At 39.6% G+C, this 121896-nt stretch overlaps 1 protein-coding gene across 1 annotated transcript; it reads left to right on the plus strand.

Moving 5' to 3' along the window:
- The first annotated feature begins 16459 nt into the window (after window positions 1-16459).
- Window positions 16460-121254, plus strand: LOC145358906 (unconventional myosin-Vb-like). The gene is made up of 37 exons (XM_080213279.1): window positions 16460-16486; window positions 26606-26716; window positions 31518-31689; window positions 35700-35844; window positions 40361-40517; window positions 40818-40961; window positions 41851-41932; window positions 44132-44239; window positions 50450-50562; window positions 51781-52046; window positions 52126-52207; window positions 56385-56525; window positions 58132-58254; window positions 59844-59927; window positions 65583-65720; window positions 67320-67417; window positions 68829-68915; window positions 71859-71967; window positions 73364-73575; window positions 74221-74377; window positions 75426-75665; window positions 80554-80781; window positions 83290-83383; window positions 86216-86364; window positions 88758-88808; window positions 89181-89417; window positions 90560-90657; window positions 99258-99456; window positions 103986-104064; window positions 105137-105277; window positions 107787-107941; window positions 110438-110524; window positions 111050-111200; window positions 112971-113262; window positions 116447-116621; window positions 118163-118243; window positions 120122-121254. The coding sequence occupies exons 1-37, from the start codon at window positions 16460-16462 to the stop codon at window positions 120272-120274; spliced, it is 5166 nt and encodes a 1721-aa protein (XP_080069405.1). The 3' UTR covers window positions 120275-121254.
- The last annotated feature ends 642 nt before the right edge of the window (window positions 121255-121896 follow it).

A 121896-nucleotide genomic window follows, 5' to 3' on the forward strand; every position in this document is an offset into this window, starting at 1 on the left:
CTCACCAGGATCTGCTTGACCTTTGGCTAGTGCTTGTAATGTAGGCCAGGATTTCCCAGTCTTGCCATGCTAGGACTACTACAGTGAGTGTGATGGGCTATTGCCAAGCCCGTTGCCCTTCGGCAGAACCAAATGATTCTAGTGGTAGATGGGGCTGGAAAATTCTACCCATAGTCTTTGCCTTGCTCTGAGATTATGGTTGTGTGCTGTTGTAATTGTCAGATTTCAGAGAGGATGTTCTTAGTGAAATTCAGCTGTTTTACAAATTGCGCCTCACTAAGAAGAATTGCTCTTTGAACATCTTGCCCTTCTACTCCATCTTCTCCCTCTTCCAACAGCTTGTCCTGCTCTATCTGGCCTCTATTCATTCCTCTTGTCTTGCTGTATTCCAAGGGAAATGCCTACTGCTGTGTCCATGACTGGGAGCAAAAGATTTGTGCAGAAGCCTTTTAGTTGGCAAAATCTCCTTCAACACCTGCCCCACCCCTCCCAGAGGATCCTTGCAACTTTGAACAACAATAGAAAGTATCAAATACTTTTAATTTTAGCATATGTTCAAAAAGACACTTTTTCCCCCTTTTAGGGAATAATGTGATGGGATTCCCAAGCCGATTGTCAGCCCGTTGAACCGTGTTGTGAATGCTCCTTCCAAGGCCAAAAGTTCCTGACATTGGACTTGAACCTGGAGCTTCTGGCTCAGAGGTGGGGATGCTACAATTGCGCCACAAAACCTCCTTACAGAATGAAGCAACAGCCAGAAGAAAACAAGCAGCAATTAATCTCAAAGTAGTTGATGATAGCTTTACATAATGACGGTCCTTCATGCTGGTAAATGCAGGTTCAGCTGTGCAAGGTTAACACAGGGCATTGGCTGAAGCATTGAGTTCCAAAATGGATTTTCACTATGTGGAAGACTTCTACAATATGGCATCTACAATTCATACCAGAGGTGTGCATACATATTGTAGATGTGATTTTGGAGCTCTCAGGACACCCATTCCATCCAAATAGCAGATGCGAATGATCCCGATTTCTCACCCATTGAGTATGAAGAGTTTATGAATCATTGAAATAACCTAAAAATTGCTCATCATTACAGTCTTTCGAGAAAATAATTATGATTAGCATCTTGACCATAAGACATCATTCAGAAATCATTTTACCTCCTAAACATATAAATATTATATCCCAACATTTTAATGTAATTATAGTTCCAAATCTTTTCTGGGGCAAAATGGTCTGACACATGATTTTAGGTACTATCCTTCATTGTAAAATAAGATTAATTTTAATGAGGTAATAAGAGAATTACTCCCCTGAATCGTTGTGATTTCATACAGATTTTATGTTGTGAGATGAATCTTCAGAACTCCAGGTTGCAAAGCAAAACCAATAAAGTGTGGAACCTTCTCGAGAAAGAGGTAATGAGGGAATGAAAGTCTCATCGATGGAGGAAAATCGGTTACATGGGTCAGTTACACAGAATGATAGATAAGCCCTAAGGCATGATTTAATGAGGTTTGCCACTAAGTTAGTGCACCATTTCCATATGTATTAATAATTTCTGTAACTGCTATTCTCCTTAAAATTAAAATTAAACTTTACCCTATAAAAGACATAGGGAACAATTTTATTGCATTCAGTTAGTCCATATATAGAAGAGGAATATAATTTAAAATACCAGTACAAACTATTAAAATTCATTTATAAGTTGATTCTGGATGATGTGATCCCTTCAGTGTCATGACAATGATGCCTTCAGCTTTTGAAGTATTTTTCCAGGATGTAAAATTAAAGATATCTCCAGTGTATTTGAGAACCAAACTAGTTCGATACATCAGTGATTAGATTTAGCAAAGCTGCAATTGGGACTTATGTTTTGCCATAATCACTAAGATATATCACTCAAAGACACAGTCAAACTTAGACATATTGTAACCTATGGGTGATTTTCCCCTTCTCGCCCACCATGGGAATTGTAGTAGAAAAGTCTGGAAAATCCTGCCCTTAGCCCTAACCTTGTGCTCAGAACTTCTTCATTTGATATCAAAAAATGATTTTTTAATTTATTGTGTGGAAACCCCTACTTGATTTTTTTAAACAATGTCATTTTTTGGGAGAATTCGGCCCAAGACCTCTTTCTCTTCATCCAGCTTGAAGATTTTTGAACGCTGCCAACTGATTTTGATTAGCCAGGAGTCTCCCACAGAGATTTAAATAAAACTCGACCCAATGCTGTTGTTTCCAGATGAACAGATAAATTGTACATTGAAAACTTTAAACTGCCTCAATTCCAAAAGCAGTAGGATCACCAAATGAAAGAGGTAGGCCACCAAGTTCAGCTTGAAGCCAGACGGGTAATCAATCTTCAAGACAGGTATGTCCCTTTAATTTTCTTGGACTCCTATTACTTAATACATCCACCTCCTGTTAATTTTTATACGTGTATGGACAAGTGGCTTTATTATTTTTCTTAGACAGAGTTAAGTACAATAAAACTATCCTTTCTTGTTTTTTTAAACTCAGAGAACACCTGTCTGATTGTATCTTTTATGGTCATAGCATGTGGTGGCACAGTGGTTAGCAACGCTGCCTCACAGCGCCAGGGACTCAGTTCAATTCTGGCCTTGGGTCACTGACTGAATGGAGTTTACATGTTCTCCCCATGCCTGCATGGGTTTCCTCTGGGTGCTCTGGTTTCCTCCCACACTCCAAAGATATGCCGGTTAGGTTGATTGGCCATGCTAAATTGATCCTAGTGTCAGGGGATTAGCAGGATAAAAATATGGGGTTACGGAAATAGGGCCTGGATGGGCCTGTGGTTGGTGCAGACTTGATGGGCCAAATGACCTCCTGCTGCACTGTAGGAATTCTATGATTCTACGAGTTAAACACTGTGTGAGTTGACAAGTCTATCTTTTTTTTAAAAAACCCTGTTGCAGTTGAATAAGGAGGTGAAAAACAGGGGAGCCATTTGACCCCCTCCTCACCTGATCATAACACGAATACTTTTATTTTGAACATCATTCTCAGCCATTATAGCTTCAGGACACACCGCAATGCAGACAGGAAGGCAAGAACACGTTCTGCTTTATTCACTCTCCCAGTGTGAAGGAACCCAAGCCTATTCTGTTTGGAGCCAGCAGTGCTGGAGGGGAGAGCAATAACATTTTTTACAGGATGAATCTGGGACCAATTACAGATTTGTTACTGACCTGAGGTATTGCAGCATTGGAAACGTGGAAACTATTGGGAGCAAAATCTTGGAGTACTGCTGGAAGACAGACAATAGGGTATAATAATGTATAAGACATAAATCAGTGAATAATCTTTTACTGGTGTGATGTATTTTTTCCTTTAACTGACACGCATGCATACAAGTTGTAATCCAAATGAATTCTTATGTAATCTCTTTGTGACCGCTAGTAGGTGTTCCCCTAACGCATAACCCCTTCCTACTTGGTCTTAAATGTTCTCAATGAAACAGAAATTTGAAATCTTCAGGTCAAAGTGTAATGCAAGCAAGACTGTTAGATGAATTTGCATGCATCATAAAAGAAGGATTGAGCTCCCACCTAAAACTTGGTCTATATTATTTGTTTTTCTTATTTTTCACATCACTGTTTTAGCGACCGCTGTCAAACTTGTTGTTTGCATGTTCGAAAATCATCATCACAAAATGGGCTTGCTGGTAGGAGACGGAGGGTGGTGGTAGAGGGTTGTTTTTCAGACAGGAGGCGTGGGACCAGCAGTCACTGTACCACAGGGATCGGTGCTGGGTCCAATGTTGTTTGTCAATTATATGAACGATTTGGCTGAGAATATAGGAGACACGCTCAGTGAGTTTGCAGATGACACTATAAATGGTGGTGTAGTGAACAGTGAAAAAGGTTATCTAAGACTACAATGGGATCTTGATCAACTGGGTTGGGGAATAGCAGACGGCGTTTAATTAAGATACCTGTGAGGTGCTGCATTTTGGTAAGACAAACCAGGGCAAGACTTACACAATTAATGGTAGGGCTTGGGGAATGTTGTCGAACAAACAGACCTAGGGGTGCAGCTACATTGTTCCTTGGAAATGGCGTTACAGATATCATAGAATCCCTACAGTGCAGAAGGAAGCCATTCAGCCCATCAATTCTGCACTAACTACAATCCCACCCAAGCCCAATTCCCATAATCCCACATATTTACCCTGCTAACCCCCCTGATACCAGGGTCAATTTAGAGTGGCTAACCACCCAACCCGTGCATCTTTGGACTGTGGGAGGAAACCAGAGCACCCAAAGGAAACCCATGCAGACACAGGGAGAACGTGAAAACTCCACACAGATAGTGACCTGAGGCCGGAATCGAACCCAGGTCTTTGGTATTCTGAGGCAGCAGTGCTAACCACTGTGCTACCGTGCCACACTTGTTGACTGGATGGTGAAGAAGACATTTGTCACACTTGCCTTCACTGGTCAGAGCATTGAGCACTGGAATTGGGATGTTATGTTACAACTGTAGAAGACATTGGTGAGGTCACATTTGGAGTATTCTGTACAATTCCGATTGCCCTGTAATAGGAAGGATGTCATTAAACTGGAAAGGGTGCAAAAAGGATTTAGAAGGATGTTACCAGGACTGGAAGCTTTGAACTTTAGGAGAGGCTGGTTAGGCTGTGACTTTTTTCCCTGGAGAGTAGGAGGATGAGGGGTGACTTTATAGAGGATTATAAAATCATGAAGGACATAGATAAGGTGAATAGCCAAGGTTTTTTCCCCCGAGTAGGAAGTCCAAAACTAGAGGACATAGGTTTAAGGTGAGAGGGGAAAGATTTAAAAGGGATCTAAGCGATAACTTTTTTACACAGAGGGTGGTGTATGTGGAATAAGAGGAGATACTAGAGGCAGGTACAAATATAACATTTAAGACACTTAGCGAGATACATGATAGCGAAGGCTTAGAGGATATGAACCAAATGCAGGCAAATGGGACTAGTTCAGTTTAGGAAACCTAGTTGGCATGGACGAGTTGGACCAAAGAGCCTGTTTCCATGCTGTATATCTCTTATGATTCTATGGGCGGGATTTTGCGGCTTGCTCAGGCGAGACTGAAAATTCCCACTTGAGGTCAACAGAGATTTCCGTTATTGACCCTTTCCCACGATGATTTCTTGGTGGGCGAACTGATAGAGTTCCAGCCTATGACTTTATAAGAATAAAGAAGAGACCCAGGTTATAATACCATCACTATCTCTTAAACTGCACATTACTGTTTATCGACAAGCTCCGTTTTATTACAGACTATTATTCTCAAGCCAGTGCTTTTTGTTTAATAGGTGGATATCCATTTAACGAATTAGGCAGTGTTAGATATTTTGTGATTCACATCTGTTTTATTGTTCAGAACAAATACCAGTTTCCACTCTTCCCTCCTGGATCCTTTCCCTGTCCAAAAGCCATCTCCTACTGGGGCAAAACTCAATTCTTAACTACAGGCTCCAATGAGCAACACCTACTCTCAACTCAGTCTGAAGTTTAGTCAGCCTGGTTTACTCTTAAAACATTGGTTTACTCTTATAACATTGTCACTTATAGGGCCAAATTTTACCATCGCGTTGTGCCTGTTTTCAGGTGTGAAAACTTGGCAAAGCCGGGCGTGAGGCGAGTAGTGCGATCCACACCAGCCTCCATGCCGGTTCCCCTGTACCAAAGCCCAAAAATGGCCCCATAATCAGGACCGCACCCGAAACAGGTGTAGAAATCATAGAAACCCTACAGTGCAGAAAGAGGCCATTCAGCCCAATGAGCCTGCACCAATCACAATCCCACCCAGGCTCTACCTCTATATCCCTACATATTTTACCCGCTAATCCCTCTAACCTACGCATCTCAGGACACTAAGGGGCAATTTTAACATGGCCAATCCACCTAACCCGCACATCTTTGGACTGTGGGAGGAAACCGGAGCACCCGGAGGAAACCCACACAGACACGAGGAGAATGTGTAAATTCCACACAGACAGTGATCCGAGCCAGGAATCGAACCCAGGCCCCTGGAGCTGTGAAGCAGCAGTGCTAACCACTGTGCTACCGTGCTGCCCTTGGCGAGATGGCCATTTAAATATATTTGCATATGCAAGCATTTAAATTGACTTAATGGACTTTACTGGCACTTCCCTCTTTACCCCCACATTCATCCATCTAGAATCGGCGTGAAACAGACATGCTCCATAGAAGTCCGATTTGGGCGCTCCAGTTAGTGAGGAGGTAGGTGCCGAGAATCCAACAGCTCTCTGCTTGAGATCAGTGTGGGGAAAGGGGAGAAAGGTCCGTCTGCTACCACTCTGCCTGAGATCATTGGAGGGGAAGGAGGGGTCAGCTGCACTCTGCCTTAGACATGTGGGGGGGAAAGGGGGTCTGCTACCACTCTGTCTGAGATTGGAGGGAGAAAGGGGGCTGCGATCAGTTTGGGTGATGGGGGGGATAAGGGGGTCAGTAATGTTGTGGAGTGGGGCAATGTCTGTGGGGGCCAGGGAAGGCAGTATCCGGCCTGGGAAGGATGTGGTAGGGGAGCAGCCGTCTTTCATTTCTTTTCTGCGCGCGCACAGTCGGAGGTGTCGACCAAGCTGCAGGGTTTTGGGTGTGTTAAGTCCCACCCACAGGCTTCTGCATCACAATTTGGACTATCTGATATTTTTGCAGGCAGAGTGTATTTGGGGGTGCCCCAGAACAGGTCAAAAACTCGGAACTGAAACACTCCCAGTTTCAAGTCTGCCCAGTACTTAGAATCAAAATGATAAAATAGGGCCCATAGTAGGGGGTAGGATGGTAGGATGCAGACCATGAGCGCATGTCAGCAAGTGTGTTGCTCTCAACAACAACAACTTATATAAGTGGTATATAGCTCCTTATCATAATGAAATATCCCACCACTCTTCTCAAGAGCATTGTAAAACAAAGTGTGTTGCTAGTCAGGGTTTTCCTGCCTTGTCCACAGCTGAGATTTTCCCCTGCTGCCGAACATCAACAGACTTTACCGGGACTTGATGGATTGATTATAAGGAGAGGCTGGATAGAGTGGGACTTTTTTCTCTGGGGCGTATGAGGCTGAGGGGTGATCTTAGAGAGGTCTATAAAATAATGAGGGGCACAGATCAGCTAGATAGTCAATATCTTTTCCCACAGGTAAGGGGGTCTAAAACTAGAGGGCATAGGTTTAAGGTGAGAGGGGAGAGATACAGAGGGTGGTGAGTGTCTGGAACAAGCTGCCAGAGATAGTAATAGAGGTGGGTACAGTTTTGTCTTTTAAAAAGCATTTAGATAGTTACATGGGTATGATGGTTATAGAGGGGTATGGGCTAAATGCGGGTAATTGGGATTAGCTTAGGGGTTTTAAAAAAAAGGCGGCGTGGACAAATTGGGCTGAAGGGCCTGTTTCAATGCTGTAAACCTCTACGACTATGACTTTTGACCAGCTCTCTGAAATTTCCCTTGCGATGACTCCCACCATGGACGTAGACTAGAAAATTCCGGCCACTAAGCCATATTGTGAGATCATTGTGAGACAACTAAAAACTTGATTAAAGAGGTACATATTAAGGAATAGCTTAAAGGAGGAAAGCAAAGAAAAGAGACAGAGAGGTGTCATATAATCCCTACAGTGCAGAAGGAGGCCATTCATCCCATTATGTCTGCATCGATCACAATCCCAGCCAGGCCCTATCCTCATAATCCTATGCATTTACCCATGCTAGTCCCCCTGACACTGAGGGGCAATTTAGCATAGCCAATCCACCTAACCTGCACATCTTTGGCGTGTGGGAGGAAACTGGAGCACCGAGAGGAAACCCGGGAGGAACATGCAGACTCCATACAGACAGTGACTCAAGCCAGGAATTGAACCTGGGTCCCTGGCACTGTTAAGCAGTAATGCTAACCACTGTACTGTCATGCTGCCCCTAAGGTGTAAGAAGGGAATTTCAGAGCTTGGGACCTGGGCAACTGAAGGCACGGCCACCAATGGTAGAATGATTTTATTTGGAAAAGAGGCCAGAATTAAAGGAGTACAGATACATGAGAGGGTTTTGGGGTTGGAGGAGGTTATAGAGATAGGTAGGGGAAAGGTCGTGGAGGGATTTGAAAACAAGGGTGATGTTTTGAAATGAAAACCTAACTTGACCAGGAGCTGATGTAGGTCAGCGAGTGTGGAGTGGCAGAGAAATGGAACTGGCTGCAAGTTAAGACACAGGTAACAAAGCTTTGGATACTTCAGACTTTTCTTGTTCAGAATCAAGTGGGTATGCATGAAGACCAGGTCTGCAGTTTTTGCATCTTATTGTTTGGAGCGATCCTATGAAAATTTCCCTTCCCTGCTGACATCATAAACATAAAAGAGGAGAATTGAAAAGATTCAGTGTATTCTAACGGTGACAAAATTGACATTGTGAACACAGATGGACAAGTATGCTGTTCTAAACACGATTTGGAAAGCAAAAAAGAGACCAACCTTGTTCTTGTTCAGAATGCTTTATATGATCATGACATGAAAATGTTTTTATTTATTCACACAATGTGGACATTGCCGTTGTTTATTGCCCATTCCTAGTTACCCTTGAGAAGGAGGTGATGAGCAACCTTCTGGACTATAAATGAATACCTCGCTCAGCCATTTCAGAAGGCAATTAAGAATGAGTCACAGTGTTGTGTGTTTGGAGATTGTTGGGTAAAGACACCAGATTTCCTTCATCAAACACGGCTGGAATTCTCTGGACTTGCATATCCTACTACCGCTGCCAGCCAAATCTCCACTCAAAGCAGTGGGACTGAATAAACACAGCTGCAGGTCAGGTCGGAGAATTCTGGCCCGTATTTTTGAACCAGTTGGGTTTTTGCAACAAATTGGTAGTTTAATTGCCACCATTACCAATTTAGCTCTCAGTTTAGATTTTTATAATTGAATTTAAATTCCCTGTTTGCTGTGGTGACATTTGAACTCACATCTCCATGTCATTAGGGCAAGCTTCTGAGCCACCAGTCCAGTAATATAACTATTATGCTGCTATATCCATAAAAATATCACCCACAATATCAAAAATAAATTGATTGTAGGCCCTTAAGTTCCTAGTCTTAAAATCATCTTCTTAGGAAGACATGTATAATATTAAAGAAACAAATTAAAAATTTTCAACAGTTAAGAATGGTCACCATCTACTGTGATCATAATAATTTATTTGCTCATCTCAATATAAGGTTGAAACAGTACAATCTGTCTACTGATTATCATTGCAAAGTATAACATAATGTGGTAATCAAAGTAAATTATTATCCTTTACTTATCCAGTAATGTTATTCTTTAAATCTATGAAATTGTTAAAATTGCCATAAATCAATTTCTGAGGATATAAAGTTAAATTGAATCTAAACTTTTGTCTCAGAGTTGTGGAACCCTGCAATCCAAGGTTATCAGTGGACATGGATTTTTTTTCAGCTTTTCTGTCTGGTGAACTACCCTGCATTCTGCCTATTGACAGCAAAAAGGTGTAAAATCATAAAAAAACAAGTTATCTTTCCTCTCATTGTTTTAAATTATTCAATTGAAAATAGATATGATGGGTGCAAATGATATAACAAACCTTGAATCTTTTTGTTCAACCCCAGCTGAGATGTCAACCCACATAAGAGAATGTTAACTGAAATCAAAGCTCATGGAATTAAAGGCATGGTATTGATCTGGTAAGGCATTGGAAGACAGAGAGTCGGGATAATGGGTGTGCACTCAAATTGGAAGGATGAGTCGTGTTCCATAAGTATCCATGCCAGGGCATCAACTATTCACTACATTTATTGATGATGCAATAGAAAAGTGTAAATTCAAGTTTGCCAATTATACAGAGATTGATGTAGTAAGTAGTGTAGATTGGAATATGAGATTACAAAGATACATTGTTAGATTAGGTGAGTAAGTGAAATTTTAGCGGAAAGAATTCAATGCACTAAGTGTAAAATCATTGTACTGAACCAATACAAACAGTGTGCTAGCAAAATGGGGAAGAACTAAAAACAGCGAAAGTCCAATGGTCAGGTACAGCAATAATCAACACATCTGATAGATTGTTAGTCTTTATAGTTTGAGGGCTACAATATGAAGAGAAGTTTTAATACAGGAATACAAGACTCTGGTTAGAGTACATCTGAGCACCACACCATAAAGATATAAAAGCAAATACTGCAGAATCTGGACATCTGAATAAAACCGGAAAATGCAGGAGGTACTAAGCAGGTCAGGCAGCATTGGGGAAGAGAGGAACAAAGTTAACATATTGAATTTTGCCACAGATATGGAGGTGGGTTTGGAGGTGAGAGGAGCAGAGAAATTCAGATAGCTGTGGACAGGTCCTCAGGGTTGTCCCACCTGCAGGCTCATTTCCCAAAGGCAGGCTGCCAGGAAAATCGGCAATCTGCTGAATGGAGATGGGAAGCCAAGTATATCATTTAGGGACCATTTTCAGAACAATCAACATTTCCTCAGCATTGGACAAAGCCCCTGTTGAGCCTGGAGCCCAGCCGCACCTTGGAGCAGACAACCTGGTTGCAAGCCAGAAGGCCAGTGGTGCCTCTTCTTCACTGATTTAATGAATGAGCCTCAGGTATAAAAAGGTTCAAAGCCATATCCCAAACCATTCCTGTGGAGAGGTTTACCCTTCACACTGATGGCCAGAATAATTGTGGTCCTTCCTTAATTTTACATTTTCAGTGGGCTTTTGAGAGTGCCTCCATTTTGAGGCACCCTTGTATTCACCTTTCTGTCTTAACATAGCTCACCTCTCCTGAGGGGTTGCCGGCTGGCCAGTACTGTGGGTGAAGTTAGTCAATTAAAAATCCTCCTCATGTAAAGTTGGTCCAGGAGGAGTCTTGACCTGCATGCGGTCCCAGCCTTTTTATGGACCACATTTCAGCATAACGCCTATATCACTTCCTGCTCTGTATCTTCCAAATTACTGTAAAGTGCCTGAGGCTGTTTATCACAAGAATGGTGCTTCATCAGCATAATCATTATTTTTCTGCTGTATTTTCTGGGTTGCAAGAAAAATCCATTTTGTATTTAAAAAGCTAACACACCAAGATCAATAAAGAACACCATTCTATAAAGGTCAGTTTTCCCTTTATATTTTCATCATATACATACTGTTCCACTTTCCCCACTCAAAGTATATTGTTAAAGCATAAGTATGATCTACTAAAAGGATTTCCATTTAAATAATGGTGATGAGAAATGATTTATCTTTAAAACCAAAAATTAACAATTTCCAATGCAATACAAAAGGTACCATTGTATTCCATAGGGTTAGTTTTCCTTAAAGTATGCTAAAGGCTTCCAGAATTTATATTTTGAATTTAATTTAAATTTGTTATGCAGCATTTAACGAATGGGTTTATCTTTTATGGATTAGCATGATAGTGAAATGCAGAAAATGAAAAGAACCAACAGACTGCTTCTCTGTTGTATAAGTAATGTTATACATGTCCAGTAAGTTGTTAAAAAATATAATCTTATAACTTACCAAATATGCTTTTGCTTATTCTTTGCTGTATCACTTTTGTAAAGAGAGATTACTTTCAGTGAATATTTCTTCCCCTACTTTGTTATTGCTAGTAGAAAATCAAGCCTTTCTCACCTTGAGTAATAATTTATTTATGATATTGATTTTGCTCAAAGCGTTTGAGATTAATTATATCTACCACCAAAGGAACCCTTGGAGAATCATTGATTAGATTCAACCCAGTCTGCATTACATTTTCTCCAGCTTTCTGGACAGATTTAGAGCAAAATAATTCAAGAAAGCCTTGTACAGATTTTTTAATATTATATTTTGATGCATATAATGGTTGCAGTAATAAATGCAACCAGGTAATATCTAATATATTTGTTATTTATCACTTATTTTACCTTATCATTAAGTAACAAAATATGTCACAAACAAGTCATGTAAACATGTTTCAAAAGTTACATGAACTGAATAATATATAAATGATGTCATTCCCAGATTTATATAATAAATCTCCCTTCTTCATGAACAGTGTACAGTTGAACCTGATGCCAATAATCCATTGTTACATTTCATATTTGATTTAAAATTTCAATGGGCTGAAGATAAAACAATAAAGACCAATTTATGCTTTAACTTTTTGGTTATTCAACTGCAACTAAATTTAAATTTAAAACCTACAAAACATTCTAAGGTAATTCGGAATTTGATTCTTTCACCAAGGGCCATCAACCTTGAATTTAAAAGGCAGATATTTTATTCCTGTGATTACATTTGGTTGAGGATTTGAGAATGCCCTCTCCCTTGCGGTAAAATGTATTCTCTTTTATATACAAGTTAACCCTTCATGATTCACAACAAAAAATATTTACATCAGAACTTTGGATTGATGACCAATGGCTAATATTCTATTTATTGTATTTTGAGAAACTCAGGGTGGAATTTTCCCACCCTGCCCGCCACAGGAATCTTAGCGGGTGGGACAGAACCATGCAAATGTCCATTGACCTCGGGTGGGATTTTCTGGTCTTGGAGCAAGTAGGGCTGGAAAATGCCACCATACACCTTGGATTTTCCTTTTGAATTTGCAGAACTGAGTTGGACCCTTCCCTGACTTCTGAAATGCAAGCCCTTCTCTGTACCTCATCTCCACCATATTTTGTGTTGAAGAGACATGTGCAGTTAGGGGTCAGGATTTGTGAGTCATGATACAGTGTAGGAGAAGTGCCAATGCCAATGTGACTAAGTTAGAAAGCCCTCCTCAGTTATCAGGGATTGTGGCCCAGCTCCCAACATGATTCTTATGCCGCTTAACCCTCATCCCTCACCACTTTACAAGTCTCCACATAACCCCATGCCTCCCCTAAGCCCTTCCAATGTCCCCCAAGTATCCTTCATAGCCACTTATTCAGTAGCCACTATGTACAGTCCTCAGGAGCTATGCAGCAGCAGTAGTGATTTTTTAAAAATTGAAGGTGAAAAGAAATTAAATCTGTAACAATCTCACTTAAACATCTGTCATTAATATTGCAAATTAAGCTGTAGTCTAATAGAGAAAAAAGTTACATTCTTTTAATTGGTTATTAGGTTGTGTAAGCAAACAGCTGAGTAGTCAGAAATCACATCAAAGGCAAATTATTTTACTACAACCTCTTAAAAATTACTTACCACTTACATGAAGAACTGTGTCAATTGACTACCTATTGAACTGTGTAATCCACAGTTTTGGGAATTTAGCCAAGTATTCACAATGGCCACAGCCATCAAAATAATAGTTTTAAAGATCCACATCCCCTGAATCTGAAAGAGCAGATGGTATTACATTTTCATTTCAAAGAATATTGCCTGTCAATCAGTGAAATGAAGCAAGTGCTTCTTAAGTTTCCGCAGGGTGGCATTTTTGTTTTCTAAAACTAAAGATTTCTGCATGTTTAACTCAGTCCAAAATCTGACAGGAGAGTTTTGCAGCACATTTGTCCAATTTATCGAATACATTGTAGCACTTTCTAATAGTGACATTGGATAGTGTCAAAACATTTAAAGTTTACCTGTCAGGATGTTCCTGACTCCTCAGCAAGCTTCCTTCAGTGTTCATGAGCTCTCAATCTGGTGGATTTTTTAGGACTTCTAAAACCCACACCAGCACATGAAAATAAAGGGGAGAAGGGAGGGAAATTCAAATTTCTTGTGGTCCTCACAATAGCAACTGGACCTCAGAATAAGGGTATGTGCAATTGTACCCAAGGACTTCCTGACCCACGGAAAGAGCCAAGTAAAAATAGAATGGTGTTGGGAAGGCAGAGGAAATCAATTTATTTCTAATTAACATAGAAACTAGAAGCAGGAGTGGGCTATTCTGTCCTTCATTCCACCATTCATTTTGATCATGGTTGATCATCAAATTCAATATCCTGATCCCCCTTCCTCCCATATCCCTTGATCCCTTTAGCCCCAAGAGCTATATCTACTTTTAAAATTAGATAATGTTTTGGCCTCAACTACATTCTGTGGTAGTGAATTCTGCACATTCACCACCCTCTGGATGAAGAAATTTCTCCTATCTCAGTTCTAAAAGGTTTACCTCTTATCCTCAAGTTATGACCCCCAGCTCTTGGGAACAATCTTTCTGAATCTACCCTGTCTAATCCTGTTAGAATTTTATACGTTTCTATGAGATCTCCTCTCACTCCAGTGAACCTTCAGTGCAATGTCTTCAGATGTTTTCCTCTGTCAAATGAACCATATGGATTTGTTGTTGTTAGAGAAGATAAACAGTTTCTGTGCTGTGAATCCTCGTACTCCAGTCCAGTCTATCCCATGTGTGTGCACATCTTGGTGTATTTCCGTCTGTTTGATAGATTAGACTCTTTTTTGGTTGCTTCATCCACCTTCCCCCATTGTTGAGCGTATATTTGAAATGGCTGCAGAATGATTGTGGTCAAGGTCAATTCGACAAGAATCAGGCTAAAAATCTGGTGGGAATGTGCAAGACCTGAACTATAAAGTTATCCATGCACGTGTGAGATTGCGTTTATTGTAGAGGTGACAATTACATTTCAGTTCATATTACTGTTATCTTTGCTATAGGTTCAACTTGAGTGCAAACATTAATGTTGACACTTCACTGAATACTGATGCTACTCTGTTGGAAGCGTTGGGTGGAATTTTCCACCCACCACCGGTATCATAGTGGGTGGGACACGGACAAAGATCTGTTGACCGTAGGCGGGATTTTGGAGCAAGCATGGCTGGAAAATCCCACCCATTGTGTTCCAGATGTGGGCTGCAATTTTGCGCGAAACGTGTAGAAATAGATTGCCGAAGCTGCTAAAATCAAAAGTAGGAGTTTGCAAAATTGACTAGTAGCTTTATCTCTTTCTCCCTGCTATTTCCAAATTAGCATCACTATCTCTGTATCAGTTTGGAACACATCACAGAGAAAGAGAATTTCAAATGAAAGGAACTTCAAGTGTCGTAACATCTATATTGCAAAAAATAGATTGCATTTTAAAAGTGACTGGGGTGGCCTGCAGGCTGGGAGACTCAAGTGGAAGCCATGTAGTGGGCTTCTGACTGGGCACCACGGCCTCTGCGTGTCTCTGACCACCGGATTTCTGGTGCCATCAGCTCCAAGCCAGAAATTAGAGCAAGCTGAATAAATTATTTAAATGAAGTTTTGCATTTCATTAGCAGGCCCAGTCCCACTGTGATTAGCACCACTGCCTCACAGCACCAAGGACCCAGGTTCATTTCTGGCCTTGGTTGACTGTCCGTGTGGAGTTTGCACATTTTCCCCATGTCTGTATGGGTTTCCTCTGGGTGCTCCAGTGTCCTCACACAGTCCCAACCTTAGGTTGATTGGCCACCATAAATTGCCCCTTAGTGTTCGGGGGCTTAACAGGGTAAATACATGGTGTTACAGGAATAGGGCCTGGGCAGGATTGTTGTAGGTGCAGTCTCGATGGGCTGACTAGCACTGTAGGAATTCTATGGTTCTGTGATACCCGGCTGCGAACGTAGCTGTGGTAGGAGGCAGATAGTCAGGTCAGATGATCCCCTTGGTTGCTCGCTGCCAATCTTTTTGAGCCTACCAAATAAATTAAATCAAACTAACAAGGGGATAAATTAAATGGGCAGCTCCCAAAAGAAGGGGAAGCGCCCAAAAGAAAAGACAAAGTGGAAAGGAAACTTAAAACATAAAATTTAAATGTGATTAAAGGGGGATAATGCGCCCTAGCTCCTGCAGTGCCCAGTGGGCACGGAAGGCCTCCATCATGCCCTCGGAGACTGGTTTTTTAGGGCAAAACAAATAAACAAACTCAAATTAACTCAGGGACAAAGTAAAAGAGGCAGCTCCCCAAAAGGAGGGGGAACAGCCCAAACAGAAGTACAAAGGAAACTTAAAACATCAAATCATAATGTGATTATCGGGGTCTATAATGCACCCGAGCCCCTGTGGTGCCCAGTGGGCATGGAAGGCGTCAACTGCACCCGTGGACACCGCATGCTCCCTCTCCAGGGACATCTGGCCACGAATGTAGCCGCGGTAGAGGGGCAGACAGTCGGGATGGACGACGACCCCTCCCTGGACTGTTCGATTTTTCCATGGAACTGATGGGAATTAAGCTTGAGCTTAATGGTTAAGTACATTCTTCGTGATATGACTGGAGGGGAATTGCACACCGTTATCTGAAGTGAATGCTGCTTAACTCTGACCCTCAAGACGGTGAGGAAGATCTTGTTGTGAGCTGATTGAGGTGCCTTCCTCAGCAGGTGCTTGCCGTCACGTGCAGAGAGTTAGTGTTTGGGCGGGTAAAGGTCAGTGCCTGGGACAGGTGTAGAAAATCCATCAACAACTCCCAGAAAAGTTTTCTTCTCAGCCCAGCCACTTTGCGAGTGCATCATTGTGTCTGTAGGGACAAAATGTCTCTGGTTGAACTTTACACTAAGGTAAGTCCAGCCAACAGATTTCACTTAAAAGTGCTTAGTTTAGCCAGAATCCAAACGCTTTCGTACAACGGAACTTTTTCAGACCTGTGGACCTGCTTTAAGAGAGTTTTGTATTTTTAAACCGGGAGAGATTATAATGATCTGTAGTTACACGTTTTATAATTTAAACAATTAGTTTCAGTGTTTGGATTTTATTGTCACAGCTCGATTTTTCACATCAGAGGTTTTTAAAAAATAATTTATGCAACAAAATTTAAAATCTTTAAAGTTTTAGGAAACGTATTGAAGTAAATAAAAACGGGAGTATCGTCCAAGTAAAATCGCGTGTTAATCTATGTGTTCAACATCTACAACAAAAATCTGCACTTACACAGCACTTTTAACATATCCAATTAAGGCGAATTGACGCTATTATTTAAAATGTGGACATTGCATACTCTTTAGAACCATGGGAGAATAACTTCCTCCAAGTAATGGTATATTTGGGTGTAAAAGTATCCTAAAGGATATTTACAGTGTTTTGGGGAGGCGGGGGGCGGGGCGCTGGGGATACGGTTGGTTGGGTTTAAGGCACATTGGTGTTGGCTTATGGGGAGGGGCCCTCCTTCCTGGTGGTCATGTTGGCTGGAGTTGGTGCTTCTCATGGCAAATGGGTGGGTTGGTGTACAGAATCTATTAATCAGAATGGTCTTCATCTGGTAATATCCTTTGCTCAAAGACCAGTCGCCACTCGCTCAGAGATCCCATAGGATTAATATGTTGTCTTGTATTCAAAGATAGTTGTGTTAGTTGCTTTTTGAGCAGCCCTCTTCTAACTACTGCGCTGACCCAACATGTGAACTAAATCGTTCACAATTGAGACAGGTTTCTGGTGATCTTTTGGACTGCAATTTGATGCGGCTGAATGCAGAAATCTCCAAAACAGAAGGACACCTGTCTCCTTATATGTGCAGTAGTTGTTAGGTATGGGTGTGGAATTTGAGAATTTTCTGCAGCTGTAGTATAGTGTATAGTTTTGTTTTTGAGTTGGCTTTCATGCAGCATGTTACAAGCAGTATTTGGCATCTGATTTCATTACGATCCCAGGCCATCCCTCAGGATGCTGTAGGTGAAATGTTCTAAGTGGCTTGAAAGCATATTTGTGGACTTTTTGCCTGCCTGAGATGCACCTGTCCAAATTGCAGAACAGTAATGGAAAACACTACAGCATAAAATGAAGCCATTGTGCCCGTGCTGAGTCATTGAGTTGTCCAGTTAGCCCCACTCACTATAACGTTGCAAAATTTTCCCTTGCAAGAATATACCCAAATTACTATTGAATCTGCTTCTTCCACCACCACCCTTTCAAACAGAATGTTCAAGATCAGTACTTCTGCATGACAATTGTGAGATATTTTGGCAGTTTATATTCTATGTTTTGGGTTTGAAGAACAGCAGTTATTATTCAGGCTATATTGTGGTTGTGCTGCTAGTTTCAACCAACCTCCTTTAAAGTTGGTTGGAAATGCTAAAATTTGTGCAGTTGTGATGGTATCTTGACGGTAGCATCTGAAGTAGGTTCACTCACGCCAAGAGTGGTGAGCAGGTTATTCCATATGGATGAATGTGCCTGTGAGTTGGATGGACGTTCTTAGCTGCGTGATAGCAGCAGAGTGTACCATTCATAAGATGTACTGCAGCAATGTTCACAGGCTTTTTTGATGACACCTTCCAAACCCGTGAGCTCTACCACCTAGAAGAAGGACAGCAGATAATGGGATGGTCACCCTGTCCATGTCACATACTATCCTCACTTTGAACTATTTTGCTAATCCTTCACTCCTTGCTGGGTCAGAATTCTGGACATCCTTTCCTTTATAGCAATATGCATCTAAATCGCATGTGGTTCAAGGTGGCAGCTCGCCACCACCTGCTCAAGGCCAATGGGGAAGAGCAATAAATGCTGGTCTTAACTATGACATTTGCATCCTGAGAGTGAAGAATAATTTAGGTATTGCAGTAGATAGTCAGTTTGATGTGCAAAGTGATAAATTTCCTGTTTCCAGTGTGAACAAACCTTCTGAAGGACACTCTGTTCTTGTGTAGTTGAATTTGTAATCAGAGATTCAGCCAGATTCTTTGTTTAGGAAATGCTTGGAATTGAGGTCACATACATCTGTCTCCAAGCATAAAGGAAAATTGCATGGCCATTATTATGTATAAAAGCTTTGGTTCAAGGAAGTACCCCTATGTGGACCCTAATGCAGGAAGCTGATTATCTTTGAAGGGTTGGGAGAGTTGCTGCAATTACCTAAAATCAGAATTCACTGGCACGAACATGGTTGAATTTATTCCGTTTAAGATGGCATATAACATGTTGGTTATAATGTGCAACAATGACGAGTAGCAAATAATCTGGATTGGACGGAATGACTGGCATATGCACTCGTTCTTTTTATTTCTCTCTTCCCCTCAGTCCCTCATGTCCTTTTTATCTTCTCAACTATCCAAGTGTTAGCATGGATCTATCTTTACCGGTTTACCGCCACCATCTATTGTATTGAGGCCTCTGGAATGGGTTATTGCTGAGGCTATTTTCCCTATAAAGATTTACTTCACTCTAAAACATCGTGTCCTTCATCAAAACCTTGGTGTGAAAACCTACTTCAATGTTATTCACCTGCTATAACTACTTAAGCTTTTGCATGTACCTTCTAAAGTTGATGATCAGTCCTTACATCATCCTTTCCTTATCTCCACTCAAGCTCTTCTACCTGATTGGTTCTATTCTTCTCAGAAACATTCCATCACCAGCCTTCAAAGCTAACTTGCAAGTGTTTCATTTATCTGTATCTGTCTCCTCCCATTTACGTCCTAAATCTATTCATGGGTTTGTTATCAAGTTATTTATAAACCACCATTTAGTGCAGTGCCCTTGTCTCATCAGATAGTTGAACCATGAAGATTCATTCAAGTACCTCCCCTTCTATTTCTACATGTGAGGTAGAGATGCTGGTGTTGGACTGGGATGGGCACAGTGAGAAGTCTCTCAACACCAGATTAAAGTCCAACAGATTTATTTGGAATCACAAGCTTTTGGAGTGCTGCTCCTTCATCAGGTGAGTCATCACTCTGATTCCAAATAAACCTGTTGGACTTTAACCTGGTGTTGTCAGACAACTTTATTATTTCTACAAATCAATTGTTTTTATTTTGCTTTCTATATTTCATCAAGAACCCTAATTAAGCTGGGTTAAATGAAAAGTTTAGCATTTTCCAGTATGATTCTTCTATCCAGCTGTGACCTTTTTATTCAGGCATCATTCCTGAAGGATGACTATTTCAGTAGCTTTGTTCAGGTGGAACTTGCAGCAATAATCTATTCCTTTGCAAATAGAAATTTCTAGCAGAGATGTGTCAATTGGGGTATCATAAGGTGAAAGCATGGGATTGTAATCTTGCCAAAACCTGTTCTTTTGCATTGCCTAAGACTTCGCTGAATGCCTGTTTCTCATTCAAGAGTACAAGGGCCGGTGTGTTGGTGCAACTGGACTGATGCCCCACATAAGTCACCCCATGCCCCTAGCCAGGTGTCACCAGGTACAGATATATTTGGACCAACCCCAGAGAAAAGGGCTAGATTGTGTTTGGACCAGCCCTAGAGAAAAGGGCTAGATTGCTATCATCCTGGATTTTGTGATAAGGATAATCTTGAAACTTTTGGTGCTGAAGGAGTAAATTGAACAACTAGTTATATGCAATTAATCACAAAGATAAGCTTCTTTTCATAGTTATCCTCCTGCAGAAGCACTCAGTATCTTCCTGAGAGATTTGGCTTTCAAATACACAGTGCACATCATATTTTAGATCCTGTGCATTTGATGTACATTAAACATGCCATTAAAAAATTAAGGTTCGTTTCATTCACAAATTGATTTTTCATGGTGTGATTACAATTGTGAACACTCACTCCTTCAGAATTTAATTATTGGCATATTGAAAAATTGCTTTGCCTTCCTTTTATATTTTTCCTTACCACATTGCTCAGTTGACCACTCGTACCTCAAACTATTGGAATTGGAGTTTAAGGGTGAGGGTGTCATGTCTAGTGTGCATGCCTTAATGTTCTTCTGACAATTGAGCAATGTGTTCATGAATGTTTTATACAACTTTTGAGATTTGTTCTAAGAACTTGCTCAAAGTGAACAGCCCAAGGTAATAAGTGCTGCATATAGAGGGTTAATTGTTTATTTCACAATACTGTTGCGGGGTTCTCTGGAGGCTAGGCATTACCAATACAAAGACCCACTAAAGCCAGTGTCCTGATTTGAAGAACTGTCTTTATGAACCAGTGATCGAAGGGACAGATAACATTGGTTAGTCCAATGCCCCTCTAAAGAGAAGGCTCTAAGGTTACAATGCATGGATTGATCCTAATTTTTCATTAGGGCAAATCATCTTCAATATAAATCAATCATTAATAACACTTGTCACATACTTTAGCTGATTAATTCTACCCTCTGACATTATGGGATTTTCTTAGTCCATAGAATCCAGATGCTTCCTCCCTCTATTGCTGAAGCTCCTTTCTCTTGTTGCTTAGCTATAAAGGTCAAAGAAGATTCCCACCAACTCCTGCTATATCACTGGCTAAACCAGACAGATGTACATTCTCATTCTGACAAGAGACCTGTCTTATCTGGATGGTGTGAAAAAAAAACCTTATTTATAAGTACCCTTACTTTGATAAGAGAAGAATTGTTTGATAGAGCAGACGCAGCATGGATTCGTTAAGGGGAAGCCGTGTCTGACGAATTTATTGGAATTCTATGAGGATGTGTCTAGGGTGATGGACAGAGGGGAACCGGTGGATGTGGTGTTTCTCGATTTTTTTTTTCAGAAGGCGTTTGATAAGGTGCCGCACAAAAGGTTGTTACAGAAGGTTAGGGGGCATGGAGTTGGGGGTAAGGTGTTAGCGTGGATAGGGGATTGGCTGTCAAATAGGAGGCAGAGAGTGGGTATCAATGGGTGCTATTCAGATTGGCGGTAGGTGACTAGTGGAGTGCCCCAGGGATCGGTGCTGGGGCCTCAGCTATTTACCATTTATATAGATGATCTGGAGGAGGGAGCTGAGTGTAAGGTGTCGAAATTTGCTGATGACACAAAGATAAGTGGAACAACAAATTGTGCGGAGGGTGTAGAAAGGCTGAGCGAGTGGGCGAGGACCTGGCAGATGGAATACAATGTTGGCAAGTGTGAGGTTATCCACTTTGGCAGGAATAATAGTAGGAAGGACTACTATTTACAGGGCAAAAAGCTGCAGCATGCTACGGTGCAGAGGGACCTGGGGGTCCTTGTGCATGAGTCGCAAAAACCCAGCCTACAGGTGCAGCAGGTGGTCAGGAAGGCAAATGGGATGCTGGCCTTCATAGTGAGGGGGATTGAATATAAAAGTAGGGAGGTCTTGCTGCAACTGTACAGGGCACTGGTGAGGCCACAGCTGGAGTACTGTGTGCAGTTTTGGTTGTTGCACTTGCGCAAGGATATTTTGGCCTTGGAGGGAGTGCAGAGGAGGTTCACTAGGCTGATACTGCAGTTGAGGGGGTTGAGCTATGAAGAGAGGCTGAATAGACTGGGCTTGTACTTGTTAGAGTTTAGAAGGATGAGGGGGGATCTTATTGAGACATATAAGATGATGAATGGGATGGATAGGGTAGAGGTGGAGAGGTTCTTCCTGCTCAAAGGACAGCAGGACTAGAGGGCACAGCCTCAAGATAAGGGGGGGGGGGGGTGCAGTTTAGAACGGAGTTGAGGAGGAACTTCTTCACACAAAGGGTGGTGAATCTCTGGAATTCTCTGCCCGTTGAAGTGGTGGAGGCTACCTCGCTAAATATATTTAAGACGCGGGTAGATTTTTTGGTAGGCGAGGGGATTAAGGGTCATGGGGAGAAAGCGGGAAAGTGGAACTGAGCCACTTCAGATCAGCCATGATCTTATTGAATGGCGGGGCAGGCTCAAAGGGCTAGATGGCCTAGTCCTGCTCCTACTACTAATGTTCTTATGATGAGAACTTGCACATTGAGGCTTCATTGTTTCCATAGCTGTCAGAATCACATTCTAGGGCTTCGTCACATCATCCCTTGCAGCAGCCTGCTCTTGGCACAAAAGTGCACAATTACCTTCATAAAATACTGAAATACTTGTTTAAATCTCAATTTTTTAATATATAACTTTGTGCAGGCAGTTTCCCTGTTAAGCTGTTAGTCTGATCTGTAACCATTTCACTTATTGCTAGTATTTTATATTGCTGGTATTTCATTAGTGACTTGAATCCCTAATTTAAAATATCTCTCCAACAAATACTTAAGCAAACACTTTCTTGGAAAATATCTTTGAAAATTTGCTGTGCTACTTTGGAGACCCCTTGTAATTTTTCTCTTCAACTTCTTGGGTGCACATGTCACCTTAATTGTGTCATAATGATGACTCAAAAATATTGGCAATAATGTGATTTGACAAGATATATTGACATGTTATTACTGGTCCTGCAGAAAGTGGATGTTTCACTTTATGGTTCACTAAAATTGCTATCTACATGGTGTAGAAATATACCTTGCTGTTACTTGTCAACTTTTTAAGGTGATGGGTGTCAGTGGAATGGTTTGATTACCTGGTTACTAGTTCCATTTTGTACAACTGCCGTTTTCAAATACGGAACAAATGAATGCCTTCGCTTCCACCTTTTGAGTGCCAAATGGCATGACTTAATGAAAACTAGTTATGTTTGCAGTTTATTACCATCAATGTAAGCAGCGAGAATCTACAATACCTATTTGGCACTCCATGGAAATTGTCCACATAAATTGGTATCACTTGCAGAACGTTACTTTACGGTTCCCTAATTAGCTGTTCTGTTCCTTGCTGTCAGACATTTTCCTTTGGTCCAAAATTACTTCCTCCTTTTTTAAAATGTGTTCACCAGCAAGTTTAGGCACACACTAAGAGGGGCTGACGGATGGAGTTTTAATTTTATCACGGTAGTTTGGAGGGACTGGCTGATCCAGAGGAAATGATTGGGGAACTTTAAACATCAGATAAACAAAGCATAAAATTGATTTCAACAATCTTTTAGATGTTGGTTTAAAAGTTTTGCCTCAAGCTGGTTTGCAAAGCTGACCATATTCCCATTTTAAAATAATGAGCATGGGGTGCGTCTTCGGGGTGTGTGGAAATCCTTGGATGCACAGGCATTTTTTAAAAAAAGAAGTGGTTTTAAATGGGTTTCAAAGCCACTTTCAGTGGTAGAGTAGATTCTTAGTTTGTATTTGGGCTAAATGCTTTTTTAGCTGCCTTAATACTACACCAGCAACCATTCCCAATTATAGATAATGAATATTTTAAAAGAGAAGCAAGTGTTCTATTACATTGACCAATTGTGCTAATTCACGGAGCAGTGATTACACGTGAGTTTCAGTTCAAATTTCCATTGTAATGTAACTAGTGCAATTTGTACCCAATAGTGTGCATTTGCCCCCAGATTTATAAACAAAAGGAGGGTAAAGTTCCCTTTTTACATCACTGTATAGCAGCAAATGGCTGTAAAATTTGCTACATTCATTTTTCTTTTGAATAGTGGTTTTGTGCTATTTCATGCTTTGAAGGAACTCATCAAAATTGGGCATTTGCTTTCCACTCTATTCTTGCCACAACAGCTTAAGACCATAAAGTATAGGAACAGAATTAGGCCATTTGGCCCATTTGAGTCTGCTCTGCCATTCATGGCTGATAAGTTTATCTCAATCATGCTTTTCCTCTGTAACCCTTGATCCCTTTACCGATCAAGAACCTATCTATCATTGCTAAATGTACTCAATGATCTGGCATCCAGCCTTTTGTAGCAATGAATTCCATAGATTCACCGCTTTCTGGCTGAAAAAAAATTCTCACCTCATTTTTATGGATTGAGATGAAGTGGACACCATCTGAGGACTGTGATTCAGTGAGATGTTGGTGCTGCATTGATGTTACCACCTTTGTCATCTTATTTTGTGTAGATGTCTGTTGACCTAAAGTGTTGCAATTGAATTTGGGGTCTTTTAAGAAAAAACTTAGAAGGAAAGAAGAGATCCCGCATGGTTTATGAAGAAATTGCAAGCAGGTGGTATACAAGTTAATCCTAAATAAACACAAAAATAGCATTGCTCTTCAGCCTCTCTCTTAGCTTGTGCTGCTCTGATGGGATTTTGTTGCTATGGTAACACAGCTTGGTTCTTTGTGGCAGTTGCCAAAATTGCACCACACTCCCACACACAACTTCAAAGTAATGAATGTTTAAAAATATGCTCAGTATTGTGGTTGAATCTCTAGATTGTAAAGCCAAACTTCATTCCGGTCTGGAGTACTGTACATAGTCTAGACTGGTACACAATAGTGCTGCATCGCTGGGCGGAGCCATCAGTTAGATGAGACGGGCTTGCCATCTGTTGAAATAGACATCATAAGATCCTATAATGTTACTCAACAAAAGCGTTCTTGTGCATAGATCAGTATTCCTACCTGACCTTTTTTAATAGTACTGGTTATCTTATTCCTGTGGGTACTGTGTGTAAATGACTGCAGTAATTATTGTCCTTGAACATTAATCTGTTCTATGTGATGGCTTTTGAGAGAAGTGCTACATAAAAGCAAGTATTTTCATTCATGCATCAGCACCATTTCTAATATTAATGTCGGCACCATATTTTACTTTTTGCTGAACTACTGGTGCGCACTCTCTTCCTTTTTCAGATTTTTCCCTTTGGGGACTCATGTAAATGCTGGTTTGCTCACAGGACCTGCCAAATGTGACTTCTGAAAGGATGGCATCCATCCAAGGGAAACAATGCTCTGAATTTGGGGAACATTATTAGTGTTGGCTATAGAAAACATATGCTAATATGTCAACAGCACACCGAACGCTTGGACCAGGCATAATTCTGATAGTTTCAATTCTTTGGGTCAACATTTTGGACCATAGTTTGAAATCACCCGAGCAAGACTTGTGACCAGTGAACTCTGCAAGTGTCATTCTGATTATAGAATCCCTACAGTGCAGAAGAAGACCATTCGTCCATCAAGTCTGCACTGACAACGATCCCACCCAGGCCCTAAACCCCACAAACTCATTTACCTCTCCTAATCCTTTTAACCTATGCATCCTGGGACACTAAGGGGCAACTTGGCATGGCCAATCAACCTAACCTGCACACCTTTTGGACTGTGGGAGAAAACCAGAGCACCTGGAGGAAACTGTCTCAGACATGGAGATTATATTATGGAGTAGTCAATAATCGTATCAAACTTCTTTTCACATGTAACTGAGTTTTGACAGTTCAGTTTTTAATCAAACAATATAATTTAGAGACATTTGTGCAAGGTTTTAAACCATTGCAAAATAACAGGTCATGCATTCCATGAAGCAAAATGAAATTTAATGAATCCATTGCCAAAAGGAGAGCCTCACTGGGGATATAGAAATATGAAGCATACGGGGTGGATAGAGGGGGGAGATAAAAACTTGACTCGAATTTGGAAAAACCTCCAGGTTAAAATTGATATGAATGGGAAGGTCAACATTGATGCTTAGTTAATTATATACTGGGTTTCATTTGGCCAAGTTTTGTTTTGTTATTAGTGTACTTAATCAGCTATTTTTAATAAAATCTGTAGAATTTTATGAATTGCTTTTTGAGAATTTGACCTGGACATCCATAAATTGTTGTTTAAACTAAGGCTAGTGTTGTATCATATACACCACATCATATACATGGTGGGGTGGGTAGAGGTTACATCAACAAGCTTCTGACTTATTTGAACATTGCTGAATTCAGCACCAAGGTTCTTGTTTTGTAGGTTGGCATTTTTTTTAGTTAATTATTTTCAAATAGGCTTACATTAACACTGCAGCGAAGTTACTGTCAAAATCCCCGACAGTGTGCTGTAGAGTTTACACGCTGCTGATATTTGTAGCATGGATTAGGGAGCAAGTGTCATGATAGTAGTATTCCTTTTGCTTCGAAGTAGCAGGCACTTGAGTTGATCTGACTGAGTAAATTTTTTTCCCCAAAATTATACTCTTGACGTTGTCTATTTTTTTTGTAGTCGACCAAAGTATGGATTCCTGATGCTGAGGAGGTATGGAAGGCAGCTGAACTGATTAAAGATTTCAAGAAAGAGGATCACACCCTTTATCTCAAATTGGAAGATGGAACTGTAAGTTTTAAGCAGTGTAATATTCCTTAAGTTTGAGAAAGCCACTGCAACAGATGTTGCAGATTTGTTTCAGATTTCTGTATTTGGTGTTTTCTATCAATGGTTTGTAATATTGACTATGTTAAGGTCTAATTCATACTTCTGAATGGGTTTTCTCAAATCATTTGTACTTTATTAATATCCTTTTAACACCAAAACATAACTTCTCAAGGGTGTGTTTTTATAATGACATTCCTTTTAACTGCAATGGTTAAGTTTTGAGTAGTAGCTTTACATCTATCCATCAAAATCTCCCTTCCAAATCTGGATAAATGCACTATGCTTGGGACTGGTCCTATTATTGTTAGCATAACACCAATTACTTGCGTACTTCAGTTCCATGTCTTTGCTTCTATCCTGTTCATACCGAGTAGAAATCCAGTAAAGACATTGAACATACAGTTTATAATACAAAATATTAACAGATCACTTGTGGCATTGCTCATGGTGAGTTGTAGATTTTTCTTTCGGTGGAGGGGTTGAGGTGAGAGGGGAAGAGCAGATCTACTAGCCTTGTGGAGGGAAGAACCAGAAAACTATTTTACTCCTTCTTGGTCTCATTTTTGCCATTGTTTAGTCTCCTGCTGACTTAAGTTCCTAATGGTAAATCCATGAGATAGTGACTCACGTTTTACTGCTGATAGTGAATGTATACATTAGAAGCACAGGAATGGAATCTGTGTCTGTTGCTGACTTGTTAATATTTTGGGTGGAGGTGCTGTTTGTTAATTCAAAGTTTGATTTTTTTTTAAAATTCCATTTTCTTAATCGTCAATGGCTTAAAGGCTTTTGTAACTCAGCCCACGTGCCTCGTTGCTGAAAACTGGGTGGCACGATGGTTAGCACTGATGCCTCTCAGCGCCAGGAACCCGGGTTTGATTTCTGGCTTGGGTCAATGTCTGTGCGGAATCTGCACGTTCTCCCCATGGGTTTCTTCCCACCGTCTGAAAGATGTGCTAGTTGGGTGCATTGGCCATGCTAAATTCTCCCTCAATGTACCCAAACAGAGGCCTGAATGTGGTGACTAGGGGGTTTCATTGCAGTGTTAATGTAAGTCTACTTGTGACACTGATAAAACAAAAACCACTGCTCTTCGTAACAATGATTAATGGAAAACAAGGAACCCATAATTGCACTGCTGCTGGTCAGATGTTTGTGAGCAATCACAATGAAAGTCACCATTTTTAACATGCTTATACAATTCACTTTGCACAAAGTGTTGTTATGGACAGGGGAACAAAAAAAAATCCTCAAGGATGAGACCTCTCTACCTTTCCAGACATTGTCCAGGTGGATACAGGAAAATTTTTAATCTGCACATGCCGAATGTACAATTCTAGTTTGTAAGATGAGACTTTAACATAGACTTCTGAGGCAGGCTTTGATGTAAAACCATAATTTTAAAAGGATTAAAACAAAATAGTTTAATGACAATATCTTATCATTAAGTAAATGTCTGATTTTTGGAGCAGCCACTCCCCCTTCCTTTAAGATGTTCTGGCTTTGGGTTATCTGTCTGAATAACTCTTTGGCTTTTATACAACTCTCCTGTGAAGTGCATTGGAACACTTTATTATGCTGAAGGCACTACATTAATACTTGTTACATTTGCACCTGTGTTTTGTTATAGGGCGGTGGGCAGAGGAGCGAGGCACTCAATTTTCTTTGTTTTGTAAAGTTGAGCCTTGTGTGACTGCCAGATGTTACAATCAAATGTTGGCCCATTCAGGGTTTGTGCAGTCGTGTTGAGTTTCCACTCTGACTCGACTTTTCTATAATGAAAGATTGCCAAAATAAGATTTTGACACTACACATGTCCCATGTGCAAAGCTTTTAATTTATAGATACATGTTCCTGTAACTAGGGCAATGGTTTATTTTTGCACAGATGCTGGAACAAGTTAGCACCATAACTTTTTATTTGCACATCGACACAAGTTCAGGATTTCTGAATATTTGATACGCAAATGACTAATGGTACGCAGGTTAGATGTGTGAATTTCCTGTGTTCATGTGAGATGTTGGTTTGAAGACACAATTGACCCTTTATTTTGAAGGATTCTGGGGCAGCATTGTTATCTGGCTATGGGGGGGAAAAATACATCACATTAAACACTGCCCTCTAGTGGGGGTTTGGATTTGTTGCTGTGCCTGTTCAAGTAACAGGGAAAATGTTCAATGCAGAACTTTCTTTCCAAATGTTTGTTCGCATTTGTGGATGTTGGTACTGCTATGTAGCAGTTTTTTTTCATAATGTTAAACAGCAAAAAACATTCAAACTGGTAGCGGGAAGTACCACATTGGAGAATTCTGGCCCTGATCTTGTTTCTTCATATTTATAGAACCTATGGTTTTTTTTAAAGCTTGTTTTAGTGTCGCCAACAGGCTTAACACTGCAGTGAAGTGACTGTGAATGTCCCCTAGTCATCACACTCCAGCACCTGTTTGGGTACGCTGAAGGAAAATTTTAGCATGGCTAATGCACCGAGCCAGCACGTTGCTTGGACTTGGGAGGAAACCAGAGGACCTCAGGAAACCTGTGAAGACACAGGGAGAATGTGTAAACTTCGCACAGTCACCCAATTCTGTGGCTGTGTTCATGTGTATCTGAGACACCAAGGTGTGGACTGATATGACTAAAATGAATACCCTCCTAGCAAGAAAAGTAACCATTGTCCAAAGAAGCTGACAACTTGTACCTTCTGGGTTCAGCAGGCACACTTCAGCTTTCTCCCACTTGAAGATTGGATGGATATTCCAAATGGTGACAATTGAGACATTAAGAGGATTCTAGAAGCATGAAAGAAGTAAAATTTTTGTATCTTTAAATTTTCCTCGTTTCCATTTTTGTATTTTGCAATTGGATTTTTTGAAAAAGAAACATTTGGCTTCATCAACTATCACTTGCCTAAAGTTAATATAATCACTCCCCAGTTGTCTAAATCTCTGTCAAGTTCACAAATGTACTCCACCACAGTTCAGATTACTGCTACTCTTCCTCTCACCTCTAAGTACTCCTGCTCCATTGTTGTCCTCAACTGAGGATGGAATGAATTTTTCCAACTGGGTTTGCATTGACACTGCTTTCCCATTTGCTTGATTTGCTCCTGGAGTATTTGTTTCTCCATAAGCAACTTTTCTCCTATTCACTCCCTTTCCCAAATTCTCCTTTTGTCTATTGCATGCATTTAACTTCACTTTCTCATTTTGTCCCACAACCCATGTCATGATCTCAGTTAATAATGGAGCTCTGTATCAAAAGTGCACTCACATGGATGTCAATTCATTTTTAACAACAAAATCATTAAACATGAATAATTTGACTCTAATACAAAGCTCCTTCACTCTCTCCCACCTCACAAATGTATATCGACCTCAAGGATAATTCTGATTTAAAAATATACCTCGTGTTATAATGTTCTCAGTAAATAACCAGTTTTTGTAAATAGGTGAGCTGTGGTTAAACACATTCCATTGTGAAACCAAGTGGCAGATGCCAGCCAATCTAATTCCTGTGGATTTCTCTTCCAATCTCCCCAGATGATTATCATAAGTGTTTCCAAACTCCACTCAACTGTTTTAGCAAGAATCCATTTCCAGGTTTTCCAACTCTCCTTTCAGTATTCCTCTGCCTTGAATTGCTACATGTTTTCAAGCTTCCACACAATCTCTCACGTGTCCAGCCACCAACAAAACTCTTACTGCTTCTAATGTAGCCAAGTTCACCAGGTCTGCACTTTCCAACCCTATCTTTAACTTCAATGAACAGTACTGTGTTCATGTTCCAGTTCCTTTTGATGTCAATATTCCTGGGATCTTTTCATTTTCCAGTTCCTAGAACTAGCTGTTCTTTGGTTTCTGGGACTTCCTTTCTTTACTCCATTGCCCTGCATTTCTTTTTTTTGCTTCTGGCAGAACTGTTTCCCTCTAGGCAGAGCTATACCCCTCAGGCTAAGCTTCAACTGCCTTGGGTCCAACAGCTCAGTTTTCATTTAAGCCCTTGTTTAGTTTTTTCAAAAAGTTCAGATGCACCCAATGGTGCAGCACAGGCAGGCTGAAGAAGGAAGAGGCTAGATCCAGAAGTTGAAAAGTTGCTGCAGCTGGTGGATCTACACCATCCAAACCCTCAGCAGCAGAGTTGAGGAAGTTCTGCAGACATGTGCCATTTTTAGTATCAAGACTGAGCCCGTGTAATTTGGGTTGGTGTTGATTGAGGATCAGGCTAAACTCCGGAAGAACTGAAATTCTTTGAGGAATATGAAGGATTTTGACGGAGATTAACCTATGTGCTGAGTGAATTGCTGAGTCAATTAGTAGGATCTGTTTTGGATGTATCTGCCATTAAGGGGCAGTTCATAGTTTATAATCAACATAATTTTCCTGTTAATTTGTATTTAACTTGCCCTACTTCTGAGTTTTGGGGCATAGGGGCTTAACCAAGATGGTATTTATAGTGTTTGATTATTGAATAGTAAATAATCTATTATTTTAAATAGAGGAATTTTATGGCTTTATTCTTTCAGTAAACAGTTGGAATTTCATATTTTTAAAGAATACAACCTCAACCAATAAAGATCAAAATATAACAAGTAGTCAGTGTTGTTGCCTGACTTATTCATTACGCATGAACACCCCCCCCCCCACCCCCCCCCCAATCACTCTGAAAAGCTGCAATTACAGGAACTATCAAGGAACCTTTTGGGGAAGGAGTTTTCTTTTCAAAGATATGTTATAATATTGGGGTAATTCTCTCTTTGTTGTAGAATATTCAGTATCGTATTAATGAAAAAACTGAAGAATTACCATATCTGAGGAATCCTGACATTCTAATGGGTGAAAATGACTTGACAGCGCTCAGCTACCTGCATGAACCTGCTGTGCTTCACAACTTGAAAGTGAGATTTTTGGAGTCCAACAATATCTACACATATTGTGGTAAGTTGACTTGTTCGGTATCTGTTAAACCTGTGGTTAAAATTCATACTTTTTTGTATAAAAGCAAATTCTCCATCTATTTCACCCTGTTGATATTCAATGCGTGCTAGTCAATTTCTTGCATTCAGAGTTGCCTCAGTTTGGAATTCATAGAACTCCTACCATTCAGCCCAACTCTTTGACACAGCGCACTTATCTCTGAAATACCATGTATTAATCCCCCTAACACACGCATCTTGGGACACGAAAGGGCAATTTAGCTTGGCCAGTGGACCTAACATGCGCACCTTTGTCCATTTCTCCTGATGCTTTAGTGGAGTTGGTGTTTACTGTTCTTTACGTTCTATTCCATGAGGTAATAAATCTGTGTGCAATAGTAACTTGTTTATCCTTAGTTCCCCTAATTATCTTTCTTTATTCTTAATGAACTTTTTCCCCTTCCTAAGGGTGTGGTGACTTGTGTTCGACACTGTTCCATGGCTGAGGGAGGCCCTTTAGATACTTGTGAAATATGATTCTTAATTTTTTTAGGTTTAGTGTACTTCTGGTCTTCGTCTCCAAGTTAGCAGGATGGAATTAATAAGCAATTACAAAAAGTCTGTAGAACCAGCTGAAGAATGTTAGTGCATCTGCCCTTTTTTTGAGTTTTTAAATTTAGAAGCTGATCCTATTACTTGAGGCATTTCCATGTTAAAAATCATCCATGTTTTATCACATTAACTACTAACGTTAGCACTTTGTAGCAGCAATATTTATAAGGTTATAATTGTAGATCATTAGAGGGATCTGCTTCAGCAGTGTTAATCATGAATATTCAATAGCTAATACTCAAACCCAGCTATAAATGCTTGTTCCAAAGAACAAAGAAAATTGCAGCACAGGAACAGGCCCTTTGGCCCACTAAAACTGCATTAAACATGCTGCCCAACTGAACTAAAATCCCCTACCCTTCTGGGGACCATTATCTCCCCATTCCCAATCCTATTCATGTATTTGTCAAAATACCCTCTCAAAAGTCACTATTGTATCTGCTTCCACTACCTCCCCCAGCAGTGAGTTCCAGACATCCACCACCAACTGTTTTTTTTAAAAAGTCTTGCCTTGTACATCTCCTTTTAAATCTTGCACCTTAAACCTCTGCCCCCCGAGTAACTGATTCTTCTATCCTGGGGCAAAAGCTTCTGACAATCCATTCTGTCCATGCCCCTCAGCCTCTGTCATTCCAGTGGGAACAAACCAGTTTCTCCAACCTTTCCTCATAGATAATGGCATAGTAAGAAGTCTCTCAACACCACCAGGTTAAAGTTCAACAGGTTTATTTACCCTCGATACCAGGCATATCCTGGTAAATCTTTTCTGTACCCCCCTCAAGCCTCCACATTCCTCTGATAGTGTGGTGACCAGAATTGAACACCAAGTGTGGCCTAACTTGGTCAATAAAGCTGCAACATGACTTAGCAAATTTTTTAATTCAATGTCCTGGCTGATGAAGGCAAGCATACCATATGCCTCCTTGACTACCTTCTCCACTTGTGTTGCCACTTTCAGTGACTTGTACACCCAGATCTCTGTGCCTATCAATACCCTTAAGAGTTCTGCCGTTTACTGTATTAGATCTTCTGAAATGCTGGTATATTTGCATCTAAATGAAGTAGTACAGGTCCCAATCCAAAAATGACATAATCCATGCTAACGTGACAATTTAATGTCTTATCCAAAACACACTATCTCCAATAAATCTCTGAAGACCACTTATCACCACCGAAAACTGTTAAACATTGCCCTTCTGCCCATGCATGTAAAATGGCTGCTGGCTTTCACTAGGTGAACGTCCCTTTTAAAACCATGGGCATGTCAATGCTTTATAGTGAATGAAGTATAGTCACTGTTGTGGAGCAACAACTTCTGCAGATAATGATGTGTTAAACTAGTGTAAATGACACAGCATTTAATTGGTTAGCTGAATTTTAAATCTTGCCATGCATTAACCTCTGCATCAATGTAAACATGCACAACAGATGACTTTTTAGGAAAATTGCCTCTGCTGAAAAACAACAGGCAAAACCTTGGACTGTTCTCCCATCCCACTGTGCTGCTTTTTTTTAAGCCCAGTGGGCCAGGACACTCTAGCAGTGTGCAATATGCGCTGGGCGTCCAGGCCTCTGCACATCACCCAACACAGAATTTCAGGTGCCATCAGCTCTGAGCCAGAAATTGGCATGGAACTGCCTAGTATATGCAGCAAATAATGTTAATATAATTTAAATCCTATTAGCAGGCCTGGGACTGAAATCTCTGGGCCTGCTAGTGTCGCAAGGTGCCTGTGAGTTAAAGGGAAAAGGAAACATTGAATTTGAATGGAAGGTGTCAATTCTGACATATTCAGTGAATAATGTAGTAATAAGTAAATAATGAATAATATGGAGTATTGTCCAATTGTTGGGTGCATCACATCATAAACCAGAGCAGATTCAGAGGAAAGCATAAAGATGGTTAAGCCTTTATTTTAAGTGGAAAAATTGTTTAAGATTATTCCACTTTTACACTAAAAAATGAATTTATAAACCACTTGGAAATTGAACCAGAGAAATTTTGAGAAACTAATATTTAGTTTAGCCATCAACAAGCAGAATGGTCATTTTGTCTTTTAGGGCTTGTTCCAAAATGCAAGAGAATGTATTCAAGATTCAGTTCAATAAGGATGAAATTGGGTAGTACAAAATAAATTGGCCTTATTTTGGAAAGATGGGAACTATTTTAAAAGCAGAGTGGATGAGATTAGTGTGGTGGTGGTTTCCTACATTTTAACAGCGACTGCACTTCATAAAGTATTTAATTGACCGTAAAACACTTCAACACTGAGGTTGTGAAAGATGGTATATTTGCTCTTTTCTACAAATACTTTCCATTAAAATGCATAAAGTGAAGCTGCTTTATTTGCATGGTAAATGGGAACTAAACTCAAGTTGAATTGTCATTGTGATGAGTGTTAATTACTGCCAATCAACTCTGTCGAAAATTAACTTTTAAGTACTTAGCTATTCCTTTCTGTTGGTATGATCATGCTGGCTGTTCATGTCACACTCCCGCTGCAGGAAAGTTGGAGAATTTGGTGTCTAACCAAATCTCCATTTGTTGTAGCAGGATGGGGAAATTCTCACTGGCATGAACAGCCATAACATTGTGGTTGATTCTCTTCTGAATCCAATCTTTCATTCCCCTTCTTACTTTATCGTCTTCACCTATTTTGACAACCACCTTGATTTCAGTTCTTGTGCTGTTTTGTTTTATTGGTTAGGACATTAATATAACTGTTTTACCTGTTTACTCAGGCCGCGTTTCTCTCCCTGACATGTTAGCATCTTGCACTTGCCATGCAAAGGTTGTATTTAAAAAAAAACCTCAAATGTACAACGGCAAGTCAAAAATGCCTGCTATAGCAAATTGTGCCCAATTTGGGAGTAGAAACTCCTGGTTTGAAATGTTTTTAAAGTTTGAGTGTCATAAGTAGGCTTACATTAACACAACAATGAAGTTACTGTGAAATTACCCTAGATGCCTCATTCTGGCATTTGTTCAGGTATGCTGAAGGAGAATTTAGCACGTCCAATGCACCAAGTCCTTCAGACTGGGAGGAAACCCAAGCAGACACAGGAAGAACGTGCAGACTCTGCACAGACAGTGACCCAAGCCACAAATCCAACCCAGGTCCCTGCTGCTGTGAGGCAGCAGTGCTAACCACCATGCCACCCCACGCAGTAATATAATTCCTCCTTCTCTTGCCATGGGGACAGAAGGAAGATGTTGCTGACTTTTAAATGAGGACTGATCTTAAAAAGCCTTGCACTATTGGTTATGTAGCCACAGTGCCTGCTTGGAGTATTATGCATTGGTATACTCATGTTAATCCTCACACTAATACCACTTTACAAGGTTGACTATCCTAGCATTAGTAAATTTTAAATTGCCTCCTGCATTCTTAAATTGCTTAATCTGAGTTTTTCTTGTAGGTATTGTTCTTGTTGCCATCAATCCATATGAACAGCTCCCTCTTTATGGAGACGATGTAATTTACGCTTATAGTGGACAGAATGTGGGTGATATGGATCCCCATATATTTGCTGTTGCTGAGGAAGCATACAAACAGATGGCTAGGTAAGTACATGAAGTTGGGATTTCAATGTTTTTAAAAAGCAGTCAAGTATGATTTGTTGTATCAGTGATGTCTAATTGCAGAGGTGAAACCATATTCAGGAAGGGGTTGTAGCTAGTCCATTGCGCTTGGTGTGCCCATGATCATAGTTTTACCCTGGGAAGAATAAGCGATCAGTGTGGCCAAAGAGGCTTTACCTGATGCGATTTTTTTTTTTCCAAAGCCATCTTGGCCTTTTGGCTAAGATGAAGTGTCAGATCAAACCCGTGAAGGGGTGCAATGTGTCATCCTGTCAGCTTGGATTTTTTTTTCTCTGATCAAGCCCAAGATGGGATGTACATCCTTGTCTTTTTAGTTTGGATCTGGTTTGTCCCTCGTGGGGACTATGTTTGGACTTGATTGGCTTTTTTGATTACGAATAAAAAGGCACCAATAAAAGTGATGTCCAATTGAGTCGCACAAAACAATTTTTGGTCTCTGTCTGTAAAGAGTTTTTTCAGACCGGATCTGAGGTTGAACAAGTAAAGGTAGGAAGGGGGAATAAGAAAAGATGAAGGATTGGCTATATTCTGGCTCCTGTAATTAATGGATTGAATGGCCTGAAATTGATTACTTGCAAAACTGATTATATGAAGATTGTCATAGCAATAACTCCCATTTTATGCATTACTTTTCTAAACATAAAAATGTACCTCCAAATGCCTCAAATTTATTGCATTTGGAGGAGAGCAAAAACTGGTCTGAGGTTGGTTTGAATCGGAGTCTTAAAAGAAGCAGAGGCTGAGGAGTCCAGTGGGAGCTAAGCAGCTGAAGGTAGAGCTACTACTGGTGACATGAAAAGGAGAGTGAATTGAAAATGCTGCAAGAGGAAGATTGTGTGATGAGGCAAGGTAGTGATGGCAAAGATGAGCTAAACAACTTGGTGACTCCAATTGCAAGTGTTATCATTCTTGACTGATAGGATTCTCTTCTTTCCTACACCACTCTCCAGATGTTTGGCTCTAGCTGAGGTCTGAACTCTCACCACTTCTCTAGATGTTTAGCTCTGTTTGAGGGCTGAACTATGTTAATGTTGTTTCATAGATGGATGTTGGAAATGAGCATTAATTCCATAGGGAGTAGATAAGAAGTGAAGCTTTGAAGGGAGTTCCAGAAAGCAGGACTGAGACTGACAGTGTGGAGTTTGCACATTCTCCCAGGAGTGTCTGGTTCCTGCCGCAGTCCAAAGTTATGTAGGTTAGGTAGGTTAGCCTATGCCCAGGGTTACAGGAATGGGGCAGACTTGGGCAAGAAGCTATCTGAGAATCTCAATAGGTCAACTTACTATCAGAGGGAGAGGCATGAATAGAAAGCAATAGACTTTGCAGGGCTAGGGTGAGGTTAGGACAAGGATTGATACGTAGGCAAAGACTAATTTAACATTGAATATCTTGAGAGTTTGGGATAAAGGTGATGGGGATATGGTGGTAGACGCATGAATTGCCCAGTATTTGAAATTGGTCAAAAGTGACCAAAGATTTCTACAAGAAAACATTAGCTGCTTTTAATATTGAGTTTATTAGGAAGTTATAGTTCCTGGCTCTGGGATAGATGGTGGTGACATCACTGGACAAGTAATCTAGAGACCTTACCACAGCAGTTGGTGGAATTTAAACACTATTGATAAGATCTGAAATTGGAAACTTGTCTTAGTAATGATGCCATGAAACTATTATCAATTGTTGTAATATAGAATCCCTACAGTGCAGAAGAGGCTGTTCGGCCCATTGAGTCTGCAGCAACTTTCTGACAGAGCATCTTATCCAGGCCCTCACCTACACCCTATCCCTGTAACCCTGTGCATTTACCGTACTTAATCTACGCATCTTTGGACCCAAAGGGGCAATTTAACATGGCCAATCCACCTAACCTGCCCACCTTTTGGACTGTGGGAGGAAACTGGATCAGCCAGAGGAAACCCATGCAGACACTAGGATGTGCAAACTCCACACAGTCATCCAAGACCAGAATTGGACCCTAGTGCTATGAGGCAGCAGTGAAAATTCCAAATAGTTTATTGCCTCCTTTAGGGAAAGGATATGTCATCCTTATCTGGTTTGGCCTACACATGCTGCAGATCCACAGTAGCTTAGTTGAGTCTTTACTGCTGTCTGAAATGGCCAAGCAAGCCACTTGATTCAGTAGCAGTTAGGATTGGGCAGCATGTGTTAGCTTTGCCAAATACCATGAAAAAAATTTAAAGGTTTTTTTTGCATCCATGTTTGTTATCCATTGAAATCTTGCATTTTGTTCAAGGTATAGTAAGTTAATAAATAAGAGCAATTTTGCTGCACTTAATGTCACTGTTATATGACCAGTTTCTTGACTACTGGGCATAATAGCCTTGAGCAATATTCCTTAAAATTGCTTTACTGTGAATAGAGCAATTTTCCAAATAATAATATTTCAAAAAAGTCTTCTATGCATCTCAAACTTTTTATGCATTGTGTAGAATCAATACAAATCCTAAATGCAGGAAGCAAGTTGACCCACAGATTCTCTGAAAGAGCCCTATCCCTCTAATACCACACGTAGGCTAACCCATGTGTCTTTGGACTGTCGGTGGAAACTAGAGCACCTGGAGGAAACCAGACACTGGGAGAATGTGCAAACTCCCACAGTTACTCAAGGCTAGAGTTGAACACAAGTTGCTGTCAGGCAGCAGTGCTGGCCACTGTATTGCCACGATTTCCTTAATTGACTGCACGGTAATCATTTCTTGTATAGTGTACTTTGAAGAAGTAACATTAGACCCCTTCAAGCCTGAGTGTCATACTTCACCAAGCACTGACAATTATATATTCTCTTGGCAACAAATACTAGTTTAATGTCATGACTTAAATGTAAAATGTTGCATCCTGTGACAGCAATGAGGTTTTTTTGGGAATGTTGGTTGTTTTAATTAATGTTGCTCAATGAGCAATGATTTTGGCATTAATGCTATGAAAATGAATGTGGGCACTGTTTGGTACATTTATGATGTTGGAGAAGATAGGTTAAAATATGTAAGTGGCTTAATTTGTGTAACCTTGGGGTTGTAGATCATTGTCCAGGACACACCACCTAAAGGAGGTCAAAATTCTCTGCGTAACTTGTCCTATAAACTAGAAAAGATCACTTTGCTTTTTTAACTGGATGTATTTGAAGTCCCATTCATATAAATATAAATTTTCACCAAATACATTTTTACTAATCATGCATGAGTTCAATAGTTTTACTAACTATTGATGGACAAAATGATTAGCTATTATTATGTTCATGTTGTGAAAAGTTGAACTTGTACTTTTCTACATAAAACTCTGCCTTTTTATGCATAAGTCTGATTGCTTCAGCTAAAAATTATTTCAATGCCTTTAACTTTGTTTTAGAATGCCAACTGGTGATTTTTAGCAGAAAAGCAGATGGAAAACTGAAGTTTTTTTTTCTTGTAGACTCAGCATTTGTATTTTGTAAATGCTGGGGAGTTGGGTTTGGTTTTGTTTGGGTTGCTAATAAGGTGCCATCTTCATATTTTTGCATCCACACTGCTACCCGATTAATTTAAATACTTCATTGAGGCTGGAGTGTGGGCTTTCTGGTATTTCGACCAAATATTGTTTTAGTGGCGGGAGTAAACAAATATTGTTTCGACCAAATATTGCTTGCAGGTGCAGCAGGTGGTCAGGAAGGCGAATGGGATGCTGGCCTTCATAGCGAGGGGGATTGAATATAAAAGTAGGGAGGTCTTGCTGCAGCTGTATAGGGCATTGGTGAGGCCGCAGCTGGAGTACTGTGTGCAGTTTTGGGTGCCGCACCTGCGCAAGGATATTTTGGCCCTGGAGGGAGTGCAGAGGAGGTTTACTAGGCTGATACCGGAGTTGAGGGGGTTGAGCTATGAGGAGAGGCTGAATAAACTAGGCTTGTACTCGTTAGAGTTTAGAAGAATGAGGGGAGATCTCATTGAGACGTATAAGATGATGAATGGGATGGATAGGATAGAGGTGGAGAGACTCTTCCCGCTCAAAAAAGACAGTAGGACTAGGGGGCACAGCCTCAAGATAAAGGGGAGGCGGTTTAGAACGGAGTTGAGGAACTTCTTCACTCAAAGGGTGGTGAATCTCTGGAATTCTCTGCCTGTTGAAGTGGTGGAGGCTGCCTCGCTAAATATTTTTAAGAAGCGGGTTGATGGGTTCTTGATAAGAGAGGGGATTAAGGGTTATGGGGAGAGGGCGGGAAAGTGGAACTGAGCCACGACAGATCAGCCATGATCTTATTGAATGGCGGGGCAGGCTCGAAGGGCTAGATGGCCTACTCCTGCTCCTATTTCTTATGTTCTTATGTTCTTATGTTAGTCACCATTTTGGTGGGTTTTTATCCAATGGTGCAAATGTGTCTGGTCCTGTCTGTTGAAGTGAATTGAGCTAGTGATCTTGCCTGTACTGTTTAGCCATCTGAATCCAGGGTAGTACTAGAAATGAATGACCTGATCTATTTTAACAGGGATGGAAAGAACCAATCCATTATTATAAGTGGGGAATCTGGCGCAGGGAAAACAATGTCTGCTAAGTACATGATGCGCTATTTTGCGACTGTCGGAGGATCTGCCAGTGAAACAAACGTGGAGAAAAAGGTCCTGGCATCCAATCCTATCATGGAGGTACGTTTTGTACACTGCCATATGTGTATTTGACTTAAAGGCCTTGAGGTTTTTTAAATATTCTGCTTTCTGTAGTTGAAATTGGTATCAGTCTTTTACATTGCAAGGTAGTTGGCATTATTGCAGCCATACAGGAATGTCTTGTGCAATGCAGCAGATTCTGGGTGACAAAGACAAAACTCAGTCTCTCCCTCCCTATATTGCTTGTGTTGCACTTGTTCTGACAATTCAAATGATACAATATATTGATTAGCTAGCTTGTAGTTTTGCTGGCACTAAAATATTTCACATTCCAAACAGGCCATTGGAAATGCAAAAACTACAAGAAATGACAACAGTAGTCGATTTGGCAAATACATCGAGATCAGTTTTGATTACAGGCATCACATAATGGGAGCCAATATGAGAACGTATTTACTGGAGAAATCGAGAGTGGTGTTCCAGGTAAAGAATACTTTCCCCATAATTTTGTTTGAGAAATTTGTAACTGCACACAAACTTTGTTCTTGTCCAGAGTACTTGTACACGTACAGAATTGTTTGTGGATAATATACATAATGACAATGGAGGAAAAGTTGACCTCAAAGTAACTGCCTTTTCTTTTTTACTTTTCTAAGATTGAGTCTCCCATGCTACAAATATACAATGTTCATAACTTTGGAAAAGGCTTATTTCTCCATTGTGTACAGTTTAATGTTCAGTGGTTTGATTTGATCTGTTTGATATTCTGGTAACTGATCGGAGTAAATATACTTTGATTGCTTAAGACTTGTAGGTGGAGGAACAGAGTTCCATCCAGAGACCTGAGACTGTGCACATCCTGAAAGTAATGTCAGTAAACCTGTTGTAGACTTAGAATTAGTATAATTTCTGTAGAGATAAATCCAGTATGATATACAGCAAACTGGTGAAAATAACATGCTGCTAGGTTGTTGTTGTTGTTGTTGTTGTTGTTTTGACTTGGAACAGTATTTCTCAAAGTATTGCACAAAAGTAATTTGTTCCATCTTTTTCTGGTTGGCTGAAGGTATGATATTGTTTCCTGGAAACTGCATCTTTCATTTGAAACTGTTGGCAAATTTGGTCAGTTTAATGCCAGACTTTGTCTCCCAGTAATAACTCCAAATATTTCTCTGCTCCAATGCTCGCTCTCTAGCCTCTGAATTTGTGCCCTTTTGACCAAAGCCTGTTCTAAAATCTAATGCTACATTGTTCTGCTGAATTCCCATTTCATTCAGAACTTGCTGCTTTAGTCCCTAATTGATCCTACTGCTATTGTACCCAAGATTTGAGTTGCATTTGTTTAATTTTGCAATATTGCTTCATTTCTCAGGCCTACGAGGAGAGAAATTATCATATATTCTATCAGCTGTGCGCTTCAGCTAATTTAGCTGAATTTTCTGAGTTGAATCTTGGTAAGTATTGGACCATGGGGCATGTGAAGTATTAACATAGGTATGTACTAATTGGTTGCAAGAAGACTGGATTGTAGGTCTTGAGTTAGCTTATGCACGTCTATGTAAAACATCTTTACAAGATGTGGTGTGGGAGTGGCCTTGATATTACGTTATTAAGGGATTACTGTTTGTTTACTGCTGTGGTATACATTATGGAGGCAATAAAGTAGGATTCCTGAGTTACAGGTAGTTATTTGTCTGAAAAATGCCCATTAATGATTGATATGACCCTGTCTCAACGGATTTCAGTTTTTCTGAAATCAGTTCAGACCATTTGCTGTAATTTCCCTTTTATTTAATGACTTTTTAACCAAGAGCTGAGTGATAATTAGACAATGGAAAGGGTTCTCTGATCTCAAATATGCTACCAATGAGAATGGAGAATTTGGTACTAGGGCATCTCAGTCACAGCTGAGGCCAGAGAATTGAATTCCAGCCAACCAATGTATCAGTTCATCAAAGCACGTTCCTATATAAGGCAGTTTGGAGTGTAAGGTTATGGTGCTGTCACCTGTTGCTATGTTTTAATTCTGTTTAAGTTGCATCAAGATTTTAATCCATTAATTATTTTCAGTCTTGCTCTTGATTCTCATGGCTTTTTACTGTCCTTTTTCCAAGAAGTTAGTATTTTGATGTGGGGTTTTCAAGGTGGCTGGATACTCTCAAATTTCAGACAATACAAGACTCTCAAAGCTTGTGTCTCAGTTTAAAGACGTAACCTTTTATTTTGACCAGCAGCCGCCTGGAGAAATCGAGGAACTAGGGCAAATCGCAATGGAGCAGCTGGATCTCTTCAATGAGTTCTGATGTATACAATTCAAAACAGATCAATTATAGATTTTTTTTCAGTTACACTCACCTTTCATTAGCCTTTAAATCAATCATCTTCAAGATGTATAAATCAACAATAATACCTGTCATATACATTGGCCAATCATATCTTGCCCTCTGGCATAAAAGTATTTCATTAGTCCTTAAAATCCAGATGCTAACTCTTGTCTTGGCTAATCCTACTTCCTCTATTGCCTAGTAACCTCAGACACTAGCTACAAAGTTCAAATCAATATTCCCATAAGTTCCCCTATAGGTCACTGCCAAGCCATTAATGCCTTTGGCCAAAGTGAACAATGATTCTTAAATATTCAAAATAAGAGCATATGTGTTTTTAGATCATATAATCTCTTGCTGCATTTCATGTGAATAAACTGCTTTCTTCATACTTAAATCTGTTTTAAAGTCACTTAACACAATGCTGGTGGTGCTGCCAGTGTTTTAATGTCTAATGGTTTAAAAAATCTTTAACCTAATTAGGATTTTTCCCCTAACAGTATTGAGTTCAGGAAATATGGTGTTAGAATATGCTTCCATAGGGAATAAGAGGAAAAGATGTCATTGACGTAAAACTTAAGGATACAGATTATACGTAACTGCATTTGTACTCGAGTACATCACAAGTAACGATGCCATCTCAAAGTGATGCAGAGAGAGAATTCACAGGCAGGATTCTCCAATCTTGTGCCCTGATACCAGCAAGAACAGAGAATTTGGCGCTCAGTCAAAACTCCATTCACTGCAGTGTCACTGGAGAATCCCAGCTGCGGGTGAGGTCTGAGAACTTTGGCTCATGTATACGAGAGAGCACGATTATCACCACAATATCTGACAATCTAGGAGTTTTTATTTGCAATTATCAAATGCCTAACATTTGTGCTAATTATCAAATGAGGAAAATGGAAGGGTGACATGTTGCATTTGTCACCTGCCATTTGTTTCTTGGGACATTACTATTGACATGAGGTATGCTACTGAAACGGAGAAGGAAATGTCTAATTTCACAACATAGTCCAGTTACTTTCATATGGTTACCACTGTTGTCTCAGCGCTAGGGACCTGGGTTCGATTTCCCAGCTTGGGCCACTCTGTGTGGAGTTTGCTCGTTCTCTCTGTGTCTGCATGCGTTTCCTTCAGGTGCTCAGATTTCCTCGCATAGTTGAAAGATGTGCAGGTTAGGTGAATTGGCTGTGTTAAATTCTCCCTCCAGTGTATCCAAACAGGCGCCAGAGAGTGGCAACTAAGGGATTTCCACATAACTTCATTGCAATGTTAATGTAAGCCTACTTGTGACTAATAAACTTTATTTGAATTTTGGCTTTCCAGGTAGTGCCGAGAATTACTTCTATATTAATCAAGGAGGTGGTATTTATGTTGATGATCGAGACGATGCTGCAGATCTTGAAAAAACTCGAAATGCCTTCTCTATGTTGGGTATGTGTAGTTTAATTTCCAGTGCAACAGAACTTTTAATATCCTAGATATCTTATCAACTAATGTTTTTGCTTTTCATTTTGATTATGGTTCCTTTTTGTATGTAAATCTACCTGATGTGTTCATTGTGCTTGGTAATCAACTGTTTCAAATATATTGAAGATGATTGTCTTTGGAGTATATTAAGTTATCCAATTTTTATTGCAATTTCATTAACAGAAGTTGGAACTATCCTATATTTTGCTGTTGTTGAAAATGAGGAAACATTGTTGAACAGTAAATGTATATTTATCTAATTTCTTTGTAACTGTGGGGAAGAAATCTGCTAATGCAGATGCTTCCTTAACCCAACTTGTATATCTGAACAATTTGGAAAATTCATGATTTCTACTTTAAACTTTTGTATAAATTTACTGCAAGAATTCATACCAGGTTTTACCATCATTGCACAATTAATGCGTAATATCTAGTGTGCGTGCACAGGAATCATTTTGTACGAGGGAATAACTGTGGTGGTGGTCTATGTAAACTTTTAATGCCTTTTATACATTTCTTCTATACTTGGGTGTGCATTGAACTTTTTTTTGTGCACCTTACATCTTATACCAGCTCCTGGTAGATGTTAGATGTGTGCTTGACTGAGTAAACCTGCGTGGCCCAATTGATCAGAACCATGTGTCTTGATGTATTGTTTTGTTCCTGTTAAGCATCAGGAAAATCGATAAATTGGAATGGTTACTGCTGCCTAATATTTTTAAAAATCATCTATTATTAAATATAAACTGCTTTAGGCAGGGGCATTATGCTAACACAACTATTGCTTTTGCATGTTGATGAGACTTGCAACACTGCAAACAGATGTTTACCTAAGGCAAGTTGGTAACAATGGGGAATAGAAAATAATGGATTTTGAATGAAGTCTTAGTGGTTGAAAGTAGGAAATAAGGTGTGGACTTTGCATTTACACTGATTCAAAGTATGACATTTTGAAGAGGTTAGCTCAGATGAGGGAAGATCAAAATGGCAAAATTATGTTGAACCTATGCAAGGGTAGCCGCTTAAGATGTGGCCACTATAGGGATAGTCGTTTAACTCATAACAAACAGTGTCTGTGAAAGAAAAAGCCGATTGTTTTGTTTTATCACAAACAAATCCCAGAGAGTGATAACTAACTGGTATGGTAATTGTTACTGGACTTTAAAAATTGTTTTACAAAAAAAAGATCTGTGAACATCAGGTAGGTAGCACAATAAATACCGTTTGGAAGTTTGTGATACCATGTGCAGCCACGAGCTTAGTACTTTTAGTTTATTGTTTTATTGCCTAAACAATTAATATTGTAAAGTATTTGGGATATCATTCTCTGGATTTCCAACCTTTCCTCCATTATGTCAAATTGAAACATGCAGTTGTTTCAAGTTTCTTTACTAGGATTTGGATTTAACCTGGGGTGGTATTCACTGGCCATTCACTCCAGCAGGATTCCAGTGGGATTCTCCCGTCCTGCTGCAGTGAATGGAGATTTGACTGAGCACCAAATTCTCTGTCCTCCCTGGCAGGGGCAGCAGGGTGTGAAAGGCTGGAGAATTCCAGCCCTGGTATTTGCCATAGCCTTGTCCTTAATACAAGGAAATGTTGTTGTATTGTGACTATGGGTCGTGATCACGATTGAGATATTGTAAGCATCAACAACAGATAACTAACAAAACCTGGATGGCAACACAAAAAAAAGCTGGCTGCATGAGATAAAAAGAACAGATTTTAGAGAAGTTCGTTTGCAGAGATATTAAGGAGACATAGCGAGAGAAATGAGCTATTTTGTGCTGCTCGAGTCAGTGGGAAGCTAGAATTATCTTGCCAAAACATAACATTTGCCTTTTTAAACCTAACTTGTGTTGCTTGATGCATTATCCTGATACTATAGTGTCGTCTTTTCCAAAATGTGTTGTGCAGTCTCTACCTGCTGTATTTGTGGTCTGTAACCGGTTTTCACACTGCTTGTGATCCATTCATCTCTGACGACTAATTTTCATTTCAAAATGGGGGAGGAGGAAATTCCTTTGCTCTTTTCCATCACATTGGATGATTAGAATAGTTGCAGGTTTCTCCAAAATAGTGCTTGTAGGGTTTGAAATGACCTGGGCTGTGGAACAATGAGGAATAGAAAATGTGTTTTTAAAGGCAGGGAGAGGGAACAAAAAAAATCATGCTATGATCCAGTTCTTCAGTGTAGGCTAATAGTTGTTAATTAGACAGTGAATTTTAATGATGTAAGCATGACATCAGGGTCAGATGACCAAGATGCAGGATAGTCTACCTAGAGACCAATGTTTACCATGAGATCTTGGATATAAATATTGTCAATAAAAAAAAAGCTTCAAGATAAACTAAATATTGACCCTTTTCTCCAAGTCACTTGAAGTAAGTGAAATCTCTCTACAATATTAAGCACAAAGAAGAACTGTACTGGACAGCTTGAAATCAAAAGTACCAAGAATTGAACCCTCAAAGGGAAACTTTTCTCTTTGCTGTTCTGAGTTTCCTTAAACATTGACAGGAATAATGACAAATATGTCAACAAAGAGCTGTTAATGCTGTAGCAAACTAGGCATACCTGCAACAGATTTAAAGACTTAAATTCATTGAAAAATGTGTAGTGCTGATGCTAACTGGTTTGGGTTGACTCGTGTTTAACTTGCCTCCAAGGCAACTTCCTTGTTTGGGTACGTATTTCCCTTGGGGAATTAAGTTGTGGAGAATCTGAGCCTAATTTAAATGTTTGAAGGCAAAAGGGTGAAAAGCTTAAACTGTTAGTGTTTGGAATCAGCTTGCCTTTTTAGAAGTTCAAATTACACTTAAAAATGACAGGACCCACTAAGGATTAATTAATCTTTAATTTATTGGTTTGGGCAGAGAGAGTGAGCATCTGTCATCAGTAATAAAATTGTTGATCTGTTTTGTGAGGGTGTCAGTTCTGGGAAGGGTTTGTAGTGGATCTGTCCCTTACTCTCCCCAGCCTTTCTTTCCCTGTACTAGCATTTATATTGGAGGATTGGGAGTATCTAGAATTATAGTGGTAACTGCTCCTGTACTGCAATTGCAGGTTTGTTTCCCTGAGAGTATTGATCCTGTTTACTGCTGCATGGAAATCTACTTAATAGTTTTCTTTTGAAAGCTGATGTAATACTGTAGTGATATTGCATTCATTGTATGTTTATTAAATAGCTATTTTCTGATTGCCATGAGTAAGTTTTTTTTAAAAAAAACTTTTTATGGTGGTTGCCGTCTTGGACTTGATTAGTTTGTCACATGACACAGATGAGTGGGAAAGCAAATTGCATGGAGGACATGGAAAGTCTGCAGAGATTTGGATGGGCTGAGTGAGTGGGTGAGGATCTGGCAGATGGTGTATAACATTGACAAAGGTGAGGTTATCCACTTTGGAAGGAATAATAGTAAAATGGACTATTTAAATGGTGATAAATTACAACATGCTACTGTGCAGAGGGACCTGGGGGTCCTGGTGCATGAATTGCAAAAACTCAGTCCGCAGGTGCAGCAGGTGATCAAGAAGGCAAATGGAATGTTGGCCTTTATCACGAGGGGGATGGAATATAAAAGCAGGGAGGTCTTGCTGCAATTGTACAAGGTACTGGTGAGGCTGCAACGAGAGTACTGTGTGCAATTTTGGTCCCCTTATTTGCGAAAGGATCTATTGACCTTTGGAGGGAGTACAGAGAAAGTTGACCTAGGTTGATACTGGAGATGAAGGGGTTGAGTAGATTGGGCCTGTACTCATTGGAGTTTAGAAGGCTGAGGGGGGGATCTTATAGAGACATAAGATAATGAAGGGGCTAGATAAGGTAGAGGCAGAGAGATTCCTTCCACTTAGAAAGAAAACCAGAACTAGAGGACACAGCCTCAAAATAAGGGGGAGTCAGTTTAGAACAGAGTTGATGAGGAACTTCTTTTCTCAGAGGGAGTGAATCTCTGGAATTCTCTGCCCATTGAAGCTGTGGAGGTTACCTCGTTTAATATGTTTAAGTCACAGGTAGGTAGACTTCTGATCAATAAGAGAATTAAGGGTTATAGGGAGCAGGCGCTAAGTGGAACTGAACCACTTTCAGATCAGCCATGATCTTATTGAATGGCAGGGCAGGCTCGAGGGGCTGGATGGCCTACTCCTCCTCTTTCTTATGTTCTTATGTTTACATAGTTAATTTTTCAATTTAATAGTGGTGATTCTAGTTTGACTTCTATCCTATTTCAGAAATTCATTTTTTAATTTTCAGATTCCTTAGACAGTTATCTACAATGATATCTCGACAGTTTGTGATCAGTGTGATATTTTCCTTCTCGTGGGGACAGCAATTTTTATTATTCTTAGCAATGTATTGCCCAGTACAAAAATACTGCTTCAAATGCAGGGACCCAGTTTGAACTATTGCTTCTAAGTGCTTTGCTGAAGCAAAATATCACATGTTACAGCTTGGTCATCCTACCCCTGACCACAGCCTTCAAATGCAGGGACAAGTTTGATTTTTCCCTTTCAGTAATCCAGATGTAATATTTATATTGGATACACAGGTTTGAGAAGTATAACATTAGTAAGAAACTTGTGAAATACAAGAAATTTCCTACAAATTTGACAATATCACTCTATGGTTGTGTATACCTTCAGCTCTGTTGCTTCCTGGTTTATGCTAATATCTTCCTCAGTTAAAAAGAGCATGCAGACTACTGAAATGCTCCAAGTTCAGTTCTATGCATAGAAGTGTTTGTCACAAAATAGAATTTTGATTTTGAAGAATCTGGCTCCTTCAGTGATGAGATTTTAATTCTAAGCATTAGGTTTCTGCCAAATGCGCTGTCACTGGGGCTGGTTGTGATGGGTTTTTTTCTTGGCTTCCCTGGGCATCTGTATCAGCCTGGCAATGCTCAGTATTGTGGTGTCCAACTTGTGCAGCCATCAGCTGTGAGATTTTATTATTTCCAAGAAATTGAAGGTTCAGCTACCGAAAGTGTGTGTTTGTTTTAGTTTGTTGAACAGTCATAAAATGGCTAAGTTAGAATTGCATAATAATGGGCACCAGTATCTAACTCAAACATAAGAATTTACGTTCTTCCTGGAATCTTACCCATGTGTTTCAAAGTGTTAAACTGATTTTGAATATTGATATTCATAACTAAGGCAGTATACCTTTTGAAGAGATTGGTCTATTCCTGATATGCTAATTTGTAGTCGTTGCAATCCCTGAAAAAGACCTAATCTTTAAAGATGTGTTCCAGAGACTCGAGGAAAGAACCTATGGACACAGGATTTCACTTTAAGACTGTAACACTAGTCAAACGTTCGTTAATAGGCAGCTAATCCATTAAACTAAAGAAAAGGTATCTTGGCATTAACTAACTATCTAACACAAAATAGGACTTATGAAACCCATTCACTGGGTGCCACCCTTCTGGCAGATACGTGGGAACAGTCCTACAATCTTTCCCAGCTCTCCAGCAGAGGCTGATGGCTCCTTGCTACGTTAATTGAAATGATTGTTCAAATTCTATTAAGTTTTTCAGATGTAATTATCACCAAAAGACATACGTCAATGAGTCCCTACTCAAATTTTCAGGATCCTGCCCGTTCTGTTTCTTTCCTTTGAGAAGGAATTGAACACTGCTTGGTTGCTTACATCAAACTGTTCTTCTCTCCTTGCCCATATCAGTAGCTCTGGTTCTCTGCATCTCCATACACAGGAGTTTTCCTCTTTTTTATTTCTCTCTGCAAAGTACTACATGTAAAGGTATTAAAACTGTCGCCCTCTTCAATGGGTTTCTGTTTTCGTTTTTCTGCCTATGGCTATCAGGTCACGGGCATGTCTCTGAGCTGAAACATTTACACGATAACAAGTCTCAACATCAGGTTTATTTGGTAGCAAATGCCACTAGCTTTCGGAGCACTGCTCTTTCCTCTCCTGACAAAGGAGCAGCGCTGTGAAAGCTAGTGGCATTTGCTACCAAATAAACCTGTTGAAATTTAACCTGGTGTTGTGAGACTTAGTGTTTACCCCAGTCCAATGCTGGCATCTCCACATCCTGAAATGTTTATCCAGAATTCTGTTTGAATTAAAGTTGCACTTAATAAATAACTGTATTATAAAGTTCAGCATTCATGCCACACATTATGGTTGAATGTTATTTATCAACATTTTTCAGGTATCTGTGAATCTTATCAAATGGAAATTTTTCACATTGTAGCTTCTGTCCTTCACCTGGGAAATATAAACTTTCAATCAAATGACCGTGATGGTGAAAATAGCTTTGTTAATGTAAGTTCACTTTTCAACGTTAGTTTTACCATGGTTAAATCGCATTTTAATATTTATCTTTAAATGCTTTCTTTTGCTAAAAATTAAACTTGGCCTATGCAAATATTGATTGCTGAAATTAATTGATCCATTTGTTTGGCAAGGCTGTGCTGTACACATTCCCCACCACCTTTTTTGTATTTGCTTAAATTACAAGCAAGTGCACTTCAAAGTAATTGGATGTGATTTGGGATGCCATGAAGCCTGCTAAGGTACCTTTATAAATACAGATCATTTCTTTAAATAAATTGTTTCAAAATTAGAATGAATCCTTTTGATCTGAAATCTTTGCAAAGGGATTAAACCTATCCATTTGCTCACAAAATTATCTTTTGTTCTGAACTATTCCACACTGCTCTGTAGCTGGATCTAGAGTGCATGGCCCCTACTTGTGGATGCACCCCAATTCCACGTCTACCTGGTCAACAATATCAACATGGCATGTATTGCTATTAGTTCATCCTTGTTTCTGTCCTTGAAGGCTATGCCATACATGTGCTCTAAAAACCGATCAGATTTGGGTCAAGGGGCAGGCCAAAGAATAGGTGAGTTACAAAAATGCAGTGTTATACGTAATCCATTGCTGCTCAGAATAGTGAAGGTTCTCTGTTTGTTGAACTTTCGTAGAGTTGCCACACTGCAGGAGGAGGCCATTTTGGCCCATCGAGTCAGCACTGGCTCTCCAACAGAGCATCCTACCCAAGTCCTATCCTCATAACCCCAAGTATTTATCCCACTAATTCCCCCAAACCCTCACATCCTCGGACACCAAGCGGCAATTTAGCATGGCCAATCAATCTAACCTGCACATCTTTGGACTGTGGGAGGAAACCCATGTGGAGGTGGGGTGGAATTGTGTGCAAACTCCATACAGGCAGTCACCCAAGGCTGGAATTGAACCTGGGTGCCACTGTGCCACCCGTACTTGCATTTCCTAAATTTAAAATGTTTTTAGTTCTGAGAACAGACTAAGCACTACTGTCCATGACTGTTGTCCAATTATTTAACGAAATGAGTTGGAAGAAACTTTGGGTGGTTTGGGGGTGGTGGGGGGGAGGATTGGGAGTATGCTCCAACTCTGGGATTTCTCGCACTTGCTTTCAGACTTACTGACATTTATTCTTTCATTTTTATTGAAATGAACAGTGACCTAAATTTGTTTTTCCTTTTGGCCCGCAGTCGCATGATAAACATATCCGTCTATTCTGCAAATTACTTGGATTGGAGAAAAAGCAGTTGGCACATTGGCTTTGTCACCGCAAGCTAGTTACATTAAATGAAACCTACATCAAAGCAATGACAATAAAACAGGCCACCCGTTCCAGAGATGCTCTTGCAAAACACATTTATGGGCAGCTGTTCATCTGGATACTGAATCAAATCAATAAAGCGTTGGGATCCTCCTTAAAGCAGCATGCCTTTATTGGAGTGTTAGATATTTATGGGTAAGAATGACCAGCTTTATGATTGATTGTGTTTTTTTTTAAAAATCCATATTTGCTAAACTTTTAAAATCTGTTTTAGGTTTGAAACTTTTGACAATAACAGTTTTGAACAGTTTTGCATTAATTATGCAAATGAAAAGCTACAGCAACAATTTAACTTGGTAAGTTCCCTACATGGAAGAGATTCTAAAATGCCTTTTCAACAACCTCATTACATGCCCTTGCTTTGTTTTTATCCTGTGATTCTTACTTTAAAAATCTGCTTAAAGGTTCAAAGAGCACTTAAACAGCAGGTGATCTTTGGTCGTAAGTGGTGCTTTGATATTTCTGCCATCCAAGGTGCATCCTGAGATGCAGTTTTGTTTAAACAGGAATTTGTTTATCAGAGCTGATGAATTTGAAAGTGTTCACTTGGCGCTTAATGCGGATATTGGGAATAATAGATGAAAACAGTTCTAAAAGCTGTGACGCATGGTGCAATGAATAGCACTGTTCCTTGCCACTCAAATCAGAATCAAAGGTCTTTTATCCAAAATAGGTTTGGCCTGTTCCAACTAAACAGCTAGAGTTTGTGGGCACTCAACACAAAATAGGCAGTTTCTTTGAAGGCCACAGACCATTTTAATGGAAGTGATAGGGGTTTTGCCCTTTTGACTGGAGCGTCATTGAGTTCCATTACTTTTCAGAAATTGAGTGCCTTTCAGGCATGGAACTAGGCAGTGGCAACTCTTTCTTGGAACCAAAGGAGTTTTCCTTTGGGAATTCCATCCACTGAGAACCTCCAGTTAATCAGGTGTAGTAAAAAGGTGTTTGGGTTAGCAAGGATTAATATGGGAACGGAGAAACTGTACCACCCATATTATGATGTACTTGTAGTGGACCCTCAGGTCAAGGGAGACAATACATAAAGCAAAACATGAGGTTAACAGACCATAAAATGAAAGTTTATTTATTACTCATAAGTAAGGCTTACATTTAATACTGTAGTGAAGTTACTAGTCATCACAATCCAGCACCTGTTCAGGTTAATGCACCTAATCAGCATGTCTTTCAGAACGTGGGAGGAAACTCACGCAGACACAGTGAGAACATGCAAACTCCACACACAGTGGCCCAAACTGGGAATTGAACCCAGTTCCCCAGTGCTGTGAAGCAGCAGTGCTAACCACTGCTGTTGTGATCATGTTAGTGCAATGAAGTGCATGAACTGAAGAATTTGGTGCCCAGGGAAAGAAGAGGCTGAAAGGCTTAAACATAGAAATGTTTGAAAAATGCCAACACCGTACCCTAACTGCAACAGAAGGTGGCAGTGCAGAGTGAACAGATGGCTGTGGATAAAGGAAAGCTCTAATCAAAATGCAATGACACCCACCAAAGGAAAATTAAGCAATTCTACCAGAAAATGTTCATATCCATGCTGAATTGGAAGACTTGAGAGACAAGATACAGCTGAAGTAGATATTTGAAAATGCAAGGTAAACTAAAGTCTTCAGTGAACCAAACTGTTGAGGATCTGAATGAGTTGAGGTATCAAAATAAGGAGGCTTTGAAAGAAATGGGTTGAATATTGAGAAAGATGCAAAAAGTGCAAATCTTGAATCCTGTGCAGCTTCTGCACATGTCCCTAGAAAATGCAAGGAGGAATAACTTTGACTTCCATTGGCAAACTGATGAGGGAGTTGGAAGAATGCGACCAGGCATAACAGGTAGAAAATGTGCACAGAAATATGCTGCCTTGAAAGACTTTGAAGAATCAGTATGCCCTGAGGTGTTGACTATTAATTTAGAAATAATGGCAATGGAACTATTAGTGATAAAGCATTGCGATGATGTGCAGACTGCAAGTTCAAGAGCTGAACAAGGAAATAAACAGTTGAAGAAAAAACAGCTAATTGTCCTTCTGAGATCAAAAAACATCAACTTTTCTGCAGGATGAAGAAATGAAGACTGCCTTGAGCAGCAGAATTGAAGAACAAAGCTGACAAGGCTGAATTATAACAACTCAAGGAGCAATTGAACTTTGCAAAGAAAAGGGAAACCTGTTGAATGAGCTTCATGTGCTCCCAAGACTCCCTCAGGTCACAGTTCTTCTGGAAAATTTATAAAGAGAAAGTAAATTAATTTAATTCCACTGAAGAGCCAGTTGGCAAAGAAGAAAGGAACATAGTGTCAATGAGCTTGAAGGATAGCAGAGTGAAATTAGGCTCTGCTAAAGAGAAGTTGCTCAGTGTAGAGAGCCAACTTGCCTGTGTGGAAAGATGGGAATTTGCCAAAACTCCCCATGAAAACTCAGATCTGATGGGCACACTTGTCACTTGCAGAACATGAATGAGATTTGAAATACCTAAATAAACTTGCAGAAGCAAATTAAAGAGAGACCCTCAATTAGAACAAGATTAAGCAGCAGAAATCTCTTGAAAAATGCCTGGATCAGGAAAAGGAATCCTGATGAATCAGAACAGTTGGACATCATAACTGGATCAAAGAACGTGAAAGTTGAGGTGCGCAGTCTGGAAAAACAAACCCAGACTTTTAAAAACAATTCTAAGAAACAGACATGACGATCTAATGAGTGCACTGAAAGAGTCTAAGGGGTAACCTGTACCCATTTGAAGGAAGATTCTGAAAGGAACTGACTGCCTAGTACAAGTGTTCTGCAGATAAATCTGAAACCAACAACTCAACTTGAGAGTAATTGCTGAGCTGAATGAAAAGATTAAAAGGCTTGAGAAAGAACTGAGGAAACAAATATTTGGGTAAAATTGGGAAACAAGTGAAAATGAAGATTCCATTTGAGAGATCAACTTCCAGGAAGATCATGATAGACTCCATGGAAAGGAGAACCTGAGTCTTCAGGAATGAACGTTGTGAATATTCCATCCAGCAGGAATGGGATAAGTCCATGGTACTCGTTCGTAGAAGATGGATTGTTGATGAAGGAAAAACACTAAGAGCACAAGTAGTGAACCAGATGTTGAAAAACTTGCCCAGTGCTAAAACTTCAACTCTTAAGCAAGAGACTATCATTCCTCTGAATGGGAAGGGATTGAGATCCGAGTTGTAAAGCCTTTAAGAAATGTGAAAGACTTGGTGGAAGAGGGAGAAGTGTGAAGGGGTTGCATGGAAATATTGTGAACATATTTGGGTAAGGATGCTCTTGTGCAAGGCTGTCGGGTTAGAAATGGTTATTGTGTAGAAATCAGCATGAAGGTAACCCTGATGAGGTGGTACACCTTGGAGATATGTATGAAGCTGTGTTTTTAACAATTCATGTTCAACCAGAAAAGTCTCCAGACCTGAGATACCAAGCAACATTAACAGGCCAGCAGCAATAGCAGAGCAACTAGCCATTTGGCCAAAAGGATCTGTGCTGTGTTTGAACTCCATTCTTGTCTACCTCATCTGCATATTTAACCTACCTTCATAGTTTAAAATCTATCTGTTTGATGTTAGATCCTTGTTCTTTCCTGGTTTCTTTGTCACTCCTACGATCACCATCTAATAGAGCAAGAAGCAAAAGTGGTCTCTCATAACCTCATCTGTTTCTTACCTTTTTTGTCTTGCTGCACTCCCTGTGTGTCATGCTCTATTCTTAAACTTTTTGATTTATCATGTTTTGCCCAAGTTTTAATGGAAAGCAGAACATGATGATTTGGAAGCTAGGATAAAGGTCCATTATTGGACAAGAGAGAAGAAGCTCTTCTGTTGCTTCTTGAACTCCCTCCTCTCTCTAAATCATAGTTCCCTTGATCAAAGTGTTAATTAGTTCTCCTAATAGCTCTTCCTTCAGCTCCCATGTGGTTTCCCTTGCTCTCTTCCCCACCTGACCTCCCCAAACCAAATGTTAAGCGCAGAATATTTATTTTTCAACAAGGCAATGCCAATCTTTGGTTGCAGATATACCCACAATAATTCCTTCAATAGCTTGCAATGGAGGGCTATTGTGGAAAATAACTCAAATATTTCAATAGAGACGACTCTTACAATGGGGAGGGAGGATTAAATTTAAGTTTATTAGTGTCACCAGTAGGCTTACATTAACACTGCAATTAAGTTACTGTGAAAATTCTCTAGACGTCGCACTCCGGCACCTGTCTGGGTACACTGAAGGAGAATTTAGCATGGCCAATGCACATAACCAGCACATATTTCGGATTGAGGAAACTGACACGGAGAATGACCCAAGCTGGGAATTGAACCCGTGAGGCAGTAGTGCTAAGCACTGTACCAAATGGAATCAGCATTGATGCCAACCACCTTTTTCCCACCTGGCTATATGTTCAGTTGTAAAGTATAATCTTTGTCCGTGTGTGGAAACTTGTGAATCTTTCTTCCTAGCATGTGTTCAAGCTCGAGCAGGAAGAATATCTGGTTGAAGGATTGCCATGGACTCTAATTGATTACTATGACAATCAACCTTGTATTGATGTAATTGAAGCAAAGCTTGGAATCTTGGATCTTCTAGATGAAGAATGTAGGGTAAGAATTAATACAATCAAAACTGAATTGTACCAACTTACATTGACTGAATGTCAGTGTATATGTAACTTTATATGAGCAAATATTCTTATTATTTCATTTCCTGGGAGACCAAATACAAAATGTGATGGAGAGAAATATTAAGGTGTAGTCAGAAGAGGAGGGGGCTTGAAAAGGAGTTTGAAACAATGAGCCCCAATACTTTAATATTCAATTTTATTTTCTCCAGGTATTCACAGCATGAGTATGCCCTCTATAAGCAGCACTCATTTCATCTGAGACCTTCAGCTTTAATCTTCTCTACTAAGATATTGACCACAGGAACTGACCTGTACACTAGTTAATAAACAGGAGAGCCATCATATGGGGAAGATTTGAGATTTTTCTAATTGCCCCACTTTCTTAGCAATATTTATTAGAAACTCCTCACCCTTTCTGTGAATATCCATCAAAAGTTTCTGGCCAGCTTTCAATCTGACTTTGCTTGCAAACTTGAGGTTCCTGATACCAGAAAAACCACGCCCCTCTAAAGGGATTAGATACAATTGTTATAATGTTGCCAGGAAAAGACAATTGATTGTATGGATGGTACAAAAAACATCTTCAGCTGATGAAAGCTATTTGTGGTTTACCGTTCCTAGAACGTAAGAACTAGGAGCAAGAGTAGGCCATCTGGCCCCTGAAGCCTGCTCCCCCATTCAGTAAGATGTTTGATGATCTTTTTGTGGACTCAGCTCCATTTACCCGCCCGCTCACCATAACCCTTTAATTCGGTTACTGTTCAAAAATCTATCTATCCTTGCCTTTAAAAACATTCAATGAGGTAGCCTCATCTACTTCACTGGGCAGGGAATTCTACAGATTCACAACCCTTTGGGTGAAGAAGTTCCTCCTCAACTCAGCCCTAAATCTGCTTCCCCTTATTTTGAGGCCATGCCCCCTAGTTCTTGTTTCACCTGCCAGTGGAAACAACTGCCTTGCTTCTATCTTATCGACTCCTTTCATAATATTTCTATAAGATCTCCCCTCATTTTTCTGAATTCCAATGATTATAGCCCCAGTCTATTCAGTCTGTCCTCATAAGCCAACCCTCTCGAGTCCAGAGTCGACCTAGTGAAACTCCTCTATGCCCCCTCCAGTGCCAGTATATCCTTTCTCAAATAAGGAGACCAGAACCGAACAAGTGTGGCCTCACCAGCACCTTATACAGCTGCAACATAACCTCACTGTTTTTAAGCAAGTGAAGAATCATTTAGATTCTGAATATGATTGAAGGGGACGATTAAAAAGAGACACCAGTTATGTATGCTGCTGTCCTGTGAGCATGATCTAGTGAATTGGTGGCTTTATTGAAAAGTATGATTAAGATGGTGGAAATTAGTTCATTGTTTTGATTGCAAACATCCTCCCTCTCTACATTAACAAAATTGTATTTGAAAAAAAAATTCTGCTTCTGTTGCACATTGCTGCACCAATATAGAGCAAAATTGTTATCCTTTACCTATCACTAACATTTTGTTGCATTTTGATCCCTTTAGTTGCTGATATTTGTCCTGTGTGTATATATGTATATTGATCTAAATAGGTGTTTTTTTTCCCCATTTAGATACTTAGTGGAACAGATGAGAAGTGGGCTCAAAAGCTGTATGACCGACACCAAATGAGTCATCACTTCCAGAAACCCAGGATGTCAAATTCTGCTTTCATTATTCTGCACTTTGCTGCTAATGTAGGTTGTGATTTTTAATTTTACATCTATAGCCAAGCTGATTATTGTATACAATTAGTTTTTTTTTGTCATAATCATTTGGATATTTTTCAATGTTTGCAGGGGCTGGATAATGAGACAGGACTAAGGGCGCAATGAACTTTGTGAAATTCTAGGCAGTGAATTTAAAAGAACAAATTTTAGGCAGTTCATACTTGCAATTTAATCAGTTGTTTTTGATTTGAGGGCTTCTACAAGTAATTTTGACATATCTTGGATCAGGTAAAATCTAGCACTGGAAAACTCCAACCTTTTATCTGTGGCTGGGATTGTCCAGTGTGGCTGCTGCTGTGAATGGACTTTTTGTAGAGTACCAAATTCTCCATTGTTGGCAGTAGGATGAGTACAGACAAGATTAGAGAATCCGGCCCTTGAAATTCAGAATATGGATTTCAGCATGAACACTGGGGTGAATGGCCTTTTAAGGGCAACACGGCAGGTTAAGGGTCATCTGGCCTAGGGAACCAAATGGGACTAGGATTGGGTAACCACCCCAGGGAATGGAGTCACACTCAAGCAGGCGATATGTAAGGAGCAAGCTGCAACCATGAGGCTGTTGAACAGTTTCTATTAATAAATACCTTTTGTATTTTCTAATGGAGTCTCTGAAAGTTCATCTTTACAAACACCAAAAAGGCAAAAGCAATATTAGTTAGAAGGAATGCATTAAAAAATAAGATTGGGGATTGGAAGCCTTGATGTAATGCTGAATTAATAGTTTGTCTACTTATGACAAAATGATAACAGAAGGTGGTAGATGGGTTGCCAAAATGAGAAGGATAGAAATATTCAGAAGTAATTTTGTGAAGTTGAAAGATGTGCTCACACTGAGAGTACTTGAGCTTGAAATGAGGAAAAGATGTTACCTTCAATCCACTCTCCTGTACATCTCATGAACCTGGGCAGGAAGTGAAAATCTCTTGAAAATAAGGCCTTTTGGAACGTGGGGTGCTAAGATGCATGTTAAAAATTCCATCTGGAGATCACCAGACAATGAAAGAAGTACTTAAAATTGCAAGAGCAAAAAAGAATTCTGACATCCAGAAAATAAAATGCCCATATTTCGGCCATTTAATCAGAGTTGAAAAGCTACAGCCCTCCAAGAGGGCTGAAGAAAGAGGGGTCAACCTAGCTATAGCTGAATGCATGTCCAGAGGTTGCAGATGAACTACAGTGGATGTGTGAAGATGATGCAAGACAGATGAGTGTGGTATACCATGACAGCATATCTCCTGGTAGGAATAGCTAAAAGCAGAACAGGTTGTAAGAAAGCAATGTGCGACACCTTTCCTGCACCATGCACCTAATTTCAGAATGTGTTATGTTCACAGGGCATTGAAAGTGAGAAAATGCTTTTTTGTTCTGTTTTGATATCCTTCATTTTAACAAAATATTGCTGCTAGAGATCAGGAAACAAAGTTCTCCAGACTGAAAAAAGCCTTAATTTTGCATCTACGAAAATATGGTGTAGACTATAAATAAGGATCCATAAAATTCAGTGATTGGGTTGAAAGATTTATTCATGAGGACATAATATGAATTGCCTTCAGGTGCTGTATCAGTGTGAAGGATTTTTAGAGAAAAATAGAGACACAGTTTTTGAAGAACCAATTAACATTCTGAAAGCGAGCAAGGTAAGCACTCTTAACCTGCTTCTGTAGAGCATTGGTCTCTGAACCAGTTTAATTGTGTTGTATGGATAATCATGAAAGGGATGAAATAGAATGTTTAGTTTAAATTATTTTGAAAATTTCAAAAATTGCAATTTGGAGCTTGCATTTCCACAATATTCTTTGCTTATGGTTTTGGGTGCCATCAAGTGTATCCCAGAATTTTTTTTTTGTTTTGTAGCTTCAAAAATGGCACTAAACTTTGGAAACCAAGAAGATGTATGTAAACAACTTATTCAATTGGAAACACTGGTCTACTACATTTGATTACTTGAAACCTTTTGCTTTCATTTGGCCAGCCTTATAAAACACTTTGTCAACAATTAAATTAGCAAGTGAAATTCTTTATCCCTGATTTTGTACCTAATTGATTTGATATATAGCAATTGTGATTATGTGGTAGGCCCCTGCTTTTTGTCTAAGAAGCACAAAATCATTTACACACAGGCCAATTGGTTCATCATTCTCTAGCTAGCTCTTCAGCTAAGCACATATATATTAGTTATATTTCTTGGTTCTTTTCTCATTCTTTTATACACCCAATACTCATAATTTTCATTTAAATAAAGGTTTTTCCCTTGGTAATAACTTGTGACAATGAATTCCATATTTTAATATTATAAAATCTTTCTTTCTCATCGTCCTAATATGTGGCTCTTTTTACTCCCCTCACTAAGCAGAACCTTGATCCTCCCCAATTTTATGGGGAGAAGGTTTCTAAGCTTCAGTATGTTAGAACTAGCTTCGCAGACTTGCACGATGATGCCAGGAATATCTTCACTTTAGTGCTTTGAGTTGCACACAATATGACAAAGTATTGCACAAGTTCAACATTGAAAAGCAGCAATGATCTGTTCTTAAAACCAATAATCCAAGTTTTTTATGGCTTTTTTTTTAAGAAAACCAATGTATCTTTTGTTTCCTCCAGTAGGATAGAATTTTCAAAAATATACAAGTCTTGTATATTTCACCGAAACTGATTTCACCTTCTCTTTGCTGCCTCCTCTGTCTCTTTATCTCTATCAAGCCCAAAATTTGATGACCATGGCAAATAGGCATTTTTCTATTATAAGTGACCAGTATAAAACGGCACAGACTCTGGTGCACCGTTACTCATTTCTGCTAATCTGACAAAGGTTGAGTTCAGTCAATCATATGGATTGGCCAAGTGCATGTCACATATTAGCTATTGCTAATTAGCTCGGGTCCGGTGATTCCATATAAGAACATTAGAAATAGGAGCAGGAGTAGGCCATCTAGCCCTCCGAGCCTGCCCCGCCATTCAATAAGATCATGGCTGATCTGAAGTGGATCAGTTCCACTTTCCCGCTTTCTCCCCATAACCCTTAATTCCCCTGTCTATCAGAAACCTATCTACCCATGACTTAAATATATATTTTAGTGAGGTAGCCTCCACCACTTCAACCAATTCCAGAGATTCGCCACCCTTTGAGTGAAGAAGTTCCTCCAACTCCGATCTAAACTGCTCCCCCCTCCTTATCTTGAGGCTGTGTCCTCTAGCCCTGCGATCCTTTCTAAGCGGGAAGAATCTCTCTACTTCTACCCTATCCATCCCCTTCATTATCTTATGTCTCTATAAGATCCCCCCCCCTCATCCTTCTAAACTCCAAGTACAGATCCAGTCTATTTAGTCTCACTTCATAGTCCAACCCCCTCTTCTCCAGTATCAGCCTAGTGAACCTCCTCTGCACTCCCTCCCAAGGCCAATATATCCTTCCGCAAGTGCGGCGACCAAAACTGCACACAGTACTCTAGTTGCGGCCTCACCAGTACCCTGTACAGTTGCAGCAAGACCTCCCTACTTTTATATTCTACCCCCCTCGCTATAAAGACCAACATTCCATTCGCCGCCTTGATCACCTGCTGCACCTGCAGACTGGGTTTTTGCGACTCGTGCGCAAGGACCCCCAGGTCCCTCTACACTGTGGCATGCTGCAGCTTTTCTCCTTTTAAATAATAATCCCTCCTACTATTATTCCTGCCAAAGTGGATAACCTCACTTGCTAACATTATACTCCATCTGCCAGGTCCTCGCCCACTCACTCAGCCTATCCCGATCTCTCTCTGCAGACTTTCCACACCCTCCATGCAATTTGCTTTTCCATTCACTTTGTATAATGTATTCCCTTATGACCCAGGCAGGTTACATCAATGCTAAGTTTGCAAACCGTTGCCATTCTCCTGCCCACCCACTCTTTGGTCTATTTTCTTTCCTATGGGAGAATCTCTCACTCTTGAACAAGCTTATTTGTAGATGCTGCTTTTCAAGGCATGCTCAGCTTCCAGAAATTCCTATATGGTAAATTTTGATTGCTACTGGCTTTACCAGTGCTATCATGTATTTACTTTTCGATGCCTGATCTTGTCCAAAACCAAACTCCATCTTACACGCTGTTCCCAGAGATTGTGTGAAGTTTGTAGCAGTTGTTACCTTGGTTACCTAGCTGCTTCTGTCAAATTTGACAAACGTTTCCCAGTGATCGTTTTCTCTCATGCAGGAAATGTATTTTCCGATTGTGTGCGAGTTAAGTATGTATACATGTGCTGGAAACTTTCCAATTCATTTCAGTAATTATCTAGATTCAATTGTCTAAGTTACACAACTTCAGGATTTTTTTCTCTCCTTTTGCAAATCCTGATGGCATTATTCAGAAGGTAATTTTAACATTTTGTCTCTGCGTGATTTTTTTTTTCTGTTTTAATGTCTATCCTGACTAACTGGATGTATAAGTGGTTGAGTTTGGTACCAGATTGGTTCACTTGCTCTTTTGATTCCAAGCCACTTGGATTACGCTGGATATGGTTCATTCCTTTACTAAAGAAACCTTTCTCAGTTGCAGCACTCTACAGATTGTGAAAACTAACCAATTTCTTTTACTATCCACAGACTGGATTGTTCTCCCCATTTTTAACTTTCATATCTATATGGTTGCATTTAAAATAAAACTGCAATGTGACAGTAGATTTGCTTATCACAATACAGCTATCTTTTTGTCCAATCCTGTGTCCCCACAGCTTAAGGTGTGGCCTGATAAGAATGATCAATATGATAGTCACTTCATATGGCTCAGCTTAAAACCAATAGGAACTGAGACATTTATAAATGACAAAGTACTTGATTCTTAATTTGTGCTGGATCAATTGGACGGTTTTACCTTTTGATTTGATAACCATGCACTGATTCAAAGTGTTAAATGCTATATTTGGAGTTTGAAGTGAACTTGGGATTTCTTTAAATAGACCTTTTGAATTTTGTTCTTTCACAATTGTTGAACTCCTTTCATGATTTTCAATATCCATTTAATTTTAATTTGTTTTTGCTATTATTGTAAACGAATCTGCCATCCTGAAGTGGATTTATTGTTGGCTCCTTGATGCCTTCAGAGTAACAAGGATGAAAAATAAATGCTTTCTTCTACCATTTTGCATCGTGGAAACAACACTCTCTATATTGTCAAAAAAAAGACCCATCAGAGAAGTGTGGTTCATAACTGATTCCCTGCTTTTAAATTGCTTTTTATAAACTCATTCTATTTTGTTCTCTTTTTTCTATTTTGTACTAGTTAGTCTGATCCAGGTTGATTCACAACCATGTGGCTGTGAACCAACTGCAGCAATCATTCCTCTGGCACAGAATATTCCCCAGATGTGGATAGGGGTATAGATGTTAGGTCAGGAATAAGTAGTGAGGTTTTAACAAAAACAGAAAATTCTGGGAAAATCTCAGCATGTCTGACAGCATCTTAGAGAGAATAGAGCCAATGTTTTGAGTCTGGATGATCCTTCATCACAGCTAAGAGCAAAGAAAATAAGAAAGCATTTATACTGAGGGTGGGGGATTGCTGTAATAAGACAAAGGGAATGTACATGAGGATGAAGAAGGCTGAGAAAGGTGCTAAGCATCCATTAAGTATGCTTGGGGGCAGGGGGGGGGGGAGGTGTGTGGAGAGCAAGGAACACCACTAGAGCCTCACTAGAACATTGCAAAAGGCCACGGACATGTGGACAGGAGAGCAAGGTGATGTATTGAAGAAGTGGCAAGCGACAGGAAGGTCTGGGTCCTGCTTGCAGACAGAAGGTGTTCAGCAAAGCGGTCACCAGTCTGCATTTGGTGTCTCTGTTGTAGAGTAGACTGCATTGGGAGCAGTGAATGCAATAGACCAGATTGAAGGAAATGTGTGTAGCTTGAAAGGGATGTTTAGGTCCTGGGATGGTGAGCAGGGAAGAGGTAGCAAGGCAATTATTGCACCTTCTGAGATTGCACCTTCCCATACAATAGGCAGTGGGTGAGATGTTGGGTGTGATGGTGGAGTAGACCAGGGTGTCCTCGAGAGAGTGGTCCCTGCAGAATGCTGATATTGGAGGGGGGAGTAGTGAGGAGATGATGTGTTGAGTAGTGGCATCATGCTGAGGTTGGCAGAAATGATGGAAGAAGATTCTTTGAATATGGAGGTTGGTGGAGTGAAAAGTGAGGACAAGGGAGACCCTATCCTGGTTCTGGGAGGGGGTGGGTCAGATGTAGTCCAGAGTCCTGTCAACCACGGGTGGGAAAAACCAGGATTTGAGGAAGAAAGACATATCGGCAGTGCTATTTTGGAAAGTGGCATCATATGAACAGATGTGTGGAGGCAAAGGAACTGAGAATGGGATGAAGTCCTTGCAGGATGTGGGGTGTGAAGAGCTGTAGTTGAGCTAGTTATGGAGTGGCTTGTAATGGATACTGTTGGACAATTCATCACCAGAAATGGAGACAAAATCAAGGAAAGGAAGAGAACTGTGAGATGGACCATATGAAGTGATAGAGGGATGGCAATTGGAAGTAAAATTGATAAACGTTTCCAGATTCAGACGAGAGCATGAAGCAGCCCTGAAATAGTTGTCACTGTACTGATTAATGTACAGCTGGAGACTAGCAATATTTTATAGAAATAGGTAGTCTTGCTGATAGTTCAGGTTTGAAGTTTGATCTTTGTGATAAGCAAGAAATTTTGTCATTGGGTTCTACTTGTACAAACATTTGTCAAGGGGAATGGACTAAAGCATCATAGTGAAAATTGATGGAAATTGACTGCATCGTAACATTCAATGTAGAGCTGAAGAATGTTCTGACATAACCATTTGTCTAGCCCCAAATTATGAATAATAACATAATTTGGCAGTGTTTGATGTTTGCTTGATTTATGGATACTGTTGCTAAGGGGTTGGATGTAGATGTTTAGGAGGAAGCAAGAATGTATTTATTGGAAGATTAAAATGGAACTGTGATACAGTACATGTATCAATTATCCCTGATGAGATGAAGAATCATGTAGTAAACCATTGCAGGAACTGTGGATGCTGTTGGTAATTTAAGCAAAATTATCTAGTTACGAAGGAAATGGAAATTCAAACAGAGTGGCTGGTGATAACTGGAGATTTTTCATTCTACAGCAATGTGGTGTGAGCACTGGGATTTCAACTAATTGTTTTAATCTTGGTGTTTGAAATGGGATTGGCCTTTATCCACAATGTGGTCAGTGTTTTCAGGAATTAATTAGGAAACTGTCCAGAAAGTCTCTCTGGGATCTCTTTCACCTTGTTACCTGTGTTGTTTCCAAGTCTGAGTTGATTGCTGAACTTTTCCATGATGAGGAAACTGCTTCTGCTGGGAGAGGTCAGATCTCCAATGTAACTTTGAAGTCTTTAAGAAAAACGTTACCACCGACAAGTGAGCACAAGAAAACAGTGGGATATCAGGTAATTTAAAAAAGAACTATCATTTTCCCAACCACCATGGCTTGGATTTTCAAAGCAATAGTTACGAAGTAGAACAAAAATGATGAACCTTGTCTCAAAGAATGAACATTAACACTTGCCTTCCACCAGTAAGGAAAATAATTAGTTCCCAAAGATTTGTAAGTTGAATTTCCTCTGATTAGCTATACATAACCTCCATGTTAAAATTGAGCATTGCACACAATAATGATAGACATGGCCCTAGAAATTGCAATATACTGGTATGCAAATCTTATTGTTCAAATATTTTGTTAAACCTTTTTGTAAAAAGATGAAACTTTGCACATGTGGTGGTGTAGAGAAATATGTCAAAATGGGCACAGAGGCTACTGCAGTTGCAGCAGCCAACATGGAGCACAAATAGACTGATCTTGCAATGGAACCCAATTTGTGCCATTTATGGGATTGTGTCCCATGATGTGTCTGATGCCAGATGCTAGTGATGTGATGCTGTCTATTGTGTGCAAGGTAGGCTCCTGGCATGAAGTGACACACATGGACTACTAGGATGACCACTGGGCCACTATGCCTAGTTGTTTTTCATCAGTAACTAATTATTGTCTATCTTGTGTGCTCCAGTGGGACAGGATAGGTCAAGAGGAGAACATGTTACTGAAGTGTATAGAGATTTTTTTATGGTATGTGGGGAGGTTTGCACAATTGATGAACTTCATTCAGAAGAGATAAGAAACTTTTACAATAGATGAGTACACATTTATGTGGAGTGGCATTGCAATTGAATGCAGTGTTGCTGAATGTCGGATGCTGCATATAACAGGTGATTGATCCTACGTAATCAGTTCACATCATTGCCCAGAACACTCAGAATAAAATTTTATTCTAGTGTCACAAGTAGCTTGCTTTAACACTGCAATGAAGTTAGTGCAAAAATCCTCTAGTTGTCACAGTATGGCACCTGTTTGGGTACTAAGGGAGAATTTAGCATGGCTAATGCACCTAACCAGTACATCTTTCGGCCTGTGGATGCTCCCAGAGGGGAAACAAGTAGACAGGTAGAATATGCAGATTCCACACACTGACCCAAGCCAGGAATCAAACCCGGGTCTTGGAACTGAGGCAGCAGTGCTAACCACTGTTGTCGTGCCTCCCTATTTAACCAAAACCTGCTTTACAGGAAAAGTAAATAACTATTTAGAAGATGTAGGACAGTGGGTGTTTTATTTTTGATTTCTGTAACAGATGGGTCAGTTGAATGGTCCCTTTCTACAATGGAAACATTTGTGTTGATTTGGATCTTTTCCTTCCCAGTTCTCACACCCCTCCTTCCTCCAGCTCAGCTTCTTAGAGAGGCATAGGTGTGATGAGTTGATGTCTGACCTTTTTTGGGTGGTGGGGGGGGGGGTGCGGTTTGTGCTTGCACACATGATTACATGTTCATGTTCTAGCACACAACATCACCTCATCTACTGAAAAATTAAAAATTAGTTCTTAAGAACCAGTTTTGTATCTGAGTTAATTGTCATCTACTTCAGATTAATTCCAAGGCATTTCAATGTGTTTTCAAACTATTAATAAGTAAATGGTGCCATTTTCTTGCAGTTTAGAGCTTCGCTCCATCTACTAATGGAAGCTTTGAATTCAACAACCCCTCACTATGTCCGTTGTCTGAAGCCAAATGATACGAAACAACCATTCTTGTGAGTCAATCTAATCCTGTTGTTTTCAATGTCAGTAAGCGTAGGTGCATTTAAGTGCCTCCTGAAATAGGTCTCCAGTGCTAGTCAAATGTAACCATTGCAGAGAAATTAATGGGAAAAATTTTCAACACTACTTTACCAAAAAGAAAACTGGAACAAATAACAAATTAATGCTATCAAGTGCTGTCACTGCACACACATGTCAGCGTTTGAGGAAAATGTATAGAAATCCCATCTGGACTATTTCTTTCCTCCATGCTTTGAAATTAAAGGTGCCATATGAATGCAAAATGGCAGTAACAGTATTGAGAAATGTCTTACTGTTGCTATTCATGTTTTGAACATTTTGGACTTTTGATACATAAGCTACAACATTGTGTTGCAGCATAATCATTATTGTACTTGATAGCAATTCTTTCTGAAGTATGTTTCAGCTTAAAGGCAACAATGATACGATGATCAGTGTATATTTGCAATTTCTAGTTGAGCATTGACTCAAAACTGGGATTATGCAGCTGCATTAAGTTCAATAATTTTGGGGCAGATACTGAAATGAAGATGTACAAATGAGGGATCAGTTTCTAATAAAATTTATCATGTTGAGAGGACAAAAGATTGTGAAGCTGCTGGTTTTCTTCCACTGCAGTTACACGCCAATTGATTTGGCATACGATTATTAAACGTACTTCAGGTGGTGGAAAGGTTGACAGAGGATACAGATTTAAAGTGATTCTGCGAATCAGCTGGAGACGAGATGAAGCAGCAGTGTTTTGCACAGGAAGTTGTTGTAATCTAGAATGTGCCTGCCCAAAAGGGTGATGAAAATATTTAATAGTTATGCTCAGAAGAGAGTTGAGTAAATATTTTCAAACTAGTCAAATGTAACCATTGCAGAGAAATAAAATGAGAAGAACGTGTAATGTTTTACCGAAAAGAAACTTGAGCAAATGACGAATTAATCCTCAAATGCTATCACTGCACAAAAATGCCAGTATTCAAGGGAAAATGCTCAGAAATCCAATTTGGATCGTTGCTTTCCTCCATGCTCTTAAATTTAAGGTGCTATGTAAATACAAAACGGCAGTGAAAACCTTGCTGGGTAAATGGGGAATAAGTAGGAGTGGGAATAATTGGTTATCCCCGCCAAAGAATTGGCAATGGCATGATGAATTGAATGGCCTCTTCCTGTGCTGTATGTTTTTGTGATTTCCAATGTGACCATGCTACCCAGTTGCAATGTTGACAAGTGGCAGTAGAAATGAGCAGGCAACATTTGTTCAAAAAGGGCTAATGGATGACCAACTGCAAAATACTGAATAAAAGAAAGCTGTGAACTAGACCCTTTTGTTTTGAATTTTATCCTCCATTTGTAACGGTTACTGATGTCAAGGTTTCTGAATTTCTCCTGCAGGTTTAATCCAATTAGAATGGTGGAACAGTTAAGGGCCTGTGGTGTTCTTGAAACAATCCGTCTCAGTGCAGCTGGTTATCCATCCAGGTTTGTATTCGCTGTAAATGGTTCAAAAGAGAACTTGGTGTTGGGTTTCTTTAATTCTTGTCGGAGAGTCTTAACCCTGTGCCCTGGATAGTGCTTTCACTAACTTAAATATCTGGCCAGATTAATAGGGTGCAGAGGGATTGAGCAAACTTCAGTGTTTCCAGCTTCTCCAGTCTTCAATCTCATCTTTATTGCTACTATAGTGCACCCACATTTGCTGGTTAAAATCAAGTTTACAAAACAAATGAGCATAGCAGTAATGTTATATGCATCTTATAGTGCTTAACCTTGGTTGTTCCTCATCTGTGCCACTATCTGCTGTAAAGGGAAGTGATACTAATTTAATTTGCTGCATTTTAGGTGAGAACAGATACGTGGTTAAACATGGGAGTCTCGCCAAGATGTGTTCCTTTGCCACTGTGGAACATAGCATTTTATTCGCTAGATTTACCAGTGATGCATTTCTGCAGTAGGTACAAATTAAACTTGCTAGGAAAAGTCAGGGCTTGACAACTTCTGTCTTAATGTTAATTGTTTCCTGAAAAGGGTATTCAAGTATTAGCAATCAACCCCTTTGGTACTGAAAATTAGCTAAGCAAGTGTGGATTCTCATTCCTTCAGCATTTAGTTTAATGTAAAAATGTAAGATTTAAATTAAACAGTTTTCTTTACCTTTGTAAACCCGATTTTGGTATTAAATCCACCCCGTCTAAACCGTAGATTGGTATTGCCTGGTATAGAGGGTATTGGCTATGAGGAGAGATTTGAATAAATTGGGATTCTTTCTCCCTGGAAAGATGGAGACTGAGGGGTGACCTGATGGAAGTTCATAAAATTGAGAAGTATAGATGGGGCAGTAGCGTAGTTAGAGGGAGAGCACCGCTCCCCCGAGCACATTCTTCAAAAGTGGTGCCTTTTCAATGTTTGCAGTGCTGGGAATGATATTTTTACACAAGAAGCCACCGTTGGAAACATCTCAACTGTGGATTGACAGTTGGGCAGAACAGGATTCCCGCTGCTGAATCCTTTCCCCTGCCTGGGTTCATTAAACTGATCAACAGTTGAGATATGTTATCCAATTGCTGCTCTGCATTGACGGAGTGACAGTTGCTTTATCCAAACCATAAACTCTATCCATCTGAAATGAGCAAGGACAATGACGGCAGCAATTCAGACCAGTTGTAGAGCAACACCTTGATATCTCCTGTAGCCAATTGCCTTGTGCTGCTGTAACACAGTCATCAATTGCAATGAATTTAAAATCATTTGGTTATGGCGTCTTTGTGATCACTCCCCCAACTTTAGAACCTGGTTATGGCCCTGAGATGGGTTGAACAATTGGAAGCTTTTTCCCAGGGCAGAGATGACAATGACAAGGAGGGATAAGCTCAAGATAAGAGGGGAAAGGTTGAGTGGAGATGTGGGGGGGGGATTTTTTTTTTACACGGAGGATTGGTGGGGACCTGGAATGCACTGCCAAGTAAGGTGGTTGAGGTATTTACCTTAGCCACATTTAAGACTTGATAGACATGTGAACAAATGGGGAATAGTAGGATATAAGAGCTTGATTAGATAGGTAAGCGTGATCAGCGCAGGCTTGGGGGGGTGGGGGGGCCAAAGAGCCTGTTCCTGTGCTGAATTGTTCTTGTTCTTTATATTTCCTGCACTGTCATTGTGCTGTGAATTTGGTAATTCTTAAACCTGATTTAAGGGAAAACACTGTTGCTTTTCCTGTTTTGTGCAGGTCTCTGATGCCCTGGCTCTCTTGCTATGCCTTGCAGTTTGAGCAACTTGCCTTGCAAAGAGTTTTTAAATATGTGTAAATTTAATTATATGGTAGATGCTGTTATGTTTGGTTTGAGCACATTGAGGCCATAATTATTGTGTTAAATTATGAAAGCAATCTTTTTTTTGTCCAGCATGATTCCATGTGATCTTATTTCTGAAGGGTCCAAACAAACTTCATGATTGTCTTCAAAAGAAGTGAGAAATCTGAGTCCTAAAATAAAACTTCCATTCAAATGTGTATTTGAGCAACCCCATTAGAGATTTGTATCAGCATGAAAAGGCTTGGTCCCTCTATGCACACTAGCCCAAGATGAATTTATCAAACTCTGTAACCAGTGTGTGAATTATACTGAGATGCAATTTGAGTGAAGATTAATCTGAATTCCACAGGTGCAGTGATAAAATTGCTATAGTGCTAGATTCTAGATGCTAGAATGCATATGTTTTAACTCCAACCTGAACCCTGGCAGATGGATGTTCATTTTGAAGTTGGCAAATTGCTGCTGCCTCTCAGCACCAGAGACCCGAGTTTGATTCCCAGCTTAGGTCACTCTGTGCAGAGTCTTCACGTTCTCCCTGTGTCTGCATGGCTTTGATCTGGGTGCTCTGGTTTCCTCCCATGATCCAAAAGGCGTGCTGGTTAGTTGTGTTGGCCGTACTAAATTCTCTGTGTACCCGAACAGGTGCCAGAGTGTGGCAACTAGGGGATTTTCACTAACTTCATTGCAGTGTTAATGTAAGCTCCTTTGTGACATTAAAACTTTGAAAGATGCATTTAATTAATGCTCAGATACAGAAAGGTACAAAGCAAGTGTATAGCGGTTTTCTATTGGATTGGAGACACAGATGGCAATATAACCATGCATCAGGTGGAAGGCTGAGAATAGAACCTAATGATTACTGCAAAGAAAGTAGATTGTATCAATTTTCTTTTAACATTTAGGATGTCTGTACACTACCAAACCATTCAAATATAATTTTATGATGAGGAAAAGTAATGATTACAATGGCAACATCAGGTTTGGATGTAGTGATTGTTCAATAAAATTCATCTGGTGGGATTGAATGACCTGTTTCTGTGCTGTAGCTTTCTATGATTCTGTAATGGATTGACTTTTGTTTGAAGATTTACTAACAATCAGTTTTGTACTTTAGGTGGACCTACATAGATTTCTTCAACCGCTACAGAGTTTTGATGAGAAAATGTGACATTCATGCAAACAAGGAACAGTCCTGTAAAAGCATGTTGGAAAATCTAATCAAGGTTTAAAAGATACAATTCCACATCTTTCTGCTTAAAGTGCGAAGTTACAGTTGGGGCAGGGGCAAGTGTGGAATGGGGGGAGTATGTCCTTTTTGTATTGAAAAAGCTTGAGTTTCAATCAGAACAGTTATTTGTAAATGTTTTATTTCTGAAACTATAAATCAAGTTTCTCTGGCAAGTGAGCAAATCTCTTTTGGCATTATGTTCAGCTTTTGCTGCTTTTTCAGATACCTCTTGGCTTTAACAACATAGGAGCAATTATACTTGGAGCATTTAATGTTTTTATTGTTGTGGAAATCAATCAATCAAGATGTATTGAAATATTCAAAGAACATTTTCCATTTCTCATGTAGGTGGGAGGGATTTTAAAGGTTTTTAAAGTAGAAACCATTCTGACATGGTCACTTAGAACATAAGAACATAGCAGAGAAATCTGCTTAATTTCTTTATTTTGACATTGACTGTGAGATAAATAGTTAATGTAAGTTAAAGCTGAAGATGTATGTTTCTAGATTTTTGTTTTTCTTTGTGGTAATAGTAATCTGAGTTAAACTTGCAGGCCCAAGTCCCACTTCAAGACTTGGGCACTAAGATCAAGGCTGACAATCATGCAGTGTGAAGTGAATGCTGCGCTGTTGGAAGAGCCATCTTTTGGATGAGATATTAAACCAAAGCCCTGCCTACCTCTTATTTTGAACTGTGTGCACTTTGCGGGGTGGGAGTGGGGATGGTGTGGAGGTTGAGGTTCTTGGGGATATAAAGGGAAGTTGGGGGCGGGATGACAAGGTATCCCTAGTATCCAGGATAATACTTATCCAGCAATCAACTTCCCAAACGGTTTATCATGTCATTATCAGATCGCTGTTTGTCAGAGCTTGAAGTGGGTAAATTGACCTCTCTGTGATCCTATATTAAACATCAACTATGTCTCAAAATTCTTCATTGAATGTTAAATACTTTGGAACATCCTGTGGTTGTGAACAGTGCCATATAAATGCTTTTGGAAACATCCTGTAGTTGTGAACAGTGCTATATAAATATAAGCAGACCATTCTAAAAAGTGTACAGTTGCCCTATTTTTTTCCCTTGTGATTACTGATTTCATTTGAGAACATTCAGTTTTGTGCTAAACGAAGTGTTTAAATCTGCCAGAAAGTCCCCCAAATCGAACTTGTCTGTTTTCATTTGTAATATATTTAGGAATCTCAGCACAAGCTTAGCAATTGTAGAATTTGAGATATTGCACTGTACCTCGTCTTTTTAATGCAAGATTATAAAAGATTTAGATTTTAGTTATTGCTGGTGTCAGGCATTATGACGGGTCTTGTGATTTTTGGAATGCTTCTGTTACAGGAACGTAACTGCTGTTTTTTCAGGGATTCTTTGTTATTCACAGGATGAACACGGGTATAAATTTGGAAAGACAAAGATCTTCTTTTCTGCAGGCCAAGTAGCCTATCTTGAAAAGCTCCGTGCAAACCAACTCCGAACTGCCTGCATAATGGTACAGAAGGTGATGAGAGGTTGGCTGCAAAGGAGAAAATATCAGCAGATACGCCAAGCCATTATTGTCATCCAGAAATATACTCGTAGACTCCTAGCAAAACAGTGAGTATAGCCGTATGTTAGAACATCCCATCAGCCAAGATCAAATGCATTTGTGCAGTGATTAAACCTATTTGCAGTTGCTGACTCAAAACTAACCACCTTTCCACGAAAGATGTGACACTCAACTGGCATGCAATTTATTGTACAAGGGTCCCTTATTTATACATACCAAGTGTATCTACATGATTTAGAAGTAATTCTCCATGTACCACCTTGCACATCCTTCAACTGACATAATGAGTTAGATCCTGCAGAATATTTCATCAATAAATGAAAGCTTCATTCATCCACTGGATATATACTTTTGCATTTACATATGGCACAATGTAAGTGTAATCTCAAGCCAAACCTTGTAAGCTAATTTGCTGTCAATCATTCACATTGTGCACCTAGACTTGGACTTTGAATGTGTGAAGAACATATAAATATAATTTTGTTTATCCTTGACTTTCTACCTGCCCACTCCCCACCCTTCCAACAGCATAAAATGCATCACATTTCTGGTGAATGTCACATGTTAATTGTTTCTGCCTCTTCAGATACTACCAGACCTGCTGAGGGTTTTCCAGCATTTTCTGTTTTTGTTTCATTTCCAACATCTTCAGCGTTTTGCTTTATTCTAATATTATTCTATTTGTGTTTTAGCCTAGTTGATCGTTTAAGACTGACGAGGGCTGCCATAATTATACAGAGTCAATACAGAATGTTGACTGTAAGGCGGCTATATGTACTCATCCGTACAGCAGCGATTACTATTCAAGCTTATGCAAAAGGCATGGTCACAAGACGAATGTATTATAAGGCAAGAGTTTGCGGAATTTTTGTTTAAACATCTTTAACTGTTAATCAGTTTTGAAAATTATTTATTCTTATGTCTTAGGAACAGTTTATGCTTAAGTGGCTAAGTTGGTCACATTCTCATCTGAGTTGGATGATGAAGTCCCAATCTAGAGTCTTAAATACAGCCCAACATTTCAGTGCTGCGCTCTAGTAGGTGCTGTCTTTCAAATAAACTGGTAAATCTGAAGCACTGGCTAACCCACAGTTGAACGTAAAAAGGTCCACGGTGCTAGTTTAAGAATACAAGGTAACTTTTCTCAGGTAGTAGTGGTCTGCCCAAGGGCAGGGACCCTGCTCATTTCAATATGCCTTGCAATCTATTGCTTTTGTTTCCTCTTCAGTTGCTCACAGGAGTCTCCTGTTTTCAATTTCAGTGAGGAAAAGGAAAATAATACACAAGTGATTTTCCTGTTGCCTTTCCTCTGCACAAAGGAAATGCAAGTCCCTATCCTTAAGGGTTGTCTACCTGTAAGCAGCCATTATCCCTTGCAGTTCCAGCTCATCAAGTTATCACCACGACCGTGACCCCTAATCCTGACCTGGGGTGACTCAAAGGGCAGGGGCAGCCACCCTGAGGTCTCAGTTGAACCTGCTACCTTTATTTCCTTTTGTGTCCCGCATTGCTTTTTGCAATCTTGCAGTGTGCAAATTAGCTGCTGATTTCTGACATTTGCTGCAGTGGCTTTGCTCCCTAAATTAATTTGAATTAGTTTATTTGGTTGGTACCTGAAAGAGAGACCTTATTGACTGTAAAGCATTTTAGAATACCCTCAAATCGTCAAAGGTGCTATATCAATGCAAGTCTGTTTTAACAAACATGTTTTTTAAGGTAAAAGTCTTTTATAATATTGTCCACCTGTTACTACAAGTGTGAAAGTAAGCACTTTATCATGTTTGAAGACTGATATAAATGTAAGCTTTCTGTGCATGAGGAGTGGAAAAGATGGGTGTATACGATAAGCTTATTGTTTAGCATTACTGAAGATGCATACATTTATTTTTAAAATTAGTTGGTGCAGGAGCAAAAGGCTATTGTCCTGCAGAAATATGTACGAGGATGGCTGACCTCTTTGAGATTTCAAAGAATTCGGCATGCAGTTATCTACTTGCAGTGTTGTTACCGGCGAATGATGGCGTATCGCCAACTTAAGATGTTGAAAGTTGAAGCCCGCTCAGTTGAGCACTACAAAAAACTGAACAAGGGAATGGAAAACAAGATTCTTCAGCTGCAGTGCAAAGTGAATGATCAGGTAAACAAGAATTGGGGAATCTACATGTTTGACCTTGTGAAATGAATGTGAGGGGACTGGTATTGGACAGATGGCTGCAGGATAGAAAATGCTCACATTGCACTTTGATCTGATCAGTCTATGAAACATGGTCCAAGTGTAGCATTGTGGCAGTTGAGTCTGTAGATGGCAAAAGCATGGTTAAGGTTTTGAGTGTCAAAGGCAGTTATGTTGCTCAGCAGAAGATAAGTGGTGCTTGTTAATGTGAGAGGATACTCTCTCTGAATCAAACAGTGCAGAGATTTTCCATTGTCTGGTTAAGGTTGAGATGAGGGAAACCATAGAAGGTTGATGCAAGAGGAGAGTAGAGGTTGTGGTTAGTGAAGTAAAATCAGTGCTGTGGTGGTTGGGAAAGCCTCAACAACTATATTGGAAGAATTGTAGAACAAGCAAAGGATCATGGCAAGTTGATTTTCCTCCCCCACCCCCTTCCTGTTAAATCCATGTGGATTGTGAGGAGTGTGGTTTATCCTTCAATCTCTCCATCCCTGGTCTTGTCTTAACCTACATCAGCTTCATAATGAACTCATAGCACCAACAATTATCATCGGGTCTATTGCCCAGAGAGTAAATCCAGCTAACCAATCCTCGTGAATTCATTCACATTTTGGATTGTATTTCCATATCACCATTTTTCTAAAAGCTTTAAGTGTTAATTTTTCAAACCTTTTCTAAAGTGATTTTTAATCCCAAGTCCTTCCCTCCTTTATGACTGATCTGTGACAAATTTTTACTGCTTTACATTCTCTCATTCTGCTATTCTCTAATGCATAATTCTGACCACAACCCAACCATAATTAGGACCTGTGCTTCCCTAACATTTTTCTCTGCTTCAGTGGAGAGGAATGCTATCTTTTTTCCCCCAAAATCTCTGAATTGTTTCTACATTTTGTTTCATTGCGGTGAGTTTAAAATTATCCATTTTTCAAAAAGAATTTAATGTTCTTGAATATGAACAAGTAAATGATCCAAGCTGAGAAGGCTTCCTCTTGTGGGAAACACGAACTAGGGGACAAAACTCAAGAATAAGACGACTGTTTGCATTGTCCTTGCTACTTTTTCCTCCTAACTTTGTATCCTCAGCAAAGCTGGATAGTCACTCATCAAATCTGAAGCCCAAGGACTGAGCCTTGTGATATCCTACTACTTGCAATTTAACAACTCAAATGTCCCATTTACTTCAACTCTTTACTGTCCATTAACCAATCCTTGTTGATATATCACCTCCAATCCATGAATATTAATTCTGTGTAGTTATTTTGTGTGATATCTTAATATTAAATCAAATCTGCATGCACTGATTCTCCTTTTATCCATCCTAGTAGCTGCTCCTTAAAAGAAACTAACAGATTTGTCATTTCCTGTTTCCTAAATTTATGTTGTCTCTGCTTAATTTTTTTTATGTCTTTCTAAAATAGATTCTAGCTTCTTACCCACTAATTAATGTTAAACTAACTGGCCTATAATTAGTTGTGTTATTAGTTTTTTAAAAAATTGGCACAGTGGTTAGCCCTGTTGCCTCACAAAGCCATAGACCCAGGTTTGATTCCTAGCTTGGGTGACTGTGCAAATGTCACACAGACATTCTCCCCATGTCTGCATGGGTTTCCTCCAGGTGCTCTGGTTTCCTCTCAGTCCAAAGACATGTGGGTTAGGTGGATTGGCCATGCTAAATTGATCCTTGGTGTCAGGGGGATCAACTAGCATAAATGCACGGGGTTACGGGGATAGATCCTGGGTGGGATTGTGGTCGGTGTAGACTCAACATGGGTTGAATGGCCCCCTTCTGTACCATAGGATTCTATGATCTGCTTCTCTCTTCCTTTTGTTGAATTTTTTTAAGTATCAAAAAGGTACAAATAATAGGCTTTATTGATTAAGAATAAAGTCCAATCAGAGTCCACACACAAGGGACAAACCAGATTCAAGCTGACAAGACAAGAATATGCATCCCACCTTGGGCTTGATCAAATAAGATCCAGGCTGACGTGATTTTACACCCGCTGTTGGGCTTGATCTGAGCTTCATCTTAGCCAAAAGGCTGAGATGGCTTTGAAAACCGCATCAGGTCAAGCCTAGGTTTAACCTCGGCTACCCTGATCGCTTGTTGTACCCTAGCACAGGAAGACGATCGCAGGTATCAGAATATCCCAAGTGCAATGGACTCGCTGCATCCCCTGCCAGGTACCAGTTTTTGATAGGAGAGGGGATTAAGGGTTATGAGGAGAGGGCGGGAAAGTGGAACTGAGCAGCGACAGATCAGCCATGATCTTATTGAATGGTGGGGCAGGCTCGAAGGGCTGGATGGCCTGCTCTTGCTCCTATTTCTTATGTTCTTATACCTCCCAATCCTTTTGGAGCTATTCTAAAATCAAACCCAATCCATTCACTATGTCTGCAGCTACAGATCCTTGGATACAAATCATTAGGTCCAGTGGATTTGTTGCCATTTAGTCCTCCTCACATCTTCAAATCACTCATTCTGACCCTTCCCCCATTATTTCTGGAATGATTTTCAAAGCTCACCACAATGAAGTCAGATGCAAATTATTTGTTTAATGTCTCTAAACCTGCTCATGTCTCTAACGGACCCATATTTACTTTCACCAATACCTCCCTCTTGGTACATACATACAGTTAATCTACTTTACAATGTCTCTTGGTAATATACTTTAATATTTTATCACTTTCTTACTCCACTCTTGCTTAATTCTAAATTCATCCTAATTCTCAAGCTTCCTATTTTTGGCAACATAAGTCTTTCTCTTTGATTGGATACCATATTTCACTCTTGGTAGCCCTATTTGGACTGCTATTTTTGTACGGTTTGTGATTTAAAGGAATGCATATTTGTCACAAATATAATTAACTGCTAGTCATTACTCATCTACCCTGTTTTTTTTTGATCCCATATTTTGTAACCATGGTTTTTAAGAACCTAGTTTTGGACTTGGTTGCATCACTTTCTAAATCGATGGCCTGAATCTTCCGAGGAGTGGTAATCACCTTCAGATTGCCGCTCTGTTGCTGCCTTTTTCACCGTGCAGGAGCTCTGCAGGAAAGGACTTCCAATCCCAGCTTCAGAAATGTGGAGCGTACCTGAAATGAAACTGCTTTGCACTGGATTGTTGGTGGGAGACAAGCTATGGCCCTTTTTTTTATATGGCACTAGCTGTTGTATTCTGGTCAAGTGTTTGTTTAAATCTGCAAATACTAAGAAAGGTTAAGAGGGTTGGTTGGAAGCTTGGTAAGTGGGTTGGGGGGGGGGTTGGGGTGTGAGGTGGGTTGGGGAGGAATTGGAGGCTGTTTGTGGAGGGGTTAAGTGAGAGGCAAGCATTAAGATCAGGCTGGATTGGATAGGGAAGTAGTCAGGGTTGGGGGGGTGGGTGGGTGGTGTTAGGGGTTGAGTTAGGTTGGGTCAGTGATGGGTAGTTGAGTGGTAAGGTAATGGGTGTTTTGTTTTCAGGTCGGGTGGGAGTATCAGTAGAGTCTCCTGACGGGTGATGTCAGTTGCTTGGTTACCCAACAGTTAGTCTATCTAAAATTCCTTGGTAAGTAAGTCAGAACTGTCTAAAGTCTCTGCCTCTTAATGGAAAGGCCTGGGAAATGAGGAAGTTGCCCATCAGAAGTTTGACTGTGGGAATTGTCTGGGAAATCCGATGTGTTGGGTCTGCCTAGAAATCACATGGCACACCTTCTGGGGTACATCCAACCTCTGACTATCTGGCCATGGGAAGATCTGGACTTTCATAAAAGTCAATCCTATTATGGCCACACTTCTTCTTTAAAGGACCCCTTACAAGAAATTGCCTTTCAGTGACCGATGCTAGATACAAAATATTCTGTTTTCCTAGTTGGCTTCTTGACATACTGATTTAGGGAACTATCTTAGAAGCATTCCACAAATTCATCCTCCTTATCTTATTTAGTCTCCCAATTGATATGAATGTTAGCAAACCCCATGATTAATGTATAACTTTTATGTGCCTCTAATTTCCTGATATACACTGTCTTACAATATATGAAGTGGAGATGCTGGTGTTACTGTGTCTACAGTATGATATGCAGTTAGGGGACCCAACTCCCAGCAATGTTCTGTGCCTCTTCTTATGTGATGAGTCGTTATTTGCTAATCCAGTTGTTCACTCTGGCAGCCACTAACCACTGGTCATCAATGTTAGACCAGTTAGCATCTATAGTTCAGCAAACTGCTGAACCTTGCCTCGCTTCTCTCCTGTACATGTCTACTATTTAATAATGGCTTGCTAACTTGAGTTCATTCCACTTCAAGTTTATAATCCAATTGTTAGATTTTGAGTTCCAGCTACATCTTAATTGTATGAAACTAACATGCATATGCCCTTGTCTATGCTATCAACCCAGAAGATATGGTCACACAAACATAGTATCTATTGCATGGTCTTCCCTACCTAGAAAACCTACAGGCCATCAACAGCTGACTCCATAACTAGTTCAGCTTGATGTGCTTTAATTGCTAATAAACGCACAACAGATCAGTAAAGAGCAGAGAGCTTATGATGTTTTAATTTGTACTCTCAATCATATGGGGTCTGCCAGAGACGTGTGCACAATTTTGAGTCTTTTCTCCCTAAGTTGACTGATTGTGGCCATTTTTATAATTCAATCGGAGGTAATCAAATGATAGATTGAAATATTTGACTTAAAGATAATTTTACATAGCTGATCAGTGTTTCAAATGTGTATTAATGTAACTGTCCATTACAACTTGTGCTATGTTTTTGACCAACGAAGAGCAGTTGATCCTAAATGTGAGGACAACTGATGTGAACTAGCAAGGAATCACCTCATTTATAAATTTTATCTTCAGAGTATGAAGAACAAAATGCTGGTAGAGCAAATGACTGCACTTGTCACTTCTCATAGAAATGAGGTGGAGAAATTTAAGAATGAAATGGAGCGTCTCCAGTGTCAAGCGGAAGAAACTAAGAATCTGCAGCAGCATATCACACAACTCCAAGAAGAACTGGAGAAAGCACATCTTAACAGAAAAGGTGTTGAAGTTAGAACTTCTCAAGAGCTAACTCTACTAAAACAAGTAGGATTGTGTAACTTTTTTTCCCATTTAACTTTTCAGTTTGACAATTCTTGTACAGCCCACAAAAACTTTGTTTAGAGTTGTTTTGGTTTTGGCAAGTTTTTTTTAAAAAGGCCATGGATTTCTTTTTAATATGGTCTTTAAAAGACTGTTAATTGGCAGGATAGAATCAGTCTCTTATTTGCCCTTCATTCCTTTCTCTGCCTGCTATCTGGGTGGATTGTGGCAAAGGAGATGTTGGGCAGAAATGGGACACCTAATTAATGAATGTTGCATGTAATCTGATTATAGCAGGCTAATACTCACTTAATCAAACATAGCCAATATACTCCTCGTTCAAGTTACAAGGTCACATTTATCACCTCAGTTGGTGTGAGCCTTTGTGCTGGATGGGAACTGTGACTATGAAGCCATTTAAAATGAAATTTGTTACATGAGATGAAAATGAGCAGGCTAGATTAAGTAAGGCATTCGTGAATCATTTGGGATTTTGCAAGAATCTGGCAGCTTGTAAATTTTCCTGGTGCCTGTCGGCAAACTCTGGTTTGAGTTCAGATTCATAACCTTCCATTCAGGGTCTCTGGGTTGCTAGTCCAGTCCCACAAGTACAGTGCTATTGCACTTACACTCCAGTGCATCATTTTTTTTCAAAAAAAAGTTCCCTTGTTGCCATTTTGATAATTGATCCTTCTCTAAAAGTCATTACGTTGGCGTGCCAGTGATGTGTATGTCTACAGCAACAGATTGATTTCTGAATCTGTTGACAAAATGCACATGTCCTAGTCTATTCAGCCAGCCTATAGAATCTACACTCAATCTAAAGATAAGTGACCCAAATACTTCACATGCAATGTTTTCAGGTGCACAACTATTTTGCTGTAGGTTTATTTTAAATGTTAAATCTTTGAGCCTAGACATTTTTTTGCATTTGCATTGAACAAAAGTTTTTTGGCAAACTTATCACCTGAACGAGGAAATGATATTTGTGAATATGGAACATGATAAATTCCAGTGCAAAGAGGAATTGGGTAGCTTATACAGTGATGTCTTGGGTATATCACTGGACTAACCTAGAGAACGCATGTTCAAATCCCCACCATGATAGCTAAGACTTTCAACTTGGCTTTTCTTAAAAAAAAGAGAAGCTGGTATCTAAACAACCATAAGCTGCCACCTTCATAAAAATCCAACTGATTCACTGATGTCCTTTTTATCATCCTCACCTGGTCGGTCTGATTTGACTCCAATTACACATCAACACGGCTGACTATTCTCTGCATTCTGAAGTGGCCAGCAAGCCACTCCATATCAAACTCTAGGATAACCAGGGGTGTAGTGCAGGTCCTCCCAATGGTGCCTGATCCTGAGGATAAGTGTTCCTGAAAAGGCAAAGTCTAATTTCTTGAATGAATCCATTCTTAGGAGTTCGTCTCCACCTACTGTACTGAGCATCTCCTCTCTCCCCACCCACACCTCCCCCCCCCCACCCCCCCCCCCCCCCCCCCCACCTCTTTGGAGGTAGTTCTGCTCAATGATGGAGCCGTATTCCCTGAAAGATTTCCTTCTCAAATTCCCAGTAAAATGTTGAATGCTTTGTTTGTATTGTAGGATAAAAGTCTGCCCTAAATGTTGTCTGTTTGCCATTAGCTTCTTGAGCCTTTGCACATACCTTTTTTGCCTTGACTTTACATCATTATTTCCTTACCTTGTGCCATGTTGTTCCTGCTGATCATCATCATTTGCAAAACAAAACCTTTTGGCCTTCAAAGCTAAACTTGCAGAAATGTCATTATTTGTATTTGTTCTATTTATTTCAATAGCTGTTTTTAAGGTCTGTCAGAAGCCTTCCAGTCCAGCTGCTCTTATTCTGCAACAGACAATTGAACCACAGTTTCATTAAAGTAACTTTTATTCTACTCCTGCATACCAGTTAGTATTTGCATTTCATCAGCCAAGCATCGTAATTAAGCAAGGTCAAATGGAAGTCCTATGGTTATTTGCTTTATCCAGTTGCTTTCCCACTATTGCAGAGATAACATCTGGCCCCTTTCACACTAGCTACAGATGTTGCCATCCAAAGAATAATTACCTCTGGCTTGTTTGTGGAGGAACTAACCCACAAGCAGTTTCCAGTAAACCAAATAAAGCTTTGACAAAATCATCAGGACTCAACATCAGTTCTTTTCTCTCCTTACAGATGCTGCCAGAGGAGATTTTCCAGCATTTTCTCTTTTGGTTCTAGTAAACCAAAACTTGTAGCACTAACCTATTCCTTTCGCCATTTCAGACTAAATTTATGTACACCAAGCATAATGCTAATTGAATAAAAATAGTTTGACCCAGCATAATTTTTAAATTGAAAAATATTTTTATAACTGAGCATTCATACTGCTGAGATAAACATAACTAATTTGATATTTTCAAAAATATCATTGTATCTAAACTGCTGCTTTATTCGTGGTTCAACTTTTCAATGTCCTCTAATAAAGCTGTTAAATTCTTTTTCAGCGTTTAGCTGTTCTTGAAAAGGAGAAAATTGAATTAAGTGATGAAAAAGAAGCTTTTAATAAATATATTCAGGAACAGTCAAAGAATATTGAAGGTATTTTTAAAGCTTTTCTAAATGATTGGTATCCCTTTCTGATGTGCTTTACTGGCAGATTCCATTTTAAGTACTATTTTGTGTAAAGTAACATTTGTATTAAGAACCCCATTCTTAACACAAATTTGAGTGTGTGGCATTAAGTAGATGACAGTATTGAAAATAGCACCAAAAAATGAATTGTTTCTTGGTTAGAATTGTGCATCACAAAGCCAGAAAAGAGTATTAAGTTGATCATGCATCTTCCTTCCATAGATCAAGTTCATTTTAACTAAGGCACACTCATCTAAGCAATCTTGAATTATCTCCTGTTTCTAATGAGTTTTAGCTAGCTTCTCTCCAGTGATGGTGAGTCCCTCTTCTGACACCTGGATGCTGCCTTCAATTTCTCTCCAATGTACACTGGGAGGGATCTTCTCAAGGAATGAGGGGGGAAGCTCCTCCTTGTTTTTCCTGACTGTACCCACCCCAGAGGGTCATTGTCTTCCTCTTTTTGATAGTGCCCCTCTCTGATGTGGGTTTAATTGTGCCCCTTTAGAGATTGATAAGACTGATTTAGAAACTAACTTGATTTGGTGAGCAAATATTAATATTATAAATTCAGTCTGCTGAATAGTTTGTGAATCTCTTGTAGTATTCTAACAGGTAAAAACACTTTGGGGCTGTGCAGTGTTGTCTTGAAGTTAACCAAGTTTGAGTACTGGTTTGTAATTGTCTCGACTGTTGAGGCTGCTATTGCTTTTCTCCATGTTTTCTGAACTGAATGTGGACCATCAGCTTGGGCTCTTACTTTTGATTCACTTCCTGTAACCCCTGCTGGAAAATGCATATGTACAAAATGTTTCTGCCTAGTATACAGTAGCTATAAATGACCACTAGGTTCACCACTTATGCCAAGCATCAGAGCTGTTTTCCGCTTTTTTTTAAAAAAAAAAGACCATCCCAGTATTAACTGGGTGAAGGGGGGAAAAAAATGGAATTTCAAATTTTAGATGTTTTAAATTCATTTATGGAATGTATGCGTCACTGGCTAGTCCAGCGTTTATTGCCCATCCATAGTTGCCCTTGAAGTTGGTGGTGAGTTGCTTACTTAAGCCACTGAAGTCTGAGGTGTAGATACATCCAAAATGCAGTTAGGGAAGGAATTCCAGGATTTTAACTAGTGACAGTGAAGGAATGGTAATGTACACTATAGTTCAGCCCACAAACCCTTCTACTTTCTCAGACTAAGGAAGTTTGACACATCTGCTGCGACTCTCATCAACCTTTCCAGATGCATCATAGAAAACATTCATTCTGGTTGTATCATAGCTTGGCATGGCTCCTGTTCTGTCCAAAACTGCAAAAACCTTTTAAAGGGTTGTGAACAGAGCCCAGTCCATCACTCAAACCAACCTCCCACCCATTGACACTATCTACACTTCCTGCTGCCCTGGAAAAGCAGCCAGCGTAATTAGGACCCCATGCACCCTGGACATTCTCTCTCTTACACCACCTTAGGCCTGAAAAAGGTACAAATGTCTGAGGATATGTACCAACTGATTCCACAACACCCTTCCCTGTTGCCATCAGACTTTTGAATGGACTCACCTTGCATTTAAATTGACCTTTCCCTACACCTTGGCTATGATTAACGGTCTGCACCCTTTCCTTCTCTATTAAGGTACGCTTTGTTTTTATGGCATGCAAGAAACAATACTTTTCATTGTATACTAGTACGTCTAACAATAATAAATCTAATTTAATATATTTCCAAGTCAACAGTCTGTCTTGGAAGAAAACCTCCAAATGGTGGTGTTTCCTGGTATCTGCTGCTTTTTGTCTTTCAGGATGGTAGTGGTTATGGATTTGGAAGGTGCTGCCGAAGGAGCTCTGGAATCTATATAGTGTCAGTGAGCAGATTGGTGCTAAGGAAGTGCCACCTGATGGCATTGTTGATGACCCCTTCCATCACTTTACTGATGGGACAGTAATTGGGTTGGATTTGTTCTGCTTGTGCACAGGACATACCTGTGGCAACCTTCTGCATTTGTGGGTAGATGCCAGTGTGGTTGCTGTACTAGAACAGCTTGGCTAGGGGTGCAGCAAGTTCTGGAGGATGGGCATATTTATGGACCCTCCTATTTAATTGTCCACCTTCATGGTTGGATGGGACAGGACTGCAGAGTTTGGATGTAATTTGTTGGTTGTTCAGTACTGTTGTAGGAATATTGTTGGGGCCTGTAGCCTTTGCCCTATCCAGTGCCTTCAACTGTTTCTTGATATCACATGGAGTGAATTGAATTGGTTGAAGACTGACCTCTGATCTGTGAATTTCCTGGAGGAGGCCAAGATAGATCATCTACTTGGCACTTCTGGCTGAAGGTTGTGTGAGGTATAGGAACAGGGCCTGGGTGGAATTGTGGTTGGTGCAAACTTGATGGGCTGAATGGACTTTTGCACTGTAGGAATTCAGTGATTGCAAATGCTTCAACCTTGCCTTGTACTGATGTTCTGGGCTACTCCATCATTGAGGAAGGGCATAATTGTGGACTCTCCTATTTAATTGTCCACCTTCATGGTTGGATGGGGCAGGACTGCAGAGTTTGGATGTTATTTGTTGGTTGTTTACAATATTCAGTGCTGCCAGTGTGTATACTTGAAAGCTGTCAGATGATTTGTTTTCATGACAGCGATTTTTTTTGTTTGAAAAGAAAATGGAAGTGTTGTATTTTGAGGTTTTAAATACTGCCATTTTGAGACCCTGTTTGCTCCTGCACCTTCACCCATCTTCCCCCACCCTCCTTCCATACAATTAATGGTAAGGTTTTATCTATTTATTGTGCATTAAAGATCAAATTGCCCTGAAGGTGGCATTGAAGAGTCATCAGTTACATGTGGAATTTCAGGAAGAGCGATTCCATTATCAGAAGCTTGTGAAAGAATTCTCCTGCCTAGAACAAAGATATGAAAATCTGAAAGATGAGATGACTTACATGAAGGTAATTTTAGCTTCATTTGTAAGTATTTGGAATTAATTAGTGTGCCATAACACATTTAACTGAGCACTCCAGCACTCTAGATATCAAAATTGAGTCTATTTAAGAATGAGACTTTTTTGAGAATGTTAATAAACTTAAAATATTAACTTTATTACATATGTATTTGGTATGCCCATGGAAGTGGAGTATTAGAGAAATGCATCCAAAAGCAATTTTTGTGTATGTGTTGCCTATCTATCCAATATCTTATTACCCCATGAACATTCATCAGCAATAGGCAAATAAAGGCCAAATTACATAATACAGTAATTTAACACACTAATGTTGCATTTCTTTCTTTGCTGAAGTAAGCTTATACCCCTGCAAATAATGCAGAATAAAAAGTGTAACTTGTTTTTTAGGGGGTGTGAGACCACTAGGAGGCAGCAGTTTGACCTCCTTTGGCTTTTACACCAGCATAATATCAGCCTGCAGCCTGGAATGAGTCTGCTTGATTTCCTATGTTTCTATAATGGATGATCTCACTTATTCTCTCCCACCCACAAACAAACAGTGATTAAGGTTTTGTTTTTTTCTTACTTTCTGAAAGCAATGATTTGTCATATGGACTTGCAAGCAAGGAGCAGGGGTAGCCTGTTCAGCCTCCTGACCCTGCTTTGTCATTCAATAAGGTGATTGCTGATCCAGTAGTAAATTCAAATCTGCATCCCACCTACCCCTTGATAACCTATGGATACCATTTGATAGCAGAGGACAAGAGTTTTAATGTGAGGAGCATCCAGCAATGCCTCATGTTCCTAAACATTCTCTTTTTTATTTGGCATAGTCACTTGCAAGAATCTAGGCCAACCTTTTCCAAGCTCTCCTCGCCTAGGGGCTAGGTTGTGTGTCCTCATTCTCAACAGGATTGAGAAAAAACACTTACTCAAATGTTTTGTATCCTGTATTCTTAAAATAGATTTAATCTTATTGAATTCACAAAACAAATTTGAATGGAAGATATCTCAGTCATATTTTCTACACAGTAGGGTTTAATTGTTAGAAACTATTCACTACGTATTGAAGCAGTGACTAAACGTCAGAAGTTTTTAATTAGCTGTTAGGTGACTTGAAATATAAGTATTGTATAAATGCAAGTCATGTTGAAAATGACTTTTAAAGAAAACTACCTCAGAATTTAATACAATCAAGTTTCTTCAAGTTGGTCATCTCTAGGTCATGTTTTTAAAAAATCTGCTCAACTGCAGCAGCCTAATCTGGTTGCTAGTAGTTGAGGCACAAGACTTTATGCAAGAGCTAGACATATGCCCCTTTGTAGCTTCTGCAAATGAACTATTATATACATGAAGTCACTTTAGCCTAATTGGTCACGTGGGTCAGATCAGCCACTCATTTCCTACTTGCCCAATTTCAGATCAGATAAGTAAGAGTTTCTTTTAACCTTGTATTGAGACCAAATCCATTGTATTTGGCTTCCTGGCACTGAGGGAGTAGTGCTGTCCAGTGTGCCATTGTGCCTCTGGCAACAGTCAGAGTCCCAAACAGACTCTTCAAATATAATGTCATGATGGCAAGATGAACTTTCAACCATCACCTAAGTTCACCTATTTCCACCTCCATAACTTCACCTGACTCTGCAGCTGCCTCAGCTCATTTTGATGCTGAAACTCTTTTTAGTTGCCTCTAATTTGTGTATCTCACCTAACCAGCCTTTTTTTTTTGCTGTAAAATTGATCATTTTAAAACTGAGTCCTAATATGCACCAAGTCTCACTTCACCATTTTCCCTATGTTAATCCCTCACTTTTAGAACAATCTTAGTTTTTTAAATCCTCCAATTCATCACTTCTCCCTATCTCCCAAACCTCCAATGGTTGTGCTGTTGTTCTGACCTCCCGAGCATCTTCAATTTTAATTATTCCACCATAGTCATGCCCAAAGCTATTGAATTCCCATCCTAAACATCCTAATACCTTTCTACCTTTTTCCCTTTTAAGATGCAATGCAAAACTTAGCTCTTTGATTAAGAATTTGGTCTCCTGTGCCAATATCTGTGGTTCAGTATCAAAATTTATTTTGTTTTTTGTGAAGTGCCATGTGACATTTTAGTACATTATTGTCAGCTTTCGTTGAAGAACTTAAGTTTTTGACTTTTATCTCTTCCAAAATACTTAATAAATTGATTTTTTTTTAAAAAGAAGACTCTTATTTGAGTTTAAACTTTATGTTGGCAACATTGTCTTCAGTCTTTGAAGGTTGTAACTAGTGTATACCACTGGAGGCTATTTTCTGTAACTCTTTGATTTAGGCCAGAAATAGATAAATTGATTAGCATGTTATGCTCTCATCTGCTATCATCATTTGTGACATAGTGTGCTTAATTTATTTTAATAGGAAAATGAAACAAGAGATGCTGATATTTCAGAGACCTGTAGCATTACCAAGGTAATATACATGTTCTACAATTTTAGTTTTTCAGAATTGTCCAGGCACAAAGGTGACTGGACTAGAATTCGAAACAAGCCTGATTTGTAAAACTTTAGTTTGCAGTGATGTTGAGCTGTTGTCATATCATTCATTACTTACAACTGATTAACAATGAGTTTGATGTCAAAATTTACAGTTTAAGTTAGAGCACTATTGCCCAAAACAGTGAAGAGTAAAGTGAAAATAATTAAATACTATATAATCCATTGTCTTAAATCACTTGAGATTCTTGACACCTTGTTAATTTAAAACCTATTTTAAGCATAGTGAAAATATTGTTTGCACTATAAAGCAACCAAACCTACAGTAATATTTCAAAATGTTTGCTAGTATCACGAGCTTGAACAAGAGAACCAGAAACTAAAGAATGAGCTCCATCAGTTAAGGAAATGCTTAGTTGGTAATTCTGCTGCAAATGGTACCAAAGAACAAAAAGAGGGTGGTTACAATCTGATGAATCAACTCAAGGCATCCACCGATGAGATCGATATTCTTAAAGAAGAGCAGATTTGGCTGAAATCTAAGCTCGCCATAGCAGAAAAGGAAATTGACGCAATGAGAAACAAGGCAAGTGGTGTACAAAATAAATACTTGAGCTTCAAATTAAATGCCCTTGGGTTCACTCAGCCATACCCAAAATGATTCCTGGAATATTTTAAGATTTCTGGCAGCTTGCTTTTGATTTGTCCACTGTTTTTGCATATAGTGGAATAAGTTGCTGGTGCCACACAAATTATTTAATTCCCTTTCCTTGTGAGCTAACATTGCATGCCTTTGATCATTTTTTTTCTGAAATTATTCCATATTTCTACTCAAAGGCCTTGGGCAGTGTTCCTTTGGTGCTGCCTCTGTTAGATATTTTAAACTGAACTTTGTGTGAGGGAAGTATATATGGCTCAGATTGGAAGAGTGCTCCAGATAAGTGCTGGGTTAAATGCTCTGTTAAACGAATGCATTTCTCTCATTGTGTCTGGTACTGTGACACATTAACATTTCCAGCAAAGTGTAGTTAATATCATCAAAATGCCATTGAAAGTTTGGAGCCAGGCTAAGACGCTGATGTGCCAATTTGGGTATTGCATCTAACTTTTTCAGTGGTCTGGTTTTTGGTGCAGCACCTCTTTTAATATTGTGGTAAAGATTTTTGAACTCTAGCTATGGTTGGAATTGTCAAATGGGAATTCTGTTCAGATGCTTCAAGTTTTGTTTGACTGTCTGCACAGCTTTGGAAGAACTAAAGTTCTTGAACAAATCTTGCATCACTTAACTCAAAATCCCACTGTCTGAGGATAACTAAATAAAAAGCTGCAACTTTTCAACCTGAATCGGTTTAAATTTTCAAGAGCTTGGTTCAAGTCAATTTGAGTTAGTAGATAAGAAAAGTAGCACCATTCGTAACATTTAGAATAATTATGAAGGAAATTGTGGAGCCACAGCATTTCTGATCTTAAAATGTTATCCTTGAGTGATGCACATGAGAGTATAGCCTGTATATTTTGGAGGGAGGAACTTCTCTCCTTGATGGGAAGGCTGTAATCTGATATGTTTTGCTTTAAAAGGCATCTTATAGGTTCAGTGAGTTGGAGTATGTGACCAAAGTATCACAGTAATAAAAAATGTAGTGCCTTTGCTTTGGGGCAGCCTGTTGTTTTTTAATCACCTGCACCAATTGCATGTTCTGTAATTAATGAGGTATTTTGTGTTTACAGGCTACTATGGCAGACCTATTTGGATTACCTAAAGATGGATGTAAAATGTCTGAGGAGGATCTCAGATGTGCTTATGATGCTGTCCGTGTGGCCAATAAGTAAGTGAAAAAGGAACTTGGAGCAGGAGGAGATTTATAACTAATCAAAGACTCATGTTCTTGGCCAACCAATAACCTTTCCTTAGGAATAGTCAAACTTGCCCTTAGTGTATGTACAAAATCTGCTATTTATAGCCCAGGCAATTCAAGTTATTTTGCTTATTCCATGTTGATTTTCTTTTTGTGGAGTCATACAGTATAGGATGCCATTCAGTCCAACATGCTCATGTTAACTCTTTGAAAGAGCTATTTAGTTAGTCCTATTCTCTGCTCTTTTTCTCCACAACCCTGCAAGTTTATCCTGATCAAGAATGGACTGCCTGCTCTGATAGTGAAGTCAGACACTTACGAACTTTCAAGTGGTTATTGGATAGGCACGTGGAGCACACAAGAATGATAAGGAGTGGGACAGCTTGATCTTGGTTTTGGACAAAGCTGGGCACAACATTGAGGGCTGAAGGGCCTGTACTGTGCTGTCCTGTTCAATGTTCTATCTAAGTATTGAATTACTTTTTGAAAGTTGCAGTTGCATCTGCTTCCATTGCCCTTTTACAGGCAATGTATTTCCAAATCATCTCCATGCAAATTGGGAATTTCTTTTCCCTAATTTCCCTTCTGGGTCCTGTCAATTATCTTAAAATTGTGTCCTCCTGGTATTCAGCCTCCTGCCAGCAGCAAGTTAGGTTCTCAAAATCCTTCATTGTCGAATACGTCAATTAAACCTCCAACCCTCCAAAGAAAGTGCTGGTGGATCTAAATTCTGATTGTGTTCAACTTGAGACGGATGCATGTTAATAGCAATGTAGATTGTTATATGTCAGGAAACTGGACGTGGTAAGTATAAAAGCAGGGAAATGAGCAGTTAGAGGGAAGGTCTGTTAGCAACTAGTTGAAATGGGGCAAATAGAAGCAAGACTGCCTGCATGGTAAGAGGAAGGAGGGAAAGAAAATACAATGTAAAGATAGACAAGGTGTCAATATTGTATGGACTTTGCTTGATTTGAATTGACCGAGACCCCCCACCCCCTCTCTCCTGAAAGGTGGATCCCAGTGTCTGCTGAACTGAGGAAGGCAGTGTTACCAAATGGAAATTGCTGACTAGCAACAGATAAGATGACAGTGCTGGCCACATAAGCTTATTTGAGTAGGGGACACTTTCTTATCTAACAATCTTCTACCTTCACTGAGCAATCAAGGAAGTAAAGTATTTTGATTAAAAAAAAACACTTGCACATTCTTTGTGCCATTTGCCAACAAATTCACAGATTAAGGGACACGCATCTACTGAGAATAAGCATTGAGACCAAGTGCCCATACACTCATCTTAAGAGTCACATCTGAACCCACACAACTACAATGGCTATTGTGTGTGTCAGCAAACTTGAGGGCAACTAAGTTGATTAGATTCCAAATTTAGATGAGCAAATTTAAACAAAAAGGGGGTAATATTCAATGGAAGGAAGAAATCTATTGTGCTTATATTGAAATCATGTGATCAACAACCATTTTCCACTTGTCTTTATGGAATAAAACCACTGTCTGAATTCCCAATCACCTATATGTGAATAGTGGCTATTCTAAGTTATACAAACTACTGGTAAAGTTGCCATGGAGTCTTGTTCATTTCAATAAGTACCCATTTAATAATGTGATAAATGTAAATTTCTATAAATCAAACTAAGCTGTTGCAGGTAAGGAGTCTCATTACTTCAGGCATAAATGTTGGAGAATACATCAAATATAAAATTAAAAGAAATGTTTTCTTCTTGATCCTTCAATTTTCCCCCCACCTTCCCTTTCTTTACTGATCTGATTGATGCAGGAAGGATGTTCCTGATGATGGGGATGTCAAGAATCAGGGGTCACAGCCTGAGGGTACAGGATAGACCATTTAGGATGGAGATGAGGAGACGTTTCTTCACCCAAAGAATGATGAGCCTGTGGAATTCATTACCACAGGCACTAGTTGATGCCAAAATAATGAATGCATTCCAGAGGCAGCGGGATATAGCACTTGGGTTGAATGTGATCAAAGGTTATGGGGAGAAAACAGGATTAGGCTATTGAGTTGGAGGATCAGCTATGATTGTGATGAATGGCAGAGCAGGCTCGAAGGGCTGAATGGCCTTCTGTCTTTTATGACTACACCTACTGTGTACTTCAGTCCTTCTGCTGTTTTGTTTCAAAATCTTTGATTCAGGAGATAAACAATTGCTTGCCCTGTTCTCCTTTATCAGCTCCCTCTTTCAGCAACAATAAAAACCTAAATGTGCAAAAACAAGCCATCTAATAGTAGATATCTGCTTTATGGGTCACCCAGGGAATAATATACTTGTTTTTTCTCTTTCTCCTGATTTGCAGTGGGTGTGAATGTCTCCAGTTGCACTTATTAATTGCAATTGCTTTTCCAGACCAAATATAATCCACAAAACTAATCAATAATTGGGTAATTGCAAAGTTATAACACTTGTGTTTCATTTGAAAGCCACGTTATTTACATAATGCAGGATCGTGAGACTGTTGATTGAAGATGGTATTTGAAGTGGTATTTATAAACTTGTCAGCAGTGTTCAGCCAGAGTATTCAAATACGTTAACACCATACGTTCTTCATAAGCTTTTAGTTTAGGGCCAATTGTTCCCACTCGTATTGAGAGTTAAATGACAGTTACAGAAGCATTTTTCTAGTTACTAGTTGGGATCTTAATGTAATCCTCCTTTTTTTGAGTTGCTTCAGATATTAGCTGTACAGGAGCAGGGAAGTCTGACTGCAGCTATAGAGAACCTTGGTGAGGCCACACCTGGATATTGTGCAGTTTTAGTCTCCTTACCCAAGGAAGGATGTACTACTTTAGGGAGAGTGCAGACTGATTTTCTGGGAATTTTGCTGAGGCGAGATTGGGTTGACTGGGGATCAAATTGAAATGTATAAAATTCTGCCTGTTCTAACCTGCTGTCTGCTCTCACTTGCTCCAAGTAGACAAACAAGTCAATGATTGGATGTGGGAGTTTTCCCTTTGACTCCTAATTGGGTGGGCAATATAACTAACTTGATGCTATATGAAATGCAGTCATATAGTCATAGAGTTTACAGCATAGAAAAAGGCCCTTTGACACAATTTGTCTATGCCACTCTTTTTTAGGCTCCGAATGTAGATTCTGGCAAGTTTATAAATACCATCTTCAATCAAAGGTCTCATAATCCTGCATTATGTAAATATGCTGCTTTCACATGAAAGCCAAGTGGAAAAACTTTGCAATTACCCAATTATTGATTAGTTTCATGGATTATATTTTAGTCTGGAAAGACAAGTGTGATTGAAGATACATTCACATCTACTGCAAATCAGGAGAAAGAAAACAACCTCTAGTACATTATTCCCTGGGTGACCCATAAAGCAGATATCTACTCTTACTGGTCCCAATTGCCTGTGACTGGTCCATATCCCTCCATACACCTTGCCTATGTAACTGTCTAAATGTTGTTTAAAAGTCAAAATTGTACCCACCTCTAATACGACCTCTGGCAGCTTGTTCCAGACACTCACCACCCTCTGGAAAAAAATTGCCCCTCTGGACACTTCTGTATCTCTCCCCTCTACCTTAAACCTATGCCCTCTAGTTTTAGACTCCCCTGCCTTTGGGAAAAGATATTGACTATCTAGCCGATCTATGCTCCTCATTATTTTAGAGACCTCTAAGATCACCCCTCAGCCTTCTATGCTCCAGAAAAAAAAATCCCAGTCGATCCAGCCTCTGCTTATAACTCAAACCATCAAGTCCTGGTAGCATCCTAGTAAATCTTTCCTGCACTCTTTCTAGTTTAATAATATTCTTTCTATAATAGGGTGACCAGAACAATAGACAATATTCCAAGTGTGGCCTTACCAATGTCTTGTACAACTTCAAGACGTCCCAACTCCTGTATTCAATGTTCTGACCAATGAAACCAAGCATGCTGAATGCCACCTTCACCACTCTGTCCGCCTGTGACTCCACTTTCAAGGAGCTATAAACATCTTTGTTCTGTAACTCTCCCCAATACCCTACCATTGACTGTCTTGCCCTAGTTCAATCCACCAAAATGCATCACCTCGCACTTATCTAAATAAAATTCCATTTGCCATTCATCAGCCCACAGGCCCAGTTGATCAAGGTTTCGTTGCAGTCGGAGATAACTTTCTTCACTGTCCAATATGCCACCAATCTTAGTGTCATCTGCAAACTTACTTACTATGCCTCCTACATTCTCATCCAAATCATTAATATAAATGATAAATAACAGTGGACGCAGCATTGATCCCTGAGGCACACCGCTGGTCACAGGCTCCATTTTGAAAAACAACCCACTACAACCACCCTTCTGGCTTCTGTCGTTGAGCCATTTTGTATCTGTTTAGCTACCTTGCCCTGGATCCTGTGAGATGTAACCTTATGCAACAACCTAGCATGCGGTATCTTGTCAAAGGCCTTGCTAAAGTCCAAGTCGACAACATCAACTGCACTGCCCTCCTCTACCTTCTTGGTTACGCCTTCAAAAAACTCGATCAAATTTGAGAGACATGATTTTCCACTCTCAAAGCCATGCTGACTGTCCCTAGTCAGTCCTTCAACAATTTACCCATCACAGATGTGAGGCTCACTGGCCTGTAGTTCCCAGTCCGTGGGTCAAGTTGGCATCAAGGGGTAGCACAGTGTTTAGCACTGCTGCTTCAGCGCCAGGAACCCTGGATTCAACTTCCCGCTTGGGTCTGTGTGGAGCCTGCACGTTCTCCTGGGTTTCCTCCGGGTGCTTTGGTTTCCTCCCACAGTCTGAAAGACATGCTGGTTAGGTGGATTGGCCATGCTAAATTCTCCTTCAGTGTACCTGAAAAAGCGCAGTGTGGCGACTAGAGGATTTTGACAGTATCTTCATTAGTGTTAATGTAAGCCTACTTGTGACTAATAAACTTTAAGTTGGGAACTTGATGCCAGAATGATGGAAATTGAGAACTCTTGTATTAGTTTTCTTGGTTTGATCTAATATTAGAGAAATACAAATAGTTTAGAAATGTAAATTTTTAGTTCTGTATAATACTACTTAAAATCTAAGGTACCAAGTTCTTCGACTTTTTTGCTTTGTTTCGTAGTGCCTTGAGTGTAGTTCAATCGAATGCTGACAAACAATCCCAGTAATTTCAAAAATTTGTTTGACTTTTAGGCTCTATGTGCCAGTCTGCAGGACAGTTTCCCTCCCACTGCTTGTGGTTTAATTTCTGTAGTTGGTCATATGATTAGAAATGCTGAATATAAAGTTGAACTCCTACATTTGTGTAGGAGATTTATAAAGTTGTTCTACCTTGAGATGCACGTGAATTGCTTCAAAGCACAAGTTGCACTGAAGTGGTTTGGCATCTGAGTGCAGCAAATGACACAACCTGTTTAATCAAACTTGCAAATATATAATATAGCAGCAATCGCTATGTTCAAGTAATTTTTGGTGTGATGACTACATCCAATTTCCATATTTAACTGCTGCTTCTGCAGTTTGGTAATCTGCTGGATTGCACTTTTTATTACAGGTGTTGTGGATGTTTGGCGGTGTAAGATTCACTACTGCTACACCATCTGTTCTTCTTAACACAATTTTTGTCCCCATTGCAATTTAATGGTTATATTTACTGTTACTCAACACTTCATTTGAACTCAGCATTTTTATTTTCAGATACTATTTCTTCATTCAAGCACATTTTTTAAAAAAAAACTGTTAATGATATTCTCCATTTGGCAATATGCCACTTAATGTCACTCCCATCTTTCACATCTCCATATCAGATGGAGCAAAATGTACTAGTATGTCCCCTCATTCTGGAAGTTAAAAGGTGGAAAATGGAGACCAGTCAGGCAGCACTGGAAATACATTCCATCCACCCAGTGGTATCTCCACATTAGATCAGGTGGAGGCACTCCTAGTTTCAGGGTGTTTAGGACTTCCCATTTAACATGGGAGTGGGAAACAGTACTGCTGACATAACGAGGTAGTTACGTGGGAGTAATATCATGTAGAAGAGGAATCATAGAATCCCCACAATGCAAAAGGAGTGGGTCTTGTAGAAGATCGTACCTAATCAGTACTGTATCCTGTATCTATGCACCAAGTTAAATGATTATTGTCCCAATATGTAAGCTTTCTAACTGTCCTTTCACTTTTTAAGAATCTATTTCAGTTTTGCCCAGACTTTGAGAAAATGCAAGTTTCCTATCCCTTCACTGCAAATATTCCAAATGTGAAAATATTTTGGAATCTTGATCAATTTTCCTTGGAATTTTCAATGCTTTGGACTTGGAAGTGACTATCACTCCAGGCTGTCATGGCATTAGCAGTTTTGCTTGTATAAAGATGGCCATTTTAAGAAAATAATATTGTCATGCTTGTATGTTGAGGTCATTGTTTTAAGGTTGAGCTCAGAATTTCTCCCATTTGGTTGGAAACCCTGGGTTCATGTGTAATTGGAGTCTTCTACCAGAGTTATAGTAGCAATCAGAGGAACTCCTAGGCAAGTTTCCAATGTGATAGAATGGACAATTCCATTTCTGGAGCTTATCTCACTTTTACTACCTTAAGTATAGCCATTTATCTCTGCTTTCAAAATTGCAAGCAGTCATTTAACAATACAAGTAGGTGTAGTGGCACAGTGCTTAGCACTGCTGCCTCTCAATTCCAGGGACCCAGGTTCGATTCCTGACCAAGGTTGCTATCTGTGTGGAGTTTGCACATTCTCCCTGTATCTGTGTGGGTTGCCTCCCACAGGCCAGAGATGCACAAGTTAGGTAGATTGGGCATGCTGAATTGCCCCTTGATGTCAGGGGACTAGCTAGGGAAAATGCATGAAGCTAAGAGGATAGGACCTGTGTGGGATTGTGGTTGGTGCAAACTCGATGGGTCAAATGGTCTCCTTCCGCACTGTAGGCATCTATGATTCTGAGTAAATGTTCAATATAGCTGACTGGTTGTATGTTTCATTTATCTGTCTTGAGCACCAGGTTGAATTTCAATTGTAAGCTCACTTTTTGTTTGAGGACGACTACTATTAGGATAGCCAGGTCATTTGGGATGTTAGCATTGAACAACTTGCAAAAGACAGGGAAAACCATCTATGGTCTGAACAGCATAGGCAATGGCAGAATCAGCAAAGTTTTTTGCTGATGACAGTGGAACGTTTTAAAACCTTGAGACAATGGCTGTTAATAGGTTGAGAATCCTTCAGGAAGAATGCTTGTTTTGGAATTATTCTCTCATCTCATTGCTCATTGAAAATGGGAAGCTCTTATAAGTATCTGAAGAGGAAAATATGACTGGTGTGGAGGAATGAGCAGAGGATCTGCTGTTGTCAGTGTAGTAATGACGTCCTTAGCAATCCTGCATGTCAACTCCTGACCTCATGGTACAGATCTATTCTTGTTTGCAGCCTAACTAAATGAGCTAATGACAAATTTCAGCAGACATTGGTGCTTGTGAAGATAGAGAATTGAGGATTGCATGTCAGGAGCATGGGCCTGAATCTGGTCCACTACAAAGATCTCTTAAGAGCCTCTTGATTTGGACATCTTTATAGAAAGGCCAATCAAATTTTATTGTTAACCTCAAATTAAAAGGTGTAAGAACAGATGCCAGTTTGCATTTGAAAAACTGACCTGAGTTATTACTTCAAATTAAGCTGCAGAAGTAGAACCAGGGTACACTTTTAAGAAAGTACAAGGTAACTTCTGGCACTGATTGAGATTTTTCCTAGTAGTTTGATCAATGTATTGAGTGAACTGCCAGAGATAGCAGTGAAAGCAAAAACCTTGGCATAATTGAAATCTTTTACTGCAACAGCAGTGGGAGTTGGATGAGTACAGGGAGGAGGCATTGAGATCCATCTGGATGGATGAACTGACGTATTAAAGCCTTCCTTGTCTGTATTGTAAAGGAGTAGATTGGGAACTAGATAAAGATGATATAGTTCAGGGTGCAGTAGTGGATTTTGGATTGAGGCGAGACTAGAATTTGCATTAACAGTAGAGTGAGGAAATGGAGATACTGCTCCTTTCTAAAAAAAAACACAAGATTTGGGTGGAGCAGGCCATAGAACCAGAAAATGGGATTCTAGCATTGGTCATAGTTGGGGTGCCATTTGAAGTTTCTATAACCTTCCAATAGAATGGATATTGGAACCAATTAAATAGCATTTTTATTTGTATATTATTTCTCGTTAGAACAATGGTGCCATGTTTTATCCATTGATGACTTTTGTCAGGTACACTCCTGTTGGTGCAGTGAATAAATTTTCAGGAACTGTTAAACATTTGGACTGGAAAGCAGTTGAGTTAAACTAATTTGAGATTTTGATTTTCTTGATTTTTTTTTTTGAGTTGCATTTTTCTTTAAGGTTACTCTACAATTGTCATCAAACTTTCACCTCTACCTGGTACTTGGGCAGTTGAGTTCTTGGAAACTCTTGCTCTGTTATGCCTGTCGCTTTTTACTTTTCCCTACCCCATCCTGAACATTAAAGTTTACTTGACTGGCCACTGCTTTTGTTTTCACCATTTTAGAGACTTTTTTCTCTCCCTATACAGACTTCTCATGGACCAGTTGGATGAACAGAAGGCACAGCATGTGAAAGAAGTAAAGACTTTTCAAACTGAAGTCAGAGACTTGAAAGAGAAGTTGAATAAACAGCAGAAATACTTTGCTGAAGCACTACAGCTGTCATCAGAGGCACAAATGGAAGTTGGGTTAAAGCAGGAAATTACACGTCTTACCAATGAAAACCTGGTAACATTGCAATGGATTTTTTGATCTGTCTTTCTATATTTTGGAGATCAATATCCTGTTTCTGGATATCAGCCTTAACATTAATCAATATCGTCTGTATATTGCCCTTATTTGTTTTTATAGAATGTATGTAAAATTGACATGTTGACAGTGAGTGAAGGAGAGACATGGGAATTGAGGTGGTTGTGGTTAAACAGGTTTTTAAACTAGCTACTGAATGTCACAGCAATACTGAAAGGGGATATTACTGAGGGTTTGCTCACTGAGTCTATATGGGTAGAATTGAGAAATCAGAAAGGGGAGATCACTTTAATAGGATTGTACTATAGGCCCCCGAATAGTCAGTAGTAAATTGAGGAACATGAGATTACAGATAATGCCAAGAAAAATAAGGTGGTAATTGTAAGGGGCTTCAACTTTTCCAATGTTGACTGGGACAGCCATAGCATTAGGGGCTTGGATGGAAAGAAATTTGTGTATTCAGGAGATATTTCTCATTTTGCACATGGCTGGCCTAACTAGAGAGGGGGCAAAACTTGATCTCTCGGGAAATGAGGAAGGGCAGGTGATAAGTGTTAGTGAGGGATCAGTTTGGGACCAATGACCATAATTCTATTAGTTTTAAGGTAACTATGGAGAATGATGGGTTTGGCCCAAAATTCTAAATTGGGGCAAGGCCAGTTTTGATGGTATCAGGCAAGAACACTCAAGTTGATTGGGGGAGTCTGTTATTGAGCAAAAGAACATCTGGTAAGTGGGAGGCTTTCAAAATTAACTGGGGTTCAGGCACATTCCCTTAGAGTGAAGGTCAAGGCTGGTAGAAGTAATGAACCGTGAATGACTTGGGATATTGAGGCCCTGATCAAAAAGGAGGTGGCATAGGCAGCTGGGATCCAATGGATGTTCAGTTGAGACACATTTAATATTGTCAGGTCAGGCTCCCATGGGGCAATGTAAAGTCTGATGAACAGTTTCTGGCTGGGTTTCTTGGGCTTTTAGAAACATGGCAATGAAATGGAGGCTGATGCTGTCAGCCCCAGAAGATGAGTGCCCTTATAACACTCCATTAGAACCATGAGTCTGTTCTCCCTTCCATACCCCAACAAACCCTGATTGACCTCCCTTGTGTAGGTTTACAATAATGATGCCTGGACTGGGGAGAGATTACACAAATTTTAAGTTGCAATTTCCTTGAATTTACAAGATTATTGGATAATTGTGTCAAAGTTTTGAGGCTGATAGTGTAGATAATCTATTTCTGGTTGGGGAATCTGTCCAGAGGTCATAGTTCAAAAATTAGAGCCAAACCTTTCTGTAGTTCCTTCACTGTGACTGAAACAATTGTGGCATTGGAAGAGTACTTTCCATCTGGAGGTCTGTGATAAGTAATGTTCCATAAGAATATGTGCTAGGGTCTCTTGTTGTAACATATATGAATGATTTGGAGGAAAATATAGTGGCCTGATTAGTAAACTTGCAGATTATTTAAAAAAAAATCAGTGGATAGTGAGGAGGATTGTCAGCAAGATATAGCAGCATATAAATCAGCTGGAGACCTGGGCCAAAAGATGGCCCATGGAATTTAACCCTGACAAATGTGAGGTGATGTGATTTGGAAGGTCAACTGCAGAAGGGAAGTATACAGCAAATGGTAGAGTTCTTAGGAATGTTAACATACAGAGGGACCTAGGCATGTAGATCCACAGTTCCCTGAAGGTGGCAACTCAGGTGGTCAAGAAGGTGTATGGCATGCTGGCCTTCATCGGTCAGGGTGTTGAGTATAGGAATTGGAAAATCATGTTGCAGCTGTGGAAGACTTTGGTTAGGCCACATTTAGAGTATTGTGTACAATTCTGGTCACCTCACTACCAGAAGAATGATGCATTGGAAAGGTTGCAGAAGAGATTTACTTGTTTTGGAGGATATGGACTATGAAGAAAGATTGAACAAACTTGGATTGTTTTCATTTTGTTGGAGGATGACGGGGACCTGAGAGGGTTACAAAATTATGACAGGCTTGGATGGAGTGGATCAGCAGTCTTTTTCCCAGGATCAATTACTGGGCATAGGCTGAAAGTGAGAGGGGGAGAATTTAAACGTAAGGGGCAAGTTTTTCAGGGCTTGGTGAACGTCTGGATTGTGATGCTGGAGCAGATGATGGAAGCAGATTCTGTAACAACATTCAAGAGACAACTGGATAGATACATGAATAGATATGGACCATGTAGAGGCAAGAAAATATTAGATTAGAGAGGCATCTGTGTTGGCACAGATTTGGTGGGCCGAAGGGCCTGTTACTGTGTTGTACTGTTCTCTGCTCTTTGTTTCAAAGTACTTTAACAGTGCTGTGGGTGTGCCTACACCAGTTTGGAGGCTGAATTAACTTAAACTTGCTGATTAAGGTCTGGGGGACTTTTTTTAGAATGGCAGCGAGCTATATTGTCAAAGCTTGTACTGGTGGTGCAGGAATTTTAGTGCCTCTTAACAACTAGGAACAGAAATATTGTCGTTCAAATAAAACTATTACAAAGATTATTTTCCAGCCCCAGAAGAAGACTTTCTCGAGCAGTTTTATATTACTGTGGACAGTAATATGCAGGTGTTGACAGTTTGTGTAATAGATAGTAAGATAATCATTTGATGCTGAGTCATCCGATTCCTTAAATATTAATGCTCTCTTGATACCTCATTTCATGGCAACCATGGTTTGAATGTAATTCTGACTGTAATGCAGAAATCCAACATAGTATTTCTGCTGGCCTGTATCAGATAGAGACCATGATACAAGTATAGGTTTGCTGCTCACGAGATTTAGCTCTGTCATAATGCACTGTGAATTGTGCACTTCTGAAGTTATCGACTGTCAGCTTGTGGTTTAGTTCTGGTTTTAGTTATCCTAGCCCATGTGCTGTCAAATTTAAATTGCCTTTTGCAAGAAATGCAGTGCTCACAATTAATACCATGATCTTAGCAACGTGAATGAAATTTTTTGTTTGTGAGGGAAGTTTTTGATGTAGTATTTGTGGGTGGGGTTGTGTGGTGACTGGAGGCCAATATTTGTCCATTTCCCCTCAACTCGTAATGTACAAGGGGTCTGTTTCTATACCTTCTCATGGAAGGTACCTCCTCCATTATTGTTCATAGGGTACCAGCATCTCTTCTGTGCTTTAAACAAATGTCCACTTTTTAGACAGGAGGGTTGGAAATGATTGCATCTGAATTTGAAACACACTGGTTCATTTTCAGCAGAAATCAACAATGGAAATGTTGAACATGGCATTTTGAGGTCACTCAAAGGCTATCCATCACCACTGCAATGGAGATCGACTAACAATGGATGAACCTCAGTCTCATTATTGGTGGATCATTAAAACACCACTTAAAAATTGGCATATTCTTTCACTGATCCCATCCTAACCCCAATTGAAACAGCTAAATTATTTGCCTCTACCAATCTCTGGAAAAAACATTTCCTGGCAATGACTTGTATATGACTATTTCTTTGCATATCCAGTGAAGTTGCATTTGGTAATTTAAAATTATTTTAAATTACCAAGAAGACCTTAACTTGTACTCCAGAATAATATTTTTCTAATCCCACTTGTGTGTTGCTTTCAGGGGCCCTCTGCCTTTTCTGGAAGCTGGAGAGTTTGCCTAATCCTGACTTTAGTTGGATTCAGTAAAATAATGTACATCAAGGGCAATTGCAGGCATAAGTACGGATTCCTGAGACACTCTGCTGCATGTGTCATCTCAGCCTGACATCCATCATCTAGCTAATGCTAGCCAATACCTTGCCCAGCTCCAAATCTTGCAGGAGGAAATTCACAATTTTGAGCTTGTTTAGAATCTTTTTATGTGCAATTTTATTGGGTGCTTTCTGGTATCATGGGGCATGAATGTAACTCAAGGGACAGTAGCCTGCCATCGCTAAAAAGGATCACTGGATCTCATGATCCAGTCTCCATTTCACTTTGGCTGTGAGCAGAAAATAGTACGCACGGTTCTACTGTTGATGTCTTCAAGCTTTCTATCCATGGGTATCTGTTCCTATGGACTTCGTCTAAACAAATGAATACCCAATGTGTTTGTGACGGGAAGCATATTGGTTCTTTGTTTCAAATCAATTCCATTGTTTAGGGTTATTTAAATCTAATTAATTTAGTCCTGGCAAAAACATGGGGCGGGAGGGGGGTGGTGGGGTGGGATGTGGGGGAGGAGGGTGTGCAGACTGGAAAAACTGGGCAGTTGCATGGCTTTCACTTTCCTAGAAGTACATTACACATCTGCTTTGTCAAACAAAACATCTGTACTCTTTGGACTCTTATGAGGGTCAGTAGATCTTTTATTTCGGACGGATGACATGCTGAGAGTATTTAACATGCATACTAAATTATGAAGTAAAAATGGCCAGCATTTGAGAAGATCTCAATTTTTCTTTTACACCTTGCTGTTAAAGTTGGAAATATTTCTTGATCATTAATTCAACTAATACAGCTGTTTCAGTCCATCTGCCTTTTGATTTCTAGGATCAAATGGAACAAATTGAAAAGCAGGAAAGGACTCTGATTAAGCTGGAGAAACAGTTAAAATCCATGAAGGGATCAAGTATGTCCGATTGTGATTTTACATTTTTTTGAATGAATGAAAATGTACTTTTTGGATCATTTCTGTCTTTACTTTTTGATATTGTGCTCTTGATAATTCTACTTCATAGCTGCAATAAATTCTCTGCTATGGATGACCCTAATTTACAGCTAAATTTCTGACACTGAACCCACAATAATGAACACAACCTGATTCTAAATTAGCTGCTGGACTTCTCTTTTTCTATCTTGAAAATATCAGGTTATCATATCAGCCCCTGAATTTACTAAGCAATTTTCCTTGAATGTGAAGATAGTAAACAGTAAACATATGTTCTTAGTGACAATACTAAGCTGCTCCCCATCCAGTTGGCTGCAATCAATATGCTAAGTTACTATTTTGTAGTTGACTTTTATGAGCTGTATTCTTTTAATCTTTTTAACCACAGAAGTGAAATCAACTTAATTTATTCCTTAAGTTTCAACCTAACTGAACTTGAGCAGTTTCAGTCTATGAAATGTCCTGCATTTTTTCCACTATGCATACCCTCTGACCTCCCCTCCCCCCCCAAAATGTTTTTGCCAGGACTAATTAGATTTAAATAACCCCAGCCAGATTCAAATTTGCAGCTGCTGTCTGACCTCCTCTATTCCAGCTTTCTGTTTGTCAAAAGTATCTGCCAGTCTTGCACATAATTGAGACCACACACACACACACACACACACACACACACACACACACACACAGCAAAATTTAGCACTGCAGTGTGAGAATGTGCTCGTAAAACCCTCTGCTACAGTTGCACCAAAATCCTTCACTGTTTAGCTGCAATTCAGGGTATTGTACCTAAAATGTTTTGGAACTTCAGTCTAAAAAAATTATTAGAACATAGATCGGTGTGTTAATGTAGTTGGCATTTAGAGTCTGGAAGGTGGGATTTTATGGCCTCGCTCGTCAACTGTAAAATTCCACCTGAGGTTAATGGACATTCCCATTGTCTGCCCCTCATCCACTCTGATTCCCATGGTGGGCAAAGCAGTAAAGTTCCAGCCGTCTACGTCCAAGATTTATCTTATCTTCTCGCTGTCTCTAGGAATACCGATGTATGTGGCTGACAGCAAGGTGGATGAACTACCTAACTTGCCTTCCATCTCGTGGAAACCCAGGGATTTCCAGGGAATGTTAGAATGCAGAAAAGAAGATGAAGCTCACTTAATAAGAAACCTTATCACTGGTAAGGCAGTGTGTTTTAATAGCTGACTGAATTGCACTGGTTTTTAATAGAACACTAAATAAATTTCTATTTTCAGATCTTTCTAACTAGATATCACCACCTTCATCATTAAGAAAGAACTTGTGATTTTTAGAATTCTTTTCAAATCTGGGGCAAAATTGAGCAATTGGCCTGTCTGGAAACAGTTGTGCAAAAGATTTTAACATCTGATTTCATTTAACATGTTGCTTTCTAACTTCCCCCTCCAAAATGATTGCTATGTAGGTGTAAGCCCATTGGCTGGCTGTTAAAATGGGGATGCAGGAGTTCAGAGACCTGGAGAATAACCGGGTTAATGCCCTGGAAGCAGATTCTGGTCAGAGGATGGGACTGAAGAAGGGTTGCCCAAGGTTCCTTGTGAGGACTCGAGAGTACTCCTGCTCCAAGCCCATGAGGGAACTGGAATTGAAAGGTGAAGAATGGTTTTTGTTCCCCTTTTGGGTTGGGAGAACATACCATCACCTCAACCAAATTCTATCCATGTGGAAGCAATTATACTTAAAAAAAAAATACAAGTTATACAAATTTTTCTAGAAATAATAGAATGGTAATTTAACTTGACTAAGTTATGTTTGTTATTTTACAGGTTCTTTAATGAAATTAAACGGGTATCTGGGCCCTTTTTTCATTTTGAAGAGATTATTTTTGTTCAAATTTTTGAATTGATATGTGCAATAATTTTAGCTTATTGAGTTCAGGCAATAGATGTCCCACCACCCATGAAAGGGCCTTTAATATTTTTCTAGAAGGGTTTTGATCAGCACACCCTGGGTGGACTCCCCTTGAGGCATTTACCATCTATTAAGAGTCATATGAACTCTTATGCTGCCAGACTTGAGTTTATCCAGCATCTTGAATGGCCAATGCACCTACCCAGCACACCTTTCAGACTGAAAAAACTGGAAGAAACCCATGCAGACACGGGGAGAATGTGCAGACTCTGCACAGACAGTAACCCAAGCCAGGAATCGACTGGGGTCCTTGGTGCTGAGAGTCAGCAGTGTTAACCATTGTGTCACCCTATTTTTATTTACCAAAGCTTTGGATTGCAGCCATACAAATTGGATATTATCACATTCCTCCTCTATATACATTTTAATGTTAATAGCTGTACCATTCATACCGCTAGATATGAAAATGATCCTTAAATGTTCTTGTGTGTCTCATCAGACCTGCCTGCATCAAAAGCACTAAGAAGATGACATATGCACCCCAATGATATTGCCTTATCCTGATGTAATGTTCTGATTCTTTTATTTAAATATTTGCCTTTTTGTTTGTGAAAGCTGCATTCAAAGGATGAGAAAACAAATATTAAAACTTATGCAAGAATTAGCTGGTTCAGAAACTCAATGAATGGGATTTTCTGGCCCTGCTCACCCCGAAACTGGAAAATCCTGCCTAAAGTCAATGGACCTTTCCATGGTCCGCCCCTCACCTGCTCCAATTCTTGTGGCAGGTGGGTTGGTAAAATTTGCCCCAGTGTTCCAGAACGTGCTGTAAACTGATTGTCAAACACCAGTGCACACCATTAGTTGAGCTTGCCCATGTTTAAATTGCCTTTAATTTGTTTTGGTAACAAGATGGAAATGGCATTGTGCCCTTGGTAGGGCATTTTGAACCTGAGTAGTTAGAGATGCATTTGCTTTGCATATTTAATCAGACTGAAGGATTGTGAAATTAAGGGCTAGGGTTGAGAAGAAAATATGGGCTTGACTGAATGCTTTTAATGGTAAAAGAATAAGAGATTCCAAAGAGAAGAGAGACCCAAATGTTTCCAATAAAAATCTTCCAACGATTAGACTCTCCACTTGTGACTGTGGTGCAGATCATGGAGACTGACTTGCTGTGGCAACAAGTCATACATGAATCTCTGGATAGTGAAGGTAAAGGCTTCAGTTTTATTTCCATTCCATCACATGGCTGACCAAGAATCTTTCCTATTCTCACTACCCAATATTGGCTTGTGTTGGAAGGGCTTGCAGGGTGATAATCAGACTGGTTGTTATAAATGCACCTATCTTGGCCATCAAGTTCTGGGTTGGAGCTTGAACCTGGAGCTTCTGACTTCAAGGCAGGGATGCTACCCACTGTGCCATAAGACCACCTACACTTGTAATGGTTAGATTTCTGTGCCGAAGAGGTTTTCTGGCTATAATTACAATTCACTTCATTGCTAAGGGTACTTGGACTTGAAATGGCTTTACGTTGTGAGCTTTGTTTATGTTCTGTTCCATGCATTTCAATGGTGAGGCAAATAGTGAAAAACTGTGTTTGTGAATCTAGTGATGTCATTTCTGATAGCAACTGTTTACCGTTTACATTAAATCACTTGTTTGCCCTTGAAGCTGATGTAACATTTGTGCATAAAAGTGAGCACTATTTACTTTGCTGTTACTTAGCCAATTTTGGGCCATCCCATAGGAAATTATATGCTGACTATTGTATTGATTTTGCTTTTGGTTTTTAGATCTCAAACCACAATCTGATGCATTAAGTGCACTACCAACGCTTCCAGCGTTCATTTTTTTCATGTGCATCAGGCATGCAGATTACACAAACGATGAACAGCGAGCCCATTCCCTGTTTACAGCTATGCTTAATGGGATTAAAAAAGTCCTAAAGGTAGGAATAAGAAATGAAGTAGATGTAAGGTGTATTTTGATAAGCACCTATTTAATGCAGCCTTAACATGTCCTTTTCTGTTTCTGGAAAAGCTTACTTTTTGTTCCTCTCCCCGCTACCTGCTGTATTCCATAGTTGGCAGTTCACTGGTGAGATGATGTTGCATGATTAACGTGGGTTGAGTTCTCTCCCTTTTTTAATTTGTACTCTTGAGGAATATCTGTGGCCTATTGAGTAGGTTGAGGTTTCTGGCTTAATGTTTCACATTTAAAACATATATCTTCAGAAATTATACCACCTAGATCTCTGAATTTCATGCACAGCCCAGTTTAGCAACCCATATCTTCCATGGTCAGGATAACTACAATTAAAGAATATAAAATTCTTTTGGCCACTTTTTCAGTAATATAAATAGAAAAACATAATACTTCTGTACTTTAAGACAGTATTTTACAATTAGTGGCCATCTTTTATATGGAAAACACATGCCAAATTTACATGGCATGCCTCGAGAGAAATGAAAGTCACTCAAGTTCGAGGACCATGAGTTGCTCTTTCCCCCTGGGAGCACTGACTGGTGGTTATTTAACTTGAGGGGTCATCACACCTCGGGCAAGGGCCAAGATTGAGAAGGTGGGGCCTCACGCATAATCTTTCAAAGAAGGTTAATGATCTTTTGATTTAGTGATGGTTGAGGGAAGATTGTTGGCCATGAAATTAGGATAATTTTTATCCAAATTTTTTGTCCCAGGGCAAATTCATCCCTCCTGCTATTCCAACTATCTTACCTTTTATACCACTATCAGCATTCCATTGTCCTTCACATTACCATTAATACTGCCTCTGTCTTGTTCCTTAAGCATCTTTGTTGCGATCTCTCCTAGCTCTGATCAATCACTGACCTTCTATTTTACAGTTCATGAAATGCATCATATTTTTCCCTCTTTAACTCTGAAGAAGAATCATGTTGACTTGAAACATTAACTTTGTTTCTCTCTCCAATGATGTTGCCAGACCTGTTGAGTTTTTCCAGCATTTTCTGTTTTTATTTGGGATAATTTCTATCTTTCCAAATAAATGCTAAACTGAGGCCCCGGCTCCCTCTGCCCTCTGGGTAGATGGAGATAAACCAAGTGTGATTTTTTTTTTAAAAAGTGGATTCTCCCAGTCCCTCAACCAACATCTGAAACAGATTATGTAGTCATTTATTTCATTGCTGTTTGTGGGAGCTTGAGGTGTGCAAATTGGCTGCTATTTCATACAAAATTGACAACAATTAACGTACTTAATTGTCTGTAAAATACTTCAGTCAAAATAGCGAGATACTGAAAGGTGCTATGTAAACTGTTGCTGCACCATCACCACCTTATTCTTCTGATCACCTTTGGGGATAGTAACCTGAGATTTTTGCATCCAAATGAGTGGATGGGTGCTAGGTTTAATGTAATCTCAAAGACAATTCAATATTGCACAGGAGTCATAGTCATAGAGCAATACAGCAAGGAAATAGGCCCTTCAGTCCATGCTGATCATGGTGCTCCTCCCTCCCAGCTATTCCCAATTGCTCACATTTGGCCCATATCCCCCTCATCCTTTCCCATCCATGTACATATATCCAAATGCTCTTTAAATATAGCTTTTGAACCTGCCACAACCACTTTATTTGGCAGCTCATTCTATATCTGCACCACCCTCTGTGAAGAAGTTGCCCCTTGGGTCCCTTTTTTATTAAAAAAATCTTTCCCCTCGCTCCTTTAACCTATGTCCCCTCATTTTCAATTTGCCTACCTTGAGAAAAGGACTGTTTATCCTATCTATGACCCTAATGATTTTATACATCTCAAGGTCACTGCTCATTCTCCTATGTTCCAAGGAATAAAACCCTAGATGGCCAACCATTTCCTATAACTCAGGCCCACGAGTGCTGGCGACATTCTCAAAGGTCATCTTTGTAGTCTTTCCAGTCTATCCAATGCCTTTCCTATAACAGTGTGACCAAAATTGTACACAATGCTTCAAGTGTGATCTCACCAATGACTTGTACAACTGTAACGTAAGGCCCCAACTGTTGTACTCAGTGCCCTGACTGATGAAGGCGAGTGTGCTAAACACCATCTTCACCGCTCTGTCTACCTGTGACACTACTTTCAACAAATTATGTACTTGTGCTTGTAGGTCCTTCTAGTGTCAGGCAAGATTGTTTGATTTATCTGAAGTGGAATGTGAACACGCAACCTTTTGGAGGCATGACTGTTACAAGTGAACCACAAATGAAAATTAGGGCAACATTTTCACTGAACCCTTGAGCGAATAATATTTCGGCTTTGTACACACCTCTTGTGTATTATGTGTAGAATTGACATGGCAAGAAATTGGGTGAATTAACTATAGTAATTATGGGGGTAATTTTTGTTAGTTAAAGCAAAATAATTCTGATTTGAGCAGCAGATAGAAAATGGAACACTTTTTAAATGTATTTTTGTTTAAATTTGGCAGAGAAGCTCTGATTTTGAGATGGTGGCATTCTGGCTTTCCAACACTTATCGTCTGTTGGTCTGCTTAAGGCAGTATAGTGGGGATGAGGTGAGTGTTTCAATTTTATATCAAGATTCCATTGTGAAGGAGGAGGCCACCAAGGCACAACTTGTATTCAAAGGATAAATTTAAATCAGGAAAGGGTAAATATCAGTTATCGGTTTTAAAAGACTGACAGTTGTGACTTTTTAATGTACTCCAATGTCATGAAGATGTTATTACTTTATCTTTTAAGATGGGTTTATCCTATTTCACTGAACTTTATACGTTCACATTTTAAAAGCCACTGAACAACTTAACTGCACAAGTGTTTCGACCAGCTGGTTGGATTGTGCACCAGTGGTTTGATTTCTGTACAAGGAGGAACTGAGACAATTTGCTGAGCAACACTACCGGAAAGATCTCCATCCTCAAATAAATATCCCATATAATATAGACACAGATCCTGCATCATCTCAAATTAAGGCTCCAGAATTTAGCAGACTGCACACTGACATAATAGTGCATGTTTAGATAAAGATGCTTAACTTTGGTATGTCAGTATGAAATCAAGTTTTTTTTTTGTTTTTACAGAACTCTGTAGAAATGAACACACCTGAACAAAGAAAACACGCCTTGAGGAATTTTGACCTTTCTCAGCATTGCCTGATTTTGTCTGATCTTGCCATTCAACTTTACCACCAATTAATCAAAGTTGCAGAGGGAAAACTTCAGGAAATGATTGGCAAGTGATATTAGTGCTAATTGAAACCTACTCTGGTTGTTGCCAGTTTAGGGGGACGGGGGGGTGGTTTTTCAAAAACATTGAGCTACACATTTGACGTTTCTCACTTGAAAGCTGTCTTACCAATCAGTATAACCACTATTGAATGTAGGAGGAAAGGATTTTTTAAAAAAATCAATAGCAAGTAATCATTGATTTTTGTAATAGAAAATATCATTAAATGTTAAGGGGTGGGCTGATGGTGGAAACTGTACTTAGAGTCAGAGGTTTACAGCATGGAAACAGGGCTTTCGGCCCAACTTGGCCATGATGCCCTTTTTTAAACCCCAATTGCCTGCATTTGGCCCATATCCTGCTATACACATCTTACCCATATAACTGTCTAAATGCTTTTTAAAATAAATTGCACCTGCCTCTACTGCTATTTGCGGCAACTTGTTCCAGACACTCGCCACCCTCTTTGTGAAAACATTGTCTGTCTTCACCCTTTTGTATCTCTCTCCTCTTCCCTTAAACCTTTGCCCTTTGGTCGTAGACTCTGCAACCTTTGGGAGAAGATATTGACTATCTAGCTGATCTGTGCCCCTCTTTATTTTGTAGACTTCTATAAGAGCACCCCTCAGCCTTCTATATTCCAGAACAAAAATTCCCAGTCTATCCAGCCTCTCCTCAAAACACAAACCATCAACTCTTGGTAGCATCCTAGTAAATCTCTTCTGCACTCTTTTTCTAGTTTAATAATATCCTTTCTTTAATAGAATAAGTTTCTGACATGCCAAATCAAGAGTCCTATTGGTTTACCTGCAAATAAGGGCCAGTAATCATAAGAAATCACATCTCCCCTTAGGATGTGGGAAGGTGAAGACAATGAAATTTCTTTATAGTGCTTAGAAATATAAAAGATCCAATAGGAATAATCATAGAATCCTTACAGTACAGAGGGAGGCCATTCGACCCATTGAGTCTGCACTGAACCCAATCCCACCCAGGCCCTACACCTATATCCTTACATGTTTTACCCACTAATCCCTCTAACCTACGCATAGGACACCTGAGGGGCAATTTTAAGCATGGCCAATCAACCTAACCTGCACATCTTTGGACTGTGGGAGGAAACTGGAGCACCCAGAGGAAACCCACGCAGACACGAGGAGAATGTGCAAACTCCACACAGTGACCCAAGCTGGAATCGAACCCAGGTCCTTGGAGCTGTGAAGCAACAGTGCTAGCCACTGTGCTGCCCAAACAATCATTCCACAGGGTGGAAAAAGCTTTCTCTCTCTCTCTCTCTGCTATCGGCTTGGAAATTTGGATCAAATTGAACATTATCAGGTGGGAACTGACAAAAATGAAGAAAGTTGGGGTTGAGCATTTGGAAGTTTATCTCTAATTTAGAGTCTGCCATCAGTGAAGTTCTGCTGACTGACTTTTTCTAAAATACCCTGGGTGGGGTTTTCTGACTGTTCCCACTGGTGAGATCTTCAGTCCCACCAATGGCAGTCCCTTGTTATGGGTTCCCTGACAGCAGAGGGTATAAACCAATGGGGAAACCCCATCTGACAGTAGTGAGATTGGAAGATTTACACCAGAGGCCAGTGCTGGATGGCCTCCACTGCCATAATGACATCTTTCCTCACCAACCACCACCACCAGCAACGCCCCCCCCCCACCCCACCCTCTGTGTTGGTAAAGTGGTTAAGAGTCGTGTGCAGTAGTTTTAAGCATAAAGATAATTTTTTAGAACTGTCTGTTTGTCATCTGTGCTTGCAGTGTCTGGAATGCTGGAAAATGACACCCTTCAGAGTATTTCGAGTATGACGGCAAAATCAGCCGGCTATAGAAAGAAAACAGGAGGTCTTTCTGGAGAAAATACTGCGTACACACTGAATTCCATCATTCAACAATTAAACTACTTCCATGATGTCCTCTCCAAACATGGTTTGCATCCTGAAATAATTAAACAAGTCTACCGGCAGATTTATTACATAATTGCAGCAGTCACATTGAACAACTTGCTTCTAAGGAGGGATATGTGTTCCTTTAGCAATGGAGTCCAAATCAGGTAAAAGTCTCGTGATTATTGTTAGAATTTTGTAAAATCTTTTGTTGGCAGCAAATGCAAAAAGAAGTTATTGAACATTGTTCATTTGCCCTTTTACAGCAATGAAGGCTGTTTGCACTGCATGTCTCATGAGCTGTCCAATGAGAGGCAATTAACTTAATTTGGAATAACACAAGTTTAGCTCTTTAAATTGGCATCAGTGTGTTTTATCCATGTATTAGCATAATCAGCATAATATGCCATGAGGTTGATGTGCAACTCAAAGTGCTTTTCTTAGTGTTCTAGGTCTTCAGAGGGGGGGGGGGGGGGGGGCAAGTTCAGTGGAGATGTGTGGGGGAAATTTGTTTGCACAGGGTGGGGTTCTGGAATGTACTGCCAAGTGAGTGGTTGAGGGAGGTACGTTAGTCACATTTAAGACTTGCCTTGATATGCATATGAACAAACAAGGAATAGAGGGGTTTAAGCGGTTGGTTTAGATGGGTAAACATGATGGTCATAGGCTTGAAGGGCCTGTTCCTGTGCTACACTGTTCTTTGAGCCAAATATACTGCAGCTGCTGTATTTCTTTCAATAATGTGAATCAGGTGTACAGTGCATGCAGAGACGTGGTATTTTAGCCAATATTCATGTGGAATAGTACAGTCTTGGTGCTGCATCATGCAATCATTGGAGGGGAAATAGTGTGGATGTGAGATGTAATAACATCAAGTCCCTGGTTGCCGGCAGTGAAATGTATAAATGTCTTTATTAGCCCTTGGAAAGTGCAATAGATGAGGTGGGGGGTGGGGGCGGGGCAGGGAATTAAAGATGTTTCTGGCTGGTCATAAAATAAGCAGACCTTAAATGATTATCTCTATCTATCCGTAAGCTATATGGAACCCATTCCACAGGAGCTAGTAGTTGAACACCAGCATAAAAACAGCAATGGTTTGCTAGAACGCTGAAAGCGTGAAAGGTAGACTTTTATAATATAGAAGATCCAGCCATTTCTACACACACTTGAGTTGACCACGAAACATAATTGAAACAATTTGTTTTCAACTGCAGTATTGAATTTTAAAGTCCCACTTATTTAACCTGAATAATTAAAATGGTAAGCAGTTGAATCGCCAGCATGGATGTCCTTTTCTGGGAGGGAAAATGGTTGGTTAACAATTATGTAACCTTACATTTAGTTGTAACCATCTTGAGTGTTAAATCAATGTTGTGAAAGGTTCATTTAACTTCCCAAAATTGGAACAACTTTTTGGAGTTCTGTTCCTGTTCCTGTTACTAAACTATCTCTAAAACAGCCAGCTAGTAATACTTTTGATCTGACCCCTTCTGTTAATTACTGAGATGACAGTCCAGTAAGCAGTTCTGCGATCATCCTGTTGGCAATCTACACACAATGCCCACTGCTATTCATGAGTGGTATGGTTTAGGCCCAAAAATCCTTGCCAGAAATTTTGTTCGAACTGCTCAAAAATGTTTGGAAGCGCTTGCTAATTGTATAAATCCCCTTGGAAATTGCATTTAATAGCTAAAGAATGACATGTCAATGTTTACACTTTTACTGTAACTAAGCCTAAAAGCTATTGACTAAACACCATTTTTGTAAATAACTTGTACCTCAAACTACAGAGAAACATTACCTTTTTTATGCTTATTACAGTCCTTGAAAACAGTCCACAGTGCTCCCAGCTTCCAATGCTATCCCATAATCCACTTTTACTGACTAACTTTTTAATGATCTCCTCCAGGAACTTCCCTCAGCTTCAAGAGTCTCTTGAATCCACCACCAGCAGTAAACATGTTCTGCAACCCTCCATCCTAGTCAGTATTGGATAATCTTCTGATTGATGCAGGATGCATTTCATTGACTAGAGACCATCTCCCCCCATACCCAACTGCTTCTCTATGCTGACCACAAACTCTACTATGTGGCAATCCTTCATGTGTAGGGAAGCTTGTAACCTGATCACAAAAATTGTTTCCTCTGCTCTCTTCCCCATGGCAGTGTGAAAGACATTAGCATTTCAATTTGGATACAAGGCTAATTAGCTGTTCTTGAAATCCTTTCATCTCGGAGGTAAATTGACTTTTTGCAGCACAATTATTTGCAACCCAAGACCTTTCTGGGACTTTGAGTCTTTGCCTACTCATTCCAAACCCAGAGACTTCTGTTGTTGCCTTCCTTTGATCTCCAATAATCAAACAACCCAGGCTTACTGTTGGGCAGACTGCAGAACAGGTCCTGTGACTCACTTCATTTGTCTTAAATTTAAAGATACAATCCCAAAATATTATGTCATCATTGTTACAACATGCATTGATTTGTTGATGAGCAAACACCATTTAGTTGTGGAAATCTCTGCAGTGCTGAATGATCCTAAGTTTCCACCAAATATTTAAATCAAATATGAAATTCAATTTTAATCTGAAATAAGTTCAGAAATAACCTCCAGAAATGTCACATCTGTAGATGTAGGGGAAATTACCAAGTTATTTAATAATGTTGGATAGACTACAATGTGTTGACTTGTAATTAGAAGATTTCCGCAAAATTTAAGTGTACTGCAGATGATTTGAGAAAGACAGATCTGCTTGAATTTGTTGTAGAGTTGAAACTTGGGCTTGAGTATTGGTTTGCTTTGTAAATGGCAAGAGATTTATTGGCCACGTTGAAACTACATTCCTTGGAAAGTGGAATCTATAGAGCTGCACAATCCTAAAGCTACATTTATGAATTAGCCAACGTGTTGAAATAGTGCATTGAATTGTTTTCAATTCAGAGGAAGGAATGAATCTTTCTAATCTGTACTGCATTGGAGTTGTGCTGATACTGGTATTGTGACTGATTCTTAAGCATGGATAAGCTTTGGACCTTGTCAGACATCCATAATACACAATTTAAATCTAAATTCTGATCATTGATGTTAAGTGGCTTTATGAAATTAAGTTAAATTTCCACAAGACTGTCAATTATGCCAATGTGCAATAGACTGATATTTGAATATATCTATGGTTGTTTTGATTATAGACCATGATATGATCTTCCTAACATTTTACATGTGGCTATATGCTTATCTTGTCATAAAATTTGACAGCCTACTGAGAGGTCGATTCTTGGCCTTTGCTGTACAGGTCTTATTATTTAGACAATTCCAAATGTTTCAGCATTCTCCTCCTCTTCCTGATCCAGAAACAATGTCAGCCAGCTCTCTGAATGGCTAAGAGGCAAGAACCTACATCAGAGTGGTGCACTTGAGACATTGGAGCCACTGATACAAGCTACACAGCTCTTGCAATTGAATAAGACAACTGAAGCAGATGCAGAGGCAATCTGCTCTATGTGCACAGCACTCTCAAAGACACAGGTGCATTTCTATTTACCAACATATTTTGAGCATGCATACTGTAGTTATCTAAAAATGTTAGTTCAGTTGTAGTTTTAAAAGTACTAGGATTATGGAGGAATAGGTTTTGCAGAAATGTATTTTAAGGAGAGAGCAAAAATACTATTGAAATGATGGTTATTGAGTGCAATATGGTTGGGGAACACGTTCACAGGCAATATAGAAAGTATACTGTAGCTATTAATAGGATACAGCAGTTGCAACCAGAATTAAGCTGATGAAAGAAATGAATTATGAAGGGCAATTGTGTAAATTGGGTAGTTACTCACTAGAATAAGAATGTTATTCTAAAATGATTGCAATAATAAACTGATCTGGAAGAGCTGTGTTGCCAGGTCCAGAATAATTGCATCAGAGGGGACAGCCAGCACCCAAGGAGGTGTAATATTCAAAGTTAACATGTGAAAACATTATTTATATGCGCAGGTGGTGAGTCTATAAAACAACCTCCTTGAAGACAATGGACCCAGATTATAACGATTCCTTCAAATGTGAATTGGATCTCAATTTTCTTGGTGTACAGGATAATTTGAAGCAAGTTACTACAACATGAGGGGAACAGATAACTTTGGACCAACAGTTTCAAAGAATTCCACTATGGGTTTTTCTTTTTGTCTAATTTTCTAGACAAATTGGTAATTGCCTTGTTTAATGGGCAACTTTTTTATTGTGCACTGCTGGACTGCCAACTGGCAAGAGGTGAACGAGAGGGAACTCCATGTTATTTTGCATGAGAATCAGGAAGATGATCGCATAATGGAGTGACAGAAAAACATGGAAATGGTCCTTTCTGAGGATTTAATGGCTTCCAGCTGTTTACAGAGAAATAACTTCCTCCCCTTCCCTCCCGCATATAATGCGGACTTGAGCATGTGCAACAGCTGCCCCCCCCCCCCCCCCCCCGCCCACCTTGCTGCTGGGAAAAGTCAGCATCACTTTTTAAAAATGTTCCCATTCACCTAGAGTTCTGGTATCCCAATGAGCAAGTTTTTATTTTCCCCAGGTTGTGCTGGCTATGGAGATGGTTGAGGAGATGGCAGGCTTAGTCTGCTAAATTTCAAACACTAGCATTGTTATTTGATAGCTCACTGATGGAACAAGTTCCATCCCAATCTCCTTGTTATAGAAGCTAAATGTCAAATTTATCTTGAGAAAAGGCCAGAGAACAACTAGTTGTGGATCTATACGCTATAAGATTTGTGATATTTGCATCACGGGTGGTTGCTGGTTATCCTTGTTTACTTACCCACTTGTGGTGGCTACTGCCCCATAGTGGGATCCCTCCTATGGGAGATAGTTTTAAAATTATAAAGTTGAGTAAAAATCTGATCAGATGCTTCAAAAATTTAACTTTCCGTGGTTTATTAGATGGAATTAAGTCCATTTGATTTTTTAAAATCTTGCTACATATGTTCCCTTCTTGCAATTGTTACTTGGAAATTAGAATGTCATCCTGACAATTTCTTTTCTACTTACTGCTTTTACCTTTTGTTATGTAACAGATTGTGAAAATACTGACTTTGTATACACCTATTAATGAATTTGAAGAACGTGTGACTGTTGCTTTTATAAAGAATATTCAGGTATCTATTTTCAGTTATAGTAGCTGAAACAAGGCATGTTCAGTAATTACACCTAAATTTTAATTTTTCACATGTTTAGCCATGTAACAGTACTTTGCATGATCTTTTTTGTTATAGTTAAAGACTGATTTGGAAGCATGAAGTGGGTAGCTTTCTTGTGCATGATTCTTTCCTTCTCCACTGTTCCATAAAGCAAGTACATGTACAATTGAAAATAATCTCATCTTTTTGTAGGAATAACAGAATTCCTTGGGTTTTTGAGCATCTAATTTTTTATTTTTGTACTTTTTTGTAACTTATGGTACTATAATACTGGAATTTGCATAACTTGGGCGTAAATGCCCTCTTTAAAATATTATCAGTTTTAACTCTTCAGTGGGATAACTTGCCCTTTATTATACCATGAGTTTATGAATTTTGGCGGTATATCCCTGGGGTGAAATCTTGCCTTAAAATGGCAGTGAGTCTGGCAAGAAAATCGGCATTTTTCTCGAGAGACCAATCTATTTTGTCTCCAATCTTACTACATTTTTACCCAACAAAATTCAAGGGGGGAGGGCTGAAATGCACCAGCAAAATCCAGCTACACAGCGATCGGGAAGCCCTTTTTACAGGGCACTGCAATCTGAGCAGCAATACCCCCCCTCCCCCTCCCCCACCCCCTCCCCCTCCCCCAGATCAGGGCCACTATCCACTCCAATGTTGTCCCCCCCCCCCCTAAAATTGACCATTGCTGGCATCCTCAGCTCACGACCACTTCTGCATGAGTCTTGTGCCCAACCCCCACCCCATGAGGCTCCCACTAGGTTCTGCCTCTTAGTACAGGATGGCACTACCACCCTCTGTAAAGGGGCAATGCTGAGGGCATTGCCAGGGTACTGCCAAGCCATGTTCCTCCTCCCTTGGAGGCTATACTTGGTGGGGCTCCCCCATGAGAAGTTTGTGAATCTGTTGAAAAACTGTGCTGACTTGATTTGCAAATATGGCAAGGGGTTATGTTACAGGGTGGCAGAGTGGTATTTTAATTGTATTAAAATACATGTAAATCAAGTTCACACCGTTTTATAGGTGTAAACCTGATGACATCGCTGGTGAGAGTGCAGGGAAGACCTGAAGCCACATTCTTACCAGCGAGTACCCCACCAGTATTTGCATGGATGGTGAAAGTGGGTTCAAGTTTGCCCCCATTTTTGAGAGAATTAATGAACAAAGAATTGTGGATTGCTCATCCTTTAATTACAGTGGCCTTTTAAATGAAGGCACACTTTATATCACACTTTCATTCAATCTCCTCCCTGGGTCCAGATCCCAGATGGGAAAACATATCATTTCAATAGTGCCATGTAAATTTATTTTCCTTTTGCATCATTTCCCCGCCCCCCCCCCCCCCCCTCCCACCCACCCCGCGCAAGTCCTGGCCAACTGCAGGACTTAAATGTTTCTTAGTCACTTAGTGCAATATTCAATGCTATTAGATTGAAACACTGAAAATTGCTGAGATTACCTTGCTGTTGTTACAGTTGTTTGTTTGACTTTGTAATCATAGAATCCCTGCTCTACAGAAGGAGGCCATTTGGCTCATCAAGTCTGTACTGACTGCAATCCCACCCAGTCCTGTTCCCCATAACCCTCATTTACCCTCCTAATCCCCCTGATATCATCAATTAGCATGGCCAATCAACTTAACCTGCACATCTTTGGACTGATCTTTTTGATGAAACGTGTTCCCATAATTTCTGCAATTGGATTGCCTTGCTGTGGAATGCAGTGTAGATCTGAACCTTATTACATTTGAATTGTATTAGCCTCTCACTGTATAACTAACCTATTATCACAGCTAAGGACGTAATTGGTTATACTGAATGTTTTGTCTTATAGAATCGATTGGCAGGTAGAAGTCCAAGTCGTCAACTGCTAATGGAGTTAAAGCATGTGTTTGCTGTAAATTTTCCCATCATTCCTTCTCCTGTGAACCTGGACAAAATCAAAATCCCTGAAATCTTGGAGCTGGACTTTCTAAATAGATTCTGAACATATATATTAAGTTGGGACATCTGGAGTGGATTTATGACTTGCAAGGTTTTGGTTAATAGCTGCAGAGTATTGCAGAAGTAGCAGCTTGTTGCAAGTGACTACAATTACACTTGTGTGGTTGAATAGCAGCACCCTCTTAATGCTCTTAAGTTCACTTTGTGGGGTTATTGGTGGGGGGGGGGGGGCGGAAGCAGCTTTTCTTACAAGCACTTATTTGCAGTTTGTTTGAAGGTAACAGTGTAGTTCAGACATGATGGGTGGCATTTTTTTTAGAAACATAAAAGAGCCTTTTGGTGGATTCAAGCCCAAAACCTAGGGGTAAAAGAGTTTGTGAAGGTCTAAGGACAGATGGAATTTTAGCTAAGGGTAATTGATTAAGGCTCACTGAAATTGTTTGTAGCTTGAGTACTTTGATTTGTTCACGTGCACCAAATTAATCTCTGCTGAGATGTTCGGTTTAGTTGTGATTCAAAGCTGAAGTGGTGTCGAGGCTTTTGAGCAGTTAATCTAACCACAGTGCAATTAATATGGTGCTTTTTCATGACATTTTTCCTCCACCTGAGGAGTTGGGCATTCAATATTTAAGTCGTATGCCACTGATTTATGTTGCTGAGAGGAAAGTTTGAAATCACCTGAACCATTTCACTGATTTTAAGAACCCTATCCGCCTTCCCAATGCTTAACGTAACATTGCTTCCTTTTGGTGGCCTGTCTCATAAGGACAACACAACTGAATAAAGCAAATATGAGATTGACATGGTTCTGTCGCAAGTATGTGCTTAAAATGATTTTGTTCTTGGATTATTTATAATAAAATGAACTTTTAAATAGGTAAGTGTATTTTTGTGATATTGGCCAGCAGATCATTGTGAAATGTACATTTAATGTGTATGTATAAATAGACTAATACTTTCAAAGTGACAATCTGAGGTTCCAGTCCAACATTTACATTTTTCTGCAATGCATATTAAAGAACTGTATTCTATAATTGAAACCAATTGATTGAAATAATTCTATAAAATGTACTTCCATGTAGCTCTGCTGTAATATATTAATGTACTTTTTCTTGTCAGATTGTATGTTCATCCTTTTAAGTGTTCTTTAAACGAATTAATCTCTAATAAAATATTACTAAATATTATTAGTATCAGCAGTGGAGAAAATTACAGCTACACCATTGCTTTGGCCTAGGAAGGTCATGTTGATGACCAAAGTTATTTAAGATCTTAACACGAACAATATATCTCATAATATTCAACTGTGCTTTTTTTGCAGTTTGACAGTATTTTTATCTTTGTAACTTGATAATATTTTATGATGCAATCTATTTGAATGCACATTAAGGAAGTCTAGTAATACAAAAATTGTTGTTTTATTTAGACTTTGACACTTTAAAGCTGCCGTAACTTTATCATCACTTTGCTTCAGTGTTTAGCCCTGCACGCCATTGGTACCAAAATACAGTAATAGGTGAAGGTTTGCACTTTTGAATCTTCAGAATGTAGAGTTCCTGATCTTGGTTTTTGCTAAAGGAAAAAGTGGCATGTGAATGCTATAAACTCCTAAGAAATCTAATTTTAAATGTCATTGGTCGTGTAGGTCCATATTATTGCTCTCTG

This window comes from Carcharhinus amblyrhynchos, chromosome 26 (genome assembly GCF_965287045.1).
Source record: "Carcharhinus amblyrhynchos chromosome 26, sCarAmb.v2.hapA, whole genome shotgun sequence".
NCBI classification, from domain to species: domain Eukaryota; kingdom Metazoa; phylum Chordata; class Chondrichthyes; order Carcharhiniformes; family Carcharhinidae; genus Carcharhinus; species Carcharhinus amblyrhynchos.

Coding starts and splice junctions, on each gene's coding strand:
- LOC145358906 (XM_080213279.1), top strand. CDS start 16,460: ATGTCTCTGGTTGAACTTTACACTAAG. Junction 58,255..59,843: donor TTCTGCACTTTGCTGCTAAT/GTAGGTTGTGAT, acceptor AATTGCCTTCAG/GTGCTGTATCAGTGTGAAGG. Junction 111,201..112,970: donor AAAACTTCAGGAAATGATTG/GCAAGTGATATT, acceptor CTGTGCTTGCAG/TGTCTGGAATGCTGGAAAAT.